General features: G+C 41.9%; 3 protein-coding genes across 3 annotated transcripts; all 3 read right to left on the bottom strand.

Annotated features, from left to right (window-relative positions):
* Nucleotides 1-2,726: 2,726 nt before the first annotated feature.
* TDRD12 (tudor domain containing 12) lies at nucleotides 2,727-85,043 on the bottom strand (the record flags this gene model as incomplete). Its single annotated transcript, XM_079724064.1, is given in 33 exon segments — nucleotides 2,727-2,818; nucleotides 3,144-3,267; nucleotides 3,273-3,341; nucleotides 3,426-3,579; nucleotides 3,666-3,779; nucleotides 3,868-3,928; nucleotides 5,017-5,126; nucleotides 10,776-10,948; nucleotides 12,772-12,864; nucleotides 14,069-14,279; nucleotides 15,025-15,212; nucleotides 26,947-27,046; nucleotides 29,538-29,758; nucleotides 29,892-30,031; nucleotides 30,636-30,753; nucleotides 31,639-31,767; nucleotides 32,011-32,202; nucleotides 33,583-33,710; nucleotides 34,191-34,347; nucleotides 36,198-36,383; nucleotides 38,590-38,691; nucleotides 39,040-39,100; nucleotides 40,506-40,586; nucleotides 43,443-43,519; nucleotides 45,426-45,514; nucleotides 55,114-55,203; nucleotides 55,769-55,958; nucleotides 61,854-61,939; nucleotides 63,330-63,385; nucleotides 68,875-68,994; nucleotides 70,536-70,672; nucleotides 76,461-76,619; nucleotides 85,020-85,043. Coding segments are annotated over 33 exon segments (4,032 nt in total).
* An 8,257-nt stretch (nucleotides 85,044-93,300) lies between these two features.
* On the bottom strand, nucleotides 93,301-100,088 carry NUDT19 (nudix hydrolase 19). The gene is made up of 3 exons (XM_079723360.1): nucleotides 99,363-100,088; nucleotides 95,248-95,455; nucleotides 93,301-94,359 (listed from the first exon to the last, which is right to left on the bottom strand). Exons 1-3 carry the CDS (start codon nucleotides 100,074-100,076, stop codon nucleotides 94,154-94,156), a joined length of 1,128 nt encoding a protein of 375 aa, XP_079579486.1. The 5' UTR covers nucleotides 100,077-100,088; the 3' UTR covers nucleotides 93,301-94,153.
* Nucleotides 100,089-109,584: 9,496 nt separating this feature from the next.
* Nucleotides 109,585-110,298, bottom strand: RGS9BP (regulator of G protein signaling 9 binding protein; the record flags this gene model as incomplete). Its single annotated transcript, XM_079723261.1, has 1 exon — nucleotides 109,585-110,298. The coding sequence occupies one exon, from the start codon at nucleotides 110,296-110,298 to the stop codon at nucleotides 109,585-109,587; it is 714 nt and encodes a 237-aa protein (XP_079579387.1).
* Nucleotides 110,299-111,060: the final 762 nt, after the last annotated feature.

Genomic DNA, 111,060 nt, shown 5'->3' with positions numbered 1-111,060 from the left:
TAACAAGGGGCACATCACACCTACTTCAATAAAGGGAATTCTTTAAACTCAGTGATCAGAAAGGTGCATATGTGTGTGTATAAAATTGGTGGAACTTTTGCTTTGATTGAAATAGATTTTTAAAATACTAAAGTACAGGGGCTTCCCTGGTGGCGCAGTGGTTGAGAGTCCGCCTGCCGATGCAGGGGGCGCGGGGTCGTGCCCCAGTCCGGGAGGATCCCACGTGTCGCGGAGCGGCTGGGCCCATGAGCCATGGCCGCTGAGCCTGCGCTTCCGGAGCCTGCGCTCCGCAACGGGAGAGGCCGTGACAGTGAGAGGCCTGCGTACAGCAAAAAAAAAAAAAAAAAAAAAAAAGTTTAAAATACTAAAGTACAAATGCTTTACTACCTACCCATATTTCACCTAGGATGTATGTAGCAGGTCTGTCCCAGGCTGGATGTCAAGGCCCCCAGTGCAAAGCTGGCCGTCCGGAACCATTTGCAGCCTGTGTCCACAAGGGGCTCAGCATCACAGGTTCCCTGACAGCCTTCACTGGCATTTCGGTCAAACCAGAAAGTGTGATGTATAAAATTCTATTTTGCATTTGGCACTCATGGATTTTCCTGACAAAATACGGTCTAAAAAAATGGAAAAAAGTAACATTTCTGTGAAAACACTGAAATTTTATTGATATGCTGCAGAAGACACTCACACCAAAATTTACTAAGTATGTGAGCAATTTTAGAAGCATAGAGACGAAAGTACTTTTACCGTGCATTTCAGAAATTTCCCCAAAACGTGAAATCAGTACATATTAATAGTAGAGAACAAAAAAAGCAATTAGTAATTGTTTACGTTTCACAAGCCACTGTCCTATGTCTTACAAAATGCTATTCAGAACTTCAAATAACGGTAAATGTCTGAAAAAAGAAACTGAAATTTAAACATGTACCCTCCTCTGCCCAATGCTTTCATTTAGCCGTTAGTGAACCACACGAGAGAATCAGTATTATATCTTCTCCGAGAGCAGGACGCCACCATTTGTACGTGGGCAACACACGTTTGTGCAGCTCTACTGCTTGCTATTATTGTGTGCTGTTTTACGAAAGAAACGATACAACCGAGCACACACTGCAGGTGGCTAACAATCTCAAGGAAAGCCAGTGCAGTTCAGGAGGCCTGGCTGCCGACCCAAAGCCCTTCCCGGTGGAAGCAAAGTACACCGGATGAGGACATTAAAAGAGTTTTGCAGAATCAGAACCTTTGCCAGCAAAGACACCAGAACTTCACACTTCCCAGAGCCTGCCCTAGTTAGCCAAGAAAAAGGAAAATCACTCCCCATACACTTCACGTGCCAATCGGACACCTGCCAGTCAGACACCTGCCAGTCAACCCACGGGAGTCGAGGCGGCATCAAGGTTGCGCTCCTGGCAGCTGTCCAGGCTGGACGCCGCGTCCTCCCACCAGAGGGCAGCGGCCTGACCCCGCCCAGCAGCGCTCTGGGCCCCCCAGGCCAGGTGAGGCCCCACAAGGAGCTGAACATCTTATTCTACAGATGAGGAAACTGACAGCCAGAGGGTGATCCACGCCTGCTCACGGGACACGACAGCTTGACGACAGAGTTTACCTCTCTTTTAATACCTGGGACATACATGGTGGTTTATACCTGGGACATACACAAACTTGGGCACTTGTGCTTTCTGATGTGTAAAAAGAAGACAGATCTTGCGGGCAGTTCCAACAGCCTACCAATGCTCTTTTCCTCTTCTAGGCAAAGCCGCCAGACCCACACTGAAGCAGTGCACAGGGTGTAAATTTCCCAATAGCTCGCCTAACTTTTCCAGTTACCATGAAAAGTCAGGCTCTGGGCATTCCCACACTTAAGCGGTAATGACAATACACATTTCTTGATAACCTCGTGACTTTATTAAGGCACCGCAGCCTCATCCCAGGATGGCGTCATGAATGTTTTCAGGGCTCACTGCATCCAGGTGTTCTGAGGGTTACCTCCAGGCACCCCACATGACCTTTTCAGTTTCCACTGGAGAGAAACCTGTGTCCTATTTGTGCAGGACTCTGCAGGTTCCAAGGGTTCTTCGGAAGCACTAGCTCTACCTCCAGAAAGCCCTGGGTCAGGCTGCTATTGCTGAGGGAACCCCATTCTCATCCTTGACCTATCTCTTCACAAGAAGTAAACTTACCCTGGGTAGCTATCAATATCTAAAGAACACTAGGAGTATCAGTACACAGACAGTTCACACTGCATCTCAACTAACTCATGGTTGAAAAGGTCTGTTAAGCAGTGCGGGGTATGAATTTTAAGAAATTTCCATTTATATGCACAAGAGAAGGTTTTAAGAATGTACCAAACACAGGTCTAAATGAAAAAAATGAAAAACGAACTCCAGATGGTACAGTTCATTACCCAAATGCCACGGCGGGCATCACTCAACCTGAGTGCTGAGGTGGGCTTCACACCAGCGGCGACGGGCAGGACAGCCCAGCACTCGCTGTGTCTCTGCTTCCACCTTCCTTCCAGAGTCTCATCATCGGCCCATTTTTCAATCAATTAAGAACTTCTCACCATTACTAATCCCAGTGCCACCAGGTAGCACTTAGTTATACTTGATCCTTGAAGTGACAAAAGGTCTGAACGTGACTGCCTGTCTTCTCAGCTTTCGGTCACGTAGCAACATCCATCTCTGTTCAGAGTCCTCTGGCTGCTCTGCAGGATTTAACTCACATTCTCATTCACTCTCACTTTCGTCTTCATCTGAAGCTTTGTCACTGGTCTCAACCAGCTCTACCACTTTGCAGGAGGGGTTTTGAGAATTTACAGCTAAGAGAGACGTTATTAAAAATATGTTACTAATTATAGATTAATTAGCAATTCTCCCCCACCCCTCACCCCCCCACCCCATTATTTTGGTCATTGCAGAAAAAGTCCCTTGGGTTCTAGCTCTATATTTTGTGACCTATTTTATATTTTCATTATTTTAAGCAAGAAACAAGCAGGTAAAATTTGCCTGCTTATGAATAAATTATTTTCCTAGGAGAAATATTTGTAAAAGTGTTATAAGGAGGTATGTTTATAACCAAGAGTTGATACTTCCTCAAAGCAGAACATTTAGCACCAAGGTCAACCACGAGGAGAAAACTAATACCTAAGGGCTTTACATTGAGACCCATTTCCACAAAGGCCACATTCCTGAAGTCGGCTGAGTGACTGCGTCCACCCCCATGGTGCTCAGGACCTACGACTCTCCAAGGGATGGGTGCCCCCTTACCCTGGAGAAGTGGCTATCCTCCTTATCCTCGTCACATTCTTCCCAGTGATCAAAATCAAAAGCCACGTTAGGATTCTGTTCAATATAACAGTTTATGTTAAGTGAGAGAATAAAACATGCTCAGCGCGTTAAGCCCAAGCACAGCTGATTTCAACTCACCCTCTGTCTGAGTAAGCCACACCAAGACTCCTTTTTCTCTTTCGAAAGAGTGATTATTGGTTCATCATTTTTCACTATGCATTTGCAATCATCTTTTATTATGTTGGCCTGCAGCTCCAAATCAGCCAAGTAAAATTTCTCTCCCACCCAGGCACTAGATTTACAAAAAGAAATGAGGCCAGCCTTTTAAAATGTTAGAAATTATTTCTCTTTTACTTTATAAGCTATCCATAAACTCACCTGAAAACAACTCTATCTCTAAAGTATTCACATTTGTAATCTTTTAGATTCCTTATTCTTATCTTCAATATGACCACATCCTCTTTTTGGAACCATTTTATTTGTGGGTGGAAGCTAGAACAAAGTGAAGAGGATTATACACTCATCTCTGTTTATTCGCTCGGCAAGGAAGGAAAGCAGACCCCAACAGTGATGAGCATACCTTTTCAGAGGCCCTGTAGTTTTTTTAATGGAAGCATCTCCAGTGTTTTCAGGTAAAGTTTCTGTACAAAAAGTCAAATTTTCCTATAGGTTATTGATATGTGACTCCATAATATATGTATATATATGTACTTTTTTGCATTTTATGCAACTTTTAGTTGAGGAACTACTCACTAAGACTGTGAGAGTATAAACTTCACAGTAACCAAAGTATCCAATTGCAAAGAATAATTTAAAAAAATTAAAATGCAGATCACTTAGGATAACTAATAAAACAAATATCAGACTAAGAAAACAAATATTTGCCTTGTTAAATATTATGATTAAACAATTGAGAAAGTAAACTCTCTGAAAAGGAACCACGTATAATTATTGGCCATATGATACAAATGCTCCAGTGTCTCTGCTATCTTAACCTGCTACGGCCCCACTAACGATGACTTCCAGAACAGTGGCCAGTACACACAAGGAACCACTGCTGAACATAACATTTCCTAAAACAATGCAATTTAAATTCTCAATCTGAAACATTTGAAGCTTCCAAAGACTTGAGCAAAAATGTTTATGAGCAGCTTTGTTAACAGTAGTCAACAATCAATGTCTTGTAACAGGTGAACAGCTAAATAAACTGTAGTACATGCATATCATGGAATACAACTCAGCAATAAAAAAGTACCACTGCTACTTGCAATCATCTAGATGAATTTCACAGACATAAAGTTGAGTGAAAGAAGACACAAGAGTGTATAACACGTGCTTCCAATTCAGCAACACTGATGGTGACAGAAGTCAGAACAGGGGTTACTGGGCAGGGTTACAGACAGGGAGGGTGCGTAAGGGAGACCACTGGGGTTCTGGAAATGTTCAACAGCTTGATCTGGGTGTGGGTAATGGTAATACACATAGGAAAAATTCTGATGAGCTGTACACTTAAGATCTGTGCACTTTTGCTGGATGAGCATTATACTTCAAATAACAAAAAAGAAAAAAGTTACCAAAAAAATTGGAAGCCGCACTGTCAAAAATAGAAAGTTAGGTAATGTCAGTTTATGTCACGTTCTCTCTAATTCATCTAAAAGTGGAAAGCCTAAACACTGGAAAATTTCCAAGCATTAATGATTTTAAGTTAACCGTCTTTTACATGACCAACCATGTGTTGGGTTTTCTGAGTTTGTCTGGGAGTCAGCAGCTCTCTCTGAGCCCTTGTCCTCTTGCTGTGTGCTCTGCAGACGAGCATCATCTTCTGTGGAAGAAGGCATCCTGGGTAGAAGAGGCAGAGGTTAACTGTGAGACGAGGAGACAGGCAAAATCTGGCTCCTACAGGGACTTCCCGGCGAGAAGAGGGAGGCAGGCCAGCAACACACATCTGTGAAGTACCTCCTACCACGAGTCAGACCCGCACAGAGCTTACGGCTCATTTACAGAGGACGGGCAGGTCAGTCAGCTCTGGGCACTACTGCGCCCCTGGCACTGGGTGCAGAGTAGCTGATCGACACACACATATCATCCGATAAAGGCAGGCACTCACTTACCGAAATAACATTCTTTTCAAATCACTTAGAGGATAGTATGCACTGCTACCCACTTCAAAGAGGACAACACAAGCCATCTCCTTTCCTCTCCTGCCTTAGCTTCCCAGAGACACCCTCTCAACAGTCTGGATCTACTGCTAGAAACATTCTTTGCACGAAAAGGCAAATACTGCCATCTGTATCTTTCTATCTAAAACACACAAACAGACACACGCAAGTTTAAACACATGGGAACCTACTACATTCACTTTTCTACCCCTTATTTTATTGTACTTAATAAGTGGAGATTATTCCATATCAGTATATAGAGGGCTATCTCATTCTTGTAAAACTTTTTAATTGTGCTTTTCTTTTGGTTGTTTGAACAGGTAACCACATGCATGTGGTTCAATATCTTAAAATAAACAGAAAGGTCCACACCGTGAAAAATCTACCTCTCACCTCTGTTCCCCAGCCACCAATTTCCTTCCTCATGGGTGACAATGTAATTCATTTTTTGTGCATCCTTTTTGAGATAATTCAAGCGTAAAGGAGCAAACCTATACAAACACATGTGTACACACACAGATACACACACACACACACCTGTGGTTAGGGAGTGTGCGTGTGTGTCTCCAAGGGGACGACTGACTGACACCCATGAAGCCTGTGGTGCGGAGGGCAGTGTCCCATGTTCCAACCGCCCAGGCAGGGACCCCTCCCCAGGCCTTGTCCTCCTCACCGCTGTGCAGCCCCAGACGCTCTGTTGCCCACCCTCTTCCTCCACCACGGCTCTGATCTCCCCTCGACCCTCATCTCCTGGGGTCCTGTTCCTTCCCCCTCTCACACTTACACAAGTTCTGACTCTCCTCAAACCCCAGCAAACCACAGCCTCCCCAGCCGCTTTCCTGAGCGCTAGGCTTACCCCTTCACTAACCTGAAGCTCATGTCCAAACCCACTCAGTAGGTCCTCCTCTCTGAGCTGGCTCCTCTCAGTCATGAGGGCGCAGAATTATACAATCACACTCCCCTGGGTCTGCCAACCACTAAGCCCTACGGCTTCCAGATCTTCAAGTCCCCAGGCTCTGTCCTCTTTCCCAGCCTGCTGTAAGAATGGTGCCATTCTCCTCATTTCTGATCCAGACAACCAGCACAGCTCCCCAGATGGAGCCCCTTCTTTTTTTTTTTTTTTTTTTGCGGTACGCAGGCCTCTCACTGTTGTGGCCTCTCCCGTTCCAGAGCACAGGCTCCGGACGCGCAGGCTCAGCGGCCATGGCTCACGGGCCCAGCCGCTCTGCGGCATGTGGGATCCTCCCAGACCGGGGCACGAACCCGTGTCCCCTGCATCGGCAGGCGGACTCTCAGCCACTGCGCCACCAGGGAAGCCCTGGAGTTCCTTCTTGGAGACAGACTCCCTCCGTAGACTGCGAGGCCTCTGCACGCCCCTCTACCTGTGATTATCACCAAGGTGCGCAGCACTCCTGTGCAGCCACAGAATCACGTGTGCAGAGGGACTGAGCAGGGCGCTTCGTGCAGAGCTGGGGCTCCACGGTGGTTGTGTTTCCTATAAGTGATCAATCTGTCTTGATTAAATCTACTGAACTGTAGTAGTGTCTTCATTTTTAAAAGAGTATCTTAAAAGTAAATATGGAGCAATTTTTGTTTCCTGAAAGTGTGTAGAAAACAAGATACCCTAATTCCACAGGTACCCAATTTTATTAAGATAGAAAACTCTACAAACTTAAGACTATTTTAATCTTTGCCACGTTCTTTGAAATTCTCCTACTCTCAGCAGTAATTCAGGAACCCTTCAAGGTCTCCAATGGTCACAGCATAAAATCCACTGGTCAGTTCTCAGTCCTCATTTCATGTGGCCTCGCAGCACCTGGCAGCTCATGGCTCCCTGCTCTGTGAAACCCTTCCCTCACCTGCTGTCTTGGATGCCCTCCCCGCCCCCCCAGCTCCAGGCTTCTGCTTCTCAGGCTCCTCCCCCATGTCCCCACTGCCTGCCACCTCTCAACATTAGAGTCCCAGTGCTCAGTCCTTCGGGGCCTTGTCCAGCATCCTGGCTCTCAATACCAGGAGCTGCTGACCAGGCCCCCTGAGACCACACGCCCACTACAGTTACATTCAGAAACCCGCTGCTTCTCACCACCTCCACAAAAACCACCCTAGTCTGAGCCGCTGTCACCCTGTCCTGAACTCTGGGCACACACTTTGTCCCCCGCTCCAGTCTGTTCTCAACACAGTAGCCCAGAATGTTCTGATTAAGCCATTCCTCTGCTCAAAACTCTCTCATGGTTCCACCTCCTCCTCCGAGGAGCCCACCCTTGCAATGGCCACAGGGTCCAACAAGATCTGACCTTCACACCTAGATTCTCCCCTTGTTTGCTGCTCTGGTCACTGCACCTTCCTCTCTGTTCCTGGAACCAAGGAATAACCAAGCCTTCCCTCTGCCCACATGGGTCTACGCCTCGGTATCTGCCTGGGTCAGGCCTCACCTCCTGGGTCTTTGCTCACCGTCTCAGACCCCAAACTACCCTGTCTTCCCTTCTGTGTTAATCTGCTCTATCTCACGTGACACCACATTATCCACTATGTACTTCTGTAACCTGTTTATCATTTGTCTCCACTGAAATGTGAGCGGGCCCTTCATCTGTTTTGTTCACTACTGTATCCCCAGTAGACAATCAATCAATATTTGCTGAATAAATGAACAAATTTTAAAATTTCAACTTTACGTATTGGCAACTTCAGTTAAAAGTATTTATCTATTAATTAGGTCAACTGAAACAAAGTTAGACTGAACAAAATATTCCAGCATCCAAAACACACACAGAGCAAAATGGCGGATTAGGATGCTCCAGGTTCCCATTTCCCCATAGACACACTGAAAGAACCACCAGAAGCTGTCTGAACTACCTTCCTGTTCCCCCACCACCCCACACCCAAAACCAGAGAGGGCAGAGCAGACTTCGTGTGTGAATTATTGTGTAGTCCATTCTAAGCCATCTGGGGGATACCTGAGGGACTATAATGCAAGATGCTCACCTCTGTTTCACGGAACTCAGAACACATGCAGGAAAGCTGTGGGCACTGCTCAGAAAAGGCCACTACAGACCCATGGACACCTGAGGCAAGGTATGACGCAAGGAGACACACAACAGACCATCGAAGGCCTGGAGAAGCTAGGGGAGACTCACTGGAAATTAGGACATTCAAAAGGGGACCGAGAACGCCACGTGCAGCCGAGGCAAGACGCACGCTCAGAAAAGTCCTGAGAGGACCCTAAGCTTTCATCTCAGGCTGATTTCTAGCCGCGGACGTGGAGAAAACAGGAACCTTGTACACTGCTGGTGGGAACATCACACACAGCTGTTGTGGAAACAGTTTGGCAGTTCAAAAAATTAAACGTGGAATTGCCATATGATCCAGAAATTCCAAAAGAGCTGAAAGCAGGAATTTAAACAGATATTTGTACACCAATGTTCACAGCAGCACTATTCACAACAGCCAAATACCCACTACAGATGAATGGATAAACAAAATGCAGTATATCCATACAATGCAGTATTTTTCAGCCTTAAAAGGACAGAAATTCTGATACCTGCTACAACATGGATGAACCTTGAAAACGTTATGCTAAGTGAAATAAGCCAGACACAGAAGGACAAATATTGTATGATTCCATTTATATGAGGTACCCAGAACAGGTAAATTAGTGGAAACAGAAAGTAGAACGGAGGTTCCCAGGGGCCGAGGGAATGGGAGAATGGGCATTACGGTTTAATGGGTACAGAGTTTCCGTTGGGATGATGAAAACTTCTGGAGAATGTGGTGACAGTGACACAACAGTGTGAACGTACTTACTGCCACTGAATTGTATACTTAAAAAACAGTTACTGTGGGCTTCCCTGGTGGCGCAGTGGTTGAGAGTCCGCCTGCCGATGCAGGGGACACAGGTTTGTGCCCCCGTCCGGGAAGATCCCATATCCGCGGCTGGGCCCGTGAGCCATGGCCGCTGAGCCTGCGCCTCCGGAGCCTGTGCTCCGCAATGGGAGAGGCCACAACAGTGAGAGGCCCGCGTACCGCAAAAACAAACAGTTACTGTGATAGATTTTATGTGTATTTTACCACACTTTGAAAAAACAAATAAAAATGAGAAATTCTGTTATGTATATTTTAACACAATTTTTAAAAATGCAATTAAAAAATTACCGTTAATTTTGCTAGCTATGATAACAGCACTTCCGTCAAGTTTTTTAAAGCCTTTTGTTGCTCCACAGCCGTGCCAACACTTGGTATTTCCTTTCCTCTCATTTCTTGTGGCTATGAAGTGGTATTGCTCCACTGTGGTTTTAATTTACATTTCCCTGATGAGTAATGAGTCTGAGCACCTTTTCGTACATTAATTATTGGACAATTAATGAATTGGACATTGTGAAGTGTCTGTTCAAATCTTTTGCCCCATTTTCTACTAGGTGTCTGCTATTTCTTCCTGACCGAAAGGAGCTCCTGATGCGAGTCTTTCAGTGGATGCACATGCTGGGTCCATCCTCCTTTCTGGGGGTGGCCAGTTCTCAGAGACTTCCATAGCCTCTTATATCTTGCTTGTGGATGTGAAAACTGGTACAACCAATTTGGAAAGCTGTTGAGCAGTAGTCTAATTATGACTCAACAATTCCATTCCATTCGTAAGAAATGGAATACATTTTTAAGTGCACCAAAGCACATGTAGGAGAATGTTTAAAGTACCACTTGAAGTGGCCCAGAACTGGAAATTTCTCCCCTCGACAGAATGGGTAAATAAATTATATTCATACAATGGAATATGACGCAGCCATGAGAATCTACAGGTCTACAGCTGCATGCACAACATGGATGGATTTCACAAATAATGATGAGTTAAAGAAGCCAGATATGAAAGGGACACATTGCATGATTCCATTCAAAGTATGAACCAGGGAAGAAGCCATCCATGCTGTTTTGTGTCTGGAAAGCAGCTGCCCTTGCGGGGGAAGCAGGAGGTGTCTCTGAGTCATACCCTGTTTCTGATCTGGGGCTGGCTTCTGTGCTCAGAAAATCCACCAAGCCACACTTACGATACGTGTTCTTTTGTGTATGTGCACTGTCAATACAAAGCTAACAAAAATTCATTCTGTAAGAGATACAGATGAAATATATTTGGAATTTGTTTTATAATAGTCAAACAAAAACAAAAATGTGGGCTGGGGTTTGGATAAAATAAGACTCCCCAGATATTGGTAATTATTGAAGCTGAGTGATAGGAATGCAGAGACTCATTAAACTATTCTATTTTCAGAAAAAATGTCCATAACACTTGTGAGTTATACCACCACAAAACAGCTCTTCCAAAAGGAGACAAAAATCCACTTACAGGGTCTGGCTTACGCTTTCTTCAAAAGTTGGCATTTTAGCTCCTTTGTATAATTTTTTCAGTTGTTCTACATGTTCTGAGTTATCAATGCCCATTCCCATTGACAAAATTTCAGCTCGAACATTATAATCAATGACAGAAGTTTTCAAGTTTGAAAGTTTTGTAATGTGCACCTGAATGAAAGAAAAAACGTTTGCAGGAATTACACTTAGAACTTTAGATGAATCACACTCTCACCGTGGCCTCCTGATCTCACTGTGCAATGTCTGATGCACCAGGGCATGTGCCACCACAAGGGCCTCCTCATTGGAATCTTCCAGAACCCAGCCCCATGCTGGAGAAATATGATCAGGTGTGGGGCTGGGGCCAAGGTCAAGTCCTGAGGTAAAATCCCAGACAAGACCCATCCGTGATGCTGTAACCACACGCACAATTCTTAGATCTTTCTGATTCTCCCTCCTGTGCTTTTACCTCTCCTAACAAGAAGGCTCAGGGTCTTCAGATGCCCAGAAAGGGCCTACACCAAGGCCCTAAATCCTGCGTCCTGGACAGTTTCCTCCACTTGTTTTTTTCTGCAACCGAAACATTCTCATCCATTTCAGTTTACACAAAATTAAGTAAAACATGAAAATCTGCAATTGTCTAATTCCTGTTGGTGGGAGGTGTGGCCCCAGGACTTTCATGGGGGTCGGAGTCAACCAGGCTGGTGCTGGCTGGGGCGCCTCCCCAGGGAGCATGGGAATCAGGAATGCACTCCCGTCCAGGGATAGCAGAAGAGCCTTTCTCCCCTCAGCCTGGGGACCGAGCTGGGGTTGGAGGGAGAAGGCGGCAGGTGTGGGGTCTGTCTCCCCTCCAGTGTGCCATGAACACTGCTACACTTTGGAGCTGCGGAAGCATGTTTGCCAGGTGGGTTTTCTTCTTTTTTGCTTCATTCTCTTAGCTATAGTTTAAAAAATCCTTGCTTAATAAAGTTTCCATTTTTTTCTCTGATGAAAAACCACCACAATATTGACTATTATGACATCGACTAAGACCCCCCAGACCTCGTCATTTACCTGCACTGGTAGTCTCTACCTTCCCTTCTAAAAATCACATTCTCCTCTTACTCTTAAATCTTATACCCAAACTCTTCTTTTCCATGTTAAGGCTTTTTCACTCTTATAAAAAGAACTTTCAACAAAACATTTTTTATGAATTGAATTCCTTTAAATCGTATAAATAATCATAATAATTAAGATTTAAGCCTAATAGAGCAAAACTCTGAATTGAAAAGTAGAGTTCCCAGGGTGCAAGCAGAGCGGGGCTGAGGCCCTGAGTCACATGTCCTGGCCTCATGCTCAGTCCCACCCACCCCCACAGGGTAGGAGTCTGCTCATGGATGGAATTCCAGTGCCCCATACAGGTCCTAGCACACAGTAGGTGCTCAATAAATATCTGGTGAATGGATGAGGTAGGAACCGTGAACATAATAAAATCTGTCTTGGAAAGCCTGCGGACCGGAATCCTCCACATTACTGACCACTTTAAGATCACTTACAACTACACCAGCACACGGCTGTGCTTCTGCAGGGAAGTTACTGTCCCAGGGCTTCCCACCTGTGTGGGCAGAGGACTGTGAAATCGGATTACCAGTGCACAGTCACCACTTGGAAAAGAATTATAAATGGTAGAGACTGTCGCGTGTACTAACAATAGTTTCATGAAGTTTCTGTCTTGGTTGTATGTGTGAGCGTGTGTGATTTATACACACACACACACACACACAAACCTGTGAGCGCTGGGTTACAATATAAATGGTTCCCTTAAACCAAAAAACCCATGACCACATTCATGACCCAAATAACATGGAAAAAGCTCTCCTTGACACAGAGCCCTTATCAAATAAGCCTCCATTTATGTGAGGCAAATAGTTATTCAAGCAACAGGTTAGAATAATTTGGGTAATTTCAGGGGCGCATCAAACACACGTTTCTTTTCAAGAAAAATGCATACTTACCATTGGATCAATCCAAACCGTATTTCCTAAAGCCAACATCACTTTTGCATCATGCAGTTTCCCATTAATTTTATGATGAATGTACCTAGTAACCTGAAAAAAAAAACACTTAAGTAATTTATCTGAAGCTTTAAAAAAATACTTTATTCTGTATGTGCTCTATAGTTTTGCAAGAAGCTTTTCCATGCCTTTCTTTTGAGCCTCACGACCACCCCATGAGGCAGGTTATGGAGGCCATCACACCCCTTCACCAACAAGGACAGGTGCAAAGGTGAGTCCCAAGCACAGGGTGTTCCAGCTGCTCCAGAGGACGAGGTCACACACTGGGGCTGCTCAGCAGCAGGGACACTGGGGTTGAGGGGCCCTGGTCCCCACCCGCAGTAGAACTAACTCTCTCTCCTCACTCTCTCACTGAGCTTCCGAAGAAAGAAACATCCATCCTTTAAAGACAGGTTGACAGCTGACAGAGGGGATGGGGGGACACGCACCCACGCTGGGAACCACGCGGTGTGAGGAGTCACAGCACAGGCCTGCGCTTGGGACTCACCTCTGCACCTGTCCTCATTCAACTCCACTAGTTACAACCCAAACTTTCTGCTCTGCCAACTGCAATGGCTTCTTTCCTATCCTGTTAATCAGACTGTACGGAATTTCGCCTTCCTTTGAAGAATCAGGAGCCTCGTTATGAACAGGACGTACTGCTCTGGTGATGTCCCTGCCGCGCCGAGGGCTGGGCCTCTCCACCCACCCGAGACGGCATGTGCGCCATGTCTTGGTACAGGGGGGCTTCTTCGCCTTCACAGTGCCTTATCCGCTCTACCTGGTGACATCCTCGTTACCCATTCTGAAGGGCCCAGAGGGAACGTCCCCGCCTTTGGAAGCTCTTCTGGACTCGCTCTCTCCTTCCTTGCCCATCTTCTTCCCAAGCTCAGTGGAATGACCTGGCCCCTCTGGAGAGTGTCCGTCACCTATGTGCCCCCGTGACAGGGGTATCCACTTTTCTGAGTGCGTACACTGTTTATTCTCTTTAAGTAACAGACAGTTTATTTTTAGCACGGTGCGTATTTTACACCCAAAGTGTGTGAGCACTAAAGACGACAATGGCCAATCACGCCCGGCCTCTCTGAGGGCTCAGAGCTAGTCTACACATAGCGCTGTACGTGCATTCCTGGCCAGAAACGTGAAGCAGTTCACCCAAACCCAATACTCCAAATTCAAATACACCTCAATTCTGTGTCTATTCTGGGTTAAATATATTCTGAAAGTCAACAAAATATAAAAAGCCAAAATAACTCACCTTTGGATTCCATTCAATTTCATTGTCTGCGGGTTTCACTCTACAAACGATAAACTCCACAGCCTGGGGCGGCAGAGTGTGGAAACGTTCCGGGAGGTGAAGCAACTGGTCTCTTGTGATGAGCTCGGTCCTGCCTTCATCTATGAACTTCACGAGGACATTATCCAGGGCCCACGTGTCCTCCTTCTGGCTCATCTCCAACACCTGAACCCTACAGGACAACAGTGGCCTCAGTCTAACACAGAAACCCAAAGGGAAATAATCGTCGCCTCGGCTTCCTCGTTAGAAGCAAACCACACAAAAGTTCCCTAAACTGCATGGCTTTACTCCATACCAGAAATAAAATAACTGGAGTCAGCAAGAGCACGTAGCCATGATGTATTTAATTAAAGTATACCTATGTATAAAAAATAGTGTAGTACTTTGAATAAAGGGAATTCCTTTAACTGACAACACAAGAAAAATTAACATAGCAAATTAAAGGTTCCAAGGTTCTCAATCTGGGCTATCACCAAGCGGGGACGGGTGGGGCATTTGAGGGCCATGGGTGCAAACAGGCACACGAGGCAGGATGGAACGCTGACAGTGCCACTTCTTGGGCTGACCTAGCTAACTTACATAACCTCACCAGGGCTCAGTCTGCTTATCTGTAAAATGGGAACTGTGCCCACTTTATGGGAATTTTGTAAGAATTAGGTGAGTCGATGACTGTCCATATATAAATGTCACACTGTCATCCACGCTCTGTGCTCAGCAGCCCCAGGGCAGATGAGCCTCGAGAGTACAGCTGAGCCGGACTAGGGTGGACACGACCCCACCACCACCCTGCTGGGAGGCAGCCAGGCTCAGTATGTGTACACCGGTCATATGGACAGAGATGAAAACAGGGATTCAACACCACTTAAAGTTACCTTATGCGTCCCAACTTTTAGAGATGAAATAAAGAGACATTTTACCTGTGAAAAACTACTTTTTCTGCTAATCCATAAAATCCAAATTTCTCCACCTTTTCAACAGTTGTTTTATTACTGGAATCTTCAAAATACTCTTTCATTTCCGCAGTAAGAGTTGCATAAAGATCCACATGTTTATCAACTATACGACCAAAGTAATTTGTTGCATTCAAAATATAAAAGGGTATTATCTGAAACATAAACAGTAAACATATCCAGAAAACAAACTCACTCTAACACACCATTGTAAAGCAATTGTACTTCAATAAAGATGTTAAAAAAATAAAATAAAATCCCTTCAAAAAAAAAAAAACCAGGGCTTCCCTGGCGGCGCAGTGGTTGAGAATCTGCCTGCCAATGCAGGGGACACGGGTTCGAGCCCTGGAGGCTCCCACATCCCGTGGAGCAACTAGGCCCATGAGCCACAACTACTGAGCCTGCGCGTCTGGAGCCTGTGCTCCGCAACAAGAGATGCCGTGATAGTGAGAGGTCCGTGCATCGCGATGAAGAGTGGCCCCCGCTCGCTGCAACTAGAGAAAGCCCTCGCACAGAAACAAAGACCCAACACAGCCAAAATAAATAAATAAAATTAATTAATTAATTTTTAAAAAAACCAAAAAACAAAAACCTCACTCTGAAGCAAAGAGGTATCTGCAGAAGTCAGCACCTGACCTAAGAGCCCAAAGCACACAACAGAGATTTAAAAATAAACTAGGAAACTGACCAAAAAACAAAATAAAAACCTTAGCATACACACAAATAATTATAGTTTCACTTTAAATCTAATGGAAGGGGTTTGGGTAAATATTAGTTTAAAGCTTTATTATTAGTAAGTGTTCCTTTGTTTACTTTTTAACTGCACTTTATAAAAATCCTTAAAAAAAAATAGCCTCCTCGTCTCTTGAGCCCTTTCTGAAGTATTTTAGTAAGAGCCTGCTGTGTATGAGACACAAGGAACACAGAGAGGAAGCATGTCCTACAGGGACCCTAAGCAACCATGGGTGGACAGATGTGCCACAGCTGGTGTGTGGTCAAGAAGACAACTCTTTGCAGGCAAGCATACGCAGGGTTATTGGCATGTGTTGGGGTGTCGGCGTGCACAGGTATGCAAGAGTACGGAGGAGGCGTTCCAGACGGGGGGGCAAACAGTATGCATTAGGGCAGGGAGCCCTGGCTACAGAGCAGGAGGAGTGAGCAGATGGCAGGAGTGAGCAGTGGTTATTTGTTGGGGTGGCAGAGAGGGCAGTGCCATCTGGGAGGCAAGGCAGGCAGGGGAGAGGTCACCCCTTGTGACCAAAAGGTGCTGGATCTCACAGGGCTGACAGCCTGCGGCTCTCCTCTGTGCTCGCCCCCCCACCAGCTTCATTGCCTGCACCCTTCACACTCGCCATAAGCCTTGTCCTACTCTGCAAACATTCCACGTAACTCCTACCTCAGGGCCTTTGCACTTGCTGCTTCCTCTGCCTGGAATATTCTTCCCTAGATAGTCTCATGGCTGGATCCTTCTTATCATTTGGCCCTCAGGGCAGCTGACCCCTCTTCAGAGGGCCCCTCCCTGCCTCTAATTTCCAAAGGGCCCCGTATCCCCCAGCACACACTGCAGAACTTCACTGCACTTCATCCTCTCTGCAGCACCGTCACCATCTTACTCACTGCTGACCATCCCCACTGGAAGGTGAGCCGGGAGAGGACAAGTAGCATGTCTATCATGGTTCCCAACCCAGCCATCCTCCAGCCTGTGGAGAATCTGCCTCAGTGAAACCCCGGTGCTCTGTCAAGCCGGCCCTCATCTCGGGCAGGGAATTCAGTGTTCCTTCTAGCCTGGCAGATGGCCTCTCCCAGGGAGTCTTCTCCCCTATGGTTTAGGGGCCCCAACAACCTGGCATCCCAGACAGAAGCCCACTGGGTGACAGGAGTCAGTGGACAGGAGGTGCAGGGGATGGGAAAAACTCTCACGACAATGTTATGAGAGCTTGGCAGGATATAACATACACTCCAACTGCAAGTATATTTTTTGAAAGATGCACAAAGAAAAGTAACAGAGAAAATATACTAAGATGCCAATGGTGACTGTTTGAGGATGACAGGAATAAGGGGAGAGTTCCTTTTCCCCCACATTTCCTAAGTTAGAAGGCTCTGTGTTCAGCAAACACTGATGAACAAAGTCCAGGCCCGAGCAGGCATCAGTCTGTGGCCGTCCCCTCCACACGGCATCAGCACATCCATGACACACTGAGCTGGCAGAACGGAGGTGGCAAAAAGCAGCTTGTGGACTGGACTCTCCTGACAGGAGGGGGAGAGCGTGAGGCGCCCAGACAGGTGACCCACTCTTCCTGGTTCCAGCACCGAACATCCTGGGTGGCGGGAAACCCCTCAGTCCTGGGCACATGGGAGGGTCCCTTCTGGCCACACACCTCCCCACCTGTTTCGATTCCCCTCTCGCCAGTAATTCAGTTTGTTATGGTTGCAGGACACAAGGTAAGATACAGAAATCAATCACATTTCTAAAACAATTAGAAAATGAAGTTTAAGGGAGAATAACAATGACATCCAAAAACATGAAATACTAGGGACAAGTTTAACACAAAAAGTAAAAGATCCATCTACTGAAAATTGTAACACATTGCTTAGAAAATTAAAGATGACCTAGACAAATGGAGTGATGTACCACGTTAATGGATGAAGAAGACTCAGTACTGCTAAGATGTCAATTCTTCCTGTATTAATCTATAGACTTGAAACCGAGTAGGACCCTGTGGGGCCTTCCCACGGCAGACCCCTCCCCCATATCCTCTGCTTTAGCTTCTCTCTGAAGTACCCAGGTAATTGTATCTGTGCATGTTACCTGAGTTGTTTTACAGATGTGAAAACCCCTCACCAAACAGAAGATGTTAACTGCTTGATGACCAATGAGCACATAGCCCCCAGGCCTACTGGGGCCTAAGGATTGATAATGTTAATCCCCGTGACACCACTCTGTTATCTCACCATCAACCAATCAGAGAATTGTGCAGGAGCTGATCACCTGCCCTGTCACTCCCCATCCCTCACCTGGCCTTAAAAATGCTTTCCTGAAACCCACTGGGGAGTTGGGGGTTTTTAAAGCATGAGCCACTCGTTCTCCTTGTATTGGCACCTTACAGTGGACGCTGCACTTCCTTCACTACGACCTGGTGTCAGTAGAGTGGCTTTACCATGCACACAGGCAAGTGGACCCAAGGTTGGTTCAGTATCAGACTCAATGCAATGCCAATCAAAATCCCACCAGGATTCTAAATATAATAGATATTGGCAACCTGATCCTAAAATTTTATATGGACTTGCGAAGTAACAGTCAAAAGGATACTGAAGAAGACAGGCAAAGCTGGAAGACTTACCCACCAGTTTTCAAGATTATAAAGCTACAGTAATCAAGCCAGTGTGATACTGCATAAGGACAAAGAAACCAAGGAGCAGAATAAAGAATTCAGAAATCAGGACTTCCCTGGTGGTCTAGTGGTTAAGAATATGCCTTCCAATGTAGGAGACGCAGGTTCGATCCCTGGTCCGGGAACTAAAAACCCACATGCAAGGGGGGCAACTAAGCCTGCGTACTCTAGAGCCTGCGTACCACACCTAGAGAGCCCATGCACTGTAACAAAGAGCCTGCGTGCTGCAACTAAGACCTGACACAGCCAAATAAATAAATAAATAGTAAAAAAAAAAAAAAAAAAAAAGAATTCAGAAATCACATATATGGTCTCCTAATTTTTGTCAAAGGTGCCAATATAATGTAGAAGGAAAAGAAGGTCTTTATACTAAATGATGCTGGAGCAACCAATTATCCAGAAGAAAAAACCTTGCCTCCTTTTAAAAAACTCTGCCACACACAAAAGTTAATTTGAGATGGATCACAGAGCTAAATGTAAAACTATACAGCTTCTAGAATAAAAACACTGGGAAAAATCTTTGCAACCATATGGTAGGCAAAGATTTCTTATGGCATGAAAAGCACAAAATACAAAATAAAAAAGTAAAAAACTAGGCTTCATCAAAATTAAAAACTTTTGCCTTTCTCCTGGGAGAAAACATTTGCAATGTATCTGACAAAGGATATCTAGAATATATAAAGAACTGTTAAAACTCAACAAGAAGGAAACCCAAATAAAAAATGGGCAAGAATTCTAAACAGAAAGTTAACAAAAGAAGAGATGCAAATGGCCAGTAAGCAGTGGAAAGATGTCTAAGATCTTTATCACCAGGGTAACACAAATAAGATAACAGCGCAAATGCAACAGAGGGGCAAAAATTACAAACTGAGAATACCAAGTGCTAATGAGAATGTGGACCAACTGGAATTCCTGCATGCAGTGCTGGTCAGAATGTAAAATGGTACCACCTCTTTAGAAAACTGTTTGGCAGTTTCTTACAAACATACACGTATCATATGACTCAGCAATTCCACTCCTAGAGCTTACTCCAGAGAAAAGAAAATGTACCATCAAAGATGTAACACAAATGATCAAAGCAGCCAGAAGCTGTCAACAACCCAAATGTCCATCAATTTGTGAACAGACAAACATACAGTGGAATCCTACATAGCAATAAAATAGAACAAAACAGGCGAATCTCAAAGATAATACACTGAGTAATAGAAATCAGACTCAAAAGACCACATACTGTACAATTCCATTAATATGGAATTCCAGTAAAAGACAAAACCATAGGGACAGAAAGCAGATCCCCTGGGAACCAGGGGTGTGGGGGTATGTAATTTAAAAACTCCCTGCAAACAAAAGTCCAGGACCAGATGGCTTCACTGGGGAATTCTACCAAACATACAAAGAACAACTATTACCAATCCTTCTCAAACTCTTCCAAAAGATTGAAGAGGAGGGAACACTCCCAAAGTCATTCTATGAAGCCACTATCACCCTGATACCAAAAGAAGACAAAGATAATACCACAAAATAAAATCACAGGCCAATATCTTTGATTAATATAGTTGCAAAAATTCTCAATCAAATATTAGCAAACTGAATCCAACAACACATAAAAAAGATCATACACCACGATCAAGTTGGATTCATCCCAGGGTCACAAGGATGGTTCAACATATGCAAATCAATAAATGTGATACACTCCATCAACAAAAGTAAAGATAAAAACCACATGGTCATCTCAATAGATATAGACAAAGCATTTGATAAAATTCAACGTACATTCATGACAAAAACTCTTACCAAAGTGGGTATAGAGGGAACATATCTCAACATAATAAAAGCTATTTATGACACATCCACAGCAAACATAATACTCAACAGTAAAAGCTGAAAGCCTTCCTGTTAAAATCTGGAACAAGACAAGTGTGCCCATTCTCACCACTTCTATTCAATGTAGTATTGGAAGTCCTAGCCACAGCAATCAGACAAGAGAAACAAATAAAAGGCATCCAAATTGGAAAAGAGGTGAAAGTATCATTATAGGCAGACGACATGATACTGTATATAGAAAACCCTGAAGACCCCACACAAAAACTACTAGAACTGATAAATGAACTCAGCAAGGTAGGAGGATACAAGATTAACATACAGAAATTTGTTGCATGTCTTTACACTAACAATGAAATATCAGAAAGGGAAAGTAAAAAAAAAAAAAACCCTTTTAAAAATAAAATACTTAGGAATCAACCTGACCAAGGATGTGAAAGACTTCTATGTTCAGAACTATAAAACACTGATAATGGAAACTGATTCAATAGAAAGATATCCCATGCCCTTGGATTGGAAGAATTAATATTGTTAAAATGGCCATACTACCCAAAGCAATTTACAGATTTAATGTGATCCCTATCAAATTATCCATGACATTTTTCACAGAACTAGAATAATCCTAAAATATATATGGAACCACAAAAGGCCCAGAATTTCCAAAGCAATCCTGAGGAAAAAGAACAAAACTGGAGGCATAACTCTCCCAGACTTCTGACAATACTACAAAGCTACAGTAATCAGAACAGTGTGATACTGGCACAAAAACAGACATATGGATCAATGGAACAGAATAGAGAGCCCAGAAATAAACCCACACACCTACAGTCAATTAATCTTCAACAGAGGAGGCAAGAATATACAATAAAGAAAAGACAGTCTCTTCAGCAAGTGGTGTTGGGAAAGTTGGACAGCTGCATGTAAATCAATGAAGTTAGAACACATCCTCACAACATAAACAAAAATAAACTCAAAATGGCTTAAAGACTTAAATATAAGGCATGACACCATAAAACTTCTAGAAGAGAACATAGGCAAAACATTCTCTGACATAAATTGTACCAATGTTTTCTTAGGTCAGTCTCTGAAGGCAACAGAAATAAACGCAGAAGTACACAAATGGGACCCAATCAAGGTTATAAGCTTTTGAACAGCAAAGGAAACCATAAACAAAATGAAAAGACAACCTATGGAACAGAAGAAAATATTTGCAAATGATGTGACTGACAGGAGATTAATTTCCAAAATATACAAACAGCTCATATAACTCTAAAACAAAAACAAATAACCCAATGAAAAAATAGGCAGAAGACCATTTCTCCGAAGAAGACACAGAGATGGCCAAAAGGCACATGAAAAGATGCTCAACATCACTAAATATTAGAGAAATGCAAATCAAAACTACAATGAGGTACCACCTCACACCAGTCAGAATGGCCATCATTAAAAAGTTTACAAACAATAAATGCTGGAGAGGATGTGGAGAAAAGGGAATCCTCCTACACTGTTGATGGGAATGTAAATTGGTTCAGCCACTATGGAAAACAGCATGGAGGTTCCTTCACAAACTAAAAATAGAGCTAGCATATGATCCAGCAATCCCACTCCTGGGCATATATCCAGAGAAAACTCTAATTCGAAAAGATACATGCACCCCAATGTTCATAGCAGCACTATTTACAACAGTCAAGACATGGAAGCAACCTAAATGTCCATCAACAGATGCATGGATAAAGAAGATGTGGTATATATACACAATGGAGTATTACTCAGCCATAAAAAAGAATGAAATAATGGCATTTGCAGCAACATGGATGGACCTAGAGATGATCATACTGAGTGAAGTAAGCCAGAGAAAGACAAATATTATATGATATCACTTGTACATGGAATCTAAAATATGACACAAATGACCTTATTTACGTAACAGAAACAGACTGACAGACACAGAAAACAAACTTATGGTTGCCAAAGAGGAAAGGGGGTCGGGGAGGGATAAATTAGGAGTTTGGGATTAGCAGATACAAACTAATACATATAAAACAGATAAACAACAACAGGGTCCTACTGTATAGCACAGGGAACTATATTCAATATCCTGTAATAAACCATAATGGAAAAGAATATGAACAAGAATATATATATATATATGTATGTATCTGAATCAGTCTCTGCTGTACAACAGAAACTAACACTACATTAAAAATCAACTATACTTCAATAAAGTAAAAAATAAAAATAAAATTAAATAAAAAGGAGGGTCTTGGTTAGAGGGGTTCTGGGAAGGTGGCCACAGTGAGGTGTCATATTTTTTGACTCTCTCTGAATCCCTGACATAAAGACAGACAGAGCAGTGAGACAGCAAAGCCAAAGCCAGGGACATACTGCAACAAAATGTAATTAACAAAATATCCCCATGGACCCCAAAATAAAAGCAGATGAGGATGATAACATAGGAGAAACTCCAGGTGACCCTGGGTTTGGCACTGACTCTTTGGATACAATGACAAAAGCACAGTCTGTGATAGAAAAAATTGGAAAGTTGGGCTTCATTAAAATTAAAAACTTCTGCTGTCCAAATGACACTATAATCATCTTTTAGTATCCACGGAGGATTGGTTCCAGGACCCCCTGTGAATACCAAAATTCTTGGATGCTTAAGTCCCTTATATAAAATGGTGTAAGTATTTGCATATATCTCTAGATTATTCATAATACCTAATACAATGTAAATGCTATGTAAATAGTTGTAAATACAATGTAAATGATATGTAAATAGTTGCTGGACCACTGCAAATTCAAGTCTTGCTTGCCAAATATTTTAGATTTGAGGTTGGCTGAATCCACAGATAACAAGAACCGACTATATAAAGAAAATGAAAAGACAAGCCAATGGCTGGGAGAAAATTTTTATGAAACACATATCTGGTAAGACTGGTATCCAAAATATACAAAAGACTCTTAAAACTCAATAATAAGAAAACAAACAACTCAATTAAAAAATGGGCAAAAAACCTGAACATACTATCTCACAGATATTTCAGGAAAGAAGATTACAGCTGATAAATAAGCATATGAAAAGGTGCTCAACATCACGTGTCATCAGGGAATTGCAAATTAAGACAGTGAGATACCACTACACACCTAATTGAATGGCTAAGATCTAAAACACCGACAACGTCAAATGCTGGCAAGGATGTGGAACAACAAGAAGTCTCATTCATTCATTGCTGGTAAGAACGTAAAATGGTATAGTCACTTCAGAAAACAGTTTTGTAGTTTCTTACAAAGCAAAACATAGTCTTACTATATATATAATCACACACAACAGTCACACTCCAAATGAGTTGAAAACTTCTGTCTACACAAAAACCTGCACTCTAGCATTATTCATAATTGCCAAAAATTGGAAGCAACCAAGATGTCCTTCAATAGGTGAATGGATAAACAAACTGTAGTATATTCAGCAATAAAAATAACCTATTTTTATTTAATAACATATTTAATAACCTATTAGAGAAATGCAAATCAAAACTACAATGAGATATCATTTCATACCAGTCAGAATAGCCATCATCAAAAAATCTAGAAACAATAAATGCTGGAGAGGGTGTGGAGAAAAGGGAACACTCTTGCACTGCTGGTGGGAATGTGAACTGGTACAGCCACTATGGAGAACAGTATGGAGGTTCCTTAAAAAACTACAAATAGAACTACCATATGACCCAGCAATCCCACTACTGGGCATATACCCTGAGAAAACCATAATTCAAAAAGAGTCATGTACCAAAATGTTCATTGCAGCTCTATTTACAATAGCCTGGAGACGGAAACAACCTAAGTGTCCATCATCGGATGAATGGATAAAGAAGATGTGGTATATATATATACAATGGAATATTACTCAGCCATAAAAAGAAACAAAATTGAGCTATTTGTAATGAGGTGGATAGACCTAGAGTCTGTCATACAGAGTGAAGTAAGTCAGAAAGAGAAAGACAAATACCGTATGCTAACACATATATATGGAATTTAAGAAAAAAATGTCATGAAGAACCTAGGGGTAAGACAGGAATAAAGACACAGACCTACTTGAGAATGGACTTGAGGATATGGGGAGGGGGAAGGGTAAGCTGTGACAAAGCGAGAGAGAGGCATGGACATATATACACTACCAAACGTAAGGTAGATAGATAGTGGGAAGCAGCCGCATAGCACAGGGAGATCAGCTCGGTGCTTTGTGACCACCTGGAGGGGTGGGATAGGGAGGGTGGGAGGGAGGGAGACGCAAGAGGGAGGAGATATGGGAACATATGTATATGTATAACTGATTCACTTTGTTATAAAGCAGAAACTAACACACCATTGTAAAGCAATTATACTCCAATAAAGATGTTAAAAAAAACAAACCAAAAACCTATTAAGCCACAAAAAGGCATGGAAGAATCTTAAATGCAAACTGCTAAATGAAAGAAGCCAGTTCAAAAAACCTACACCCTGTATGATTGCAACTATATGACATTTTGAAAAAGGCAAAACTACAGAGACGGTAAAAAGATCGGTGACTGCTAGGAATTCTGGGGAAGAGGTAAAGGGATGGACACGTGGAGTGCACAGGGGATGTTCAGGGCAGTGAAAGTATTCTGTGTGATACTGTAATGGTGGATATGTGTCATGATACACTTGGCAAAGTCCATAGAACGTACACTACAAGGAGTGAACCCTAACTTAAACTGTAGGCTTTAGTTAATAATAATTATCAATATTGGCTCATCTATTATCACACATGTACCACAATAATGAAAGATGTTAATAATAGGGGAAACTGGTGGGGGGTGCCGGGGGAGAGTACAGGGGAACTCTGTATTTTCTGCTCAATTTTTCTGTAAAACTAAAACTGCTCAAAAAAATAAAATCTATTAATTTAGATAACAACAACAAAAACAGCAGATAAAAACCACCCACATCACAAGACCTACATGGTATCACTGTTTGTGCAGGAAGCACACTGGGAGGTATGAGCTCGTCTGAAAGACTAGGAACAGGAGGATTCCACAAGAGGCAGCAGGTATTCATTGAAAACACAGTGGGCCTGGGTGACAAGGGCAGCTGAACTGGAAGGCTTTCATGCATTCTGATAGTGGGTGAGAAGGCTGGGCCCCTGTGAAATCTCCAAACTGTCCACCCAGGGGCAAGAGAGATGAAGGAAGAAAAAGGCCAGATGTACCTGGGTGAGAGGCACAGAGCCAGGGCACCTCAAAAATCTCAGAAACTGTGTTTTCATGGTTTTTTTTTTTTAACCAGACATGGAAACAACAGAAATGGAAACTCTGTGAAATTAGAAAAGTTATCCTGACCCACATCTCCTCCTCAAATTTAAGGAAAAGGAATTTTATCGAAAAATGAGCAACAGCAAAGTATCAAGGTCAAATCCCATATTAAGTTACAATAATAAAAAAGAGAAGAATAACAGTCCCTAGAGACAATGAAGGCCACCAGAAAAATGTATCCACAAAATAGATTAAAACTGTACTCCAATTTCAAAACTAGCTGCCTTTTAGCTTATTAAGAAAATGATATATGATATAAAAGAACCACATAAATCAGAATTTTTAAATGTAGAAATGAGGTGATAGAACTTGGGAAAGAATCAGAAATTAAAGACAAAAATCATGTCGTCAATGAAAACCGTATTGGGTTGAATGGTAATCCATGCCTCCTGCCACGCCCCCAAAGAAAACTGTCTCTGTGCTAACTCCCACGATCTGTGACCGTGACCTTATTTGGAGAAAAGGTGTTTGCAGATGTAACTAAGTATCTCTGGGTGAGGAGATCACTGTGGATTATGGAGGTGGGCCCTTTATCCACTGACAAGTGTGCTCTGTAAGAGGCACACAGAGAAGAGGAGAGGGTGATGTGAAGATGAAGGCAGAGACTGGAGGGATGTGGCCACGAGGTGAAGACAGGCCAGGGAACGCCTGGAGTTAACAGCAGCTGGAAGAAGCAGGAAAGGGAGTCTTCAGGTGGAGCACAGCCTGCTGACACCTTGATTTCAAACTCTGGCTTCCAGGACTGTGTGAGAATAAACTTGTGCTGTTTTAAGGCACCCAGTTCATGGTATTTGGACAACAGCCCCAGAAAACGAGTACAGCATAGCCACACAAGGAGGAGCACAAGCATGAATGAACATAACAGATTCACCCTAAGGGAAAGGGAAGGTGAAGGCAGAACACTCAAACTCAAAAAGGAAGGAAGGAGAAAAAAAAAAAAAAAAAAAAGATTCACAAGAAAGTGACAACTCAACTCAGCAATTCTATCTGCATCTCAGAATATTCCCCAAAGGAATAATCATGGATGATCTGAAAAGCTTCATGTAATCATCACATTATTTTTAATAGTCCCCAAAGGGAAATAACTCTTTCTAAAAATATAACTAAGAAATCCCTAAATTTAAGTGGTTTATCTATCTCCCAATTTGATCTTGGTTTTCTGAACAAACTGGCACCTTGAAATAAGGCACCATATAAGAACCCTTAAAATAAGTGCCTACTGTCAGATTAACGGTGGTAATTAGTACTGTCATAATTGCATTCTATTAAATTCTACCTCTTAAAGAATGAAAGTTGTTCATTAAAATGACCATTAATCATTGGACAAGTTCTTTAACAGGACTTACTTTTATGTATCCAAACACTGGTAGAGTTTGGTTGGATAACTTCCTTGGCATGTCTACTTCTGGATTAATATGGTGTCGATCAGGACAGATCCTTTTGCCTCTGAAAAAAAGGAACAGGATTTTAAAACCAGGGGAAAAAAATAACAATTTTCAACATGAATTTTAAAGTATTCACCAGGAAAATTAATCTAGAATCGAAATCAGAGAACTTGTATTCCAAATGCTGTAAAGTTAAGTAACCAAATGCTGTAAAGTTAATTAAATCCTTCAGATGACACTAACAGTGTGTAAATAAGTGGAAAGGGATCCTAAAATTTAACTGGCACTGAGTAAACTTAAAGGACAGAGTTACTGCATTATTTCTCCAGACAGTCTTAAATGCAGTACGTAAATGAACAAAATATACTTCCAAAATAAAGACTCTGAATCAGAAACACATCACTATAACCCACAACAGAGGCCAATGAACCTCTAAACCAGGAGCCATTCCGTAACCTAAACTGAGAAATACTTAAAGCTTCAGTTTTAAAATTCAATATTTTATGTAAAGGCATAATGGAAATTGCTGCTAATAACCTGGATAATGTACATAATTCAAAGAAGTTAATTTCAATAGTTATCTTAAAATTAACTTCAATCCAGTAGATATCTAACAGACATCTACTACTCAGTCCCGGAGATCCACTGATCAAGTATTGGCATCGTGTCTGGATCCCTGACTCAGGGATCTCCTGACTGTTAAGATATATCCATGTTCTCCAAATTGATTCATATAATCAATGCAGTTATCAAAATTCCAGCAATGTTTCTGAAGAAACTGACAACCCTTTCTAAAATAAACATGGAGATGCATTAGACTTAAAATGCCAAAACAACCTTGAAGAAGAGCAAAGTTGGAGGACTTAAATACCATTTCCCAAGACCCACTATAAGCTACAATACTTTAAAAAGTGTAGTACTGGTGTAAGAATAGACAAATACATCAATGTAACAGAGAGAGTCCACAAATGGATCACATACACTATCGTCTGGTTTATGTCAAAGGCACCAACTCAGTGAGAACACAACAGTGTTTTAAATAAAGAATGCTGGAGCAAGAGATTATCCATACAGAAAAAAGTAAACCTTGCCCCATATCAAACACTATACACAAAAATTAATTCAATATAGATTATATACCTAAATGTGGAAGCTAAATCTCTAAAACTTCTAGAAGAAAATATGTCTTCATGATCTAGAGATAGGCAATTTATTTCTTATATTAAAACACAATAAAACAGTAACCATAAAATCAAAATTAAAAATGTCTGTCCATTGAAAGACTCTTAAAAGAGTGAAAAGGCAAGCCACAGACTGGGAGAAGTTTCTCAATGCATACATGCATATCTCTGACAAAGCAGTTGTATCAAGAATAAACAAATTATTCCTATAAACCAATAAATACCCCATTTTAAAAATGGGCAAAAGACCTGAACAGGCATTTCACAAAAAAGGATGTCAAATGTCCTACAATCATGTGAAAAGCCATTCAACGTCATGAATTCTTAGGGAAATGCAAATAAAAATAACAATGGTTTTCCCCTACACCCCCATGAATACTAAGTGTTGGTGAGGATACAGAGCAACCCAAACTTCCTCACACACACCTGGTGGGATCATAAGATGACCAACTGCTCTGGCAAAGTTAAACACAAGTCTACCCCATGCCCCAGCAATACCACTCCAGAGTATAATATATACCCAAGAGAAACGGGTGCATATTTCCAGAAAAGGATACGTACAAGAGTGTTCATGGCAGCTTCGTACATAATACAACTCACAGGCCCGTCAAGAGTAGAATGGATATATACATCATGATATGTTCATACAACAGAATTTTTTAAAAATATTTATTTATTTATTTTGCTGCATCAGGTCTTAATCGCAGCACACGGGATGTTCGGTGCAGTACTTGGGATCTTTTGTTGGTGGTGCATGGGCTCTTTATTGCGGCACGCGGGCTTCTCTCCAGTTGTGGCGTGCGGGTTTTCTCTCTATAGTTGTGGCGTGGGTTCCAGAGTGTGTGGACTCTGTAGCAGTTTGTGGCATGCGGGCTCTCTAGTTGAGGTGCGTGAGCTCAGTAGTTGTGGCACACGGGCTTAGTTGCCCTGCGGGGTGTGGGATGCTAGTTCCCGGACCAGGGATCGAGCCTGCATCCTGTGCATTGGAATGCGGATTCTTTACCACTGGACCACCAGGGAAGTCCCCACACAATAGAATTCTGAGCCACAAAATAAATAAATAAATAAAATACCAATACATGCCAAGAACATGGATGAATGCCACAGACAGTATTGATAGATGGAGCATACTACAATTCCATGTATATAAAATTCTAAAACAAGCAACATTAGTCAGTGCTGGTAGATAGAGTAAGGGTGGTTACTTCAAATTGGGAAGGAACAGGAGGGGATCTTGCAGGGCCTCCCTCAGAGCTGGGCAGTAGCTCCCATGGGTTGCATACGCATATAACAATCATCAAGCTGTAAACTTATCATCTGTGCAGTATACTGTATGTTACATGTCAGTTATAAAAAAGATGACTGGCTTACTTGCAAAAACCAAAAGCCTTAAGATACGGACAAAGAGGCCTTCTGGCTTTTTTATCTTCTTTGGCTTCCAGAACCCCTGTAGTAAACTCATACAGCTCTGAAGGAATCTTGGTATCTGCTCGCTCCAAGTAGCGCAGGACACCAACTGCATGGCAGGCATTTCTCTCCGTCAGCAGCAATACAGATTTGGTTTTTTTATCTCCCTGTTCCGTAGGAGAACCCTTAAAATTGGGGGTGAATAAAGGAAGTGGATCATCCATACCAGTCTAAATGATAAAACTTTCTGGACTCTGAATTTGTCATTATGTGCAAAATGCCAGTGGAATATTAAATGATAATATAAATTAATCAAACCTGTTCAGTTAAACTCTGAAAACGATCAGACATGCAATACAGGCGTCGACCAAAAATTTTTGGCGAGGAAGGAAAGCTGAAGTGAATCACACACGTGGCATCGGTGATGGCCAAGAGTGGTATGCAATCATCTGTTAAGGCTGGAGAAAAGGATTCGGACAATTTCAAATGAAGCTGGAATTTTACTGCACATACTTTACAGAACAATTCCAGGAACGATACTTCAAAATATTTCTTTACTGCATTTTACTTTTCAGATGCAAAGAAACTTCCTTCCCATTTCTTTTCCCAAAATTTCAAAGCCCAGTAGTTAAATTCCAGAGAAAAGTGGTCTCCTTTTTTAACTCGAAAAATGCCTCTATTACAAATCTTGGCTGCCCATATGGTTTTCACTTATTTTATACATTTTGACTTTTATATTTCCAATATTAAATTTAACAATCATTTACAACAATCTTCATCATAGGCATATACGTATGACAGTGATCCTTGAGCTGGAACTGCAGGGAGCACGGCTAGCCCAACGGCCGCTACCTACTAACCCGAGACACTTGGATTCCACCTCAGTATCAAAATCTTAGTCAAGGTTAATTTTCACTTTGAAATTCACATTACTAATACATTCTCAATAAATGTGGGAAATGATGAGAAATTTGGAGAAGAGGTAAATAAATTAACGAATTGAAGACATAATTCCTATTAGCTCAACCTTCTCTAAATACAAGTAGAAATTAAAATACTTACCTAATAGAATGTGAGAACCAGAACTTAACTTCTTCTTCCACTGTTCTGAAACACTTTCTAAATTAAAAATCATTTCTTTATGCATTTTCAAGCAAAATATGGAACTGCTTGCTACTACCTAAAGATGAAACCAAAGGGGTCAGTTCACAGTCAGGAACATAAGCTTGAAGACAATTTTTCATCCATAATTATCTATACAAATCATTTAAAATTATCTGTGAGGGTCTCACCTCACTGATCCACTAATTCTAAGAATGAAATGGTTGTAAATTTAAAGAAATATATTTTCAAAATTCTATGGTTTATATCTAAAAACTTGCTCCAGTGAAACAAACATTATTTTGCTAGAACTATTTTCCTTCCTTTTAAAATAACGTGTACATACATATATGTGCGTGTATATATACTTGTGTGCATGTATATTTACCTACACAGATTATCTGTAGAGACATGTATACGTATACATGAAATTTATGGTACTATTGTCAAGAGGGTACTGTTGTTTTTCACTATACCTGCTAGCTCATTTTTGCTAAAGGTGGGTGCACTAGTGATTCTTTTGTATTTGGCCTCATTTCTACACTTTAGCATTAATTTATATACAATTAGATTAAATAAATCTTTAGCCAATTTATTTGGCTTTTTTGGCTAAATGATGATATATTTTAGCATTATCGTCTCTATTTTCTTAAATAGAGGGTTCAGAAGATGTTGGCACTTCTTCATGAACCAGATCCTTTTCATGCTCTGCCAGGTCCCCCTTGTGGACCGCTGGCTTCCATGGGAAGGCTCCTCCCACACGCCTGGCTCCTCCTCTCAGTGTCAGGCCTCCTGCTGTTCTTTGTTACTGCCACCAGCGCTTTGTGGCAGAGCCCATTCTGACTGATACTGAACTTTATTTCCCTGTCAAATACGTAACTACCCCAAGTAATTCTCTGGTGACTCAAGATTCAACCACAGTTTAAACAAGCAGTAAGAACGTTTCATGTGTGGAAGGGCTCACCTTACACACTGTTTCTGTTTCAGCTACAGAACTGGTGAAGATCAAGGTCTTTTGTGCCTGACTTGGAACGAAATCAAGAGTTTGGAGTAAAGTGGAGGTCTTTTCACATTCCAGACAAAGATGTACTACCTGGTAATGAAATGCAGAAACAGTGGGATTTTTTTAAAATGTTCAAGGTGCTCCAGTTTTACTTTTTATGGCAAAGTCATAATTTTAATAGAAAAGAAGGTATAGAAAAGCAATATAAATTTAAATACACAATTACAGATTGTATATGAAATTAATGCCGTAAACTTGTAATATTAAGCCACGAATAAAGGTTACTTGCTTGTGCTCACCAACCCCCCACCACACACACCCAGGACTCTTTACCTGTTGGACTCTGCCATAGAGGGCAGCCTCCTCCATGGCTGTGATCACAATGTAGGGGTCGTTCATGAACTCTTTGATTAACTGCTCTATATGTCTGTTCCAATGAACTCCAACTGCAACAATCTGATGTGGGGCAGATTCCCTTTCTTCAACTTCAATATTTTTTTTAAAGTTATCTAATATAGGAAATAACTAAAAAATCAGCATAATTAATTTCACTTTTATTTCAAAAGAAACTAATAATTAGTCTGACAGAACATAAAAGGTAAGGAATGTATATTTTCTGTTCTCAGAGTGGGAAAGGTCTTTAAACATGAAAGTGAAAAAGAAAACTAAAAAGGAAAAATGTTTATGCATAGACAGAATTAAAACAAACATCTAGGTAAATACGGGCAACACAGGTAACAAAAGATGAACAGTCTTATATAAAAACTTCTACAAACTAGTTAGAAAAAGATGATCCCAGTGAAAGAAAACAAGTGAAGGAAATGAACAAGCAGCTCCTAGAAGAATGGGTACAAATGGCCAGTATGAATTAATGCTCAATTTAACAAAGTAATCAAGGAAACACAGATTAAGCAAATCAGATGCCACGTGTAATGATCAGCCTAGAAAAGAAAGCTGGACGAGGGCCTCCTACTGCCAGGGGTGCAGGCAGTGTGGCGTGGAGGCGTACTGCCAGAGGGAGTACAAACCCATCTACACTTTCAGAGTGCCACTGAACAAGGCAGTGTTCCAGATACTAGCTTTGCAAATAAGAACTGAGACAGTCAGTAAGTAACAAAGCCTGGGCTTGAACTTGGGGCCACTGCTGCTCCCAAAGGAATGCTCCTGATCTTCATGTTACACTGCTTCCAACAAGTGCCTTTTAAGAATTAATAGCCTTTGATCCATTAATCCCCTTCCTAGGAATTTATCCTAAGAAAACATGTGCAAAAAGATGTTTCTTCAGCTACGCACATACATACAAATGATGCTAAATGTCCAAATATAAGACAATCAGAAAATAAATTATGTTATGTCCACAGGGTTCAATACCACATGGCCAGTAACAATCATGCTAGAGAACAGTTAGTAGCAATACTCACAATGCTGTTCACTGAAATGCAAGTTACAAACTAACACACAAAATAAGGTCCTGATATTATTAATTATATGTATCAATAGACACAGGAATTACAAAAAGGAAAGAAATACTCTAAAATAGTAACAGTGGTTACCTCTGAGCATAAGATTATGGATGTTGGGGTTTTTCAAGTGTTCTTCTCTATTTCTCAAATTTTCTAAAATAAAATTATTGCTTATATAACCAGAAAAATATTGATTTTAGAAAATTTCCCTGGGAAAGAAACTGTGCTCCTCAAAGAGAACTTTAACATTGGGAGAAAAACTCAGATAAACATTCTCTCCTCTTAATTATAGCAGTTAAAGGGAAAAATTTTTTAGATTAACCAGCTTCTTCCCAACTAGACACGTTTCCTGACTCCTAAAAGACTTTAATTTATATATATATATATACAAAATATATATATTTCTGATTAGTAATGACATCTAAATAAATGCCATACTTACTTGTTCATTAGCTTCAGAGAATAATACTTCCACCTCATCCAAAATCAGGTGACAGAGTCTAAGAAATAACAAGCTTTGATATTTGAGAAGTCTCAGGAGGCTATGTGGTGTTGTAACAATTACATTGCCTACATTTTAAAAGAAAACACAGTTAACGCCTTAGACTTTCCACAGGTTTTTCTAACATTTCCTTTGCTAAGATTCCACATACTTTCTAGCAATGCCTTTCAATGAAATAAACCCTGTGTTTCTTACTCAGGTGGGTGTGAGAAGAGGCCTGCCCAGGCTGCCCTTGTACTGTCTGACTAAATACCTGCGTTCCCACCAGGTTTTGAGCTCCTGAAAGGCAGGGGTGGTTTTAGTCAACAGCTAATAAACAGTAAATGTTTAATAAATAGTTGATAAATGAATGAAAAGACTTAGTTTTCTCAGTAAAACAGATGTAAGCCAAGAGTAAACCTTCACCACCAACACTGAGCGGTAACTGACAAGTGAGGTCTGGCTGATCATCACACAGCCCCCGTGTCAGTGCTGGCTCCCAGGCCTGCCTGAGCAGGCTTCCACTGTGTTCTCTAGGGAAAACCAAATAGCTTGGAAAGGATGCTTACACCCCCTTGGAAGCTTCATATTTTTGGCTTCATCTTCGTGGAGTCCGATTATTAATATCACAGGATGAACAGGCCTGGAGGACCTGCTATAGTCTCCCAATAATTCAAAAATTAATTGGGCCTTTTTCCACCCAGGGCACACGATGACTGCCAGAGGCTGAAAAGACAAATAAATTCACATAATTTTGGACAAAGGTTAAGAATCAAAGACAGTGTATGTAAAGCATGCAGAACATCTCCCTGTACACAGTAAGCACTGTAAGTTTTTGCTATCATCACTGTCATGCAGGTCAGAAAAGTCAAAATATAATTTCATTAGAATGGATTCAGACACACTGACTCAGATTCTGCTAGGGCTTAAACTATGCGCAAGTATTAAATCATTTAGTCCTTAAAGTCCCCTTACAGGGTGAGATCTATTACTACCTCATTTCACAGATGAGGAGCCTAAGGGACAGAAGGGTGAAGTTTGTCGCCCAAGGCTGCACAGCTAATATTCAGTAGAAGCAGGATTTAAAGCCAGGCAATCTGGCTCCAGACCTCCTGCTGCTAAGCACAAGGATGAACTGCCTCCTGAAAGGGGCCTTGAAAAAGGTTAACATCGCTTCCTTAGGAGATTAAGTTCCCTACTGCACCATCTGACCCCTGCCCTCCACTATCCCACAGAAATCTCTCGATATCTGCCTGCCAAACACCTTCCTGGACACATGCCCTCAATTAATTGAAGACAAGAATGAGTCTCCTGTTTTTTTTATGCAGACGCAGGCAAGCGCCAGCTTCCAGGGCTCACGCCTAAATGCAGACTGACCCTGGAGATGCAGAAAAAGCAGAATGGACACAAGGGGCAGACCTGGACATTGCTTTCTGGCCCGGCCAGGGGTCTATCTCAACACAAGCTGCATCTCATCAGTGGGCTCAGCTACTACCTGATTGATATAAATGTATCCATTTAATATTATTAAGTCAATACATCATAACATAGCCAACACAGATTTCCAAAGAGAACTCATTAAACTACATGGCATAATCAGAAAAATAAACTAGCATCTTTTCTAAGATGAAATTCTGATTGTCTTTTGTACTGCTATTTTTCACCTTATAATGAGTGATGGAACCACCTGTAGTGTATCTGGGGAGAAGATCTGAGATGGGTCTCATACACATCAATTCACCTAACAGCCAAAACCCCAGCAAAGCAGATGTCACTCCCTCACCATCATTTGACCCTCACATCCAATTTCTTTCCTTTCCATCATCCTTCTCAGCTATTATCTGATTCTTACGAGTGGTAAAAATAAAGTGGGATTATAAAACAGTGTGGAGTTCTGTGAAGATAATTTAAAGAATAGGGACAAGATGACAGAAATCCTAAACTCAAATCCCACTTCTTGTCACACTTGTCAGCAGGTAAGAACTTTTACCAGTAACTTTTCATGAGCTTAATTTTCTCATCTATACAATAGTGAAAACAATACATGGCCTGACCATTTCAAGGGTTTGCCATGATAATTACGTGAATCTAATCTGTTAGATAATTCTATAAACTGTACGGTCATCACTAAAAGCCAGGACTCTCCCAACTCAGCCGATGGCTCACAACTAGGGGTTCTCGGTAAGAATCAGTGTGAGAGAATCAGTGACTGTGTTGAGAAAAGAGTTTCTCATAGGACAGTCTCTGTTCTGCCAGTTTTTTGTTTTTTGTTTTTTTTTTGCGGTACGCGGGCCTCTCACTGTCGTGGCCTCTCCCGTTGCGGAGCATAGGCTCTGGACGCGCAGGCTCAGAGGCCATGGCTCACGGGCCCAGCCGCTCCGCAGCATGTGGGATCTTCCCGGACCGGGGCACGAACCCGTGTCCCCTGCATCGGCAGGCGGACTCTCAACCACTGCACCACCAGGGAAGCCACCTGCCAGTTTTAATGTAACTTAAACTTTACCAAAGGTTAGGTGTCAAATTTAAAATAAATATTTAATCCATTTTGTTGTTAAACAAAAATGTCTTCAACTTACTCCATTTCTACTTGGTAACGACTTGTAGCAGCCCCCTGTTTGCAAAATCGTAAGCAGTGGTGGAAGGTACAACAAAGGGTCATTTCCACAATGAGAAATGACCACCACGTCACAGCCACGTGCTATGGGAGGCCAAGAGTAAGATTCAGTGTGGCTGGGGCCCGGAAACTTATTTCTTTGAAGAGCCTACAAAACATCAACAACCAAAACAACAATAAGGCCCAGAAAACGAATAAACTCCTTCTCATTGCTCACTTACCCCAATAACGAGTATACGTTGCTTAATCTGGTATTATCCAAGACCTAACTTAATAAGTCCTCCCTGAATCTTGCCAGCAGCAAACTCCCGCTCAAAAGACACTTGCTTTTCTGGGCTCCAATCTGAAAGGATCCAATAGGCAGTCTGTTGAAGCACCAGGTGCTTAATGCTTCACCACAGCAAAGATGTGGCTTCTCTTCCTCCTGATAAACTGCTGGTGCATCAGCTCCACTTAGAAAATTTTTTAAAAACTTGCCTTTGTTTGCTTATTTTTCTATGTAATTCGCTGTCATCGAAACCTCCCAAATGTTCCACAGAGTAGAGTTCTCCAGCCACACTGATGAGATCTGCCAACAGGCTGAACTCATCAGCGCCGTCCTCTCTCTGAAGGTCTCATCCCCCGGCCCTGAACCCCAGCTGCACTCGGGGACTGGGATCCCCCTGCAACATAACCCTTTTTGCTGCAACTTTCTCTGTTGAATTTCTTGGTTTGTTGGAGAACAAATTTTGGTAGCTTCTCAACAAAGGGTACAGGGGAAGGAAATCTGAGATTTTGCACGTGTGAAAATGTCTTCATTCTCTCCTTACATTTCAGTAATGGTTTGAGTACAGACCTCTAGGCTGGAAATAACTTTTCACGATAATTGTGGAGTCACTGCTCCTCTGGTGAGCTGTGGAGAAGTCTGAAGTCATTCTGGTTCCTGACCCCGCCGTGGGATGCATTTCTTCTCTCTGGAAGCTTTCACGATCTCTGAACCCCTCCAGTTCAGACGCTTCGTAGCAACGTGTCTACGCTCCCGCTCCTCGGTTGTGCTGGGTCTCCGGTCGGCACTCTCTTAATTTAGAAAGTCGTATCCATTAAGTAAGGAAAGTGTCCATGCGTTATTCTCAGAATTTTTGGTCCTCTGCTGTCATTCTTTCTAGAAATCCACTCAGATATGAGACCTCAAATTGACCCTCAAATTCTCTTTTCCCCCCATTTCCATCTCTTTGTCTTTGTGTTCTACTTTCTGACTGTTAACTTCTATTTCACCTCTCATATCTACTGGTCTTTATTTCCATAGCATTTTTAATTTCTAAGAGCCCTTTTTATCTCTGACTGTTCCTTTTGTTTTTAGTAGCACCTTATTATTATTGTTAAATCCAAGCAGTATCTTCTCTTATCTCTGAGGATATCTATTTTCTAACGTTTTCTTCCACTCCTTACACTGTTTGTTTCTTTCAGAGTTTGTTTTGGTCTTTTTTTTTTCCCCTAGGTTAAGGCTTTCTTCCAATGTCCAAGGATCCCTGATGTCTGCTCACATCGAGGACACTGAAAGCCGACTATATCCGCAGGCGGGGCAGAGCTCATCACCGTGTGAGCATCACATCACTGCAGGGAGACAGGCAGCGAGCATGCATTTTAACCGTGAGGATTCAAAAACAGCATCACCACAAGGTCATTCTCTAGGGCCATTCAGTTTCTCCAAACAGAGCTTCCAATCTCCTTCCCGAGAAACAGGCCATTCAGTTTCTCCAAACAGAGCCTCCGATCTCCTTCCTGAGAAACTGGCTGAAGATGTTCAGGAAACAAGGTAGGGAGTTCACTGCCCTCCCCGTGTCACTCCTTCCTCTCAGCTGGTCAGCCATCCTCGGCTGCTTCTTTTCCGTCTTCCAAAAGCCTGTAGAAATTTCTTGTCCAATAAAGGTTCCGCTCTCATTCTATTCATCCTTGTAGTTCTTTTTTTTTTTTTTTTTTTTACTTTTTTTCAATATCAAGAGGGAAGTAGATAAAGATTTATGATCTAAACTGATGATCTAAGTGAAACCACAGGTCTATAAAGCAATTCTGAAAAGAATACTAAGAAGTACATTCTAATTGCCCTACTTGTGCCCCTTCTAAGCCCCTTTTCAGAGGCGCATTTGAAAACTTATTTCAGAAAAGCACTTAGGTTTCTCCACAAAAGAATTATTCACTTATAAGAAGTTAACTCGGACTTTAAGAATAAATGAGAAATTAATAATAAAATCTTAAAAGAAAACTTCAAAAGCAAAGATATTATACAAATGCAAACTTATAACTGTTTTATTAAAAATCCTTCTATGTCAGAGCAGGTCAGTACTCCTTCACAAGTCTGGTCTGAGCCCCGTCACCTTTTTCAGGTCTGCCGAGAGTGGCGCCGTGTTGATGGACAAGCAGGGCTCGACCCTGATCCGTGGAACCACCAAGGGCAGCCGGGAGCCCGACTTCAGCTTCTGCAACAAAGAACACAGATGTTAGATGGCTCTGCCCTGTGGTGTTAGCACAGAATACTAAGAACTTTATGGAAATAAAGAAGATGTAAGAGTTTGGTTTCAATGTAAAACCCTAAGTTTATATGCTTATAAAAACCCACCAAAATTACCAAAACAAAAGGAAGATTCTCCATGACCCAAAAGAGCCATGTCTCTAAAGCAATAATTCATTAGATAATTTCTAAAAGGATATCTTCAGGTGAAGTCCTCCATGCAAGGAGTTTCTCTTCATATCTCAAATCTAGAGGGAGGAAGGGGAAGGATTTAAAGAGTAAACAGTTTTCTTTCTCTTGCGGGTGTTTGCCATACCTGCTGCAGATCAGAGATTCCATTGGCTCTCAAAGGATCAGGATTTAGAAACTGCAATAGTCTGTAAAATAAAAGGATAATTTGAAGAAAAAAGGAGTGTTTATATTTCTTCAGTTGAGCTATTATTCTAATTCTTCCTCGACAGAGGTAAAATGAACTCTGTCTCCCAAGGCATGGCTGCGACATTACTGCTTGTTCTGTTTTGCCTTGTCTATTGCTACATAAGGGGCCGTGGGGGTCTTGCCAGTCTCATGCTTGCCCCCTCTCCCTCCCCCACCGGGCCCTGCTCTGTGGACACAGCACTGCCAATCCCAGGACCACTTGCTCTGGACATGGAGAAAGACTGCATGATCACTAGGTCATCTCATGTTTCTTCTAAGAAACCCACTGCCTCCTTCCTTTTTTGCTGTTCGATCTTTAATCACTTCAAGGTTCCCTGGAACCCACCACAGACTGACAGAATAACTGATGTCATTTCACCAGTGGGTTCTAAGTAAAGGGCGTGTAGCTAAAAGAAATGAGCTGTATGGATAATGCAAGGTCTTTGGTGCCAAGGAAAATAACCTGTTGTAGCACCACAACTTTCAGGTATTAGGTGAAGGGATGCCTGGGTAAGAGGACGTCAACTCTGGTACATTAACAGCCACCCCCAGATCCATGGGCTCCATGGTGGCCTTCAGAGCCCTCGGCCCTGGACACGGTGAGGACCTCCTGCTGGGCAAGGGGACATCACAGGGCCACAGAGTGGCCTCTGGGAAGTCGGGACACCAAAATGGCTGTAGGGTCAACACCCTCTCCCCAGTCATCTCAGGCCAGTTAGTGGATGCAGTACAACCTACCCACTTCTGAACTGTCTTAAACACTTTGTCACTCTGGTGGTTTCAGAGCAGCCACAGTTACTTGGAATGTAAGAGTGTTTTTAAGCTAGTAGGGTAAGAAATCATAAAAATTGGTATGAAAATATTTTGTGGATTAAACAAGTATAAAATGAAGTGATCACTCTATTGTTAACACCTTGTAAGTGAATACTTTGTGAATCTGGCAGGACAAACCCCCCCCCAAAATCCTGTAGTTCTACACTGCAAATAATTAAGCAGTTTCTCCAGCAGGTGGTAGATCTATTTAACATCAGAAAACTGAGAAGAAAGCAAGCACCAACCCATATAAAATCAACAGCCCCAAAAGATCGACAATATATAATTTGTTTCATAAAACTGTTCACTTGACAAGAGAATCAGGAACAGGAGGTAGAAAATGACTATTTACAGTGGAACAAAGCTTTAAACAGAAAAATCTACTCTAGCACATGGAAAAGAAAAAACTAACTTGTGTGTATATATATTTATTTACTTTATGGGAATGCAGGTTTGAAATTAATAATAAAATCATATTTTAGATTCTTCCTGCTTATAATGTTTCTTACAATTATTTCAATTAAAAATTGAGGCCAAGAAAAGAATCCATACTTCACACAGCCATTCTTCTCATTGTATTCTTTCTTCTCAGCCGATCTAGGTGGTTTCCCATTTGACTTCTGACATAAAGCACTAGAAATCAAAAACATTTATTAAAATTTCTGAACCCATATCCCAAACCTCAAAATACCGTTATGTTCTGGGAGAAAATGTAAGAAGTTCCACTGGAATAAGCTGATCAACTTAAGTAAATTCTGTGAGAACGGAAACTGAGTCCTTTGAGTATGAAAACCATTTTGATGGTCCTGGGCTGCCAAGAGGGAGCAAGCCCACTACATCCTCTCTTCCTTACTGATTACAACCAGAAACTTGGGATGAAGTACGCGACTACCGCAGAGAGAAGTCAAAACGTGAAAAGCCACCAGAGCTATGGAGAGCTTCCTGGCTTTCCCTTGGTGTTGAGCTGAGGGCAGCCTGAGTTGCAGAATGGCGTAGAAGATGCAGACGTCAAAAACCCTGAGAGAAACTCCCTACCGTCATCCCTTACTACCTACAGGGGACTGGTTCCAGGAGCCCCGCGGATGCCGAAATCCACGGATGCTCATATAAGATGGTGTAGTACAGTCGGCCCTCCGTATCCAAGGGACCTGTGTCAGTGCGGATGCAGGAGCTGTGAATAAGGAGGGCCGACTGTATTTCAGGTCAGAAAACAGGGAAGGGCCTTAAACCAGAGGATGTAAGGAATCCTGACTTCTCTCCTCTCTTCCTCTCCTGGCCCTGCCCCAAGGGCAGCTCGGATCACGGAGCTGCATGCTGCAGTGGTAACGGCAGTGCGGTCACTTAAAACCCTGAGAGAAAACTTCTCCCTCCGTCTAAGGAACCAGGAAATAGGGACCCAGTAGTCTGAAGACTGTACAAGGAAAATCCCCCTCTTTTTTCCTCTCTTATTTCTATTGCTATTTTATTACACAAGCAGCCCCAGTCACACAGAACTGCATGGCAGCTTCTCCACAAGAAACCATCTATCTGGTCAGAGGAACAGGGAGAGAGAGCACCTAGAAAATGGTGAATGTGAGGAAAATCCTGGGGAAAAAAAAGAGATAGAGAGCTGGGTGGCGGGGGGAATCCCTTATTTCTGTTTACGGCCCAAAAACAAGTCCCACGCTCACCCCAAGTTGAGCATATTCAGAACAGACCCAAAGCAGTGTACCAAAGACTTAGAAACAGTGCCGCAATCACCACCCACGGCAAGTGAGACAGAGTTTGAGGTCTGAACCTTAGGGAAGTGATGACCTCCTGATAAAACAAACAACAAAAACAACAATGTCAACATTCTCCAGAGGATTCTAAACCAGAGTCTCATATCATAATATTCAAAAATATCCAGAATGCAATCCAAAATTACTTGACATACAAAGAATCAGGAAAATCAGATAGACTGTAGAGGGAAAAGATAATCAACAGGTGCCAACCCCAGCACAGCTCAGAAGTGTGAATTATCAAGCAGCTATTATAACCATGCTCCATAAGAAAAGGAAAGGTGAGCACTATTGAACAGAATGGTAAGAACTCTCCTTTCTTCTCAGCAAAAAAATACAGATTAGAAAAAAATTAAATAAAAATTTTATTTAATTATAAAATATAATACATCAAATAAAAAATTCACTGGATGGGCTTATCAGCAAAATGGAGATGACAGAAGAGTCAATTAAACATAGATCAGCAGAATTATTAATATGACAAACAGCAAGAAGAAAAGGTTGAAAAAATGAACAGACCCTCAGGGACATTTGTCTCATAAGAGTCTCAAAAGGAGAGGAGAAAGAGATGAGTGCAGAAAAAATATTTGTAGAATAACAGCTGAATACTTACCAAATTTGATGAAAAGACAGAAACCTACAAACGAAGAACCCTAATGAACCCCAAGCATAAGAAACGTGAGCAAAACTACACCAAGACATGTGATACAATAATTAAATTGTTCAAACCAGCAATAAAGAGAAAATCTTAAAAGCAGAGGAAAAAGACATGCTGCAAACAGGAGAGGAACAAAGAAAAAAGATGATGGTAGATTTTGCACTGGGAGCAATACGAGCAAGCAGATGGCGGAGCAACATCTTTAAAACTCAGGGAAAAAGAAATTTAAACCTTGAATTCTGTCCTTGCAAAGATTTTGGTTTTTTTTAAACGAAGCTAAGATATTTTTTCAGACATACAAAAGCTGAAAGAATGAATCACCAGCAGACCCATAATACAAGAAATAGTAAAGGAAGTCCTTCAGGTAGAAGGAAAATGGTACCAGATGGAAATCTGCATCTACACAAAAAGTGGAAAGTGTGGATGGTAACTACATAGGTAAATATATAATTTTTCTTATTATTTATTTAAATCCCTCTAAAAGAAAAATCACTGTTTAAATACAAACAATAATAGATTCCAGCATTTATAACAAATGTATAAATAAAATGTATGACAACACTAGCATAAAGTTCAGAAGGGGAGAAATGGAAGCTTCCCATTTTAAGATCTTACAGTATATGTGAAATGTATAACATTACAATACATCCTTTCTGTGATCTCATTAGTGTCACTGACATGGATCTTGATGAGGACAGGGTTACAAAGTCTTTGATGCTCATCTTCAAAAATGTAACAGACCATTCTTTGCCTTCCACCAACTTGAACTGCCATCTGGCCCACATTTACCCATCCTTTACATCAAGGCAATGTCACTGGACCTGCCTTACAGACACAACTTTGTCTGATAAGGTAACAAGGAGACGAGAATCACTACCACTTTTTGGTCAACTGTGCTGCTAGCCAGTTGTCAAACATTTTAATGTTAAATTAATATACGTTTAATCGATATTTCCAAGGTCACTCTTATTTTGAAATTGAATATTCTTCTATCATCAATCTTATAGAATGCTGTATAAAACAATATTATACTTAAGTCTCTAGTCAATTACACTGGTTTTCAAATCATACCTTGCTGCTGGTATATCTGGATCGGCATATATGGTTATGCCTCTTTTCATTGGCCAATACACTGAAGACTCAACACACTGTAAAAAAAAATTTTTTCAGGAAGAATAATTATGCTAACATGATATACATTCTTGAGGCACCAAAATTCCATGGGAGTTATTCTCATAGACAACCATCCCAGATAACATTCAGGCAACACAGATATGAAGAGACCAAGAACTGGAGAGCTGGGTGATTATGCCACTGCTATAACCACTAGATTGAAATGTCCAAATAGCAGGCAGCTGCCTTTTCATATAATCAGTATTTAAAATGTCCTGGAATTACTTTCACCTGTCTTTTCAAAAGACCTGGAGGGACAGGTTAGACTTGACCTTAACTATCAGAGTGTCCCATAATTCCAGATTTTTATACCCTTGTTAAAATGAGAATAAATACCCAATTTTGCAGAGTGGTCAGTAAGCCAAGAACAAGGATTTGAGTTTAAAAGTGTCTCCCACTTGGAAATTTTATTTATAAGCCATGATTACTAAATCTTTATCAATTTAAGTAATTTTTAAAAAGTCTCTTCCGGACTCACACATTCCTTTTGGGAAATCCTTACATCATTTTATTCAAGGGAAAGCAAATTCAGGTAAATTTCTTATATTGCCCTTTGTTTTAGGGTCAAAGGGCATGCCTTTTATTTTTGTTTGTTTTTAAATACATGTTTTTAGTAGATAATACATGCATCTGGTATGAAATACATAAAATACAAAATCATATACAGTGAAAATTAAGCTTTCAAGAAAATTAAACCACCCAGGTTTTCTATGCCTACCTAGAGCTATCTCCTTATTTTCAACAGGGACTTCCAGAAATACTCAATGCATTTCAAGAGTATACAGTACATGTAACATGTTTTTCTTTTCATTTTTGCGGTATGCGGGCCTCTCACTGTTGTGGTCTCTCCCGTTGCGGAGCACAGGCTCCGGATGCACAGGCTCAGCGGCCATGGCTCACGGGCCCAGCCGCTCCGCGGCATGTGGGATCTTCCCAGACCGGGGCACGAACCTGTGTCCCCTGCATGGGCAGGCGGACTCTCAACCACTGCGCCACCAGGGAAGCCCTGTAACATGTTTTTTAACATGAAGAATAAAGCATGCTTTTTCTTTTCACTTAGTAATATCTCTGGGAGTTAACGGTAAACATTGCAGCTCATTAATTATTTCCAGTTCTCCTTCTGGCTAATCAGCAGGAATGTACTTCTATGACCCTCTGCAGTTACATCATCATATGACTTGCTTTAACCAATGATACATATCAGAAGTGATCAGAAGTGACATGTGTCACTTCTGGGTAGAAGGACTTTATAGCAGGTTCATAATTCTCTTTTCCCTTCATCCCCCACCACTACGATTATGATGTTCTAGGTGATGAACCCAGGTCCTTAAGTAAGGATTATATGGAACAGAACATCCCCCTTGCTTCAAGAACGCATATTGTATGACTGCAAAACAAAGTTTTTTTGTGTTACGCTACTAAAGTTAAAAAAAAAAAAAGAACAAGGACTTGACAAGGGAGGAGCTGGAGTTACCCTGTTCTTTTGAAACAGAGCAAACATGTAAACTTATATTTTTTCATGAATGAAACTACCTTAGCCATATTTTTGGTTCCTAGTAGATTTTAAAGGAGAATATTCTAAAATGAACATTATATGAACTTTGTATTTAATGAACATTTAAAAGGACCACTTTATTTACATCTTTTTTTTTTTTTTTTTTTTTTTGCGGTACGCGGGCCTCTCATTGCTGTGGCCTCTCCCGTTGCAGAGCACAGGCTCCGGACGCACAGGCTCCGGACGCACAGGCTCAACGGCCATGGCTCATGGGCCCAGCTGCTCTGTGGCATGTGGGATCCTCCCGAACCGGGGCAGAACCCATGTCCCCTGCATCGGCAGGTGGACTCTCAATCACTGCGCCACCAGGGAAGCCCCTTATTTACATCTTTTAAGGAGATGCACTGTTGTTTCTTTTCTGATTTTTTGGGGGGTGAATCTCTCAATGAATCCGTATTACACTTTATAGCTGTATCTGCAAAATACAAATAGTAATAAAAATTATCTTAGAAAGTGTTATTAATACATAGAAAATAGGACAAAAAGGATTATACTAGGGCTTCCCTGGTGGCGCAGCGGTTAAGAATCCACCTGCCAATGCAGGGGACACGGGTTCGAGCCCTGGTCCGGGAAGATCCCACATGCTGCGGAGCAACTAAGCCCATGCGCCACAACTACTGAGTCTGTGCTCCAGACCCGCGAGCCACAACTCCTGAAGCCTGGGTGCATAGAGCCCATGCTCTGCAACAAGAGAAGCCACCGCAATGAGAAGCCCACTCACCGCAACCAAGAGTAGCCCACGCTCACCACAACTAGAAAAAGCCCGCGCAGAACAACAAAGACCCAACACAGCGCCCCCCGCAAAAAAAACCTTTAAAAAAAAAAAAGGATTATACTAAAAAAAAGTACTATTGTAAAACCTTAATATATAAAATGGTTATGGAATAGGATTTTGTGTTATACTTTACTTGAGGGGTTTAAATTTAAAAATCTTGTTTCAACCTTATTATTAAAAAATGTTTAAAAAATTCCTTTAATGGCTAAAAATTAACCATAATTTATTTTCCCAACTTGGCAGAATCTATTTTGCAAAGGTCACAACATGACTCCCAACACATGCTATTCTTACAATGTGACTTTAACACTTCTGCCACGGAGAGATGGGCTCATACTCCTTTCCCGACTGCCTGGGTGGGCTTGTAAGCATGGAAGGGGTGTTATGTGACTTCCAAAGATAGATCACAAAAACATCACATACTTATGACTTGCTCTTTTTGATGCTCACTTCTGAAACCCAGCCGCCACCCCAGCCGCCACGTTGTGAGGAAGCCCAAGCAACCACATGGAAAGGCCACTATACGTATTTCAGATGACAGCCCCAGCTGAGACAAAGCAGACTTCAGATCAAAGAATATTATCTGAGATAAAAGGGTCATTTAATAATGACACAGATCAATTCATCAAGAGGACATAAAAGTTCTAAACTTTCATGTACCTAAGTAACAGCCTCGAAATACATGAAACAGAAACTGATAGAATTGAAAGGAGACAAAAATAAAACAATTGCAAAGTTGGAGATATCAACACCCCTCCTTCAGTAGTTGATAGATGGGTTGACAAAAAAAATCAATAAAGACGGAGAAGACCTGAACAACACTATCAACCAACATGATGCAACTGACATTTATGTAATGCTCTCCCCAACAGCAGCAGAACATACATTCTTTTCAAGTACACACACAGCCTTTTCCAAGTGAGACCATATTCTGGGTCATAATACATGTTTAATAAATTTTAAAAGATTCAAGTCATACAGATATATAATACACAACTGAGAATCTGGAACAACTTAAGGAGTCAATAAAGATAGATAATACAAGCAGGAAAAAGAAAAGCGATTAGAATCTCCATGAAGAAATAAATGCTGTAATCTTATATTTGATTATTGTTGTTATTTGTTGTTATTGTTATATGATAAGAGTTGTTATTTTTCAGTTGGATTAGCTTTTTACTTATTGTTATGATGGAGTGGTGAATTGCAAACTCCTTACATGCTGGAATCAAAACTGGAAGTTAAATTGAGTTTTGAAATGTAAGATTTCAAAGGGAGTTTGGAATTCACCACTCCATCATAACAATAAGTAAAAAGCTAATCCAACTGAAAAATAACAACTCTTATTAGATCTGACCTAAAAAATGAGGTTGCAGGGCAAACCTCTTCCCCCACAACTAGAGAGACAGACGGGGGAGACAGAGAATCACAACTGATGTGAGCAGAAATCTCCACAGGAACCAGCACTGGAGCAGGAAAATCTGAACTGCAATTGACCATTTCCTGGAGGCTCAGGGTAGGAAACTAAGTTAACAATTCCAGGAGGCCCCCAACACTTTTGTGAATCTTACCTACTGGAACTCTACCACATTCTCATAGTGAAGATCATATAAAAATCCCCTTGGCGCTGCCAGTAAGGGAGGGGAAAATTAACCAATTTGATATATGCCAGCACATTCTGTTCTCAACAAGGCTGGGCCTCAGGAGAAACTAAGCAGAGCCTAAACTACTGGGGCTTTACCAGAGACTAATCGCCTTGGGGGAGGGGAAATACCCCACTCTACCTATCTACCCCCTCCAGCCATCCTGTCCCCCCTAAAGCAGGAAAGGTGGAGGACTGAAAAGCACATGTGAAGGTCACAGCCCAGGGGCACAGGCTCCCAAAGATGGAGATCTAATCGCAGCATTATAGACCGCTTACCCTCCCTCTACATCTTACAACCGTATCTTTAAAGGCCTACTTTTCACCCAGTATATCATGTCTGGTTTTAAACAAAAAAATAAATTACAAGGCATACCGAAAAGCAAAACAGGTGACAGTTTGAAGAGACAGGGCAAATCAGAACCAGAGTCAGACACAGCAGGGATGTTGAAATTATTACACCAGAAATTTAGTACAACTATGATTAATATGCTAAGGGCTCTAATAGAAAAAGTAAACAATATGCAAGAACAGATGGGTAATACAAAGAGAGACATGGAAATTCTAAGAAAGAATCAAGGAGAAACGCTAGAGATCAAAAACACTAACAGAAATGAAGAATGCCTTTGATGGGCTTATTAGTAGACTGGACTCCTCTGTGGAAAGAATCTTTGAGCTTGAGGATATGCACATTAGAGAAGGAATAAATGAAGGCAAATTAAAATTTTTTCTTTTTGAAAATAGATGTAATAGATAACAGTTTGTTCAGAATAATAGTGACAATGTATTTACTTATGCATATACATATAAAAATATATAAACATACATAAATTACACACACATCTATGTACACTTATGAATGCATGAAATGAGTAACAACAATGATACAATGGACAGGAGGGAGGAATTAGGGATACTTTGTTATTATAAGGTACTAGCACTACCTGTAAAGAGGTACAGTGTTATTTGAAAGTGGACTTGGATTGGTTGTAAATGTATATTGCAAAATCTAAGGCAACCATTCAGAAACGTGAAAAAAGAAGTACAACTGATATGCTAAAAAAGAAAACAGAATCACATAAAATGCTAAATTAAAGCTACAAATGACAAAAAGTGGAAGACAAGAACAAAAAACAAAGGGAATGAATAGAAAATAGTAACAAGTTTGGCAGATATTAATCCAACTAAATCAATAATCACCTTAAACGGTTTTGGTCTAAATACACCAAATAAAAGATAGAGATTGATATAAATCCTAGCAATGTTTTCTTAGGTCAGTCTCCCAAGGCAAAGGAAACAGAAGCAAAAATAAACAAATGGGACCTAATTAAACTTACAAGCTTCTGCACAGCAAAGGAAACCATCAACAAAACAAAAGACAACCTACAGACTGGAGAAAATACTTGCAAACAACATGACTGATAAGGGCTTAATTTCAAAAATATACAAACAGCTCATACAATTCAACATCAAAAAACAAACATACCAATTAAAAAATGGGCAGAAGACCTAAAGAGACTTTTCTCCAAAGAAGACATACAGATGGCCAACAGACACATGAAAAGATGCTCAGCATCACTAATCATCAGAGAAATGCATATCAAAAGCACAATGAGGGACTTCCCTAGTGGTGCAGTGGTTAAGAATCCGCCCGCCAATGCAGGGGACACAGGTCTGATCCCTGGTCCGGGAAGATCCCACATGTCGTGGAGCAATTAAGTCCGTGTGCCACAACTACTGAGCCTGCGTTCTAGAGCCCACGAGCCACAACTACTGAAGCCTGTGCACCTAGAGCCCATGCTCCGCAACAAGAGAAGCCACCTCAAAAAGAAGCCCATGCGGGCTTCCCTGGTGGCGCAGTGGTTGGGAGCCCACCTGCCGATGCAGGGGACACGGGTTTGTGCCCCGGTCCGGGAAGATCCCACATGCCGCGGAGCGGCTGGACCAGTGAGCCATGGCCGCTGAGCTTGCGCATCCGTAGCCTGTCTCCGCAACGGGAGAGGCCACAGCAGTGAGAGGCCCGTGTACCGAAAAAAAAAAAAAAAAAAAAAAGAACCCCATGCACCGCGACAAAGAGTAGCCCCTGCTTGAAACAACTAGAGAAAGCCCACGCATAGCAACAAAGACCCAACACAGCCAAAAAAAAAAAAAAAAAAGCACAATGAGATATCACCTCACACCTGTCAGAATGGCCATCATTAAAAAGTCCAGAAACAATAAATGCTGGAGAGGGTGTGGAGAAAAGGGAATTCTCCTACACTGTTGGTGGGAATGTAAATTGGTACAACCACTATGGAGAACGGTATGGAGGTTCCTTAAAAAACTAAAAACAGAGTTACCATATGATCCTGCAATCCTACCCTTGGGTGTGTATCTGGAGAAAACCCTGATTCGAAAAGATACATGCACCCTAATGTTCACAGCAGCATTATTTACAATAGCCAAGACATGGAAGCAACCTAAATGTCCACTGACAGATGAATGGATAAAGAAGATGGGGTACATATATACAATGGAATATTACTCAGCCATAAAAAAGAATGAAGTAATGCCATTTGTAGCAACATGGATGGACCTAGAGATTATCATACTAAGTGAAGTCACGCAGAGAAAAGACAAATATCATATGATACCACTTACATGTGGAATCTAAAATATGATAAATGAAGTTATTTACAAGACAGAAACAGTCTGACAGACATAGAAAACAAACTTATTGTTACCAAAGGGGAAAGGTGGAGGGAGGGATAAATTAGGAGTCTGGGAGCAGCAGATATAAACTACTATATATAAAATAAACAGGGAACTCCCTGGCAGTCCAGTGGTTAGGACTCTGCTCTTCCACTGCAGGGGGTACGAGTTTGATCCCTGGTCAGGAAACTAAGGTCCTGCAAGCCTTGTGGCACCACCCCCCCAAAAAAAAGATAAACAATGAGGTCCTGCTGTATAGCACAATACAGTAGGTGATATTTCATTTTTGAATCTGTCTCCAAAGGCAAAGGAAACAAATGGTCTTTAATATATATAACTAAAAATAGAACTACCATATGATCCAGCAATTCCACTCCTGGGTATATATCCAAAGAAAACAAAAACACTAAGTTGAAAAGAAACATGCACCCCAATGTTCACAGCAGCATTATTCACAACAGTCAAGATACAGAAGCAACCTAAGTGTTCACAAACAGATGAATAAAGAAAGTGTGGTGTATATGTGTGTGTGTGTGTACACACACACACACATATACACACAATGTAATATTACTCAGCCGTAAAAAAGAATGAAAATTTGCCATTTGCAGCAACATGGATGGATTTATGCTTAGTGAAATAAGTTAGACAGGGAAAGACAAATACTGTATTATATCACTTATATGTGGAATCTAAAAAAATAAAATTAGTGAATATAACAAAAAAGAAACACACTCACAGATACAGAGAACAAACTAGTGGTTATCAGTGGTGAGAAGGAAGTGGGGAGGTACAAAAAAAAGGCAGTGGATTAAGAGGTACAAACTACTACATAAAAAATAAATAAGCTACAAGGATATATTGTACAGCACAGGGAATACAGCCAATATTTTATAATTCCTATAAATGGAGTATAAACTTTAAAACTTGTGAATCACTATGTTGTACACTAGAAACTTATATGTATTGTAGATCAACTAACTATACCTTGATAAAAAAAATTTACAGCTTAAAAAAAAAAGCTAAAGTAGTTGTACTAATTTCAGACAGAGTAGACTTCAGAACAAGGAAAATTATGGATAGAAGCAGTATATAATAATAAAGGACCCAGGGACCTCCCTGGTGGTGCAGTGGTTAAGACTCTGTGCCCCCAGTGCAGGGGGCTGGGGTTTGGTCCCTGGTCAGGGAACTAGATCCCACATGCATGCGGCAACTAAGTTCACATGCCACAACTAAGCCTGTGTGCTGCAACTAAGGAGCCCTTGAGCCACAACTAAGGAGCCCGCCTGCTGCAACTAAGAAGCCCATGTGCCGCAACTAAGGAGCCCTTGAGCCACCACTAAGGAGCCCGCCTGCTGCAACTAAGACCCAGCGCAACCAAATAAATAAATAAATGAAACAATAAAGGACCCAATTCTTCAAAAAGACATTACAGACCTTAATGTGCATGTGCTTAACAAGAGAGCATCAAAATATGTGAGGCAAAAACTGATAGAATTGCAAGGAGAAATAGATGAGAACACTGTTATAGTTGGAGACATCAACACCCCTCTATCAAGAATGAACAGGTCCAGCAGGCAGAAAATCAGTTAAGAGTAGAGCTGAATTCAATAGCACCACCAATCAACTGGTCTTAATTGGTATCTACAGACTACTTCATCGTACAGCAGATTATACCTTCTTCTCAAGCTCAAATGCAACTTACACCAAGACAGACCACATAAAACACACCTAAATAAACTTAAAAGAACAAAAATTGTACCATGTATGCTCTCAGACCACAATGGAATTAAACTAACTTAATAACAAAAGGATAGCTGGAAAATCCCAAAATACTTGGAGATTAAACAATACACTTCTAAATAATACATGGATCAAGAAGAAATCAAGAGAAATTTTAAAACATTTTTACCTAAATGAAAATAAAAATACAACTTATCAAAATCTGTGGGATTTTTCCTCCCGGACCGGGGCATGAACCCGTGTCCCCTGCATCGGCAGGTGGACTCTCAACCACTGTGCCACCAGGGAAGCCCTGCAGCAGCTCTTTTAGAGCCTCAAAACTTGTAACAAATTCACCAGGATTAAAATTCAAATATTAAATTCAGAGTCGAATCTGTGGGATGAGCAAAAGCAGTAAAGAGCAACTGATATCGTTAAATGTTTATATTAGAATAGAAGAAAATTTTTAAATTAATAATATAAGTTTCCACCTTGGGAAACTAGAAAAGAACAGCAAATTAAATGTAAAGTAAGCAGAAAAAAGGAATAAAAATCAGAGCAAAAATCAATAAAATTGGAAACAGGAAATCATCTGCCACAATTGAGGACATTCTACAAAATAACTGGTCCATAATCTTCAAAAGTGTCACAGTCAGGAAAATCCAGGAAAGGCTGACGACTGCTGCAGACTGAGGGAGACCGGCAATTGCACCAAGTGGTACTGAGCTGCATCTTTCTCCCACAAAGGAATTAGTGGGACAACTGGCAAAATTTCAATGGTAGCTGAGGGTTAGATGATCACAATGTATCAGTGTTAATTTCTGATTTAGATGGGTTGTACTGTGAATATGGAGAGTACCCTTATTTCTAAGAAAAACACACTCAAGTATTGGGGAGAGCTGGGGCGTTCCAGTCGGCAACTTATTCTTAAATGGTTTAGGATAAAATCAAGTTCTTTGTAATGCTCTCCAACTTTTCTGGAAGTTTGTGATCATTTTAAAATAAAAGTTTTATTGAGAAAATGTAAGTAAACTCCAGGAAAACAGATTTTGATTCCTTTTCTGATGAATCCTAGAACAGTGCCTGACACACAGTAGGCGCTTCCTGAGTATCTGAGGACTGAAGATGTGTGGAACGGGAGTGTGAGAGCTAACCTGCTGCAGAAGTCAGGACAAGGTCTAGAATGCATAAGCCTGGGCAGAGTAAAATAATCATAAATATTTTAAAACTTAAAGATAACTGCCAAGATAAATAGCTAAGAAAAAATAAAAGGTTTACCTCTAGGGAGGGGCCTGGGTGAGAAGAAGCTGGACAAGAGAAAATTATTTTTCATTATAGCCTTTCTATACTATTTGACTGTTTAGCCAAGTATTAAAAAGTACTACACTTTGATTTTTGAAAAAATAAGGCAACTTCAAGGAGAAGTACCAAAACTTAATAAAAATATAATTGAAATAGCTCCTCACAATAATTAACAAGAAAAAGGAAATCTTTGCTTGAATAAGTAACACCTAATAATTTTGTTTCTTACATGATAATCCAGTCACATCTCACATTAGCTTTCTTTTGTTTACCATCAAACTTTTTCCTTTTCAAAGATATGCAGAGTTCATTCCAACACTGACTGTAATAAAGGAAAGTAGGAAACAACTATTGCCCAGCAATCTGGGGCTACTTGAAATAATATGTATATACAATGGAAAGCTGTACAGTGGTTAAACACGATCTAAGTGCCTGGTATTTTTCTTGCTCTTGTGGAAATGGAAAAAACACAGATGGAAATAACACATTCCCATTAGTAATGGGCTCCTTTCAGCAGAAATTCCCATCTGGGATTCCTACAGGAGGCACATCAGAATATGAGTGGGGGCCACATATGCCAACATCCGCCACACATGCCAACTCTGCACAAGGAGAGCCCATCTGACCAACTCAGCGGGAGGGAATAAGGCCTCCCGGTGCCACAGAGGAGGGAGTGGACTGACAGAGTCTCACCTCAGAGACGTTATACTGGATGCATTTGACCTAGAAAGAAGTGAAAAAACACTACAAAGAGGTAGGTATAGTAGGATCCCATTTCTGTAAAACACACCCTCACATCTGGAAAACTTTGGGAAAAAAAACTGTAAAATTTTAATAAGTAGGTACATCAAAGGGGACAGGCTTTTAAAATTATCTGTATTTTTCTATGATGAACATTACCAAGGTAATTTAAAAAATTTAAGGTGCATGGAATATTTTAGTTGACTAAAGCTTTAGTTTACTTGAGGTTTACAATGGATATATCTGAAATATCAATAGGTATACATACACCCCATGTAAGAGTGATCACAGAGGAATCACCACAGAGGGTGAGCCAAGCATCAGAGTGGCTGGCATGTTTCACCCTTGCCCAACAAATCCAGTTCTTTAAATACCTTGGAGATATGGAATTAAAGACTAGATATTTCTGATTTCATAAATGCCTCTTTCTTATTATTTTTTTAATAAATTTACTTATTTATTGTTGGCTGCGTTGGGTCATTGCTGCACGTGGGCTTTCTCTAGTTGCTGTGAGTGGGGGCTACTCTTCACTGCGGTGTGTGGGCTTCTCACTGCAGTGGCTTCTCTTGTTGTGGAGCACGGGCTCTAGGTGCACGGGCTTCAGTAGTTGTGGCTCACGGGCTCTAGAGCACAGGCTCAGTAGTTGTGGCTCGTGGGCTCTAGAGCGCAGGCTCGGTAGTTGTGGCGCATGGGCTTAGTTGCTCCGTGGTATGTGGGATCTTCACGGACCAGGGCTCGAACCTGTGTCTCCTGCATTGGCAGGCAGATTCTTAACCACTGCGCCACCAGGGAAGCCCCCGCCTCTTTCTTATTTCTACGCATCCTATTGCTTAAAGTAAAAATCAGTCATAAATCCATATGTGTATTCTGAAGACAAATAACAATCACTGGCCTATGGCTGGGCTGGAATAAATCAGTCCTACACATGAACAAGTGCCTGTTATGTTCTTTATGTTATGGTAAAATCCTATGGACTGCAAGGCAAATTATCTTTGTCAGCATCTGCATCATAAATTGGTTCCATTAAATTAAGGGTAAAAGAGAGAGAATTACACCACAGCCCTTCTCAACAACCCCTACAATCTTTAGATAGTTCAGAGTGTTCTTTTACATTGCCTATGAAATGGAGCAAAAGAGAACTCACCCAGGATCCTAGCGGTTGGCCCGAGGTCACCGACACCCGTGGGCAACGGATGCTGGAGAGACTTTGCCAGAAAAGTTAAACCACTTGACTCTGACAGAAAGAAAACATTTCAGGGTTAAAGCATGAAATAAAACCCAAAATACAAAAGTGGATGTAGAGAGAAACATTTAAAGTTGTTTCCATTGTCCGTGAGTGACTCTTCTCATATTTTCATGCTAATAAATAGCTCTTTTTTAAAGTATCTAAAACAGTAAACAAAACCTTGTTTTGATAATATCTTTAAATTACGATCATGTGGACTTCTGAAAATGTAACTGCATGTTAATAAGAAATTGACAATAGTTTTTTATCCTGTTCTCATAAAAACAAACTGCAGCAGCTTTTTTTTTTTTTTGCGGACCGGGGCACGAACCCGTGTCCCCTGCATCGGCAGGTGGACTCTCAACCACTGCGCCACCAGGGAAGCCCTGCAGCAGCTCTTTTAGAGCCTCAAAACTTGTAACAAACTCACCAGGATTAAAATTCAAATATTAAATTCAGAGTCGAAGTCTCTGCCTCCATACGGGGAAAAGTCTGTACAACAACTTATATCAATACACTAAGATTCCTATAAATAAGACAGTTTAAGAGAAACATATTGGTGAAATCCACTCACTTTCCATCCTTTGAGAATCTTTTCCTTGCAAAAACATTGGCCAAAGAGTAAGTGCTGGATTGAGTTTACTGGAAAAGGATGCTGACTTTACATTCAATCTTGGTTTCTCTAAAGAATCAAGGTTCTTATTCTCCGTGGGTGATACATAACAAGCGAAGTTCTTTGCAACCAGATCATCGTTCACACAAACCTGTATAATTTTAAACATTTCATGAATGAGACAAATATACTCAGGTGACTGTTCAGAAAATATGCCAAACTTACCCGAAAATTTCAATCTTCAGAAAAATTATTTTATAGAACATAATTTGATAGAAATTGATCTCTTGACTTCTGCTCTCCTAACAGTGAACTAGATACTTCTGACCAACCTTCCTGATCAGAAAAACAGTAAGAAACAGTACAAAATCTAAAAAACGTCTACTTGAAAGTGCTTGAGAACTAACATGACTTTGCCAGGTAAAGATCTGGGAAGAGGGTGAAGACAAAACACAAATCATAAAAGAAAAAACTGATAGATTTTATCAAAATTTTAAATTTCTGCTTTTCAAAAGATGCTGTAAAGGGCAAACCACAGAAAAGGAGAAAATATTTTTAAATAATATATCTGGATGGACATGTATCCAGAATACATAAAGAACTCCCAAAACTGAATATAAAGAAAACAAAACCAATTTTAAAATGGACAAAAGATACTAATGACAATAGTATGGTATTGGCATAAAAACAGACACACAGATCAATGGGAACAGAACAGACAGCCCAGAAATAAACCCACACATATATGGTCAATTAAATTATGAAAAAGGAGTCAATAATATATAATGGGGAAATGACAGTCTCTTCAATAAACAGTGTTGGGAAAACTGGACAGCCACGTGCTGAAGAATGAAACTGGACCACTTTCTTACACCATATACAAAAGCAAACTCAAAACAGGTTAAAGACTTGAATATAAGATCTGAAACCATAAAACTCCTAGAAGAAAACATAGGTGATAAGCTCCTTGACACTGGTCTTAAAGATGATTTTTTGGATTTGACACCAAAAGCAAAGACAACAAAAACAAAAATAAACCCGTGGGACTACATCAAACTAAAATGCTTCTGCACAGCAAAGAAAACCATCAACAAAATGAAAAGACTCTTAATGAGAGAAAATATCTATAAGTCATTTGTCTGATAAGGGGTTAATATCCAAAATACATAAAGAACTCATACAACAACAATAGCAACAACAAACAAACAAACCCCCAAATAATCCAACTCAAAAATGGGCAGAGGATCTGAGGATCTGAATAGACTTTTTTCCAAAGAAGACACACAGATGGTCAACAGGTACAAGGAAAGATGCTCAATATCCCTAATAATCAGGGAAATGCAAATCAAAACCACAATGAGGGGCTTTCCTGGTGGTGTAGTGGTTAGGAATCCGCCTGCCAATCTGTCTGCCTGCAGGGGACACAGGTTCGAGCCCTGGTCCGGGAAGATCCCACATGCTGTGGAGCAACTAAGCCCGTGCACCACAACTAGAACCTGCGCTCTAGAGCCTGTGAGCCACAACTACTGAAGCCTGCGCGCCTAGAGCCTGTGCTCCACAAGGAGAGAAGCCACCGCAGTGAGAAGACCACGCACCGCAACGAAGAGTAGCCCCCGCTCGCCGCAACTAGAGAAAGCCTGCAAAGATCCAACGCAGCCAATAATTAATTAATTAATTAATTAAATTTAAAAAAATACAGTGAGGTAACACTTCACATCTGTCAGAATGGCTGTTGTTAAAAAGAAACACCAAATGTTGGCAAGTATGTGGAGAAAAAGAACCCCTTACACACTGTTGGTGGGAACGTAAATTGGTATACTCACTATGGAAAACAGCATGGAGATGCCTCTAGAAATTAAACATACAACTACCATACAATCTAGCAATTCCACTTCTGGCTATTTATCTGAAGAAAATGAAAACATTAACTTGAAAAGATCCATGCATCCCCATGATCACTGCAACATTATTTACAACAGCCAAGTTAATGGAAAGAATCTAAGCTTTCATGGGTGGATGAATGGATTAAAAAAAATGTGGTGTAAACGTAAAATAGATAGCTATTGGGAAGCAGCCACATAGCACAGGGAGATCAGCTCGGTGCTCTGTGACCACCTAGAGGGGTGGGATAGGGAGGGTAGGAGGGAGGGAGATGCAAGAGGGAAGAGATATGGGGACATATGTATATGTATAACTGATTCACTTTGTTATAAAGCAGAAACTAACACACCATTGTAAAGCAATTATTAATACTCCAATAAAGATGTTAAAAAAAAAGTGGTGTATATACATATACCCAATGGAATATGATTTGGCCACAAAAAAGAACAAAATCTTTCCATTTGTGACAACACCTTAAGGACACTATGCTAAGTGAAATAAGTCAAAGAAAGACAAATGCTATATAATCTCCACTGGTATGTGGAATCTAAAACCAAAAGAAAACAAAATAAACAACAACAAAAAAAACCCAAGCTCATAGATACAGAGAACAGACTGGTGGTTGCCAGAGCTGGGGTGGGGGGAATATGGGGGGAAGGTGATAAACTGGGTGAAGGGAGTCAAAAGGTGAAAACTTCCAATTATAAAATAAATAAGTCACGGGCATATAATGTACAGCATGGTGGCTATAGTTAATAATACTGTATTGCATATTTGAAAGCTACTAAGAGTAAATCTTAAAGGTTCTCATCACCAGAAAAAAAATCTGTAACGTGTGGTGATGGATGTTAACTAAACATTTTGCAAAACATATACACAAGTATTAAGTCATTGTATTGTACACTTGAAACTAATATAATGTTGTACGTCAATTATACCTCAATTAAAAAAAAAGAAAAAAATGGGTAAAAGATCTGAATACTTCATCGAAGATATACGGATTGCAAACAGCATATGAAAAGATACTCAACATCGTAAGTCACTAGGGAAATGCAAATTTAAACTACAATGAGAGACCATTACACACCAATGAAAATGACCATAAAAGTAATGAAAAGGATGTGAAGGAAGTGTAACTCTCATTGCTGATGGGACTGTACCATGGTCAACCACTCTGGAAAACAATTTGGAAGGCTCTTAATACCCATACTATAACACTACCCCGAAGTGGGACTCCTAGGTATTTATCCAAGAAAAATGAAAGCACAGGTCCACAGGAAGACTTGTACATGCATCTTCATAGAAGTTTCATTTTTAGTTGCCCCAAAGGGGTCACAACTTAAATGTCCATCAACAAGTGAATGGATAAACACACTGTAGTATACCCAGACAATGGAAGGATATTGACAATAAAAGGATCAACATGGATATATCTCAAAATAATTTTGTGTGAAAGACAACAAGCAAAAAAAAAAAAAAAAAAAAAAAGAGAGAGAGAGAACACACTGGGACACATCCTTGTGCTTCCTTCGGGAGCTAGAAAAGGACTGTTGACCCCATTTTTCTTTTCTGGCAATTATGACCTCATGCATCCACTGTAAGTTCTCTCTGCTGAGCATGCCTCTGCTCTTTTAACACCCTGAGGTAAAAGCAAGTTGTCATCCGAACACAGCCATACACACAGAGAAAGAAAAGCAAGAAGAAGCAGGTCAGTGGAGAACTTGTTTAAAAGATGTTTCACAAGACAGGTCCTAGAGCCAACATTCTGGCATTTTTACCAAGTTGTAAAATAAGCAATGAAAAGTCACAGGCAAAATCAACAAGAATGTGGGGGAACCCAAAACACAACACAAAGAGTAACAAATGAACCTTATTACAAATGAATAACACAATGACACTGAAGAGGGTAGGGAAGAAAAGAGCTAACCTAAGTAATTCTGCATCCAGGGCTGCATGCTCTAAGGCTGAAGACAAATTTCTTTTTCACAAGAATGTGGGTTAGCAAGTCTGAAATTACTCTACGTGAATACGAGGATCAATCAAGTAACTATACTGTAGCTAACGCAGGTTTCTTACTGTCAGAGACAGGTGTGAAGAATGAAGAGAGGGGAGGGCTAGAATGAACCCTGCAGCGCTGGATTGAAATTGGACGAACCAGAGCTCTTAATATATATACAGATGGATAGATCTAGGAATAGATGTAAACGTTTGTGTAAGTGGGTTAACGTACATACATGTCTTTCCTATCTGTCTGCTGAGAGGGCAACCAATGACACCCCAGTAGTAATAATGAGCACACCTAGTGCCCGGATCTTAATATCTGAAGACCATTCTTCAATAAAAGGAACCACTCCTTGGAGAAGTGGCTGATTCTAGGGCTGATTCTGGAAAAGGACAAAAATGAGCCTGGAGCATCCTGTGGTACCAGAAAGCAGGAGCTTTCAGCTATGATGGGGCACACAGAAAGGACACATCAGCCACTTTGAAGAAGCTCCTAACTAAATCTGCAACAACTTGAGCAGGAAAATAATGATAATGGTGGATTATATCCTCAGAGTAAAATAAATATCCAAAGAGTCTATACTAAGATAAATTATTGAATCAATTAATAAATGGGAAGAAGGGTCAGTTCTTCCTCATAGATTCCAATTAAAAATGCAGAAGGCATGATGGAAATGGGCAAACACCACAGAAATAAGTTTTGCAGACAAGAGTCATTGATGGCTTTCTGCATGGTCTCAAAGCATCCCCCCATAAGGTACTTAATAATTTCAAAACGGAATAAACAGTAACTCTGTTGAGGAAAAACCCAGCAGACACTGCCCTAACCCGGTGATCACGATTAAGATGACAAATAATAAAACATTATCAACATCATAACCCCCGCTCGGACGTACCGAGAAGGGCATCTCTTCTGTAGCATTCTTGCTAAAAGCATGCAGCACCTCAAGCTAATCATGAGGAAACATCAAACAAAGCCAAACTGAGTAACATTCTACAAAATAACTGGCCAGTACTCTTCAGAAGTGTCAAGGTCTTAAAAGAGGAGCAAAGACAACTGTCACAGATTGGAGGAAACTAAGGAAATTTCACAGTCAGATGCAATGTGGGATCTGAGATCAGATCTGAAACCAGAGAGAGGAAATTAGTGGAAAAACCGGCTAACTTCAAATCAGGTCTGTAGATTTTTTTAAATTATGTTTGATCAGTGTAAATTTTCTGGTTTTAATCATTGTACTACTTGTTTGTATGGTTAACATTAGGAGGACCCAGGTAAAGCACATACAAAAATCTCTGCACTCTTTTGGCATCTCGTCTGTAAGCGTAAAATTGTTCCAAAACAAAGTTTTAAAATAAATCGAGGTTTTAGATGCCCTCTGTGGGCCCTGAGCAGCCCTAGACCTGCAGCTGTATCCACCTCCACCCAAGGTACAGAGCTGCTGCGTCCTCATACCACCCTTCATAAAGGGCAGCCAGCCAAAGGTGAACAGCTAGTAACTGGGTGGAGAAAAGAGGGGGCTCACAGGCGAGGCCCACTTCCTTTCTACTTATGGTATCTGAATTCTATACGGTGAGCATATATCTGTACAATGAGAAAATTATGGACGGGAAAAAGCAGGGAACTAAAACCACACCAAATGTGTGTATTCAAGAAAATTACGTCCTCTTATAAGAAAATAACATTTCACACTCATCACTATAGGAATAATTTCTTGTTCATTACTGAATAAAATGCTGTCTAAATAAAATACTAAGGTAATTTTTTAAAGTAATTAAAAGAAGAAAAACAGTACTGGCTAACTTCTCCCATTTTTTTTCTTTTTTTTTCTTTTTTTGTGGTACGTGGGCCTCTCACTGTTGTGGCCTCTCCTGTTGCGGAGCACAGGCTCCGGACGCGCAGGCTCAGCGGCCATGGCTCACGGGCCCAGCCGCTCCGTGGCATGTGGGATCTTCCCAGACCGGGGCACGAACCCGCGTCCCCTGCATCGGCAGGCAGACTCTCAGCCACTGCGCCACCAGGGAAGCCCCTGGCTAACTTCTGATCTAAGCCAGACCTTGAAAGATTAAGAAAATTTATATGCTGTGTGAATGACATTGTTTTCCTAGGTGTGTACTGTTTTAATAAGCATTTTTAATAATATTTTAATACAATTCTTTCACTTACCTTTTCATTTTTTGTAGTTACATAAAGGTAAACCTCAAAAGTATCTTCTTCCACAGCACACAATTTGGCTTCCACCTGGGTAGCTGCTAAATAGCATAAATAAGAACATAAAGTAGATGATATTAAAAGTATGCTTGAGGGACTTCCCTGGTGGCCCAGCGGTTAGGACTCCATGCTTCCACTGCAGGGGGTGCGGGTTCGATCCCTGGTCAGGGAACTAAGATCCGGCATGCCACACCGCAAGGCCCCCCCCCAAAAAAAAGTATGCTTTAAACTATGACTATGACTACTAACTATGACTATTTCTCACCTATTAATCTCTGCTGACCACTCACGATTACCCAGTGCCACAACATTCAACAGCTTCCTCCCGCAGAAGGGGTCTGGCACTGGGCAAGGCAAGGTGCAGGCTCTCCCGGCATGAAGTCAGCCATGTGTCCTCTGTCCCCCTCAGCCCGTCATCCTCCTCCTGCCACCCTGTGACGGCACCTCGAGCACAGTTCTGGGCCCTCTCTTCTTTGCCAGGGACTCCCAAACCCACGTGCCCAGTCACAGTCTTTTACCTGAGCCCACTCCACCCCTCCAAGTGCCCCAAAGAGCAGCTCCACGGATGGGCGCCAACAGGCACTCTGCCCCGTCCTTTGCAAACGCATTTCATTTCACTCTTACCACAACACTTTGGGGTAAGCACTGATATCATTTTACAGGTGAGGAGGCTATGCAGACGTAGCAGGACGGTGTTCAACCCAAGCACTCTGCCTGCTCCAAACCTGGGTCTCCCGGGCCCCCTGTGGGCTCACAAGGGCCCAAGCTACACAACCAGAGGCGCGCCTCCCATTTCTCCCAGGTGCAACGCCTCTGGCTGCTCCTTTACCCGGACAGTGGGGCAGTGGAGGAGAGGGGCCAGCACCCCAGGCAATGCAAACTCACTACTCCTCAGAACAGCCCTGGAGTTCGGCACAGTTATTTGGCTCAGACTGCCAGGGGTTAGGACAGATGTCACACATGAGAGTCTGTTTTACAGCCAAGGATATAAAATAAAAAGGGCACACTGAATAGGCGCTGAGACATTCTACACATCTTCATTAGCAATGACGGGGATCACAAAGTATCCATTTACACCCCTTGCTCGCTAAAAAAGTTAGGCTTTTCATCAACTGTTGGTTCAATGAAATGCACGTAAATTTACTTTGCAGTGCTGCAGCTTCTATGCCAACTAAGAGACAGGCATTATTGTGTAAGGGTCCTCACCCACATAGCTCCTTCCTGATTTCACCTGTCAATTACTGGTGCCCACATCCACCCCCAAAATTCCAGGGGTGCAGAGTCATTGTGACACTTGGGGTGGAAGAAGCTCCAGGTCACTTATGAACCCCACAAAGGGGGTCAAACAGCTAAGCACGCACATCTCAAACCCTCTCATCAACAGAAGGCGTCAGTTCAGAGCAGGCTGGAGTGATCATGCACTTGCCTCACCTTTTAGGATGTTCTGAAAGTACCGAGTAGCTGCACTATCCCACTTCTTGGCAGGTCTGGAACAGAGAAAAGAGGCAACTTCGTTAAATAAAAAGCTGAGGCCAGTACGCTAACATCATTTAGTAAATTATACACTGGATGTTTCTGATGTTACATGTTGGACATATGATGCAGGTAACGGGGGGTCTGGCTCTGGCCTGGGGGTGATGATCCCAGTTGCACCCCGCAGCAGACTTCTCTTCCATGCCCGCCTGTGCCAGTGCAGAGACTCGCTGAGAACGGGCCCCTTTCTGGGGCTTCCTGAGCTACTGTGCCCACCTCCACGGCATCATCTGTCCCAACACCATCGTCCCATTACCTGCGATGCCTGTCTCCCAGCCAGAATGCTAGCTTCCCAGGACAGGGACCCTGAGTGAGGATTGCTCAGCACAGGCTGGCACAGAGCGAGGGCTCCACACGTGTTGGTTAAACCAACATTCTAAAAGTGGCTGTGGGAAACGCAGCCACTACTGTCTCGTGGTACCCCTTTCACTGGGTCCTATTTCTCCCTCTCATCTTGTCCTTTCCTATGTGTGATACTGTGATTTATGATAATAAATATATATTTTGTCATTGTCCCTGTTTCTGGCACAGGGTTCAGTGATGAGAGTGACAAGGTGACGAGTGGAAAGCACCAAGGTAACTTAAGAATGGGGGGCCTCCCCGGTGGTGCAGTGGTTGAGAGTCCGCCTGCCGATGCAGGGGACACGGGTTCATGCCCCGGTCTGGGAGGATCCCACATGCCGCGGAGCAGCTGGGCCCATGAGCCATGGCCGCTGAGCCTGCACGTCCGGAGCCTGTGCTCCGCAACGGGAGAGGCCACAGCAGTGAGAGGCCTGCGTACCGCAAAAACAAACAAACAAACAAACAAAAACAAACAACAAAAAAAAACAGGGGCTGGTTGCCAGGGAAACCAACCTTGTGATTAGAGGGATGGAACTTTCAGTCCCACCACCCTGACCTGCAAGGAGGAGAAAGGGGCTGGAGGTTGGATCAATTGCCAATGGCCAAAGATTTATTCAGTCATGGCTAGGTAATGAAGCCTCCATAAACACCAAAAATGGCCTAGGTTGGGAGCTTCTGGGCTGGTGAACACGTGGAGATGTGGGGGACAGGTGTGCCTGGAGAGGAAAGGAAGCACCTCTCCTCACACCTTGCCCTGTGCATCTCTTCCATCTGGCTGCTCCTGAGTTATATCTTTTATAATAAACTGGTAATCTAGTAAGTAAAATGTTTCTCTGAGTTCTGTGAGCAAATTAATCAAACCCAAGAAGGGAACCTCTCATTTATAGCCATCCCAGTCAGAAGCACAGGTGACAACCCAGACTTGAAATTGGCATCTGAAGTTGCGGGGTGGGGGGCTGGGGGAGGTCTTGTAGGGTGGAGCCCTTAACCTGTGGGATCTGATGCTATGTGAGGTTAGGCTGCATTAATTACTTGGTGGTGTGTTAAAACACACACACACACACACACACACACACACTCCCAAACTGGAGTCAGAGTCATACTATGCTTTGGCAAGAAAATCGCAGGAGAAGCTATAGGCAGTGGAAGATCATGAAAAACCAATATTTGGAAGCATGGAACAAAAATAAAATAAAGTAAGGTTAGAGTGATATGTTTTATGTTTCTCCACTGGTTTTATTTATCAGAGATGCCATCACCATCCTCCAAGGGCTGTTTCAAAGATCAAATGAGGTAATGTACATAAAGCACTTAGCCCTGTTATTTTTATTTTTACTAAGATACTAAGCACATTACTGCAAGAGAATCACAAAGGGTTTCCGAAGGGAGGTATAAACAAACAAACAAACCAATACAGTGGTTTTAAAACCTTGCTATACAAAAAATTACCTAATAAGCTTTTTGTTTTTTAACAAAATGTAGTAGATTCCTAGTAAGGAAAAGGCCCAAGAGAAAAATCAATCTAGTCTATGAACAAGTAAATCAACAAGTCTGCCACAGGTTAATCAATTAGTCTGTGTGTCTGTGTATGTGTCTCTCTCTCAACACAGGCACGCACACACACACACACACAAACAACGTGAAGAGATACCCAACTTTACAAGTCAGAAAAATACAACTTAAAACAAAATACCATTGTTGTCCAGCAAACAAGCAAAACTTAATGATGATATTCTACGTTGTGTGGGGAAAGCAGCACTTTCTATACCCCAATGATGGGAGTATAGACTGCTAGTCCTTTTGAAGGGAAATTTAACAAAAACTGTAATACACGTTAAGACAGACATTCTAGATGAGGCGCAAACACAAAACCAGCAACATCAAAGAAGGTGATCAAAACCCAGTGAGATCACTTACCTGAAGCCCTTCTTCGCCTACACTGAGGGTCTCCTAGGGTTGGGTGTGTCCAAGGCTGGGAAGGCCCCTGGGGAGCACTGTGGTGGCGCTGGGAAGGGGGTAATGCAGCGGGGGCATGAGAAAGACAGGGGTCTGCCTCTGAGGAAGAGCTGGGCACGGAGAGCTGGCTGCTCTGCAAGAGGGACAGGAAGGGGGCAGGCGTTGCTGGGCAGCCTGGCGGAGCAGCGGCCTCAGCAGAGACCAGCTGGCTTATTAGTGTGGATTCCGAGGCAGCCGCAAGAGTGATGCATTCATCATCCCAAGGGAGCTACAGGCGATGAGGGCTGGGGGAGTGGAGATGGGAGGGTCTCCACAAAGCCCACAGAAGCATCCATAAGAGAGGCAGTTTCCAAGTTCAGAGAGAACTTAGAATGCAACATCACCCGGATGTGCAAGTTGAATCAAAATTGTGCTGCTTCGGGCTTCCCTGGTGGCGCAGTGGTTGAGAGTCCGCCTGCCGATGCAGGGGACACGGGTTTGTGTCCCGGTCCGGGAAGATCCCACATGCCGCGGAGCGGCTGGGCCCGTGAGCCATGGCCGCTGAGCCTGCGCGTCTGGAGCTTGTGCTCCGCAACGGGAGAGGCCACAACAGTGAGAGGCCCGCGTACCGCCAAAAAAAAAAAAAATTGTGCTGCTTCCCATAGCTTCTTCTCCCACAAAGCCACAGTGTTGGAGGGGGAGGATGGGGCTACTCCCAGGACCTCAGGTAGTGCTCATTCAAGACAGCAAATATCACAGTCATAACCCCGACACAGCACTGCACAGTGCAGGGACCCATCCACACTGGCAATGTGGTCGAATTACTAGACAGGGGTGTGTGTGTGTGTGTGTGTGTGTGTGTGTGTGTGAGTGAGAGATACATGTGTACACATGTGCATACATGCATGTATACATTTCTACACCTATATATCTCATTTTGATTTACCTATATTCTTATGAGAATGTACAGTGCAAAATGGTTTGGTAACAATCTATCAAGAGAGGAGTGGTTAAAGACAGCAAGTATGCCAATTGTATTCACCCAGGAAAACGACTGAAAGTAGAAGGGAATACGTGTACTGGCAAAGAACTTCAAAATACTGGGTTGGCCAAAAGGTTTGTTCTTTTTTTCCATAAGATGGCTCTAGTAGCACTTAATTGTGTTTAACTTCATTTGAAAAAGTTTTGTTAGACTGTATTGTGACAGCTGTCTTATCAGTGTGCATTAAAAAAAAAAATCAAAAATTTTTGGTGAGGGCTTCCCTGGTGGCGCAGTGGTTGAGAGTCCGCCTGCCGATGCAGGGGACGCGAGTTTCTACCCTGGTCCGGGAAGATCCCACATGCCGTGGAGCGGCTAGGCCCGTGAGCCATGGCCGCTGAGCCTGCGCGTCTGGAGCCTGTGCTCCGCAACGGGAGAGGCCACAACAGTGAGAGGCGCACGTACCGCAAAAAAAAAAAAAAAAAAAAAAAAAAAATTTTTGGTGAATTTTTGTGTAGCCATTTTAATATTGAAGATGGAAGAAAAAAGCAACATTTTTGGCATATTATGCTTTATTTCAAGAAAGGTAAAAATGAAACTGAAATGCAAAAAAAGATTTGTGCAGTGCATGAAGAAGGTGCTGTGACTGATCGAATGTGTCAAAAGTGGTTTGCGAAGTTTCGTGCTGGAGATTTCTCATTGGACGATGCTCCATGGTCGGGCAGACCAGGTGAAGTTGATAGCCATCAAATCGAGACAGTAATTGAGAACAATCAATGTTATACCATGTGGGAGATAGCTGACACACTCAAAATATCCAAATCAAGCGTTTAAAATCATTTGCACCAGCTTGGTTATGTTAATCGCTTTGATGTTTGGGTTCCACATAAGTTAAGCAAAAAACACCTTCTTGACCATACTTCTGCATACGATTCTCTATTTTTTTTAAAAAAACATTTGGCTTCCACTTTTTTTTTTAATTTTATTTATCTTTATTTTTGGTTGCACTGGGTCTTCGTTGCTGCGCGCAGGCTTTCTCTAGTTCTGGCGAGTGGGGACTACTCTTCGTTGCGGTGTGCGGGCTTCTCATTGCGGTGGCTTCTCTTGTTGCGGACCACGGGGCTCTAGGTGCGCCAGCTTCAGTAGCTGTGGCATGTGGGCTCAGCAGCCGTGGCTCGCAGGCTCAGTAGCTGTGGCACATGGGCTTAGTTCCTCCGCAGCATGTGGGATCTTCCTGGACCAGGGATCGAACCTGTGTCTGCTGCACCGGCAGGCGGATTCTTAACCACTGTGCCACCAGGAAAGTCCCAAATGCATAATCTTCCATCAGGATAACACAAAGACTGCATGTTTCTTTCATGACCAGGCAAAAACTGTTACAGCTTGGCTGGGAAGTTCTGATTCATCTGCTGTATACACCAGACACCTTCGGATTTCCATTTATTTAGGTCTTTACAAAATTCTCTTAATGGAAAAAATTTCAATTCCCTGGATGACTGTAAAAGGCACCTGGAACAGTTCTTTGCTCAAAAAGATAAAAGTTTTGGGAAGATGGAATTATGAAGTTGCCTGAAAAATGGCAGAAGGTAGTGGAACAAAAGGGTAAATATGTTGTTCAATAAAGCTCTTCGTGAAAATGAAAAATGTGTCCTTTATTTTTACTTAAAAACCAAAGGCACTTTTTGGCCAACTCAATATATTCTTAAGTTAAATTTGCCAATATGACAGTGTGTTCTAATTTTCATTAAAAGCTCCATGCATGTGAATATGTATAAAGGCACTGAAAAAGGTCTGCAAGTTCAGAGCCTGAACAGGTCACAGAAGCCTCCCAGGAGGGAAGGAGGGAGGAAATGGGGCTGGAGAAGGATGTCATGGACTTTTTTTTTTAATGCTCCATGATCCGATATATAAATGTTTCTCTTTACACTTAATTTATCCCTTTTTGTAAGTTAAGAAGCCGAATAGCACAGAGCTCAGACCATACTTTAACCCCCTCACACCACAGCCTCTGGAGATGGGGCTACATGGCCAGGTTTGACACAGTGACTCAGAAGACACCTCCTGAAGGACCAAGAGACCTTTGAAATCGCTTAGCACTTCTCAGGAGGATCTGATTTCACATAAACATCATACACTCAATTTAAGACTTTTACTAATGATTCAGCATATGTTAGAAGCTGTACTTACACAATCTCAGTGCTGTCTTCACAGAAGTCAATGTGCAATGTGACAGGTTTTGTGCAGTACAGTCTGAATTTTTTTGCTCTGTAGGGAAGCTGCATAAAAGTTTCTACTGCAACTCGAATACTAACAGTGAAAGAGAAAGAGTTCCATGATTAAAAAAATTATATATAACATATTTCTTTAAAGTACACCTACATAATTAAAATACTTAACATGAAACAAAACACACAAAACCTGATTATTTCTGTTTCTATTATAGCCACCAACAGCAGCAAGTGCTTGGAGACATTTGCCGAGCAAGGTGAAAACTGGTTTTTGGGGGCTGAGAAAAATCTTACTTTTTTATGTATAAAGCACAGATATACATATAGTACATAAAAGATACTCAGTAATCTTTGGCATTAAAATTTCATGGCATGGGGGCAGGGAGGCATTAGAAAAACACTGTCGCCTTAGATTGAGAAACACTGGGTAATAACGAACAAACCTGGAAGCAAATTCTATTTAAGATTTTAAAATAGCAATTTCAATACACGACCAGAATTACCTTGAAGCTTCTGTAAATAAGCAGATGTTTTAAGAATTAGTATTTGTCAACTTTGCACAAAAGAGCTGATGGACTGAGGTTTCATAAGCTGTTTAGCATTTTTATTTCCATTCTCCTTCAGGCAAACGACAGAGCACTTGAACATATGGTTTCGACATTAACAGGTTCTCAGGGGCCATGTATGGGCAGCCTGGCCACCTTGGTCTTGGACAGTTTAGAAAAGGCGGCTGCACTAACCGCCCCTCCAGGCCTCCCTGCTCTAATCATACGATTCTCTTGCTCAAAACAAACTAAACTTAAAACTCCAAATACTAAGAGGAAATCTCTCCAAACCGTTAAATACGATGTTAATTTTAATAGCCACTATGGTTATATGGGTGCAGAACCACAAGCTAGAAAGGCACCTCCTTTTCCATGAAGACCTGCCAGCCCTGCTGTGGGAGCGGCCCCCTGACACAGACTCCCCATCAGGGCACCCGCCTCCCCTGCAGCTGGGACCATTCTTTCCCTTTCGGAAGAAGGGTCCTCACGTTTACTATTTATTGTTTATTAAACTGATATCCTCTGACTCTGGGATAGGAAACCATGAGAAAAATTACCACAAACACCAAGACCGACTTGCTGACAAGTGTTTTCTAGGGAACCGTGGTGTGTGGTCCTGGAGTCATTGAGGGTCACTCTAAACGGCCTCCCGTCTTCTGTGACAGTCACACCCTCACTCTGTTAAGCAGGACGAGGGATGCACACTGCTCTCTGAAATCTGAGGCTGTGCCAGCAAACCATCCCTTCTGTGGCGACAAGAAGAGTTTCTCTCTGCCTCCCGAATCACCCATTCCATCACCTGAGCAAACTCAGGGGACATGCCACGCCAGGCCAGGAGAGCAGCTGACAGACAGCGCCTGCACTTTCTAGGAAGGAAGGCAGAAGGAGGGCCGGAGCCGCCTGCTGAGTCCTCATCCTGAGCACCTGCTCTTACATTCACTGCTTGTAAAACTGGAACCTGCAAGTCTTCCCTTCTTGAAGCTCTCACCCCTTACTTCGAAAATTGACATTCTCCTTGAAAACTGACATTTGTCCCCTAAAGAGCATGAGGCAAAATAAATACATACATACATACTTTTTGGATTTCACTGGAATGTACTTGGCAAAATCCACAAGGAAACACTCTGTGAGGTAATGGTCTGCTGAAGACACTATTGACTTAATAACAGCCCTGCACCAGCACTTCAGTTCCTGACAATAAACCACACAAACCTACAAAATAAAAAGAAAACTTCGGTGTTAAAATCTCTAGTCATACTCAGAAAACTGTAAGATACTAATGAAAGAAATCAAAAATGACACAAACAGATGGAGAGATACACCACGTTCTTGGATTGGAAGAATCAATATTGTGAAAAGGACTATACTGCCCAAAGCAATCTACAAATTCAATGCAATCCCTATCAAATTACCAATGACATTTTTCAGAATTAGAACAAAAAAATTTACAATTTGTATGGAAACACAAAAGACCATGAATAGCCAAAGCAATTTTTTTTTTTTTTTGCGGTACGCGGGCCTCTCACTGTTGTGGCCTCTCCCGTCGCGGAGCACAGGCTCCGGACGCACAGGCTCAGCGGCCATGGCTCACAGGCCCAGCCGCTCTGCGGCACGTGGAATCTTCCTGGACCGGGGCACGAACCCGTGTCCCCTGCATCGGCAGGCGGACTCTCAACCACTGTGCCACCAGGGAAGCCCGCCAAAGCAATTTGGAGAAAGAAAAATGGAGATGGAAGAATCAGGCTCCCTGACTTCAGATTATACTACAAAGCCACTGTAATCAAAACAGTATTGGTACTGGCACAAACACAGAAATATATATCAATGGAACAGGATAGAAAGTCCAGAGACAAACCCACACACCTATGGTCACGTGATCTTTGACAAAGGAGGCAAGACTATACAATGGAGAAAAGACAGTCTTTTCAATAAGTGGTGCTGGGAAAACTGGACAGCTACATGTAAAAGAGTAAAATTAGAACACTCCCTAACACCATTCACAAAAATAAGCTCAAAATGGATTAAAGACCTAAATGTAAAGCTGGATACTATAAAACTCTTAGAGGAAAACATAGGCAGAACACTCTCTGACATAAATAACACCAAGGTCTTTTTCAAAGCACCCCCTAGAGTAATGAAAATAAAAACAAAAATAAACAAATGAGACCTAATTAAACTTAAAAGCTTTTGCACAGCAAAGGACACCATAAACAAAACAAAAAGACAACCCTCAGAATGGGAGAAAAATATTGGGTTGGCCAAGAAGTTCCTTCAGTTTTTAAGTAAAAATAAGAGATACATTTTTCATTTTCGCCAAGAACTTTATTGAACAACGTATTCACCCTTTTGTTCCACTACCTTTTGTGATTTTTCAGGCAACTTCATAATTCCATCTTCCCAAAACTTCCTATCTTTCTGAGCAAAGAACTGTTCCAGGTGCCTTTTACAGTCGTCCAGGGAATTGAACATTTTTCCATTAAGAGAATTTTGTAAAGACCTAAATAAATGGAAATCCGGAGGTGCAGTGTCTGGTGCATAGGGCAGATGAATCAGAACTTCCCAGCCAAGCTGTAACAGTTTTTGCCTGGTCATGAAAGAAACATGTTGTCTTTGTGTTATCCTGATGGAAGATTATGCATTTTCTGTTGACTAATTCTGGATGCTTTTTGTCGAGTGCTGCTTTCAGTTGGTCTAATTGGGAGCAGTACGTGTTCGAATTAATCATCTGGTTTTCCAGCAGGAGCTCATAATAAAGGACTCCCTTCCAATCCCACCATATACACAACATCACCTTCTTTGGATGAAGACCGGCCTTTGGTGTGGTTGGTGGTGGTTCATTTCGCTTGCCCCACAATCTCTTCTGTTCCACATTATTATGCAGTATCCACTTTTCATCGCCTATCACAATTTGTTTAAAAAACGGAACATTTTCAATACGTTTCACTAAAGAATGGATACGGAAATACAGTCAAGAAGGTTTTATTTTTGCTTAACTTACGTGGAACCCAACCATCAAAGCGATTAACATAACCAAGCTGGTACAAATGATTTTCAGCACTTTAGCTGGATATTGAGTGCGTCAGCTATCTCCCACGTGGTATGACGCTATTGTTCTCAATCAATGTCTCGATTTGATCGCTATCAACTTCAACTGGTCTACCCAACCCTGGAGCACCGTCCAGTGAGAAATCTCCAGCACGAAACTTTGCAAACCACTTTTGACACATTCGATCAGTCACAGCACCTTCTCCATGCACTGCACAAATCTTTTTTTGTGTTTCAGTTGCATTTTTACCTTTCTTGAAATAATAAAGCATAATATGCTGAAATGTTGTTTTTCTTCCATCTTCAATATTAAAATGGCTACACAAAAATTCACCAATTTTGATTTTTTTTCAATGCACGCTGATATGCCAGCTGTCACAATACAATCTAACAAAATTGTTTTTAATGAAGTTAAAGACAACTAAGCACTATTAGAGCCATCTTAGGAAAAAAATGAATGAACCTTTTGGCCAACCCAATATTTGCAAATGAAGCAACTGACAAAGGATTAATCTCCAAAATATACAAAACAGCTCATGCAGCTCAATATCAAAAAAAAACCCAACCCAATAAAAAGTGGGTTAGAAGACCTAAATAGACATCTCTCCAAAGAAGACATATAGACAGTTAAAAAGCACATGAAAAGATGCTTAACATCACTAATTATTAGAGAAATGCAAATCAAAACTGCAATGAAGTATCACCTCATACTAGTAAGAATGGCCATCATCAAAAAATCTACAAACAATAAACGCTGGAGAGGGTGTGGAGAAAAGGCAACCCTCCTACACTGTTGGTGGGAATGTAAACTGGTATGGCCACTATGGAGAACAGTATGGAGGTTCCTTAAAAAACTAAAAACAGAACTACCATATGATCCAGCAATCCCTGGGCATATATCCGGAGAAAACCATAATTCAAAAAGATACATGCACCCCAATGTTCATTGCAGCACTATTTAATTGAGCTCAATATTGAGCCAGGACGTGGAAGCAACCTAAATGTCCACCGACAGAGGAATGGATAAAGATGATGTGGCATATATACACAATGTAATATTACTCAGCCATAAAAAAGAATGAAATAATGCCATTTGCAGCAACATGGATGGACCTAGAGATTGTCATACTGAGTGAAGTAAATCAGACAGAGAAAGACAAATATCATGTGGAATCCAAAAAAAGAGTACCAATGTACTTATCTACAAAACAGAAATAGAGTTGTAGATGTAGAAAATAAACTTATGGTTACCAGGGAGTAAGTGGGGGGGGTTGGAGGGATAAGTTGGAAGACTGGGATTAACATACCCATTACTATATATAAAATAGATAACTAATAAGGACCTACTGTATAGCACAGGGAACTCTACTCAATACTCTATAATGGCCTATATGGGAAAAGGATCTAAAAAAGAGTGGATGTATGTATAACAGATTCACTTTGTTGTACACCTGCAACTAACATAACATTGTAAATCAACCATACTACAATAAAAATTTTTTAAATTAAATTAAATTAAAAATTTCTAGTCAATAATGAGAGAACTAAAAGGTACTCTCAACATCATCTCATACCTTTTACCTTAAAGATGCAAGGAGGCTGGATCACTCCAAGCTAAACACTGCTTATTGGGAAAACAAGAACACAGGGCACCTGAATTCTATTTCACTGGTTTTCTTACTACAATCACTTTGACTCCGTAACTAAGGAGAATTTTTAGAAAGTGAAATAAGGAAAATGCATCGCTTTACCTTCTTAAATCAGAAAACAAAACTTACAAATAATTGTCAATCATGTGCCAGGACAACACAAAATCACAACCCCAGGCTCATCTTCCCGGTTCTGCTTCCCATGACTGTTTACCACCCTCTAACACTTGTCTGCTATCAGCCACAACTGGACGTCAGCGCCATGACGAAGGGGATTTTTGTCTTTTTGTTTACTGCCATATTCCCAGCACCTAGAACAGTGCTTGGCATGTACTATGTCTTCAAAAACTACTCAGTGGATGACTGAATAAATACCTGCAGCCCCCTTTTAGGGAAACTGCCCTGCTAGAGTGATAGTGCTTGGCATCCTGACTGTCCCATGGGACTGACAGGCCACAGACAGGCAAACCATATGCTGACCACAAGCTTATAAAGTAGCTCAGCAGGGAGAGCTGTGCCCAACAGGGAAGAAGTGGGACAGGGGAGATCCCTGCCCTCGGGAACTGAAGTTGGAAAACATAAGGCAGCTATTCTGCAAGGGATGTGTTCTTGAGAGCCTCACATAATTCAAGACTCAAATAATTCAAGAGAAATTGTGCCAAAGGATGCAGGGTATTTCTGTTTCATGCTTAAGTCAAAGAAACCTGTAGCTAATAATTCACACAGTCAGTCAACTTTGAAAAGGTGGTATCCTAGGGCTTCTACTAGCCAGTAATGAGATAATTTAAGCATCAAGAAAAATGATTGCAACTGATGAATACATTAAAAGCCATGAGTTCAATATAGTACTTAAAAATAACAAGGAGAGAAAAACAAAACAAACCTCTAGATATAAATGTAGATAACTAGGCACAGGAAAATTGATAAGGGAAAGAATCAAGCAATTTTTCCACCTTTCCAGTATTACTTCAGGAAGCCAAACCGTTCTAACAGATGAGGGAAGGTTCTCTATGGAAGAATTCCAGCTCATGAATGCAGAAGCAATGTGAAAATGACCATTTTTGCAAGCATAAATGAAAGAGCTGATTTGGGCAGTGGTGGTCACTGGATAGCATTACTAGCCAACGGGAACCACAGGGGGCGCTTAGGCTGCCGCCATCTGAACGCAGCGGTCAACCTCAGCACCACCTAAAGTGAGATTCTCTCCCAATTCAATACAAGAGGAACCTCACAGCACCAGTCATTCTCGGGGGGGGGGGGGAGTGACTATAAATGTAATCAAAGCTTTATATTTGTCAGTCTGCAGGAAATATAGGGGATGAAGGGAAAAGTTCACCACTACCACAAGGAAGCAACCAGGCTATACAGAACGTGGAATATTTTAAAAGGACAACTGACCTGGTTTCGTTTCTTCAACAAGTAAACAGTGGACTTCCCTGGTGGCACAGTAGTTAAGAATCCACCTGCCAATGCAGGGGACATGGGTTCGATCCCTGGTCCAGGAAGATCCCACATGCCGCGGAGCAACTAAGCCTGTGCGCCACAACTACTGAGCCTGCACTCTAGAGCCTGCGAGCCATAACTACTGAGCCCATGTGCCACAACTACTGAAGCCCGTATGCCTAAAGCCCGTGCTCTGCAACAAAGAGTAGCCCCCCCCACAACTAGAGAAAGCCCGCACGCAGCAACGAAGACCCAACGCAGCCAAAAATAAAATTAATTAATTAATTAATTAAAAGTAAATGGCATGGAAAAAATGTTATTAATGATTATTTAGGGTGGGCTGAGGAATTCAAATTACTTCTAATTTTTCTCATAGTTTATAAATCTTTTCCTATCACACTGTTATAATAATTCAAATTCTTCTGAGAAATGACTAACCTGCAGAGAGAAGCAGACAATGGGCACAGAGCTGAGGGTGCAGGAAAGGAAGGAGGGGCCACAATGTGGAGTAAGGAAAATAAAACACCACGAGTTGGTCAAAGTCACAAGCAACCAAAAGGGAGGCACTGGCCCTAGACTGGAAACCCCCATGCTCCCTCTGCTGGTTCCCAGCCCCAAGACGATGGCTCTATGTCTGAATTTAGATGACACTCCATCTCCTGTTGCCCCATGTGAACCTGATACAACAACTGCCACTTTCCATGACTAGCCCGACTCTTATGCAACCAAAAGAACCGAACACAAGGCAATGATCATAAGCAGTTGAAATACTCTAAAAGTTTTTATCATCTTAGTTGCTAAAACAGTCTACATTTTGAGTAGTATTTCAAGACATGTTGTTTAAAGCACATTTAGATACATACCTGCCCTTCTTCCAACATTAGTGGTTTTAGTTCTGTATCTTGACACCTGTTATTATAGAAGTCATTCATGGCACTATTTAGTTTTTGATAGTCAGCTTCATGATGTAAAAAGGGACTACATCCTTTTATAATAACCCAGAAGAAACCTGGATCTTCGATCTGTAAAATTTTTTAAAGACAAAACAATGCATGATTTAAAAGTGGAACCATAAAATAATAAACCTTAGAACCACAGTAACTGTTTCAAATTTAAGTGCTCTAACAAATTCTTGACAATTACTTCTGTCTTAAATGGTCAGATAGAAGATAAAAGACCCTCAAACTATCACCTTGTATACCTTAAACTTATGTAATGTCATATGTCAATTATACTTCAATAAAACTCAGAAAAACGATAAAAGACGCAAAGATAAAACTCTAAAACATGTAACCAATAATATGTAATTTAGAATCATGTGCCGACTGAAAAAGCAAACAGAGATCAATGCCCTTGATCTGTACTTTGAAAATATCCATAATAAAATACAAATGCAAGGTTCAGAACAGCGTTTTTTGTACTCTATGTCTTTCGTAAGAAAGAGAGGGAAATGTGGATGTATGTACATTCTGCTCATGTTAAAATAAAGAAATGGCAGATAAACCAAAAACATACAAATCATTATGTACGGAGGAAGCCAGGAATGGGGTAGAAGAGAGGTGAAAGACTTCTCTGAATGTATCTTATGATCTATTAGTGTCATTAGAAACCAAGATTTTCATCTTAGAGAAAGAATACAAACATAAAATGAAAAGTTATATTTGAATTGAAAATATCGGGAAAACCTCATGATTTTTCAAATGTACTGTATTTCCTGTCTACTGAAAGGGCCTAAAAGCAGTGACATCCCAAGATTCTGGATCCCAGATACCAGGTGACAGGAGTACATTAGTATTCTATTTTTCTGAATGTTTGCACATTTTTATAATAAATAGTTGGAAAAAAGAACAGCTGGCCATTCTGGTTCCAGTAATGGCAGAGTGGTTCATATGGACTAACCCACCTGCAAGTAACAAAGATAAACCCTGGAAGAAAAGAAAATGACAGCCTGAAGGCACTGAAAAGCGACCAAGAGCAGGTGGGAGATTCAATGCTTGAAGCGAGAAAACATGGCTAGGTGAGACCCATGTTCATCAACAGCTTTTCCCCTGAAAAGAGCCCCAGTCCTGGGGGTGCAGAACACAATTGAAGCAGAAGCCACCCCGTTTGTGGCTTGAGAAACCAGAGGATGGTATCTGGGGCTGCCAGAGCAGCTGTACATGAAGGGGAGAAATGCTGAGCCACAGAGGGGAGAGCCCTGAAGCCTGCACACAAAACCCCTCAAATCCTCGGCAGAGCCTGAACTGCACGGTGAGACTCCAGGGAGTCCTGGGAGAAGCCACAGTCGGGAGGCTGATGGAAATACAGTTTCAGCTGCTGCCCAGGAGAACCGCAGGACTCTGGGCACAGAGTGACTGCCCAAACCTCTGCACTAAGAGGCCACCCAAACTCACAGCATAAGGCCATGTCCCCTCTACAACGCCTGCCTGAGAAAGAACTACTGTTGTCCCAGCCAACACCTGACACAGGCCCTTGACCTCCCCTTGTCACAGAACTTCCTGAAAAGGGCCTCAGTTGTGGAGCCTACCTATCCCTTTGGGATGTGTATGTATCTCCTACCACTCAGGAGTATTCCTTCTCGAGGACCTGATAACCAATTCCTTTGGGTTGTAATCATGTGGAAGGACAGGGCCCCGGCCTCCCAGTCTCTGCGGGAATTCAGAAGCCTGGGCCCAGAGGCGGCGGACACAGCTGCCCCACCACAGTGACACTGACCCACCCTCTGTCATTTTCCACTGAAGCCCCTCTCCTCGTCCTCCTCACTCTCCCTTTAAAACGTCCGGTCACCTCTACACAAACTGGAACGGAACTCAGCTCCCTCCCTTACATCAGCAGTCACTGAATACAATCTGTTTTCACTGCTTTAACGAATGTCCGGCTTTGATTCTCTTTGACACCCATCACAGGAAAAGGGAGTTTGGAGCAGGAGTTAAGGAGGCTCAGTAAACACCTCAGGCTCCCTGAGAGCCCCTGCAGTGCCAGGCCTGAGGAGTAAAGACCGTGTTGCAGGACAAAGAGAATGTGCTCTGTCAACAAGGGCAAAATCAAGAGGTCTGCAAATAACTATAAACCAAGCCTCCCAAAGCGCTGACAGAGCACACAGTAGTTCCCCATCACCACAACCCTCAGTGTAGCATGAACAATACTAGACAGGGAAAGAAATGAGAAACCAGTGCACAGCCGAGGTAAAAAACGGCCAACAGAAAGTGAACCCAAGACTGCCCGGATGTTGAAGTGAACAGGCAAGGACTTAAAAGCAGCTATTATAAATACCATGTTCAAAAACTTAAGGATAAGATGGCTATAGTGAGTTGTTTTTTTTTGTTTTTTTTTTCGGTACATGGGCCTCTCACTGTTGTGGCCTCTCCTGTTGCGGAGCACAGGCTCCGGACACACAGGCTCAGCAGCCATGGCTCACAGGCCTAGCCACTCCGTGGCATGTGGGATCTTCCTGGACCGGGGCACGAACCCATGTCCCCTGCATCGGCAGGCGGACTCTCAACCACTGCGCCACCAGGGAAGCCCATGAGTTTGTTTTTTAAAAAGGAGAATTTCACGAAAGAAATGGAAACTATTAAAAAAAAAATAACCTTTGGAAAAGGGTAATTCTAGAACCAAAAAGTGAAACAAACAAAATAAAAAATTTATTAGTGGTGTGCTTACCATTCCTACTCAACATTGTGCTGGAGGTCTTAGTCAGTACAATAAGAAAAGACTGTCAGGAAAATCAGAAAAGAAGAAAGAAAAGTGTCTCTATTCACAATAAGAATATCTATGTAGAAAATTCCAAGGAGTCTACAAAAAATATACTAGAACTAATAAGTGACTGTACCAAGATTCCAGGGTACAAGGTCATATAATAAATTCAACTGCATGTCTATATTCCAGCAATAAAAATTGGAAATTTAAATTTTAAAAACAGTACCGTTTGCAGTAGCACCAAAAAGCAGGAATTACTTAGGAATAAATCTCACAAAAAAATGAACAATTTGCATGCTAAAAGGTACAAAACACTGGTGAAATAAATCAAAGAAAGGCCTGTAATGCAAATATACTATGTTCATGGAATGTTAAGATTTTGATTTTCCCCAAAATGGTCTATAAAAAGGACTCAATTCCAGCAGGAGCTGTGAAATCAACAAACTATTCATGAAATTCTAATTGGAAGGGCAAAGGAACTAGAACAGCCCCTATAATTCTGAAAAAGAACAACATAGTTGGAAGACACACTATCTGATTTCAAGACTTAATATAAAGCTGCAGTAATCAGAACTGTGTGGTACTGGACAAAGCACAGATACATAAATCAACACAACAGAAACAGAGTCACGCATGTGTAGTCAAGTGATTTTCAATAAAGGCACAAAGGCAATTCAATGGAAGGAGGATAGTTTTTTCAACAAATGATGCTGGAACAATTAGATATATGCAAAAAAATGAAACTCAATCCATTCCTTGTACCATATACAAAAATTAACTCACATGGATCATTTATCTAAATGTAAAATATAAGTCTATAAAAAATGTTTGAGGAATACATGGGGGGAATCTTTGTGACTGTGGTTAGGCAAAGATTTCTTAGATAAAACATCAAAAGTATAATTCGTATAAGCAAAGATGGATAAACTGGACTTAATCCAAATTTAAAACTTCAGCTCTTTGAAAGACATTGTTTAGAGAAGGAAGAGATAAGCCACCACCTGGGAGAAAATATTGACAAACCACATATTCAACAAAGAATGTTATCCAATATATATAAAAAACTCTACAAAGTCAATAATAAGAAAACAAACCACCAAGTTAGAAGAATGGGCAGATGTGAACAGATACTTGACAAAAAAAGATGGAAGGATGGGCAAACAAGCACCTGGAGACATGATTAACACATTTGTCATTAGGGAAGTTAAAATTAAAACCAGTAAACACCTACTAGAATGGCTAAAATGTATAAAACTGACAATATCAAGTGCTGGTGAGGATGCACAGCACTGCTGATGGAAATGTAAAGTGGTACAGTTACTCTGAAAAAGTTTCTCATAAAAGTAAACATACTGACGAACATCAGTATCAAACAACATAAGTAACAAACAAACATCTGTAAATCCTACTGATTTACCCATGAAATACAAACTTGTATTCACACAAAAACCTGTACGCAAAGTTTCTAGCAGCTTTATTCATAATCTCCTTCAACTGGAAACAACTCAAATGGCCTTCAACTGGTGACTGTATAAACAAAATTGTCACACGTCCATACAATGGAATACTCCTCACTCCTAACAAGTGCCACAACACAGATGAGCCTCCAATGCATTACAGTAAGTCAAAGCAGCCAGACTCAAAGGCTACATACTACTGTATGATTCCATGGGCACAATCCCATTTTTATGACATTTTGGAAAAAGGCAAAACTAATAGGGACAGAAGACAAATCAGTGATTGCCAAGGACTAGAGGTTGGGGAAAGAAATGACTACAAAGGACCACAAGGCCATTCTGGGGGGTGATGGAACTGCTGTGCATTTTGACTGTGGTGGTGATTACATGACTATGCATTTTTCAAAATATCACAGAACTCTACATTAAAAACAATAAAATAGTTTATGGTTAAAAAAGATATGAAACAAATATGGCAAAATCTGGCAAAGCTAGGTGATAGATGTCCAGGTGTTTATAATATGTTCTATACTTTTTTGTATGTCTAGAGTATTTCCTTAATAAAAAGTTGGATTTTTAAATTATTTTTCATCAAAAGTAATGATTCTTGTTTTCTGACGTGGCATCACCTATGCAGTATTTTACTAAAAATGTTTAACCTGAACACAATCATGGGGAAACAGACAAATCCAACTTGAAGGGTATTTTGCAAAGCAACTGCCCTTACTCTTCATAAATTTCAATGACATCAAAGATACAAAAAAGCCAGAGAACTGAGAACCAAATTCAAGGGGAATAAAATGCCATGACAATTAAATGCAATGTATAATTTTTTATGGATCCTGGATCAGAGAAAACAAGTTACAGAATACATTATTGGCACAGTTGGAGAAATCTGAGTATGGATTTTATATTAGTGTATCAATGTTACATTTCTCAAGTGTGATAATTATATTGTGGTTATGTAAGCAAAAGTCTTTATTCTTAGGAAACACACGCATAAGTATTTAGAGCTTACAACTAATTCTCAAATGGTTCGGCAAAAGAAGTCAACAATTTTATAAACATTATTATTAAGAAATATGCAAATATGACAAGATGTTAACAGTTGTTGACTCTAGGTACAGAGTATATGGTTATTCTCAATATTGTTTTTGTAGCTTGTTTTTGAGTTTGAAAATCTTCAAATTATTAAGATGGGGAAAGATGTTTAAAAATATTTTAAGGCATCATAGATAATTTGAAGTTTCTAGATTGTTTCCATTTTTTTTTAACCTGCTACTAAAACCTAAAAAATGTAGGCCAGGTTCAGTTTTACCCGCCAGAAGAACAAGTGGCTCAAGCTGCAATTTCTTCCATGTGCTTTACCAGGCAGGGATGGGCTCACAATTCCTCCCACCCCCGCCTCTTACACCAAGGTTGGGGCCTGCTGCTTCCCGCCAATGCCATAAGGCAATGCTGCCCACACTGCAGTCATCAGCCTTACACATTTTTTTCCCTGCATGTCTACGTTATTTCTATTAGAAAAACAATATCTATATAATATTTTGGTCCACTTTCTTCTCCTTACCTCTACCATTCAAACTTGAATACTTTATTTTTACTCAAGTAAAAGTAGAATCAGCTATCTGGCATGAGAACTAAATATCTCACATCATTAAATTAATAGGATTTAATGCAATTAAAGTATGTTCTTTATTATTTCTCAGGAATAGTAACTCATGTTTCCTACATGTTATTTCCCTTTACTTTCATTTATCTGGGTAACTATGTAATGAGTGTCTCTTTTCCTACATTCAGTAACATGAATTGTTAATTATCAATTCATGTTCAATTCCCCTTAGTATATGGTATTTGCATAATAACTTCAGATATTTTAGTCGTTTACTTTCCGACATCAATTATAAAAATTAAGATGTTAATTTTAAAACGTTATGAAATTTCCAGACTAAATAGCACTTGGCCCACTTTTGCTCATACTGTCCTGAGAGGTCCCTGGGCAGCTACTGCTTCAATCTCAATCCAGTCTCCTCAGAACAAAGCAGCATCCTGGTAAGCAGCTCCAGCAGGAAAACCACTCCTGACATTCTGTTTGTGGATTTCACTGACGGTACTGAAGTCATACACTCAGCCAGCAGAAGAGCTGCTTCTACCACATTATTGAGGTCACAGCCTGCAGCTTTCAGAATCTCACCCCATTTCCAAGGCTTGTTTAGCTGCTTCTGTCACCCCTCCTGGCACAAGCTGTCCCTTTGAAGAGTCCATACCTAGCTGTCTTGAAATGTAAGTGATCCTTTCCACTAACAAAGTCTGACTGCAGGACCAATGGCCTTGGGGCTTTCCCTGTGCTGATCACCTTTCTGATCAAGAATGACATGACATCCTTTTCTCCTGCAGTGCTTCTGGGTCTCACTGCATTCTGCCTTCCTCATTTCTGACACAACTGCATGTTCCCTGGGCTGCTTCCTTTATATATATTTTTAATCAACACCTTTTTTTCCCTTAGCCTCATCCTAACAGGTCTGTAATGCTAGTTATGATGTTTTTATTTCTAAAATATATTACAAATACATAACTGTTAAAATTTTTTAATTTATTTTTAATCGTGATAAAATACACATAAAATTTACCATCTTAACCATATTCAGTAGCATTAACTACATTCATATTGCTGTGCTACCTTGATCACCATCCATCTCCAGAACCTTTTTCATCTTGCAACTGAAACTCTATAATCCATTAAACAGTAACTCCCCATGCCCCCGCCAGACCCTGGCAACCACCATTCTATTTTCTGTCTTCATGAATTTGACTGCTCTAGGAATCTAATATAAGTGGAATCATGCAGTGTTTGTCCTTTTGTAATTGGTTTATTTCACTTAACATGATGTTTTCAAGATTCATCCATGTTGTAGCATATATCAGAATTTCCTTCCTTTTTAAGGCTGAATAATATTCCATTGTATGTATATACTACGTTTTGCTTATCCATTCATCTGTTGGTAAAAACTTGGGGGAAAAATTTATCCATGTAAAAGCTAAATTAATCTGGAAAACTACAGCTGGTAATGGTACCTCACTTGAGGAAATACTCCTCTATTGGATAGAAAATTTGCTCTGAGTGTGAGCAGGGTAAGAACTGGCAGTGGGGCCAGACCAGAGCTGAGGGGGTAGAGAAAAGGGTTCTTGGGTCCAACTGAGAAAAGAGGGGTTCCCAAGTTAGAGGCAGTGAGAGTCCAGCAACTCCTTCCAAAGTTCTGCCCCAATGGATTTGCACATGGCAGCATCCGTACCCCTTGGAAGAGCCCTGTCTTTCTAAAGGAGAAATCAGACTATTTAGGGAAGGTGGTGGAGAGGAGCTTGCCAGTTACATCTCAAAACCCTAAAAGTCTCAGAGCAAATCCTCTGTAAGAATCAGCTGCTTCAAACGCTTGTGAATCTCTGTTGGTATAAACTACATAAAACAGGAACAGGAAAGTTGATTTTTTTTTTAAATGCCATCATGCCTCTCCTCTGCCCACTGAAGTATGATCTTTTCCAAAAAGTTCTTTATATTTCCTTTTCCCAATACCCACCCCTTTGCTCTGGTTTGTAAACTCCTTCCTGCAAGTACACACCGTCAACACACCATATGCTTTCCCGGTCTCCAGCATCTTTAAAGAGCACGCACCTCACTCAAAGGTGAAGCTGCAGTTCGGGTCGCTCTGGGGCGAACCCCCGCTGCGCCCCCCACGACTCCAGAGACTCGAGTCCCGAGGAGCCCGCGTGGGGAGGGGGTGGCCGCCAGAGTCCTGGGGCGCGAGGGGGCAGGGGTCCCCACGAGTGCAGCCGGGACGGGCGTGTGTTCGGAGGAGAGATACAGGTCACCCACGCCCCTGTCCAATGCAGGTGGGGACCGGCCGGAGAGGACTCGCGTCGGGGGCGTCGGGGGAGAGTAATAGGTCAAAGGACCGAGGGCACGAGGGGGGCCTCATCCAGCGCCGAACCGGGACCGGGAGAAAAGGTCAGAGTCCGTCCCTCCCCCTGAGGTTCTAGATACAGGACACCTAGTTCAATCCGAATTTCGGAGAAACAACGAATGATTTTTTACTCTAAGTATGTCCCAAATACTGAATGGGGCAGCCTTGAACGAAAATTTCCCGTTGTTTCTCTGAAATTAAGCGTCCCGGATCTCATCCGGCACCCCTTCCCGCGGGTCCCCAGCCGGGGCGGACCCTGCTCGGGGAGCGGGTGAACGGCCGGGCTCAGGGCTTCGCGCTCGCTCACCTTCAGCACCAGGACCTGGAGCATCTTCCCCCAGCCTCGCAGGCCACCCGGCAGACTGGCCCGGGAAGCACGCACAGCGTACCGGCCGCGCCCGGCTCCTGGTCTCCCCGTTGCTACTCCCTCGAGATGAACTTTTGGGGGCGAAAACAGAGTCTCCTGTAGTGCCGGCCTCCGCGGAGGCACGCCTCCTCTCCAGCTCAGCGCCGCGGAGCCCGCGCACCCAGCTCCGGCCCCGCACCTCAGCGAACCGCAGGCGACGCGCCGTCCTCCAACTTGGACACAGGCGAGGGCGCACTGGGGCTCTCGCCCCGCCCCCCGGCGCCCGCCCACAGCCAGCGCACGCCCGGAGGATTCCAGAAACTGCGAGGTGCGCCAACCGTCCGCACAACCGGCCCCGCCCTGCTCACAGCGCTTGGGAGCGGACGGGGGGCGGAGCTGCGCGGGGCGTCACGTGGCGCGCTCCCTGGGTCCTCGCGAGCACTCACCTGTAGCCTTCAGTTTTAAATGTAAGTTTGAGTTCCCGAGGTCAAGTAAACGTGTGCTTAAAGCCCCAAGCAGCAAAAATGTGCTGCCAATCTGAAGGAAAGCGCAACGCAAAGTACATGAAGTTCACGTGTTACTGAATGGGGCTAACCAGGCCTCGCCCCCGCAGTCACCCGGCCCAGATCACCTGAAAGCTCCAGACCTTGACAAAAAAAAAAAGGGAAATTACCAGGTCGGATTTAAACACGAGGTCTCAGAGACAGTTCCCAAGCCCCAAAGAAGATGCAGAGTACAGCCCTCTCCCACGTTTTTTTCTTTCTTAAAGTTGTGTTTTTCTTTATTTTTTACTTTTTGGCCGCACTTCAGGGCATGCGGGATCTTAGTTCCTCCACAAGGAATGAACCCTTGGCCCCTGCAGTGGTAGCACACAATCTTAACCCCTGGACCTCCAGGGAAGTTCCAGCCCTCTCCCCGTTCTTTGTATGGGGTTAACACTTTTTTCCTTTGACTAGGTACCATGCTACAATATGGTGTTTCCCAAACTTTTCACAGCATGACTCACATAAAATGAAAATATTTATATATCACACTGAGCTGAAGAGTCAAGATTGTTGAAATGGGAACTCACTGCATGGCGCTCATGGCACAGCAAGCAACCAAAAGCTGTCATGAGCAGACTGGTTCTTGCAGGCACCATGGGGGTGATGATAGGTCTCTCCCATCACAGGAATGATATTCTCATTCTGCAAAGGGCTTAGTGGAGAGTGATCTGTTCTTATATTTTTTTGCTCCCCACCCCCAAGAGAAGGGAGAAAAGGAGAGAAGACAAGGCATTAGGAATGGCAAGAGGGGGAGTCTGAGATAGCAGGACCTGCCGTCATGCTCAGACCAGTCTCTCCTGTCAGTGTGCTCATGGTAGGGTGAGAGGTATCGGTAGCAGCTGATCTAAGTTTTCCAGTACTGACATAGTTCTGAAAAATGGGCACCAGGAGGACACTCTTTGCTCCCCTCCCTCCCAGATCCTCCCCCACCAAATGTAGTTCAAACGATCTTACCCTGAAGTCATCAATTCTCAAAGGCAGCCTACACTTGCCCCATTTTAAAATATTCTCCTTTTTATAAAAAAGGAATAAAAAACAAGTTTGGCCCCAGAGCTGGCTTCATCATTTTGTCAGCTGATTTTTTAAAAATTTTATTTATTTTTGGCTGCGTTGGGTCTTCGTTGCTGCGCACAGGCTTTCTCTAGTTGCGGCGAGCGGGGGTATTCTTCATTGTGGTGGGCATGCTTCTCATTGCGGTGGCTTCTCTTGTTGCGGAGCACCGGCTCTAGGCGCACAGGCTTCACTAGTTGTGGCACGCGGGCTGAGTAGTTGCGGCTCACGGGCTCTAGAGCGCAGGCTCAGCAGGTGTGGTGCACAGGCTTAGTTGCTCCACGGCATGTGGGATCTTCCCGGACCAGGGCTCAAACCCGTGTACCCTGCATTGGCAGGCGGATTCTTAACCACCTCACCACGAGGGAAGCCCTAAAAGAACTTTTAAAGTTGTATTTATTTTGCATCAGTTGAGATGGAATGAACTTTTGCAGTTATGTCATTCAACCCAAAAGCAGAAGCCTGATGCCTGTCCAGGGTCTTTCCCAGACGCCTCAGTTATCTTTTATGGACTTGTTCTGTGCATCAGGGGAGGCATTTGTCATGGTTCCCACTAATATTATACATCTGTCAGATTATGCTTGTTTCTAATGTATTTTTTCCATAGCTTAATATTGTGTTACTCACTGCAAGATTCTCGTATCTTCATTTTTAACTGTATATATCAAACTAAAATTAACTTTTATTTATTGGTTCCTATGATGAATTCCATCTCATCTGATTAGTACTCTCTAAGCTCTTCTTGCTTGTGTTCCCCTCTTTTTATTTTTAGCCCTCGTGCAGTATTGTTTTTAAACAACTTATAATTAGATTTAATTTTTTCCAGTTTTGAGATATAATTGACATATAATATTGTATAAGTTTAAAGTGTACAACATAATGGTTTGATATATGTATATATTGTGAAATGATTACCACAGTAAGTTTAGTTAACATCCATCACCACCATCCATCCATCAGTTACAAAATTTTTTCCCCTGTGATAAGAACTGTTACCATCTACTCTTTTAGCAACTTTCAAATACATAATACAGTATTGTTAACTATTCTCATCATGTACATTACATTCCTAGACCTTATTTATCTAATAACTTGAAGATTGTACTTCTGACCACCTCCACAATTCCCTCACGCCTACCCCTACCTCTGGCAACCACAAATCTGATTTCTGTTTCTAGGAGGTTGTTTTTTGGACTCCACATATAAGTAAGATAATACAGTATTCGTCTTTCACTGTCTGCCTTATTTTACATAGTATAAGGTCCTCAAGGTCCATCCATGTTGTCTCAAATGCCAGGATTTCCTTCTTTTTATGACTGAATAGTATACCATCACATTCATATATATAGATAAATAGGTAGATAGATAAATATGTATATCTTTATCCGTTCATTTGTTGATGGACACTTAGGTTGTTTTCATGTCCTGGCTATCGTAAATGGTGCTTCACAGAACATTGGGGTGCTGATATCTCTTCAGAATTTCTCTCAGATATATACCCAGAAATGGGTATCATATGATAGTTCTATTTTTAAGTTTTTGAGGAACCTCCTTACTGTTTTCTATAGTGGCTGTACCAATTTACATTCCCACCAACAATGCACAGGTGTTCCCTTTTCTCCACATCTTTGCCAACACTTATCTCTTGTCTTTTTGATGATAACCGTTCCAACAGGTATGAGCTACTGGTATCTCACTGTGGTTTTGATTTGCATTTTCCTAATAACTAGTGATGTTGACCACCTTATCATGTACCTGTTGGCCATCTGAATACCTTCTTTGGAAAAGTACCTATTCAGGCCCTTTGTCCATTTTTTAATTGGATTGCATTTTTGATATTAACTAGTATGAGTTGCTTATATATTTTGGATATTAACCCCCTTATCAGATGTATGGTTTGCAAATAGTTTCTCCCATTCATTTGGTTGCCCTTTCACTTTGTTGATCATTTATTTTGCTATGCAGGAGCTTTTTAGTTTGATGTAGCCCCATTTGTTTATTTTTAATTTTGTTGCTTGTGCTTTAGGTGTCATATTCAAAAAATTATTGACAAGGCCCATGTCAACAAACTTTTTCCTCTATTTTTGTGGTTTCAGGTCTTACATTTAAGTCTTTAATCCATTTTGAGTGATTTTTGTGAGTGGTAATAGGATAGGGGTCTAGTTTCATTCTCTGGGCTCTCAATTCTATTCTGTTGGTCTATGTGTCTGTTCTCATGCCAGTACTACGCTGTTCTGATAGCTTTGTAATATCGTTTGAAGTCAGGAAGTCAGGAAGTGTGATGCCTCCAGCTTTGTTCTTCTTTCTTAGGATTGCTTTGGCTATTCAGGGTCTTTTGTAGTTCTATATAAATTTTAGAATTTTTTTTCTATTTCTGCTTTTAAAAAAAAAGGCCATTTGAATCTTGATAGCGATTGACTGAAGCTTTTGGGTAGTAGGGACATTTTAACAATATTAATTCTTCCAGTCCATGAATGTGGGATATCTTTCCAATTGTTTGTGTCTTCACTTTTCTTCATCAATGGTTTACAGTTTTCAGGATAGAGATCTTTCACCTCCTTAATTAAATTTAGTCCTAAGTATTTCATTGTTTTTGATGCTATTGTAAATGGGATTGTCTTCTTTGTTTCTTTTTCAGATAATTTGTTGTTAGTGTATAGAAAAGCTAATGATCTTTGTATGTTGATTTTGTATTCTGCAACTTTACTGAATTAGTTGATTAGACCTAACAGTTTTTCAGTGGAGTTTTTAGGATTTTCAATATATAAAATCATGTGTTCTGCAAATAGACAATTTTACTTCTTCCTTTCCAATTCTAATGCCTTTTACTTCTTTTTCTTGCCTGATTTCTTCTAGTACTATGTTGAATAGGAATGGTGAGAGTGGACATCCTTGTCTTATTGCTGATACTAGAGGAAAAGCTTCCAGCCCTTCACCACTGATCACAATGCTGGCTGTGGGCTTGTCATCTATGGCTTTTATTATGTTGAGGTCCTTCTATAACTAATTTTTTGTTTTTTATCATGAATGGATATTGAATTTTGTCAAATACTTTTTCCACATCTATTGAGTTGCTCATATGATTTTTATCTTTCATTTTATTAATGTGATGTAGAACACTTATTGATTTGCATGTTGAACCATCCTTGCATTCCAGGGATGAATCCCACTTGATGACGGTGTATGATCCTTTTAATGTGCTGCTGAATTCAGTTTGCTAGCATTTTCTTTAGAATTTTTGCATCTGTATTCATCAGGGATATTGGCGTGTAGTTTTTTTTCTTGTAGTGTCCTTTGGTACCAGGGTAATTCTGGCCTTGTGAGTTTGGGAGTGTTCCCTCCTCTTCAAATTTTGGAAGAGTTTGAGGATTGGCATTAATTCTTCTTTAAATGTTTGGTAAAATTCACCAGTGAAGCCATGTGGTCCTGGGTCTTTCTTTTTGGGGAGGTTTGTTTTTTTGTTTTGTTTTGTTTTGTTTTTAAATTACTGATTCAATCTCCTTACTCATTATTGACCTGTTCAGATCTTCTATTTCTTACTGATGAAGTTTTGGTAGGTTCTATGTTTCCAGGAATTTACCCATGTCTTCTAGGTTGCACAGTTTGTTGGCATACTGTGTTCATTGTAGTTTCTTATGATCCTATTTCTGTGGTATCAGTTGTAATGTCTCCTTTTTCATTTATAGTTTTATTGATTTGCATCCTCTTTTTTTCTTGGTTAGTCTAGCTAATGGTTTGTCAATTTTATCTTTTCATAGAATCAACTCTTAGTTTTGTTAGCCTTTTCTATTGTTTTCCTATCTCTGTATCATTTATTTTTGCTCAAGTTTCTATTATTATTTCCTTCCTTCTGCTAACTTTGGGCTTGGTTTATTCTTCTTTTTCAAGTTCCTCTAAATAACTAGGTTTAAAAACATTTAATCTAAGATTCTTTATCATTCAATAAATTTAACCCATTTTCATGCATCAGCATGGTTGATATTTGTTCCTACCTGAACCGTCTTATTCTAAGCTTTTGTTTTGTTGCCATTTTCATATTTTCTATCTTCTACATTAGGGGTTGTTGTGCTTTGCTTTTGACTGATTTGAAAAGTGACCATTCTGTTTTAAATTCTAATAGCCACTTTTGCATTTCAAAACACTTGAACAGGTATTATCACAAACCTGCAGTCATTGATTCCCTCCTTTCATGTTTTTTTTTTATTCCTCCCATAGCCACTTCCTGTTAATGATAACATAATCTGGGATTATTGAACCAAATTATTTTTATAAGAAAGTTACTTTTTTTTTTTTTACAAAATACATTAAAATTTGAATTATTTTTAATATTTGCAGTGTTTTTTAGCCATATTTAACTATTCATACTTACTTCCTGTATTTTATTTCCACACTCACCATTAGGACTTCTACCATGCATTTCTACTTCAAAAGTTTTTATTTCCAATAATCAAAATTTTAATTATCTATAGTATTTCAATCAAATCAAATTTTTCAGAGCTCTGGAATCTTCAGAGCCCATATATAAACGAGGACTATTTCTGTGACTTTCACACATGGTTGATATAAAATTACTGACCACACACGTCCTTTTCCCCTCAGAATATTATATATGCTGTCCAGTTTATCATGTTACTGTGTGATACACACTAAGAAGATTTTGTGCCTTTGTGAGTAATCTTTTCTTTTTCTCCCTGAAAATCTATGCATTCTCTGTCTTTGAAATTCAAAATGTCATCCAGGTATTGAACAATTTTTCTTATTTTTGGTTTGACCATAGCAGGACCTTTTTATCTGAAGATCAATATTTTCCTTCAGCTCAAGAAAACTTTGTTCTCTAAATAATGCTTTTCTTCTATTTATTTGTTCTGGAATTTTTATTTAGACATGCCAATAATCCACATATTAGATGCCCAACCTCTGTTCTTAATGTCTGTTTTTCTGAAGCTACAGTAACAAGGAGACCCAAGAACAAAAACAGTTCAGAGATCCAGGTTTGTCTCAAGGCAACAGTATGTGCAAAGGTTCTGAGGTGGGAAAGAACTTTGAGCAGTCAAGAAAGAGAAAGAAGACCCTTCTGATGGGATTATAGAGGGAGAGGGGTGTATGATGACATCAGAGAGAAAGGTGGGGCCTTGTAGACCACAAATCTAGTGTTTAAGTGTCAGGAAAAGCCATGGAAGGGCTTTAATGAGGGCACTGACAGGACATGACTTAAGTTTCCATGTCAAGTTCACTTTTTCAGGAGGAATGCATTGTGAGGGGGAAGAATGAAAATGAAGAGACTGGCTCTGAAGCTGTTACAGTTGGCTAAGAAACAACTATGGTTTAGACTAAGGCGATAGCAGTGCAGAGGTGGGCAGATGGGAGTTTCAAGATAATTGTGTTTAATAGATCAATAGGACTTGCTAGTCACCTGGATACTGGAATGATGGAAAGGGAGGAATCATGAATGACTCAGATTTTTAGCTTAAGTAACTGGTAACTTAATTTCCCTTCTGATACAGGGAAGGCTATGCTGAGGGAACCTGCTTAGGAGGGAAAAGTATAGATTAGGGAACAAGCTAAACTGTTTTAACAAAGAGATCCTAAAATATCGTGGTTTATATAAAATAGAAATGTATTTTCATTTTCACATAACAAGCAAGAGGTGAGCAATCCAAGTGGCAGGCAGTTATGCTTTAACATGTCTTCTGCCTCTGGGTCCAAGGTAGCTGCTCCAGTTGCCACCATTTCCAGCCAGTGAGAAGAGAAAAGAGAAAGTGGAAGGCAAGCAATTTCCTTTTTAAAGAATGTGACCTACATATGCCCATATATGAGGGCTTCCCCCACAAATCATCCCCCAGGAGAGAAGTCCCCTTACATTCAAGTCCTTATTATATTTCCCATGTTATAGGGCACTCTTGTTTTATACTAACAAAGAACTGTGAGGACAAGAACATATTAGCCTGATGCCAGCCCAGTTTTGGATTCTTACGGAGGTCATTCAAAAGCTGATCTTGCTCTGCCTCTTTATGTGAGGAAAGCATTGTTTCATCCAATGCTTGGCTGCGTTGTGGTTTCCTTGGCAACTGTAATACCAAGATGCGATGGGCAGACATATTCAGACCTCTGCTTTTAGTGACAGGCAACAGATGCCACTTGCTAGAAAAAGAATCAGGTTCTACTCTTGGCTGTGGCACTAACTAGCTGTGTGAATCTGTTTCTCAGTTTTCTCATCAGCAAAATCATGGTGTTCTTCCAATTATAACATTCTGTTTTCTGTGAGAATGAAAGAATAGCATGCCCAAGGCCAAAAGTGAGTAAGGAGGACTTCTATAGATTCAGAAGCCAGACTGAATGCTAATTCTATCTGTGGCTCTCAAAATTTACATGTTGAAACCATTTACCAAAGACAATAGATTTTCCTCTAGATCAGAGTTCTCAAACTTGGCCAGATAATTCTTCACTGTGGGTGGCTGTCCTGTGCATTGCAGGATATTAAACTGTATCGCCACTAGATGGTAGAAGTATTGCACTGTCAGTTGTGACAACCCAAATTTATCCAGACACTGCCCAATGCCCCTGAAGGGCAAAAGTGCCCGGATTGAGAACCACTGATCTAGATGTATTCCTCTAAGTAGGACTAAATAATACACATAAACTTTAATTATCAATAGCTCTATTTTATAGGTAGGAAAACCAGAACATTTCATGAAAAATGAAATTCAATGTACAATGCATAATATAGTCAAAGATCTAAAATGAACTGGCGTCTAAACCATTTCCCATCTTTAATCAATAAACATTATTCCTCTTAAGAGGAGGTGAAAAAATTACCCATATTAAAAACACTGAAAACAAACACCATTAGTAAGTACCATTAAATGATGAATAGTTCTACATCCCTCTAACCTCTCTGTATTCTGTTAACTAGCCCTCCAAGGTAAAAATAATTATGGCTTTTGTTATGGCTTCATATTTCTTTACAACAGTCACTAAACGAATTTCCAATTTGGTAAACCTAATAACTCACGCCATTTGTTTTAAACATAATTATCTCTTAATCATCAAGCTAAAGTCATAAGAAAATAATGACACTGTCACTTGAAGGTCACCTCAGTCTACCGTTCACCATGTATCTAATCATACACCCTTAAATTAATTCCAGCAGAAAGTCTAAGGAATTCATGGATCAATCTCCCAGCACATCAGGCAGAGTGCTAATACAGTTAAAAGACAATACAGTAGAACATCTTATTTAAACTTCTGATAACAAAACAATACAGAAGTGGAAACCCTCGTGAAAATTTTTTTCTCGTTTTGGTAACAAGATCATTAATACTTTATACTTGTGTGATACTGTAAGGTTTAAAGAATAAAATAAGAGAGCTCCGTAATACACTTGAAAGACCGTACTAGAACTTACAGGCACAAAGTTCCTTAAGTTCCAGGCACGTCTAGTCAACCCTCATTTTTCATCAGGACAACTTCAAGGAGGCCAGCTTACAAAGAAGCCGTTCTCTACAGACGGCTCTTACTCACTACATAGTTCTTAGGGTAAACATGTTTATACTTTGACTGAACTGTCACGTAGATGTTATAATCATGGCGATTGTACATCACTACTCGGTGAAATTTCTTGCCTTCTTTCATGATTTCTTCATTCTTTTTTTCAGTGGACATAAAATTTTCTAGAAAGTTTGAATCTTCTAAGTACATCTCATCTCCTGAAAAATAATATTTTAATTTTAGTGTTATTTTATAAAACATTCCAATATATTTGTGATATATAAATCAGTGTTTATTTTTATCTATTTCAAGTGTTTGGAACTGAGATAGTTGTTAAAAAATCCTAATTTTTTGTGCTTACCTCAATTTATTTCTTGTGTTTTTAATACCCCCCTACCCTCCCCAGTTCTCCATTTTCCAGCCAAGAATTTTCTTTGGGTACATAAATATTTATGACTAGTATTTTCACATCCTGAACTATAATTTTTTACACTAATTCATGACTCTCTTTATCCCATTCAATGTTAATGTTGGCCTTGATATCCATACATTTTTGGTGTTTCAATGTGGGCTGCTTTAACCATTTTAAGGTTAAATTACAGAAATTATTATTTACACATCAAAACTGCTAAGCTGTCCCACTGTAGGATGAATAACAAATATTTTCACAATTCTGAGAAGTGAGATAAGCAGCCGTAAGTGAGAAAGGCCACAAAACTCCACTGTAAGCGGCTATAAAACCTCTATCCTGTACTTGCCCAACAACAATTGACCACCAACAAACTCTCTTTCGATCAAATAAGTACAATTTAAAGTTTGCATAATTTAAAATTAAAATGTAAAAAAGTGAGCTAATGTACGAGAAAGAACTTTGTCAGTGTCCAGGAAATATATTTACATAAGTGTATATAAAGTAATGTGTCCAGAATTTCTGGTTATAATAAATACTATGAATATCTTACAGACCTTGATCTTATTTAATTAGTACCTCTGTAGTGTGTAAAACAGAGACTGTAATTCATGTCTCTGTGTGAGATAATACTGCCATACGGCCCAGAGCATTAAATATGAATACTAACGAAAACACTGATAACTCACTGATTTACCTGGTAGAAGCTGGATTGTTCCATCAGCAGTTAATAATGTGATCGGCAGCCATCTTTCCACCCCTTCTAATTCACGATCCAAACAAAATTTGTGCAAGTCAGAGAGAGAGGCAAAGTGTTCTAGTCTTCTTAATTCATAGAACTGTGGAGGCGCAAGCCAAATTTCCTTTGATATGAAGCTTTCAGTTGCCTCTGACGGAGATGACCACTGCGGAAGACAAAGGTAAGGCTTCCTGAAGTTTATCCTATAGACAACGCAAGACTCGAGATCCTTAGATCAGTACCTAAGAGCTAATTGAAAATGTAAAAGTAATTCATTAATGTGTCTTGCTAGATTCCTCTGAGACAACATGAAAAGATTTGGTGAAGAAAGCTGGGTTGATCCCCTTCAGAGGTTGATTATTGGGACATTGATCCTGAGAACTAGTAAATAAACCAGGATAGATCACAAAGGGTTGACCTGGGAGCGTTGTTCAGCATAAAAGGCAGGAGATGCTAAGAAGGCAAGGTGGTTCTGGTCACTCCTAAAGGAAGACTCTGAAGTATAAACTCATGACAGCAGATTGAGAATTTAGTGCCCGTTCATTCCTCCCATAAATGGGCGCCTTGGCTAGGCACTGAGGATGTGGTGGTGGATGAGACAAAGATCTCTCAGGCCCTAATAGGGCCTTCAGCAAACAAAATGTAGCATGATATGTGCCATGTGTTACAAGGAAGGTAAAGAGGCCGGAGCAAGAGAAGCTTTCAGGAAGGTCAAGAGATGTGACTCAGTCTATTTGCCCAGGAGTGTAATAACTGCACGGTATCAACCAGATAGCACTTACCCATTTCACTTAAGTGGCCTCACTGCTGTGACCTGCCCACTTTCCCAAGCCTTCCTTCCATACACATTTAGATAAAAAGAGCTGATTCAATAATACGAAATAACCCCAAAAGGTCTTTCTTTAACTGGTTTACTAAATATCTCCTTACACTGGGGAAACTGATTCTCACACCCAAAACCAGGGAGTTGAGATTGACTGCCTTGAATAACTATAAGTTTACAAGCTTGTATGATAAACCTGAGAAACTTGTTAAATCTTCAATCTATGGGGCCCAGCAATCTATGTTTAATAAGCACCCTAGATTCTTCTGAAGTTGGCCAAGGCTACATTTTGAAAAACAAAGCTCTGGCCTCAAAGGACCACCCAATCTCTAAGGTATCATGTGAGTTCAGTGGTAACAATGAAGATAAACGGTTAAACAATAGGCATTAACTCACTTAATTCAACCTGTTCAGGTTGGTCTAGACCATAGGCTAAAATAACTTAAATAACTTATTGTTTATTGGTTACTTGTCACTAGTAAAACACTAGTTTTACTAGTTACTAGTAGAAGTATTTTGAGCAAAAATGCTTTACATAAAATATTTCCAATCCTTAGGATAACCCTGCATACTCTCATTTTACAGATGAGAAAACGTAGGAAGATCCTCTAACTAAAAAACCTGGGCTTCAAACTCACAGGGCGGTGGTGGGGTGGGGTGGCACTGGCTCTAAATTCCACTGTTGCCCCTCAGTTTCTGAACTTCGGCAGTTCTGACACTTTAAGCCAGATAATTCTTTGTGGAAGGATATTCAGCAGCATCCCTGGGCTGTACCCAGTAGAAGCCAGTAGAAGTCCCTGAGTTGTGACAACCAAGAATGTCTCCTGATATTGCTAAATGCACCTGAGGGTGGGATGGGTAAATCATCCCATGTTGAGAACCACTGCAATGAGAAGCCCGCGCACCGCATCAAAGAGTAGCCCCCGCTCGCCACAACTAGAGAAGCCTGTGCGCAGCAACAAAGACTCAACACAGCCAAAAATAAATAAATAAAATAAATAAATTTATTTTTTAAAAAAAGAAAGAAAAGGGAGAAATTTGAAAACATAGCAATAAACCTATTCAAAATAAAGCAGAGAGGAAAAAAGATTGAAAAAAAATGAACAAGGCATCAGGGACCTGTGGAACATTATCAAGTAGTCCAACACACATGGAGTCCCAGAAAACAGAGGGAGGTGAAAAATATTTGAAGAAACAAATAATTAAATAATAAAACAAAAAGAAAACCACGCACATCATAATCAAATTACTGAACACCAATAATTAAGAGGAAATATTTAAAGTAGCCACACACACCAAAAACACAAACACACATTATGTACAGAGGAACAGAGAGTTAAAAGCAAACTTTTCTATGAGATGATGGATGTTCACTAAACTTACTGTGGTAATTATGTCATGGGATATGTAAGTCAAATCATTATGCTGTCACCTTAAACTTACACAGTGCTGTATGTCAATTATATGTCAATAAAACTGTTAGAAAAAAAAAGCAGACTTCTCAACAGAAGATTATGCAAACCAGAAAATAATGAAGCAACATTTTTAAGTACTGAGAGAGAGAAGAAAAAAACCCAAACTGTTAACCTACAAAGAATTCTATACCCAGCCAAGATATCTTTCAAAAACCAAAAGCAAAATAACGTATTTTCAGACAAACAAAATTTAGAAGACTCATTGCTTAGAATGAATTTAGATTCATTCATTCTAAACAAATTTAGAAGATCTGAAATACATGACATATTAGAGGAAGTTCTTTAGGCAGAAAGATACCAGATGTAGATTAAATCCACACAAAGTAATGCAGAGTGCTAAGAATGGTACATATGCAGGTAAACATAAAAGACATTTCCCCCTCATTTTCACAGTCTTTAACAGATTGACTATTTAAAGCAAAAATAATCAGAGTGTATTATAGAGTTTATAATAGAAATAAAAGTCAAATGTATGACAACAAAAGCATAAATGACAGGAGGGGAGAAATGGAAGTATATTATTTTAAGGTTCTAATACTACACATGAAATGAGAGATGTATATTGCAAACCCTAAAGCAATCACAAAGAAGTATAGTTAATAAGTCAATAATGGAGCTAAAACAGAGTCCTAAAAGTACTCAATTAATCCAAAAGAAGTCAGGAAAAGAAGAAAAACAGTTCAAAGAATAGAGGGGACAGATTAAAAAACAGCAAGATGGTAGATTTGAAGTTAACCTTATTGAGAATAACACTGAATACAAATGATCGAAACACTCCAGTTGAAAGGCAGAAACTGTCATATTGGATAAAAAAGTAAGACTATATGCTGCCTACAGGAAACACACTTTAAATATAAAGACACAGATTAAAAGTAAAGAATGGAAAAAGATATATTATGCTATTGCTAATCAAATGAAAGTCTGAGCGGCTGTATTAGTATCAGATGGTAAACTTCAGATTTCAGAATAAGGAACATTGCCAGGGATAAAGAAGGAGATTTCATCATAATCAAAGGCTCAATCCATCAAGCTTGAATAGTCCTATGCAGCACCTTACAAGGGAGCTTCAGAATACACGAAGCAAAACCTGATGGAACTGAAAAGAGAAAAAGACAAATCCACAATTATTCTTTGAAGATTTCAGCATTCCTCTCTCAGTACTTGATGCGACAGGTAAATGATATGGAAGACCTGAGGACACTATCAACGAACTTAACCTGACAGTTCTACAAACACTCCATCAAATACAGCAGAATACACATTCTTTTTAGGTGCAGAGGGATCATTCACCAAGGTAGACCATATTCGTGGCCATAAAACAAGTCTCAAATGAAACAGTCTCAAATAAATTTTAAAAGACTTAACTATGAGGAAACAAACTGCTGGGGGTTGAAATGAGTTAATGCATGGCAAGTGCTTACTTAGGAAGGGGCCTGGCACCTGATCAGCGCTAGCAGAGCTCCTAGCGTCTCCGCTGGCCTCCCGCTGGAGAAACCGCGTGGGGAGACATCGTCGAGGCCCTGGGGCTGTGAAGCCGGGGAAAGTAGAAAGCAGTTCACCAAGGTCATGGCTTTGGCCTGCTGGCCGGGGGCCGGAACCCCTGGGTCCCATGCCCCCTCAGTCGCGTACTGGCTGTATGTCCCTGAGCAAGCGAATTAGCTTCTCTGGGCCCGGCCTATCTGGAGGTTCCGGGTGGGCCTGGGCCGCCGGCCGGGGGTGGGGTCCTCATTCCCAAGCTCCCATGGGTCCCCACTCCGCGCCGGGAGGACGCCTACCTGGCAGTCCACCACCTCCACCAAGTCGGGGAAGACCGGCGGCGGCTCGGACAGGCAGCACAGAAAGAAGGTGGTCTCGAAGCGGCGGCCACGGCGCTGCGTGAAAGGCGTGAGCCAGGCGCTCCAGTCGTGCAGCGCCCAGATGTCGGGAGTGCAGTCTAGGTGAGCGCACAGGCGCAGGAAGTGCTGCGGGTCTCGGCGGACGCGGGCGCGCCAGTCGGCCAGGGCCGGCGGCGGCGCGAGGGCGCGGCCCGGCTCGGGCGCCGCGGGCCCGGGGCCCCTGGGCCGCAGCAGCAGCACACCAGCCTCCTCGAAGGCCTCGCGGATGGCGCAGATGCGGAAGGCAACGTCATCCGGCAGCGTCGCCTCGTCCCCGTCGGCGGCTCCGGGCCTGGCATCTGGCAGCACCGGGAAGGTGGCGCGTCTGGGCGGCGCCGGACCCAGACCGAAGCGGGGCGGCTGGTGGTGCGGCGCGAAGAGGCGCAGCCAGTCGGCCGAGCGGTCTGCCGCGTCCAGCACCCCACCCGGGAAGACGTGCGCCCCGGGCAAGAAGCCTTGGCGCGCGGAGCGTAGCAGCAGCAGCAGCCGGAAGCCCTCGGCGGGCGGCGGGGGCCGCGACGGGGCGGCGGTGACCGGGAGCGTCCAGCCCGCAGCCAGCACCACGGTGGCCGCCCGCCGCCAACTGCTTGGGCCCGGCCGCAGGGGGCCGCTCATGGCGTGTGGCGGCGCGCGGCTTCCGGGCTCAGCTTCTGGTGCGGCTGGAGTTTTTCCCGGGCTTGAGGACGGAGGCCGGCGTCTCGCTGGGTGAACTCCCGGCAAGGTGCGCGCTGGGCGGTCGGTGAACCCGGGCTGTTTGGCCTCACACGCGCCTGCCTGTAAGGGGGAGAAGCAGGCTTGTGCCAGCGCGATGAAGCTCCGCCTCGAGTGCCCTTGTTCCCAGCCAGGTCACTCTCGCGGGGCAAGGGCTGTCACAGCCGCTTGCTAGGAGGGCCTCAACACCCTCACTCAGGACATTTGGACCAAGAGCAGGAATGCTTATGATCGCACAATGACCTGTCGAGGTAAAAGTGCGATGCAAACCTAGGCCTGGTGACACCTACCCGACCAAAACCTGAGAACTAGGACTTTCTCGATTAAACAAAGAGGGTTTGTTTTCTTTGGCGGGGGGTGGGGTGGGGGGTGCGTCCAAGGGCTAGGTGTCTGAGCTTTGCAGGCTCACATGAACCCCAGCAATGTGAAACTGATGCATGAACCAGATACCAAATTACAAATTTCACACAGCACAGTCTGAGTGTGAAAGGTCCTCCTTGAATCCCCAGACAAGCTCCTATCTTGTGATCTGGACACCTTTTATTGTCAGGGCACCTGGGACCACCTTAAGCATCTTAGGTCACTGGATAATTTCCACTTTCATGGGAGAATTTTAATCCAAGCCTAGAGGGAAATTTCGCTCTGCTCTGCCTTTAGAAAGAGCCTGTTAAAGCAGTCTTCTCTTTTATAGCTCCTTATTAGTTACCAACGGTTTCTCCACAATTGCTATTATATCTTGCTATTGTATCACGCATTTGTTATGTGTCCGGATGAGCATATAGACTATTGTTGAGCCTCATTTTCATACTATCATTTTAATGTGGGATATTCCCTGGGGGAGAATCCAGAGAGGGCAACAGCAGTATTTAGGTTGATTTTTGTTGGCATCGTTTTCTAAAGATGCAGATCCCTGTGTACTGACCGCATCCCAGAAACAGGAAACAAGACCACATGTTTAGAAAAACACACAGAGGCCAAGGGAGCACCCATGTACTGGCAGGTTGGGGAGGGGGGTGGAGTCTGCCAAATTTCATCCATCTTGAGTCTCTGCATAATCCACAGTTAGGGACCCCTCCCTTACCTGCTTTCCCACTGCATGGCTCTCTGCTCTGAGACGATCATTTCACAATCTATTGTGGAGTCTAGGATGGCACCCTGGAGCCTGTGTTTTTAACAATCCCCTACCTTCTCCAGGTGATTTCAGTGCTTTAAGCCATGGGAAGCCATAAAAGGTGGTGACATGATTAAGTTCATATCTTCAAAGGTCACCCTGACAACTGCATGATGACTCAATTAGATGGGGCTGTTCTGGAGGCCCGTGGAATGTGCTGGGGAAGAAATGGTGAGGGTCTAAACTAGGAGAGTGGCTGTGAAGAGGGGGTGAGGTGGGAAGAAGGGAATGATTCACTAGAGAGTATTTAGGAGGTAGACTTGAGGTAATGTGGTCATTGGTTGAATATGCAAAGCAAGGGAAAAGAAGGAATTAAAGTTTTAGCTTGGGAGGTTGAAAAATCGGTGGCTTCAAACAATGAACATTTATTATCTCACAGTTTCTGTGGATCAGGATTTCAAGAGCATCTTAGCTGGGTGGTTCTATTTCCCGTGAGACTGGTGAGCATGTCAGCTGGGGTTTGATTAGGGGCTGAGGGATCCATTTCTACAATGGCCGTTGGCCAGAGGCCTCAGTTCCTCACCATATTGGCCTCTCCATAGTGCTGCTTGGATGTCTTTGAGACATGGTAGTTAATGATCCAAGAGAGAGGAAGGAAGAAGTCATGATGCATTTCCTGACTTAGCCTCAGGAGTCACATTCCATCACTTCCACAGTATCCTATTGTTACACTGGTCAGCTCTATTCCGTGTGAGAGGGGACTACATGAAAACACCAGGTGGTGGGGATCATTGGTGGTCATCTTGGAGGCTGGCTACCACAGTGGATAAAAAACCATTGAAGCATTAGGAGAAAACAGGTAAATTCCTCTATAGTCTTTGACTCAAAATCTAGAAGCATAAGGGAAAAGATTGATCAATTTGACACACCGTGCATATTTATAACTTTATTATGACAAAAGACACCATAAGAAAGTCCAAGATATAATAAACTGAGAAAATATCTCTAATGCCTATCACAAAGGACTGAGAAGAAAAAACCTCCAATTGTGTAGAAAATGGGCAAGAGATATGGAAAGACGGTTGTGATTTATGTAAGGTCACACGTGCAGCAAGTGTTGTTTGGAATCTGTCTCCAGACCTATTGGCGTGTCCTCCGAGTGTCCTGCCCCGCCTTGTTCTGCCAGGGGCACAGTGCCAGCTACTCCAGGCCTGACAGTAAGTGCACACAACCATCCCCTACTAGGGCTAGCAGTTACCATGTGCCACTTGATCACAAGAGTTGAGTCACTTTGTTTATGACAACAGTTGCTTACTTCAGAGAAGGACATTTGGCTCTTGGTTCATATGTTCCACTGGTCTGGTCTTCCCCAGCTATCTTTACAATAACAAATGTTCTTATTTGATTAGAACATGCATGATCCTGAAAGAAAAAAAAACAACTTTCCAAACATGTCATATTGTTTCTTACGCATAGCTCCAAGTGGACTTTTATTTCAATCTCTACTTCATTGAGCCCAAATTCATTTCTGTTGTCCATTATTTATCACGTTTTTCAGTGGAAAAAGAAAGGAAGAGAATGCAGGGGCTAGCCATGGAGAGATGACTTCAGTTTGGAGAATCCACAGTGGCAGGAGAGTTTGTTCAACCTACCTAGAAATGAAGGCATGTCACTGCAGTTAAATGGAATTCACCTATGAATGACCAGCAACATCCAGGGCACCAAGAATCATTACATAAAAATGATTTCTCAAAATGTTTTTTGAAAAGGGTTTAAAAAAGGTTCACAATATGTTTTCTCAAAAATGCATAGATTCCACTTAGGTGACATTCTGGAAGAGGCAACACTGTAGGGACAGAAATCAGATCAGTGGTTGCCAGATCCTGGGATGAGAGGAAAGGATTGCCTACAAAGGACATGGGGGAACTTTTGGGTGGTGATGAAAACATTCTATATTTTGACTGCAGCGGTGGATACATGGTTGTACATATTTGTCAAAACTCAAAACCGCACAACTAAGAAGGGTGAATGTTACTGTATTTAAATTATACCTCAAGTTTAAGTTTGACTTTAAAAATGTACAGATTCCAACTTCTAGATCAACCTGAATTTCCCTCTGTAACCTTGACCTTTTTATTACATATCTTCTTTCATTGACAAGTTTATCTAGTTTTAATCTTCAAAATGATTTCCAGCAGATTTTACCTAAGTTATAGAAAGTTAATGTTTTCATATATATTGCTTCTTTTGCCCAACCGTCCCATTTTAGGCAGCCAACATTTATTGAGCCCTGTGCCCGAAAAAAGTCTTATCTCAATATCCCTATGAAGTATATCCTATTATTACTCCCATTGTAAGGATAAGGAAATTGAGGTCAGGGAGATTAATGAAAATCTTCAATAAGAATGGATCTGAACTCAGGGGTGCCCTATTCCATAGTCAGTGCTCCTAACCTCGATGCTATTCTGTCTTGATGCTGCATTTCAAAACGTGCTTCTGATTCTCTGCAGGTAAGATTCCAAAAGTTTTGCTTTGCCTGTTTGTGGCGCCTGGCAGGGGCGGGGGAGGGGATGGGTGTTCTGAAATTGTTTCTCATTATAAATGAGACCCTAACTGTTAAAATTTATATTTTAATAACTAATATTTTCTAGATGATAAGAGCATTCAACTTTTATTGTAAAAACAATATTAAATAAAAATATATTGAAAAAATGCCATTCGTAATTCCACCACCTTAACATACATTTTCATTTCTGTATATTTCCTCTTAGATCTTCTCTATGTGCCTAACACATACCTACAGACAAAGGACATTCAAATTTGCTTTCTGACAACAGCATGTTAGAAGGACTCTTGAAAATCATTTTGCCAACAGGAGTTCTCATTTGGCTTGTTTACGTTTGTCATATAAGCCTTAAGGTTATAACATTCTAAACTGAAACACCAAAGAAGCAGGATGCCCAGATCTCACAGTACTGCAATGAAAACACCCACAATCCTCTGTGTAATGAGATGAAAATAAGTAAATGAAAGAGAGGAATGCTTTTCCAGAAATCCATCTTGTGCTCATGGACAGAGGGCTGCAGCATGTGGTCAGTTCCTGCACCTTCGGTCAGTTCCTAAGAGCCAAATAAACAGTATTTGAACATGACTTTGATCTACATTGACCACAGCCAAAGATCATTTATGTGGAGACCCACTATTCTTCCTGGATTCCATCCTGCATTAAAAGATGAGCATAGGGCTTCCCTGGTGGCGCAGTGGTTGAGAGTCCGCCTGACGATGCAGGGGACGCGGGTTCATGCCCCGGTCCGGGAGGATCCCACGTGCTGCAGAGCAGCTGGGCCCGTGAGCCTGCTCGTCCGGAGCCCGTGCTCCGCGGCGGGAGAGGCCACAACAGTGAGAGGCCTGTGTACCGCAAAAAAAAAAAAAAATTAGTATAATTGTATTGTAGAAAAGCACCTGGAGATTTACAATCCTGGAGTCTTTCTGAACATCTCTTTATGTAATGAAATCTGTGAAGGGTAAATATGTTGATCAGGATATTCACTTCAATTTAAATGTGCATGAAGAAGATTAAGAATATCTTAAAAAATCATAAGAGTTGATAGCTGAATCATTTGAGGGTGCCTTTTTCAACTAAGTTATAAATGCTGCACATTATCTTTCATTTTTAATTATTAATAGCCATTTAGTTAGACATGTCATTCAAACAGTACACACGGAGCATTTAATTCCAACTAGGATCTGTTGCCATATACAAAACAGCCCATGCTGTGCTAGTTTCCCAACATCAGGCAGCCAATGCAATTATACTTCTGAGGGCACCAGGTCAGTTACAGAGTAGGATTCTCTTAGACTCCATGACAAATGATGGGATTTCACATCTGTAATTTACCAGAATCAGTTTAGATTGCTGGGTAAAACAAACTGTCTAATAAACACTAGGCTTTCTTGGACTCAGGCTTAGAGTCTGAATTTAAATTCCTAATCTAATTTAAACACTATAAATAAGTAGCATTTATACAAGTTTGCTTTTAAGTCCAGACACTAATTCTGATGTGGACTAAAATCGCAGTAAGCTTAGTTCATTCTGATTTTTAAAATTCATATGGAATTTTACCAACAGACTAATTTTAGACAAACTAAGATTCCGTTTCCATATGCACCAAAACCAACAATGACAACCCCCTCCCCACCAAAACCCCAAACAAACAAAACAACCCTTTTTTGTTTAACTGCATTCTGTTAAATGTTTTAAGTCCTGGAAGGGAACTTTGAGTTAATCAGTTGGGCTCCCCCCATTTCACAGATGAGAGAAGTGAGGCACAGGGAGGTCAGTGACTTGTCTGAGGTACTCAGAGAGAAAGGCAGAGCCCTGCCCATCACAGTTGGTCCCACATTGCAGGAGGAGGCATTCCCCAAAGAAAGGCAGAGGCCAGTCCTACAGCACTTTTCTTTCTTAGCCTGCCTTACAGGATCACACTTTGGGGCTTGTACCCTTCACAAACATTCATTACAGAACAGAGAACTGCATTCTGAGAAGTAACTGTGTAGCTAAAAATATATCAATGTGCACATTGAAAAGGAAAATGCAGCATGATCAGGGTCCTCATGCAAACTAGAACTCTCTTCAACCCAAACTGCTTTTTAGTCATTGGACAGCACACATCTCTTATGTAGCTTACTGTAAACCTTAGGTAAATCGTGAAGTATGTGGTCTAATTTGACTTACCAAAAATATTTTCCCCTGTGGCATTTAAAAGCATACATTCTTAGAGAACAGAAAAAAGAATTTGCCAGGCATATTTTTCTTCTACAAACATTATCGTGTTTTCTGTTTTTTTCTAATAGGAATAGTTGAACGTTCCCGTGATAAGTGCCTTGGCATTCCAAGTTCTTGTCTTCTCAGTATCAGATAAAGCTGTGCTATTTTCCTAAAAGAGAAGCCAGGCATGTTTTCTCTTACAGGTATTAACTTTACAAGAGATTTATAATAGCACTTAACTTTTGAGGTAAAGATCTATCCTTTAACTTGTACCTTTAATTTAGGAAAGTAGACTCTAACACTGACCATTATCATATATACCCTATATTAAATATGTGTAATTTTTAAATCACTTGTATCATGGTATAAGATCGTAACAAGTATTTTTAGAAAATTAATGACTTTGATATCCAACATCTAAATTGAATCAGGCTTCTACCAGAAAGCAACCTCTTAAATTATACATAGAAATGAGAGCAGGGAGATACTGCTGCTATTGCTCAAGCAGAAAGTGATTTTGCTTACATCATATAGCAAAAGTCCTGTTAGGCAATGTTATAACTCCAAATAATGCCAAGTATTACAAATGCTTAACATTTTCAAAGAGTTGTATAGGTTAACATGTCCACAGGATAAATATGTTTATTGTAATTCAGCTTTTTTGGTGTGTGTGCAATACTTTATCACTAATTTCAGTGAGCAGAGGATTCTCAGAATCAGGTACACATCTGATTGCACATATAAGTAAACACTCAAGGATCTGCCAAGTGGGTGGAAGGAGTGAAAACAAAAAAAATTTGCTTGTCCCAATTGATCTCTATGGATTACACAACTTCCACACTTGATCTTAGCCAAAAGGCAGAGAAGCAATGGATTACACAACTTCTGATGGGTTGTTTCTTTAATAGATTCTGATGAATCATGACCCAAAACTCGTTGATAAGGACAAAGAATCACAGTTTTAGAGACAGTAGAATATATTTAGGGATATTTTCCGACACTGGGTCACAATATGCCCCAGCGTCTTTTTTTTTTTTTTTTAAAGATTTAATTTTATTTATTTTTGGCTGCATTGGGTCTTCGTTGTGGTGCACGGGCTTCTCACTGTGGTGGCTATTTTTGTTGCGGAGCACGGGCTCTAGGCGTGAGGGCTTCAGTAGTTGCAGCACTCGGGCTCAGTAGTTGTGGTCCGCGGGCTGTAGAGCGCAGCCTCACTAGTTGTGGCGCACGGGCTTAGTTGCTCCACAGCACATGGGATCGTCCTGCACCAGGGATCGAACCCGTGTCCCCTGCAATGGCAGGTGGATTCTTATCCACTGAGCCACCAGGGAAGTCCCCCCAGCCTCCCCTTGCCTGAAAGAAATGAGACTTTGGGGAAGGTGACAGAGATTCTGTGTTGTGTTGCATGTGGGATGAGGAAGAGGGGAATTAGAAAACGTTCTATGTCATTTCTGAAGGTACCCTGGGAAGGCAGGTGTAAAAAGAATTTGACATGGCCCAATTCAGTCACCCAGACCGGATGAAGCAGAAGGAGTTCCTTTTATTAGTTATTGTTATAGAACTCTTAATCGGCTTAAGACTTTGTGGGTCTTTTAAAACCATTATCACAGGGCTTCCCTGGTGGCGCAGTGGTTGAGAGTCCGCCTGCCGATGCAGGGAACACGGGTTCGTGCCCAGTCCGGGAAGATCCCACATGCCGCGGAGTGGCTGCGCCCGTGAGCCATGGCCGCTGAGCCTGCGCGTCCAGAGCCTGTGCTCCGCAACGGGAGAGGCCACAGCAGTGAGAGGCCCGCGTACCGCAAAATAAAAACAAAAACAAAAAATAAAAACATTATCACACACAAACAGATCCTCTGCTTTCACTATCTACAGTACTGGAATCTGTGTGCTCAGGAGGAGTGGGAGTGGGTGATCAAGGCTGGGAGGGTGGCCCGTCGGACTGGGTGCCCAGACAGCACTACTGCTGCTATTTGCTTCTGACCCTTGACCCTCCAAACTGCCCTTGTGAAAAATTGCCAATTCCCTCCTCCCAGTCCCCTTTCTCACTTCTGGGGTGAAAAAGAGAAAAAAAAAAATCCGTGTCACTTTTCAGCCAAACCAATCTCTGGGTTTTATTCCAAACTACCTTCAGAGTTAAACACATCTGTTTTCTCAGCCTTACTTCCCCAACAAGGCTCTCTCTGATCCACAGGTGGGAGCTGGTGGCAGTGCTCAGGCAAATTCCAGCCTGGGACCTAAGGTGTTTTCCACATTTCCTTATTTACTGCCACAAAGAGGCTAGGGCCACCTAACTTCTGTCATCTACATCTGTGGTTCCAGTAGTTTATGCTATGATCTCCTGCCTTAAGAAGATAGATTTTAAAAATAGTTGGAGATGTATGTTTAGCAATCTAAGTATATAAGTAAAGACACTGTGTATGACTCATTGGCACCCATATGATTTTGTGGCCAAATGTCCTTTATAAAAAAAAAAAACCAGCTTTGACAGTACACAATGTGGCTACAGGATTTTCCTAACAAATCATTTTTTTTTTAATCTCCTTAAATTTAAAGTTAAAGCTGTTATGTTCTAACCCAGTCTCAGGACTAATTGGCTCAAGACCTCTGTGCCCAGTGATGCCCCACTTGACCCTCTCAGGGGACAGTGTTCAGGTCAGGGAGCTGTGCAGCTCCCTCCAAAGCCAGCTCTCCTACTGGCCAGCAAGCAAATTCCAAGGGATAGATAGGATTAAGGGCTCCAAAGAGGATTCCCCAGCCCACCCCCAAAGGAGGATAAAAAACTCTAGTCTAGTTCTGGAACAAAAATAAGCCCCAGCCAAGGAGAAAGTGCCTGTTTAGATAGCCGGTGGCCCTTCCCAAAGCTTGCACCCCTTCCAGACTGACTGGGCAGAGCCCTTTTCAATAGGAAAGGGTGTGCGGAAGTGTGTAATCGTGTGCTAAAAGAAAGCACGTTGCATGAACTTCTATTTGCACACTCTCCTAAGCTTAGGCCCCAAAGGATTAAGGTAATACAAACTGCTTACCTTATTGCAATTTGTTTTCTTGTCTAGGAAACAAAACCAACACACACACACACAGGCCCAAAACACTTCATTTCACCTCACCCTCTTTCCAAACTGCCCCACTCGGAGAATGGGAATCACCGGCAGGGGTGGGGACACCAAGCTCAGTCTCAGTGTAAACACGCCCCGACAGCACAGGCGGTAACCTATTAACTCGGAGGAATCTCCGCTCGCTACGAACGGTTTTCTATTAATAGGGGATAAAGCTCCTGCATACATTAGCGGTAATGACCCGGTGGCCCGCGCAAAATTAACTCCGCCCGGGCCATCAAGAGGAAGCCATGTTCTGCCCAGGCAGATGTGTGCTTGAAACGCGCGTATAAACATACACGTACACACGCAGGGTTTTAGAATCGCTCCCCTTAAACATGCCAGATCCCACTCCCATCCCTAGTCCTGGCGGTTGCAGATGTTCTCCGAGGGGTGTCTCCGGATAGCGAGTAGTGGCGGCGGAGGTCGTTCGCGTATGGGTCAACTCAGCTTCGCCACACACACGGCCAAGGCCACAGCCACCAGCAGCACGGCGCTGAAGATGGTGGCAGCCAGGGCCTTACTCAGGTCGCAGGGCCCCGTGCGCTGTTGTACGGACACACCGCGCCACGAGGAGACGCCGGCGCTGGGGCTCGCCAGGAGCTCGGCGCCTGCCGCCTGCCGGGCCTGCACCGTCCAGCGGGGCACGTTGACCTTCATCTCCATATCCTGGATCATCTCGCCCACCTGAAGGATCTCCCGCTCCAGCTGGTGAACGTCTTCCACGTCGAAGCCGCGCTCCGCCTCGTGCCGCAGGCTGCGGGCGCTCAAGGCGCGCGCCGCTACGCTCGCTGCGCCGCCTTCCACCCCGGTACGCACGAGCGGCCGCCGCGGCGCATGCAGCGGGAACTCGGTGCCCAAGGTCAGCGCACGCCGCATGTCCGCTTCCAGCAGGTCCAGGCAGCCAGAGAAGGCCACCCAGAGGCGCTCGAACTCGGCGCGTTCCTCAGCGCCCAGGCCCCGGTCGCGCAGCGGAGCTGTCAGTCGGGCGCGGATGGTCACCGCCAGCTCTTGCGCCTTCTGGCGCGTCTTCTGCAGCTCTTCTCGCAGGTTCTGCGAGTCCGCGGAGCCGCCGATGGTCAGCACCAGGTGGTGGTAGCATGCAGTCGCCTTATTGAGCGCGTCCAGTAGTGCCTTGCACTCCTCCTTCGCCATGGCGCTGCTCTCCGGCGAAGCCCGGCCGCCTGCGCCCCTCTCAGTCTCACGCCCTCAGCGCAGCAGGACACAGCCAGCCCCGACGGCGACCCCTGGCCGGGCGGCCCGAACACTCCTCATGGCCTGAGAGGAGCTAGGCGCTGCCGCTGCTGTCTACAGAGCCGCTCAGGATCCACGACGTGCGCTTCCGCGGACTCGGCGCGGAGAGAGAGCCCCGTTAGCTGTTTCCCGTCCCCTCGTCCATCCTCCTCAGGTGCGCTCCTAGTCACACGCCGAATCTCTGCGCAGCCCTCGCCTCCACGGTAGCCACCTGCGAAGCCCGGGTTGCGGTCGCCATCCTCCTCCGGTGCAGTCGTCAGGGCTAGCCGGTCGCGGAGCCGCGCCCTCCGCCTAAGCTGCTGCCAAGGGCGGCCGGGTCGGGTTTCTTAGGATCCGCCCACCCCCTCCCGTCCTCGCTGGGCGCTTCCATCCCCTGGACCAGGGATAGGCGGGGCCCCACGCGGGAGGTCACGTGTAGGTCCCCCATCTCCCCCTCCGCACCCCATTACGGTCTGGAATATTAGCGCTCGTCAGATCCAATCCTCCTCTATTTTACGGAAGGGGAAACTGAGGCTCGATTAAAAAAAAAGGGGGGGCTAAGATTACGCCACGTCCATGCAAGTGAAGGGGCTAGAACCCAGGTACTCCGACTCTTAGACCCTGCCAGCGACGGGAGTGGTATGCCTCGTAGGACTGGGCACCTCCGTCTCCCAAAACAAGCAG

The sequence above is a fragment of the Hyperoodon ampullatus genome (genome assembly GCF_949752795.1).
Source record: "Hyperoodon ampullatus genome assembly, chromosome: 18".
Lineage (NCBI taxonomy): Eukaryota > Metazoa > Chordata > Mammalia > Artiodactyla > Ziphiidae > Hyperoodon > Hyperoodon ampullatus.
This window is presented reverse-complemented; position numbering and strand designations above follow the sequence as displayed.

What these genes read in the sequence shown, in the direction of transcription:
- NUDT19 (XM_079723360.1), bottom strand. Translation starts at nt 100,076, where the DNA reads ATGAGCGGCCCCCTGCGGCCGGGCCCAAGCAGTTGGCGGCGGGCGGCC. An exon ending in TGGAGGTGGTGGACTGCCAG is followed by an intron (nt 95,456 to 99,362) that starts GTAGGCGTCCTC and finishes TGTCTTCCGCAG; the next exon opens with TGGTCATCTCCGTCAGAGGC. An exon ending in AACAATCCAGCTTCTACCAG is followed by an intron (nt 94,360 to 95,247) that starts GTAAATCAGTGA and finishes ATTATTTTTCAG; the next exon opens with GAGATGAGATGTACTTAGAA.